Source organism: Chiloscyllium plagiosum, unplaced genomic scaffold (genome assembly GCF_037043375.1).
Source record: "Chiloscyllium plagiosum isolate Xiang-an unplaced genomic scaffold, Cpla_swu_hap1 HiC_scaffold_48, whole genome shotgun sequence".
Classification (NCBI taxonomy): domain Eukaryota; kingdom Metazoa; phylum Chordata; class Chondrichthyes; order Orectolobiformes; family Hemiscylliidae; genus Chiloscyllium; species Chiloscyllium plagiosum.
The window spans coordinates 41,437,355-41,581,533 of NW_028270186.1; the positions used below are offsets into that span (position 1 = coordinate 41,437,355).

A 144,179-nucleotide genomic window follows, 5' to 3' on the forward strand; every position below is an offset into this window, starting at 1 on the left:
TGTCTCTCTGGCTGACCAACTATCTTCAATGTGGTGATGGAGAAACACTCAGTATTTGGGAAGTCTATTGAGTCAGGAACTTCCTAATTTCCTACTGGAGACAGAAAAATAGACAGGATTGGAAATTAGACTGATGTAGTGAGGATTAATCATGGAGAATGGCAGCAATTCCCACAGAGATCTGGAAAATCCCAGTCTCCATTCTTGGCCTGTGCTGTTGTGTCCCTCTGGAGTTGAGAATTCTGTTGGCTCAGGATCAGGAGTAGCTCTAAGAGTGAGAGACACTGGCAGAGGCAGAAATTGGACCCACACAGTGAGGGATACCACATGGAGAGATACTGAGTGATATCACCAGAGTGCAAGAAGGTATCAGGATCAAACAATCATGATGGGAAAACAGGTTTAGCTCCATGATGCACTGGTATCAGCGTTCAGGGGTGAACAGCCTGTGAGCAGGTGGTGTTAGTGGTGTTATTGCCAGAGCATGTATCCAAATCCTCAGCTAATGTTCGGGGGAGGAAGTTTTGAACCCCACCATCTGAACTGGTGGCATTTGAAATAAATTATTTTTAAAATAGTAATTGACAATCCATCAATATCATTGCTGATGTACAATAAATCCAAACACTTCTCCTTTCAAGGACATCTGCCCATCCTCACCTGGTCTGAATGATATACCCATCGCAAAATGTTTGCCTCTCAATTACCCTCTGAAATGACCGAGCAATTTACTCAGCTGAACGGCAGCTAGTGCTGGGCAAGAAAGTTTGGTCAGCCAGACACCCATATCCCATACTTGATTATTAAAAAAAATCCAATCCGATGATCCCACTGGAACTGTGCTGGGGCCAATGACCTGGCCAATAATGTCGGTAGGTTTATGGACAGGGCTTTAAACTGACAGAGAGGATGCAGGGACAGGGTTCAGGTGAAAGGAGCTTTCCAAATCGAAAGAGAAAAGGTGACGCATCAGAACAGCATGGGAATGTGGCCGGTGACAAGCAGAAAGGAACAGGGTGGGGCATAGTTTAACTAAAACTGTACATCAGCGAATCGATTTGTGACAGGAAATTGTGGGAAAGAGTAAGTTATGTTTTTTCTGGAATGGACAAAGTCTCTTCGATTTGTGACACAGAGGTGAAAGAGATTTAAACACCAGAGATACGTGGTTACAGGGCGAACAAAAGGTGGAAAATAAATATTCAACGGTTCACAAACTTGTAGAAACTCAGGCAAACTGGACAACGCTAACAATAATGGATAACAAAGGCATTACAGAGAAAACATTTGGTCTCAGATCATGAAGGAGCGTCAGTCTGAATGTAAATACTGGCTACTACTTGCCAAGGACACAAGGAGCAGAAGAGATTTAGCCACCTAACAGCATTTCACTGCTCATCACTGCATTAAACAGGAACTCATTCGAACTTTCAATAAAGGTATTGTGATAATTTAGTGAAACTTCAACATTCATATAATCTTGATAATCATACTGACAAGAGTGATATTCGAAGAGGAGATTGTAGAATTATTTTTCAGTGTTTCTTTGAATAACGCATTGTGCAACTGGCTAGGGACATAACTATCTCAGATCAACTGTTGTGTGATGAAACTTAGTGACTGAGTAACGTCACCGGGAGAGATCCTTCTGGAAATTTTGATAAAGTGCAGTTTAAAGAAATGTAAAGTTTTAAAGTGAATCACAGAAAGGACAAATTACAACTCGAAACAAAAGTTGCCAGTTACGTGATGTTGAGAGGAGAACTGACTAAGGTAAACAGGCTAAACAAACTGAAATATGTGTCTGAAAATGAACGGTGGAAAACATTTGAAGGGACAGTGAAAAATACTCTACAAAAGGACATTCAACTGAAACAGATCAAACCTCAGCAAAAAATTCCCATCTGTCCCTCACTCAGGACAAAAAGAATCATATTATATTATCAGGCTGAGAAGATCACCAAAAAGTACTTAAAATCCTGAATGAGAGAATGTTTTAGGAGTAGGTTTTAAAGGGATTGCAAAGGGTCTGCTAGCAGGAGGAGGGCAGTGGGAAGGGGAATCATTGTCAGGGTTTAATGACACAATAGGAACAGGGAGAGGTGAAGATGCTGGAGGTGGTGAGAGTGTTACAGAGAGCGGTCAGGGCCTGAACGGTATTACAAAGCCAGTACGGATTGCTGCAGCTGGAGGTATTTGTAGAGGTAGGGAGGGACTTAAGTGGGTGTCACTGATTGGACCAGCATTCTTTGCCCCATTGCGAATTGCCCAGAGGGTAGCTCAGAGTCAGCCATATTGCTGTGGGTCTGGAGTCACATGTTAGCCAGACCAGGTTAGAATGTCAGATATCGTTCCCAAAAGGAGGTAAGTGAACAAGATGGGTTATCCATACGATTAGCAATGCTTTTACGGTAACATCACCAGTGTCTTATATAGATTCAACATGGTAAAAACAAAGGCTGCAGGTACTGGAAACCAGAATCTAGATTATAGTGGTGCAAGAAAGGCACGGCAAGTCAGGCAGTATCTTGACATCTCAACTTTTACTCTCAATGTTCTGCCCAATGAAGGTAACCGCCCCAAACGCCTGCTCCACCAGCCTGTCTACCTGGGACACCACTTTGAAAGAACTCTGTACCTGCATCCCTGGGTCACTGACTGACAACACTACCCAGGGCTCGAACATTAACTGTACAAATCCCACCCTGGTTTATTTCAGCAAAATGGAACATTTCACCTTTATCTAGTTAAACTCCATCTGCTATTCTTCAGTCCACTATCCCAGCAGTACTGTTAATCTTATTGTATCATATATAATTATCTCCACGAACCAATTCACCACCAATGTCAGTGTCACCTAAGAAGCTTACTTACCAGGAAACCGATATTCCCATCCAAACCATTTATCCAACAACAGGGGACACACTACACCGGTGGTCACATGCCTCCAGTCAGAAAAATAACATGTTTCCCATCACCCTCTGTCTCCTACCATCAAGCCAATTTCGTATCCAGTTCACTAGCTCCTCCTGAATGCCATATCATTTTTACACTGATCTGAGCTTATTATCCAGTTTACCAGACAGAACATAGAACACAGAACAGTCCATCCCAAGACCCTTAAGCCATGATGCAATGCCAACCTTGTATCCGACTGTAAGATCAAACTAGCCTTCATTTTATTATTATCAATGTGTCTGTCCAAGAGTCTATAAAATGTTCAGAATGTGTCTAATTTTACTACCACCATTGGCAGTCCATCCAACCACCTACCATTCTCTATCCTGTTATCCATCCTCCAATCACGTTAAAATTATGCCGCTTTGTAATAGCCATTTATGCCACAGGAGAAAAAGTCTCTGACTATTCACTCTCTCTGTGCCTCTCATCACCTTGTTCACCTCTACCAAGTCACCCCACCCCTTCTTCACTCCAATGAAAAAAGTCTTAGCTCTCTCAAACTTTCTTCATAAGAAATGCCCTCAATTCCATGCAGCATCCTGGTAAATCTCCTGTGTACGCTCGCTAAAACTTGCATATCCTTCCTGTAAAACTGAACACAATATTCCAAGTGTGGTCTCACCAGGTCGTTATAAAGATGCAGTAAAACCTCACGGCTCTTAAAATCAATCCCCTTGCTAAGGAAAGCCAACACAGCATAGACCTTTTTAACAACCCTATCAATGTGCGTGGCAACTTTGAGGGATCTATGGACATGGACCCCATGATCTCTCTGTTCCTCCACACTGCCAAGTATTCTGCCTTTTAAACCTGAATTGTGTATTCAAGTTCAACCTTACAGAATGAAATACTTCTCACTTTTCCAGACTGAACTCCATCTGTCACTTCCAGCCCAGCTCTGCGTCCTGTCAATATCCCATTGCAACCTACAACATTACCCACTACTCCGCCAACCTTCATGTGATTTGCAAACTTACTAATCCACTCTCCAATATCCATATCCAAGTCATTTACAATAATCACAAAGAGCAAGGTCCCAGAACCGATTGTTACAGAACACCACTGGTCACAGAGCTCCAGGCTCAATACTGTCCATCTACTGCCATACTCTGTCTTCACTGGGCCATCCAATCCTGTATCCAGACAGACAGATTTCCCTGTATCCCAATCATCCTTCTTTTTCTGAATGAGGCATCAATGTATTCTGTCATATCCTCAAAGAATTCAATAAGGTTTGTGAGGAATGACGTGAACCCTCACAAACCGATGCTGTCTCTAATGTAACTATGGTTTTCCAAGTAGTCATAAATCCTGTCTTTAGAATCCTCGCCAATAATCTGCACTTCATAGACATAAGACTAAATCTGTAATTCCCAGAATTCTACCTCCGTAACATGGCCCGGACTCTACAAATCTTCCCTCCTCTGCCATGTTCCCCAGAAGGGCACTGGAGGGTGGTGGAGGTTACAGAGTCATGGAGGGATATCAGGACAGGAGGACTTTGCAGACATTAGGAGGCTTGCAGTGCCATAAGGAGGCTTCATTATTGTGAGGTTTCATGGTGATTAAGGCATTTGAGGAGGGAGGGAGGGAGGATTGTAGGGAAATGAGAGGTTTCGCAGTTTAGGTGCTTTGTTAGGACTGCAAGAGGTTACTGAGTTGGGGAGGTTTAAACACTGGTGGATATTACATAAACATGTGGTTTTGGTTGCAATGCAGGAAGAGGATGCAGCAAGCTGGAGAATATGGGGTCTGAACGAGGTTACACAAATGGAAAGGATTGTCAGGAGTGGAGGTGTTTGCAGAGACAGCAATGGGAGGGATGTGGGGACTGGAGGTGGTTTTACAGGGAAGGAGGACCATAGGCCCACGGCAGGTTACAGAAATGTGGAGAGCTGTAGGGCTGACGGGCTCATGGAGTTGGGAATGTTGGGAGGGATGGAGAAGTTTACAAGGATAAGGATGTTTGTAGGACAGGGCTGGATTACACAGACAGGGACTGTTTTAGGGAGCTGAGCAGATTACAGAGATAAAGAGGTTTGCATCATCTGGCGGAACAAACAGAGATATGGATGGTCATCGTGACTGAAAATGTTTATAGATATAGGAAGGGTAAATTCTGGGGGTTATTTCGACAAGCTCAGCGATATCCTGAGCTTGATAAAGGAAGTACAATGCGATGAAAACAGGCAAAGACCGACCAACGTATAGAGAGTGCAAGGGGATCCTTAAAATGACGGGCAAACAATGGACATGAAATATCCTTGGCAGATACTGTTAAGGAGAGGCCACAAGGTATTTAATGATTATAGTTAGAGGAATAGGATTCCCAGGTAAACAGCGAGGTTTGTTAGAAACCAAAGCGACAATCTGTGCAAGGAGCCAGAAGAAGTCGGTAAGGTCTTCAACGAATACTTCCCATCTGTATTCACGCAGGAGAAAGACATTGTAGCTGGGGATTTCAGTTGGGACTGTGAGGTGCTAGAACATGAAAAGATGAATAACGAGGAGGTACTAAATGTTTTCACAGGCATAAAGGTGGAGAAATCCCCAGCCCAATGAAATGTATCCCAAGCTGCTATGGGAGGGAAGGCAGGAGATTGCTGGGGCCCTAGTGGATATATTTAATACTTTGCTGGCCACAGGTGAAGAGCCGAATTACTGTAGGATCGCTAATGTGGTTCCTTTGTTCAAGGAGGGCAGCAGGGATAGGCCAGATAATTACAGAGCAGATAGTTTGACAACAGTGGGAGGGAAATTATTGGGAACAATTGTGAGGATGAATCAACACTTCCAAAGGCAAGGATCACCTCGGCAGCATCATCACGGATTTGGGAGAGGGAGATATACTGTCTGAGGAATTCAATTCAGGTTTTTTGAAATGGTGTTTTAAAATATTGATGAGAGCAGTGCAGATGATGTGGTTTACATGGACTTTAATAAGGCCTTTGACAAGGTTCCTCATGGAAGGCTGGTCAAAACGTAAAGAGCCATTGGGATCCAAGGCAAGTTGGTAAATTGGATCCACAATTAGTGGATAGACATCTTCGTGTTTGAAATTCTTTCAATAGTAGATGTACCACAGGGATCTGTACAGGAACCATTGCTTGTTTTTATGTACATTAATAACTTGGATGTGAAAGCAGAAAGAATCATTAGTAGGTTTGCGGATGATATGAAAGGTGAGGAGAATGGTGTCAGGCTGCAGTCTGATGTCCATCACATGATAAACTGTGCAGAGTAATGGCAGTTGGAGTTTAATTCTGATCACTGTGAGGTAATGCACTGTGAGAAGTCTCATAAGCGAAGGATATACATCATGAATGGTCCTCCCGGAGTGCTGAGGAACACAGCGACCTTGGTAGGCAAGTCCCTGGATGTCTGAAGGTGTCAGCACAGGTAGACAGGGTGGGGAAGACACCTGAACTGGGAGCAGCAGGGGGACCCATATCCTGGTGGGGCTAATTGTTAGAGCTGCTTGAGAGGATATAAACTAATCTGGCACTGTGTTGGACGTTAAACATTCGTAATGCCAGACAGAAGATTGAGGCTGGTGCACAAGTTGAAGAGAGCAATTTCAGCAGACAAGGCCGGCAAGAACATAGCAGGAAATGGGAAGAAAACTGACGATTAAACTGCACTTATTTCAATGCTAGGGGCCTGACAGCTAAGGAAGATGAACTCAGGGCATGGATTGGAACATCGGATTGGGAGGTTATAATTATTACAGAAACACAGCTGAGTGAAGAGCAGGACTGGCAGCTCATTGTTTCAAGATAGAGGGACTGCAGGAAGGGGAGGCAAGAGAGGACACGTGATGGTGGGTTTTGATTGCATGGATCATCACAGCAAGATTTAGAGAGATATTCCCGTGGGATTGCCCACTGAAGTTATGTTAGTGGATCTGAGAAATAAGAATGAGTCATCAATTTGATACGATTGCCCCACTGACCCCGAATAATCCGTGGCAGACTGAGGAACAAATATATCAGGAGATCTCAAATATCAATCATAATAATAGGCCTGTTATGGTTGGGGTTTTTAAACTTTCCAAATCTCGACTGGGACTGCCAGTGTTCAGTGTTTGCAAGGGAGGAATTTGGTAATTGTGTTCCAGAAAACTCCCAATCAATATGTAAATGGCCTGAAAAGAGAAAGGGTCAAAACCTGACCGCCCCTTGAGAAACAAGGTAGGGAAAGGGACTGAGGTGTGAGTGGGAAAACATTTTGCAAAAATTACCACAATTCTATTAGCTTGAAAATAGCGATGGAAAAGAACAGGTCTGGTCCACAAGTTCAAGTTATGAAATGGGGCCAGACCAATCCTGATAGTATTAGACAGGAACTTTCAAAAGGTGATTGGGGAGTCTATTTGCAGGAAAAGGGAAGTCTGGCAACTGAGAATATTTTAAAAGTGAGATAATTTGAGCGATCACCACCAGCATGTACTTGTTTGTGTGCAGCTCAATGCTGTCAGCATTCGGAAACACTGGCTGTCTATTGAGGGTCTGGTCAAGGAAAAGGGGCACATTTCAGGTATAGCCAGCTGGATCAAGTGAATCCCTGAGGATCACAGGGGCTGGAGGAATACACTTTGGGTGGAAATCAGGAATGCAGAAAGGGTACATGAAATAGCCTCGGCAGAGAAGGATAAGGAGAATCCAAAAGTGATTGTTTAAATATATTGAGTAAAAGAGCAAAAAGCTAAAAATGTGTTGCTGGAAAAGCGCAGCAGGTCAGGCAGCATTCAAGGAACAGGAGAATTGACGTTTCGGGCATAAGCCCTTCTTTCTGAAGAAGGGCTTATGCCCGAAACGTCGATTCTCCTGTTCCTTGAATGCTGCCTGACCTGCTGCGCTTTTCCAGCAACACATTTTCAGCTCTGATCTCCAGCATCTGCAGTCCTCACTTTCTCCCTGAGTAAAAGAGTAAATCGAGACAAAATAGTGTTCCTTAAAGATCAATTGCCCATAGTGTTAGGTGCGTTAGTCAGAGGGGAATTGATGTGTGGAACCGCAGGATATGGCTAAGACATTAAACACATTTTTCACTCCAGAACTTACTGTGGAGAAATACTGGGGAACTCAGAGAACAAGACTAATACGTTAGACCACAAGTGGAGTTCTCTGCAATTCCAGTCTTCCTACCATAGGAAGGATGTTGTAAAACTTGAATGTGCTCAGAAAAGATTCACAAGATGTTGCCAGGGTTGTTGCTAAATAAGCTGGGGCTACTTTCCCTGCAGCATCGGAGACTGAGGGGTGACCTGACAGAGGTTGAGATAAACATGAGGTGTATGGATTGGGTAAACATTTTCAAGATCTTTTTCCAGGGGTTAGGGAGTCCAAAACTAGAGTGCATCGGTTTAAGGTTAGAGGGGAAAGGTTTAAAAGGGATTGAAGGGATAGCTTTTTCATGCACATGGTGATGTGTGTATGGAATTTGCTGTGAGAGAAAGGAACATAGACTGATACAATTACAATATTTAAAAGGTATCTGGTTGGGTATATCAATAACAAGGGTTTTGAGGTACATGGGCCAAATTCTGGTATATGGGATGGATGTATTTAGATCTTCTGGTCAGCATGGATGAGTTGGACCGAAGGCTCTGCTTCCATGCTGTCCATCTCTTTCACTTGAAAAGAGTGCATTTTATAGAAAAGGCGGTGCTGGAGATTTTAAAACTCAAAGGTATGGAAAGCCCTAGGACCGCATTGAGTGTATCACATGACATTGTGGGGTGCTAGGCAATAAATTGTGTAGCTGCGAGCAAAGGTATTTGTAAGTTGACAGCCATGTGTGATGGCTGGAAGACTGGAGGTTGGAATCGTGCACAGTAAAGGAGGTTTGCTAATGTTACAAAGAGATCTTGATAATGTGGGTGAATGGGCTGAAATGCTGTTGATCAAATTCAATCTGCATAAATGCAAGGTAATGCATTTGATAAAACAAACAAGGGTAGAGCTTATACAATTAATGTTCGGACCTCAGTTAGTGTTTTAGAGCAGAGGGACCTCCGGGTTCAGATACATAATTCTTGAAGTTTGCATCATAGGATGGATAAGTCAGTGCTTGGCATGCTTGACTGTTGCTCAATCCATTGAGTGTAGCATTTGGGACGTCATGTTGAGATTGTACAGACATTGGTGAAGCCTCTTCTGCAATACTCTGTCCAGTTCTCGTCGCCCAGTTATAGGGAGGATATTATTCTGCTGCAGGGGGTTCAGAAGAGGTTTACCAGGATGTTGCTGGGTATGAAAGTGTTGAGCCTATCCAGTCATTTTTTTTACTGGAGTCTGGAGGATGAGAGTTGATCTGATGGAAGTTTATGAAAAAGATGAGGGATATAGATAGAGTTAATGGCAGTTGCCTTTTCCTCAGGATGGGGGAGTCTCAAGGAGAGGGGCCACATTTTTAAGGTGAGAGGAGGGATATGTTAAACGAAAACACATGGGGGCTAATTGTTACACCGAGGGTGGTTTGAGAGTGGTATGGATTTCCTGAGGAAGGGGCGAATGTGGGTACAAATACAATGTTTAAAAGACATTTGATTAAGTATGGGAATAGGGAGGGTTTAGAGTGATATGGGCCAGCAACAGGCAGATGGGATGTATTTAGTTTTAGGTTATGTTTGGTACCAACTGAAGGGTCAGTTTCCATGCTGTACGGCTCTATGACAAGAATGTGATTTTATTCCATTATTTAAGAAATGCTGTGATGGAAAGTCAGGGAACTAAACACCAATTAGTCCAACGTCAGTGGTGCGTAAGTTGTGAAATTGATTCTGCCAGACAGGAGTCACATTCATTTGGAAAGGCAGGGATTGATGAAAGATAGTCAGCACAGCTTTGTGCATTCAAAGTCAGATCTCTCTGACGGGATTGCTTTCATTGAAGTTGTGACCATATATTTTCTGCACCAACGTTAGATCAGATTAGATCACATGGGATCAGGGAGAGCTCACCAAAAGGATACAAAATTGGCTTGACAGTAGGAGACATAGGGTGGTGGGAGAGGGTTGTAGCTCAGACTGGAGGCCTTTGACCAGCAATGTGATATAAGGATCGGGGCTGGGTCCACTGATGTACATCATCTACATAAACGATTTGGTTGAGAATATAGGAATCATTGTTCGTAATTTTGTGGATAATCAAATTAATGGTGTAGTGGGCAGTGAATACGGTTATCAAAGGGGATCTCGAACAACTGGGCTAGTGGACCAAAGAATGAAAGATGGAGTTGAATTCAGATGTTGTTATTTATTAAGTCAAACCAGGGATGACGAACACAGTTAATTGCAGGGCTCCGGGCAGTGTTGTCGAACAGAGAGAGACCAAGGGCTGCAGTTACATTGTTCCTTGGAAATGGTATCACAGTTGGACAGGGTCGTGAATGCAGCATTTAATAAACTTGCCTTCATTGGCCAGTACTTTGATATATGATTTGGAGATATTTGTAACATTGTCCAAAATATTTCCCTTGGGCAGAGGAGGCTATGGGTTGAACTTTTCAAGGTTTACAAAATCTTGCGGGCCCTGAGTAAGGTGAAAAGCCAAGGGTAGGTGAGTCCTAAACTAGAGGGTATAAACAGGAGGTGAGAGAGCAAGGGTTTAAAGAGGAAGCTGAGGGGCAACATTATCCACAGAGGACGGTGCATAGACGGAACGAACTGCCAGGGCCACATAGAGAAACAATAACAATTACAACATGGAAAAGGCATTTGGACAGCTACATGGAGAGGAGTACGTTTTAATGGATATGGGCCAACCACAGGCTGAAGCGATTCGTTCAGTTTGGTAAACCTGGTTAGTACGGACTAGTCCGACCAAAGTTTATGTTTCTGTGCTGCATGCCTCTGTCTCCAGTTATTGGAGGAGGCGACTACAGAGATAAGGCATGTTGTAGACACTGAAGCAAGTTACAGAGACAGGGATGGTAGTTGGAATACAGCAAATTTCAAATATGTGGAGGGACGAATGAAGAGAAGGGAGGAGGTTACAGGGACTGGAACTGATGCAGGAATTACACACTTTTGAAGACACTAATCAAGGAGACATGACATAGATACAGATTTGGAGAGGGAGCGCAGAACAGAAAGATCCCAGGCAGCAGTCCCACCCTCTCGTGACAGGCCTGCTTCTCCCCTTTGTTATACTGGTGCTCACTAAGACAGCACAGACATGGATCGATACCTGTGACACTCCCGATGCTAACTCAGTACAAAGTAAGTTAAAGTAGGGGTGGTGATTGAGCCTGGGGTGTGTCTGTACTGTGCTCCCCCTCCAGCACTGTATCTGAGTCATGTCTTGTTAGCCAATATTTGGAGCCCCCTCATTGCTCTCTGCTCTGTGCATGTGAGTGATCTTACCTCACTGCAGGATTTGTTGAAGGCTCCAGATCTCCCTGCACTTTGACAATGGTTGGTCAGCCAGAGAGGAAATGAGGTGATGGACGAAACACCCAGCAGCTGGGAAGGCTACTGAGTCAGGAACTTCCTGAGTACCTACAGGAGACTTTGAGATAGACAGATTGGGAAAGTAAACATATGCAGTGAGGGTTATTCAGGGAGAATGATACTGTATCCCACAGGAATCTGGAAAATACCAGTCTCCATCCTTGGCATGTGCTGCTGTGTCCCTCTGCAGTGGAGAATTCTGTTGACCCAGGATCTAGAGTAACTGCAAGAGTGGGAGGCACTGACAGAGACTGCAATTAGACCCACACAGTGAGGGAGACCACATGGAGAGATATTGAGTGATATAACCAGAGTTCAGAATAATTTCAGGATCAAACAAATATGTAGGAAAAACGGGTTTAGCTTCATGATGCACTTCATGATGTATCACTGTTCAGGGATGAGCAACCGGTGAGCAGGTGAATTGCTGGCCTAGTAGTATTATTGCTAGAGCATGTATGCCAAACCTCAGCGAATGTTCTGTGGAGGCAGGTTTAAATCCCACCATCAGAAATGCAGAAATTTGAAATCAATAACTAAAAGAAAAGGTAATTAACAGTCGATAAATACATATGAAACCATTGCTGATGTAGCAAAAAAAAAGGCCAAACGCTTGTCCTTTCAAGAAGGACAACTGCTCATCCTCACGTGGTCTGCACGACATACCCATAGCAAAAGTGTTTGCCTCTCAATGACCCTCTGAAATGGCCAAGTACGTTACTCAGCTCAAGGGCAACTAGGGCTGGGCAAGAAAGGCTGGTCAGCCAGGGACACCCACATCCCATACCTGATTTAAAAAGATAATCCATTGGCATGGTCCCACTGGAACTGTACTGTGACCAGTGTCCTGACCAGTCATGTCAGTAGGTTTATGGACAGGACATCAAACTGACAGAGAGGATGCAAGGACAGGATTCAGGTGAAAGGAGCTTTCCAAATCCACAGAGGAAAGTTGAAGTATAGGAACAGCATGGGAATGTGACTGAAGACAAGCGGAAAGGAACAGGATGGGACTGAGTTTAATTAAAATTGTACACCAGGAAAACGGCTTGTGACAGGAAATTGTGGGAAAGAGTTAATTATGTTTTTTTTTGGAATGGCTAATATCTCTTCAATAAGGTAGATTGATTTGTGACACAGAGATAAAAGATTTAGACCCCAGTGTGACGTGGTTACAGGGTGAACAAAAGGGGGACATAAATATTCAATGGTTTACAACCTTGCGGAAACTCAGGAAAAATGGGTAGTACTAACAATAATGGATAACAAAGGCATTACAGAGAAAGCAATTGGCATCAGATCATGAAGTAGAATCAGTCTGAATGTAAATTATGGCTACTACTTGCCAATGACACAAGCAGCAGAACAGTTTTAGCTACTGAACAGCATTCCATTGCTCATCACTGTCTTAAACAGGAACTCATTGGAATTTTTTTAACAAACACATTGTGATAATTTTGGGAACCATCAATATTCACAAAATGTGGGACAGTCACACTGGCAAGAGTGATATTGGAAGAGGAGTTCAGAGAATTAGTTTTCAGTGTTTCTTTGAATAACAAATTGTGCAACTGGCTAGGGACTTAACTATCTCAGAGCGTCCATTTTGTGATGAAAGTCCGTGAATGAGTAATGTCACCTGGAGAGATCCTCTGCGAAACTGTGATAAAGTGCAATTTAAAGAAATATAAAGTTTTAAAGTGAATGACAGAAAGGACAAGCTACACCTAGAAACAAAAACAGCCATTTACATGGGTTTGAGATGAGAACTGACCAAGGTAAAGAGGCGAAACAGACTGAAATGTGTCTCTGGAAATGAACAGTGGAAAACATTTGAAGCAACAGTGTAAAATACTCAACAAAAGAACATTCAATTGAAACAGACAAAACCTCAGCAAAAAATTCCCACCGGCCCCTCTCTCAGCACAAAATGTATCATATTAGATTAGGAGGCTTAGAAGATCACCAAAAGTACTTAAAATCCTGAAGTGAGAGAGTGTTTTAGGAGAACGTTTTAAAGGGATTGCAAAGAGTCTGCTATCTGGAGGCGGGCAGTGGGAAGGGGAATCATTGTCAGGGTTTAATGTCACAAAAGGAACAGGGACAAGTGACGGTGCTGGAGGTGGTAAGAGTGTTACAGAGAGTGGTCAGGGCCTGAACAGTGTTACAAAGCCTATACGGATTGCTGCAGCTGGAGGGGTTTGCAGAGGTATGGAGGGATATATGTATTTTTATTTATTCATTCATGGGATGTGGGTGTCACTGCTAATTACCCAAAGGACAGCTCAGAGTCAGCCATACTGCAGTGGGTCTGGAGTCACATGTTAGCCAGACCTGGTTAGAACGTCAGATGTTCTACACAAAAGGAGGTCAGTGAACCAGATGAGTTCTTCGCACTGATCAACAATGCTTTTATGGTGACCTCACCAATCTCTTGTACAGATATAAGATGACATCCCAATTCCCACTTTCAATGTTCTCCCCAATGAAGGTAACCATCCCAAACACCTGCTTCACCAGCCTATCTACCTGTGACACCACTTTCAAAGCACTGTGTGCCTTCATCACTGGGTCACTGACTGATAACACTAACCAGGGCCCGAACATTAACTGTACAAGTCCCGCCCTGGTTTGTTTCACCAAAATGGCACACTTCACATTTATTTAATTAAACTCCATCTGCTAATCTTCAGCCCACTATCCCAGCAGTACTGTTCATCCTGTTGTATAACAGATAACTTCATCACTGTCCAGTCTACGATCAATTTCGGTGTCACCCAAAAAACTTACTTACCAGGAAACCAATATTCCCATCCAAACCATTTATCCAAATGACAAACAACAGGGGACCCACTACACCGCTGGTCACATACCTCCAGTCAGAAAAACAGCATGTCCCCCATCACCCTCTGTCTCCTACCATCAAGCCCAATTTTCTGTCCAGTTGACTAGTTCCTCCTGAATGCCATACCCTTTTACACATATCTGAGCTTATTACCCAGTTTACCATACGACATGTAGAACACAGAACAGTAAGGAACAAGACCCTTCGGCCGTGATGATATGCCAATCTTTTATCCGACTGTAAGATCAAAAGAAAAAGTGGCAGATAGAGTTTAATTCAGATAAATGCGAGGTGCTGCATTTTGGGAAAGCAAAACTTAGCAGGACTTATACACTTAATGGTAAGGTCCGAGGGAGTGTTGCTGAACAAAGAGACGTTGGAGTGCAGGTTTATAGCTCCTTGAAAGTGGAGTCGCAGGTAGATAGGATAGTGAAGAAGGCGTTAGGTATGCTTTCCTTTATTGGTCAAAGTATTGAGTGCAGGAGTTGGGAGGTCATGTTGCGACTGTACAGCACATCGATTAGGCCACTGTTGGAATATTGCGTGAAATTTTGGTCTCTTTACGATCGGAAAGATGTTGGGAAACTTGAAAAGGTTCAGAAAAGATTTACAAGGATGTTGCCATGGTTGGAGAATTTGAGCTCTATGGAGAGGCTGAACAAGCTGGGGCTCTTTTCCTTGGAGCGTCGGAGGCTGAGGGGTGACCTTATAGAGGTTTCAAAATTATGAAGGGCATGGATAGGGTAAATAGACAAAACATTTTCCCTGAGGTTGGGGAGTCCAGAACTAGAGGGCATAGGTTTAGGGTGAGAGGGGAAAGATATAAAAGACACCTAAGGGGCAACGTTTTCACACAGAGGGTGTTACGTGTATGGAATGAGCTGCCAGAGGAAGTATTGGAGGCTAGTACAATTACAATATTTAAGAGGCATTTGAATGGGTATATGAATAGGAAGGGTTTGGATATGGATGGGTGCTGGCAGGTGGGACTAGATTGTGTTGGGATATCGGGTCCGCATGGACGGGTTGGACCGAAGGGTCTGTTCCGTGCTGTGCATCTCTATGACTCTCACTTCCATATCCTTCATTTTATTATCATCCATGTGCCTATCCAGAAGTATATTAAATGTCCCTAATTCATCTAATTTTACTGCCACCGCTGGCAGTGCATTCCACTCAGCCACCACTCTGTATGTAACGAACCTACTTCTGAAATCTCCCCTTAAGCATCCACTAATCTCCGGAAAATTATACCCCCTTGTAATAGCTATTTATGTCAGCGTAGAAAATCTCTCTCTGTTCACTCTATGACTTTCGTCACCTTGTTCACTTCTGCCAAGTCACCCCTCACCCTACTTCACTCCAATGAGAAAAGCCTTAGTTCCCTCAACCTTTCTTCATAAGACATGCTCTCCAGTACAGGCAGCATCCTGGTAAATCTCCTCTTTACCATCTCTAAAGCTTCCACATCCTTCCTGTAATGAAGGGACCAGAACTGAACACAGTATTCCAAGTAGGGTCTAACCAGGGCTCTGTACAGCTACAGCATAACCTCACAGCTTTAAAACTCAATCCCCAAACTAATGAAATCCCACACAATATATTCCTTCTTAACAAGCCTATCAGCTTGGGTGGCTACTTTGAGGGATCTAGGGACTTGGAACCCAGGATCCATCTGTTCCTCAACACTGCCAAAGATCCTGTCTTTAACCCTGTATTCTGCATTCAAATTCAATCTTCAACATGAATAATTTCACACTTTTCAACATTGAACTCCATCTGCCACTTCTCAGCCCACGTCTGCATCCTGTCAATGTCCCGTTGCGACCTACAACAGACCTCCACACTTTCCACCAATCCACCAACCTTCGTGTCATTGGTAAGCTTACTAACCAACTCTTCCACTCACACATCCACGTTATTCATAAAATCACATAAAGCAGATGTCCTGTAACCACTTCCTGCAGAAAACCACTGGTCACTAAGCTCCAGGATGAATTCTTTCTATCTATCATCACCCTCTGTCTTCTGTAGGCCACTAATTCCGTATCCAGACAGACAGGTTTCCCTGTATCCCAGGCCTCCGTACTTTCTGAATGAGTCATAAAGGTGTTTTGTCACATTCTCAAAAGATTCAATAAGATTTGTGAGGTATGACCTGCCCCTTACAAAAGCATGGTGACTATCTCTAATCAAACTTTGGTATCCCAAAGAATAATAAATCCTGTCTCCCAGAGTCCTCTCCAATAATCTGCAAACCACAGACAGAAGACTAACAGGTGTGCAATTCCCAGGATTATCCCTATTCCCTTTCTTGAACAAGGGAATAATATTTTCCTGCCTCCAATCATCTGGTCTGACTCCAGTGGACAGTGAGGGTGCAAAGGTCATCACCAGGTGCGCAGCAATCCACACCCTCGCTTCGTATAGTAACGTTGGACGCATCCAGTCTGGTTCAGCGACTGATCTATCCTTATCTTTTACAAAATTCTCTGTACATTCTCCTTCTTAACATCCACCTGTTGACGTACATCAGCCTGTTTCACGTTGTCCTCACAAACGACAAGACCATTGTCAGCAGGGAATACTGAGGCATTGCATTCATTAAGGACTTCGCCCACCTCCTGTGACTCCAGGCACAAGTTCCTTTCACTACCCCATATTGGCCTTATCCTCACTCTGACCATCCTCTTGTTCGTTGCATAAGTGGAGAATGCCTCACGGTTTTCCTTAATTCTTCCCAACAATGCTTTTTCATGCCCCCTTCTCGTTGCCCTAAGTCCATTCCTCGGTTCCTTCCTGGTATCTTCAGAGAATCCCTACAGTGTGGAAACGGGCAATTTGACCCAACACCTCCATATCAACCCTCCAAACAGTATCCAACCCAGCACCATTCCCCCACCCTATTACTCTCCATTTGCCCTGACTAATGCGCCAAACCTACACATCCCTGAACACTATGGATAACGTAACATGGCTGAGTCACCGACCATACACATCCTTGGGCTGTGGGGCGAAACCGGAGCACCTGGAGGAAACCCACGCAGACACGGGGAGAATGTGCAAACTCCACACAGACTGTCGCCTGCGGCTGGAACAAAAATGGAGTCTGTGGTGCAATTAGGTAGCAGTGCTAACCATTGAGACACCGTGCTGCTCCATGTTCCCCTCTAGAAACCTGTCTGACTCTTGCTTCCTCAACCTTACGTAAGCTTCCTTCTTCCTCTTGACTAGATGCCAAAGTCCAAGTGGACAATGTTGACTGCTCTGCCTTCATCTATCTTTGGCCACCTCCTCAAAGAGTCAATCCTGTTTGTGAAACATGGTTTTCCACTCACAAAGCCCTGCTGCCCATCTCGAATCAGCCCTTGCCTTTGTAAATGTAAGAAGCTCCTTTATCTCAAAATCTCCTCCAACAACTTCCCCATCACTGGGCTCACGGGGCTGTAATTTCCTGGCTTTTCCCTGCAGTCCTTTAGCGATGGAACAGCATTAGCCGGCCTCAAGTCTTCCAACACCTCACTGTGCCTGTTGATAATATAAATATCTCTGTTAGGGACACTGCTTTCTCTTTCCTAGCTTCCCACAATATTCCAGGATCGACCCAATGAGCTACTGAAGACTGATCTAGTTTATTTGTTTTATGATTCCAGCATTTTCTCTTCTCTGGTGAGGATTCTTTCCAAGACATCACTATTTATTTCCTCAAGTGCCCAAGCTTCCATGTCTTTCGCCACAGTAAATACTGACAAGATTATTTTGTCTAATATCTCACCCATCTCCTCTGATGCCACACATGGGTGACCTTAGTGATCTTTAAGAGGCCCTATTCTCTAAAAAGTTACTCTATAGCCCTTATTGAAACTTGTGTAAAGGCTTCTGATAATTCAAATGCACCATATCCCCTATACCACTACATCCCTCCTGCAAACTTACAATTCTGCCATTTATATTCACACCAACAAGTTAAATCCATCAGGCTCAAAAACAAATTCTCTTTTATCAAATGTATTTCTAAGTGGCCAGTTATTGTATATTGACATACCCTTTCTAATAATTTCAGTCTGTTCCCGACTTACTGTCAGGCTAACACTATGTGGTTTCAGACTGGTAGCAGAAAGGGCTGAGGGAGTTCTTGTTTATCAATCTGAAAAAGCTAGCTCACAGGGTCAGCAGGTAATAGAGAAGGCAAATCAATTGCTGGCATTTATTACAGAGGGAATGGAGTCTAAAATAGGCAGGTCTAGCTACAACTATGCAAGGTACAAATCAGACCACACCTCGAACATTATGAACAGTGTGAATGCCCGAAGGAAATATATCGTCACATTGGAGGCAGTCTAGATAGGGTTCACTCGGCTGATCCTGGGAATGGAAGGATTTTCTAATGAGAAGAGATGGAGGAGGTTGAGGTTGAACACATTGAAGTTTAGATAATGAGAGAGAAATGGAATGAAACATCCAAGATTCTGAAGGGCTCTGATCGGGCAGGTGCTGGAAAGTAGGCAAATAGAACAGTAGAGCACAGCAGGCCTATGCTGTCTATGCTGTCCAAGATACTATTCTAACTGATACCATCTGCTTGCACATGGGTCCATATCCCTCTGATCTCTGCCTGTTAATGTTTCTGTCTAAATTCCTGTACTGCGCTGTATTTTTCTATGTCCTATGTTCTATGTTCAAACTCATTATATCCTGCATAATATTATGGGTCTCTGCTCTCAAAACTACTTTATATTGGGATTATTGGATATTTATTAGTACACAGCATTTAATCGACAAATATGATATGATGTTATAGAAAACCATCTCACATACAATCCTGTACACCTTTGGATTGTGGGATGAAACTGGAGCACCCAGAGGAAACCCGCACAGACACGGGGAGAACGTGTAAACTCCACACAGTCGCCTAAGGCTGGAACCAAATCCAGGTCCCTGGCGCTGTGAGTCAGCAATGCTAACCATTGAGCCACCTCTGCTTAAAATCTTCTCCACCTATTAACCTCCCCACGCCCCACTTGTTTGAATCTATATTTCTTACAACAGAAAATCACGTTGTGGAAGCAGATGTGTCAGTAAAACCCAGTGACAGCCCATATGTTCTGTGTATCTGAATGGGGATCCTATACACAACACCCCCCAGTCCACAATTTTCTTTCACTTTCCTGAGACAGGGCTCCAGTGGCTTCATTGGGACTACAAATCCCACAATCCCTGAGGCAGGGACCACACGTGTGTGGGGAAACCCGGCACTGTACATGTACAGAATGTGGGTGGGTTTTGGAGATCTGCTTTGGGTAAGTATACTTTGCAGAAAGTATTTCACACTGTGATTGGCTGGAGGAGGAATGTATCTGCTTATAGTATTGATTGTTGGGGGTTGAAAGTGTCACTACACGCATGTAGCCCACTCTCCATCCCCAATTCATTGTAATGCTGGGAATCAACTAATGGGGAACAAAGAAGGATCTGACCCATTCTCCCAGACTGAAGGTTCCTCTTCTGTACAGGATCTGCCACCTCCCTTTCTGTTTCATTTTGTTTCATTCTGCTATTACATTATTGATTTGCAACAACTGAAGGGAAAGGAAGTGAACCCAGAAAGGGTGCAGAGTCTAACCAGGGACGGGAAGTGGTGGCATGGATCTGTTTATCAGTAACTCCATGAGAATGTGGAGGGTGTCCATTAGGGTGTAGCAGAGTCAGAATGGTGGGAGAGAGTAAGTGGGCTAGAGGGTTACAGCATTGAAGGAAGAAAGGGGAAAAAGGTATTCCAGAGAAACGAGAATTGTCTGTTCTGAATTTCTAACCTGTACATATTCCTTTATACAGGGTGATTGATGGTGAAGATTTGCAGACCGAAATCTCAAAATTACGTGCAGATCGTGATAAGGTTAACCAGCATTTGAAGAAGCAAAGATGGAGAGTCACGGGGCCAAAATCCTGCAACACTCTCTCTCCCAGCATTGTCGGTCTATCTGCACCAATTGAACTGCGGATGGTTCAAGACATCAGCTCACGACCATCTTCTCAAGGGTAACTAGAGATGGGGAATAAATGCTGGCTGAGCCAGTGATGCCCATGTCCTAGAAATGGTTTCTATCTCTAGTTGCTGAAACCCGGTTGATGTTACTAGGATGATGAGAGATGCTGAGTACATCCTCCAGTAGGCAGCACCATCACATTACCCCTGCCTACACCCACACAGTAACACAGCAACGTCACTGGAACAAAAGGCAGTGAAGGTAAAGGAGGACTTAGATATAGTTCTTCGAGGTAAAGTCATGAAAGGGGATTGGAACACAGCAGGGACAGGAGACTGAGCTGGATGGTCAGCTGTTTCCCATTGAATGGTGGAGCAGGATTGAAAGGCTGAATTGCCTCCTCCTGCTGCTGCTATCTCCCAGGTATGCATATAGACATGGAGCCTGGGCAGGAAGGAGTAGGCAGGGATTCTCCAGGAGATTGCACTTCCACAACAGTTTTCAGTGAGGGATGGTTTGATGGATTTTATTCAACATTTATCTTTAACACAAGGTCTGTAAATTTTAGTTTTAAAATGTTGTAAAGATTTTTTTGCACGGCAAATAAAATTAAAGAAAATAAATTAAACTGACTGAATATAACAGTTTTAAAACCTTCAACCTCCTGTAAAATAAAATCCTGTCTATTCCCGGACCCCATCACTTTCCAGCTACTCAAACTCCGGGAAAATATCCCCGCCCTGTCTGAACCTTTGTTTTGATTTAACTGCTTTTCAGTTCTCGTTCTGTGAGCTGTGAAGCGATCTTTTTCCCTATTTCTCCAACCTAGAAGTGTTAGCACAGCAACCTTCCCACTATCATTATGTCATTTTGCTTTTGGTTAACATATAATCACCAGTGGTGCAAAAGTGAGGACCGCAGATGCTGGAAACCAGAGCCTCTATTAGAGTGGTGCTGGAAAAGGGATTTTGCCAAAACGTTTATTTTCCGGCTCCTCGGATCCTGCCTGACCTGCTGTGCTTTTCCAGTATCACTCTAATCTAGACATATAATCACCAGCAGTAAACCATTTGTGTTACCAATTGAATATTTATAAACAAAGCCCATTATGGGCCAAGCAAACCATTACAAGTGACAACATGGGAAGGGACTAAATCAAAGTAGAATTGGGGGCAGGAGGGGGCAGTGGTGGAGATAAAGCACTATATCTCCTGTGGTGCCCACCTCTATCTGAAGGCAGAGAAAGCATTGATACACACCACATGTTCCTTCTCCAAGGACACCCTGCTGTGTAGCCTTTATCCTCAATCATAGAATAGAATCCCTACAGTGTGGGAGGAGAGCACTGGCCCATCAAACCCCACCGACCATCCGAAGCACATCATGCCCAGAGCACTCAATCCCTGTAACACTGCATTTCCCCTGGCTGATTCTTGGACACTGTGGACAGGTTAGCACGACTGATCCACCGAACCATCGCATCTTTTGGGCTGTGGGAGAAAACCAGAGCACCTGGAGGGGACCCACACTATCATGGGGAGAATGTGGGAACTCCACACAGACCGTTGACCAAGGCTGGACTCCAGCCTTGTAACTGATGCTGTGAAGCAGCCATGCTACAATCACAATTTAAATCAAAGCAGATGATCCCTGCTCATTGTCACATTGCTGTTTGTGGAGACTTACTGCCCAGAGAGACATCCTGAGGTTCAGAAAGTGGCAATCTAAGTTCAGTCAACTCCAGCCCAGTTAATGTGGCTAACAACAACAACATCAATACTCCAACAGTGTCATCATGTACAAGGTCCACTCCTGACTCTGATGAACAGTAACATTAGAATCAGAATCCTGCAGTCCGCACGGAGCAGGGGGATGACCACTTCCCTGTGAGCACTCACTGGTCTCTCAATCGTGTTGAAGACGCAGCAAATCCCTTGTCACACAGAGGGGTGAACAGCTCCTACCCAGTGTGAACCCGCTGGAGGCTCAGAGGGCGGGATGAATAACTGAATCCCTTCTCCTACATTGAGTTTCTGAATGGCCTCTCCCCCTGTGTGGGCTCACTGGGACTTCGCAGCTGGTGCATTTGTGTGAATCTCCCCCCACACTGGGTGTGAATCTTCCCCTACACTTTCCCCATAGTTAGCTCGCTGGTGTTTCAGCAGGTCACTGAGCAAATCCTTTCCCACAAACTGAGCAGGTGAATGACCTCTCTCCGATGGGAATGCACTGATGTCTCCACAGGTGAGAGATTTGAATGAATCCTTTCTCACACATGGAGAAGGTGAAGGGTCTAAATCCGCTGTGCCATCTCTGGTGTCTCAGCAGGTTGTAAGATCGAGTAGTTCCCTTCCCATACATGCGGCAGGTGAACGACCTCTCCCCAGTTTTCTGTGTCAGGCAGTGTCGCGCTGGGAGGTGTCAGTGAATCCCTTCCCACAGTCCTTTCAGTTACACAGCCTCACCCTGATCCAAACACATTGGTGTCTTCCCATATCACATGACCGGTTAAATATTCGACCACATGGATAACATAGGAATGATTTTTCTGGGCTGGGAATGCTGCTTTCCCCTTCCATATTACCGATAAGGATCAGGACCTGCAGAATTGGACAACTCTGCACTTGATGTGATGTTAAAGCTGAGTTTCCCTACTGGGAACTCTCTCTGTCTGTAAAACAAGGTTTCCCCTATCATTGCTACAACTCCCAACACCAGCTCTCCCTTCAGTTCCCCTGAATTTCCAAATTTGGACTAATGCAATGACCTACTTAATGTGCCTTTCTCTCACTTATATCTGAAAGTAAGTTGGGACCATTTTGAATAACTTTGTACACTTTACCAGCGGAACTCGTACCTACTCTGCCATTTATGATATGTAACCCATGGGAAATTTGTTACCATCTCCGATGACCGTTATAATGCTCTGACCACTTCTCCGGAGCCAGTGCAAGTCAATTCTAACAATTACTAAGAGATTGTATCTGAACGGGATGCCCCAACAACAATAGGAGCTCTGACACTCGATGCCCATCATTTAAGTTATTTTTCTTAAAGCCCCTCATGTGTCTGGCAATCTGGCAATACAATCGAAGATATTTTATACAGTAACCTTTCAGTCTCAATTGCCAGTTCCAGTCCTTGAAGCAGCCAGTAACATGCCAGTGAATTGAATTCTAACAACAGCATTGCCCTGGCAGAAGAGATTGAGGAGAATGAAACTGTCTTCTCTGGACTATCTAAACATGAAACACTTCAAATGAACAAAAATCTTAAAGAGATCAATATAGTAGACACATCAAGGATGTGTGCCCTGGCTGGTGTGTTTGGAATGAAATCAGCACTAATTGTGGTATCTTTCCCCAGCATCCCCTTTAGCTGCATAAATGTTTAAGATTTATTTGCTGCTCTAATTCCACTCTCTTGATCACTTCCACTTGTAACTGCTGTAATGTTGGTGACCATGCAAATTTATAACATTTGATTTATTCCATCCCAAAACCTCTCTGTATAGGTGTCTCACTTTTGTTCACCTAGACTCTCATTCAATCTGACCTCTTCACAATCCCTGCTCTGGTAATTCCTTAAAGGGCTCAGAATGAAATGTTCACAGAAGGACAAAAGGAGACTGATTGACTCACCAGCTGTCCAAAGGATCACCTCACTGAATGCCATTCTTTACCTTTACCCCATAAACATTCCCATTCATCCCCTTCCAATAACTCTTCAATTCTATTCTCTTCATTGTACCTGGCTTCACCTCGCTCTATGACAGTGCATTCCATAAACTTTCTCTGCATGAAAACGTTTTGTCTCATGTCACATGTGCTTCCTTTGTCAATCCCTTTACATCAGTTCCTCCTTATTATTGATTCTTCCATGCATGTGAACAGTTGCTCCCGATCTACTTTCACTAGATCTCTCTTGGAGGTATCTTTACCCAGTATCCCCTGGGATGGTGAATATCATCTCTCCCGGTCCCAGAAGACCAGTGAGAGACCATTCAGGTGCTCTCACTGTGGTACTGGGTTCAGTACACCATCCAGCCTCACTGTACTCCAGCATATACACACTGGTGAGAGGCCATTCACCTGCTCTTCGTGTGGGAAGCCACGCAATCAGATATCCAGCTTGATGAAACATCGGCGAACTTACAAGTAACCACAACGATTGGATTTGTTTTGTTTGTTCATGCGATCACAGCATCACTTGCTGGGAGAGCATTTGCCATCCATTCTAACTGCCCAGGAGATGGTTCAGAGTCAACCACATTATTCAGGATTTGGATTCACATGTAGTCTGGACGAGGTCAGAATTAGCACAATTTCCCAGACCCAGTGACATGAAGATTTCTGGTCTATTATCCTATTTCAGAAATATGAATGAATAATGTTTGCAGTTGAATTAAAAGTGAAAGACTAAAATGTGTTTTATTCTGATTGAGCACATCCTCCTGTTTTCTCAGTTGTTATTGACAATCTCATTCCCCCCGGAACCAGAACCTGTTCCAGTGTTACAGAAAAGGCAGAATGGTCAGCTGCAGCTGGTCACCTGACCCATCACTAGTCCTAAAGGTGCACTCTCCACAGATGCTGCCAGATCTGCTGAATTTTTCCAGCAATGTCTGCTTTTGTTCCTGATATCCCAGAATTAGCAGATGATCAGTTTTTCAATATTCATCATATCTGTTGCAGAGGAGTTTATTGATGAGTTTGGAGGGTTTTGAAAATTGCAAGTTCGGCCACAAATCAGCCATGATCATCCTGAATGGCAAAGCAGGATTGAGGGACTGAATGGCCTCCCCCTGTACCAATGAAAGTTGTCCATCTGCAGCTTGTGGCAACATTTCCCCTCACTGTTCACTTCACATCCATGTCGACTACAGGGTTACTGACTGAACAAACCTCCTGTGTTTGAACTAAACCTGTTCATGTTCAGTGGCTCCCTCTCCGGCCACACGCCTTTAACTCTCATCATGGAATGCAGTCTCGTATTACTGCGGGAATGCCCACAAGGACTAATCCTGGAGTCTGTATTCCCTGGGATCCACAATCACCGTTTATTTCCTCCTTCCTCTTTCACTCTGGCTATTGAACTGTCAGTTTCAATCCATTCTTCTGTCATGCTCTTCAATATGCCCATGTGGGTGGACTATAGGCAGCTGGGATTTAATGAAGGGAATTGGGGATTAGGCAGAAACACTAAGAGAGGTGACAGCAAAGAATGTTGTCATGATAACAGCAAAGTTTCTCCGTGATCCAGTGAGTGGTGAGGCACCTGAGATTGTGGGGGAGGCAGATTCAATCAGAGATTCGGGAAAACACTCAGACAATGACCTATCCATCTGATTGTTAACTCAGACAGATAGGCAAAAAGAAAGATGCACATTTCGATAGCACTTTGATAACCTGGGGCAATGAAACATGCTTCCAACCCAATGGTTTCAACCTCAAATCTCTGAAAACACAGACACAAAGCTTCCTACTTGTACCAGGTTGTCTCTCAGCCTCCTCTTTTCTTAAGAAAAAAGTTTTAAGCTGTTTAGCCATTCCTGGTGATTATAACCTCTGTGTTACTGTCGGATTTGAGACTGAACCTTTATTTTCCTGTTGTGAGTGATGCTAGTAGCAGAAACAGTTCCTGACTTGTGAGGGATTTCGGTTGGAGTATTTAATATTTACAAATTCATTCTCACCCTCACATACAGTGTGAAATTGATGTAAAGCTGAAGGAAAGGAATGAGTGAGCACCCACAGAAACACAAAACTCAGCATGTGTACCTGAGCTGAATGAACCTGGCATGAGGAAAATGTGACAACAATCACAATAAGAATCACAGCATCCCTTCGGCACACAAACAGACTATTCGGTCCATCGAGTCTGCAATGACCTGCTGTCCCATCCTACCCCCATAACACCACATTTACCCAACCCACCTAACCTACACACTACAGGCCATGTTAGCACGGCCAATCCATCAAACCTGCACATCTGTGGGAGGGCCTCAAATTATGTCTAAGTGCTCAGAATTGTGGATGAAGGATCAAAATACTTGACTCAGACGCAAATCCTCTTTTTTTCAAAATAAAATCTAGGGGAAACTGCAACCAGAAAGATTTCCGATTATCTCATGAGGAAGAGAATTCAAAACTCGTGCCACTGACCCAGCGGGCGCAGTGAAGTCACAGAGGTCTGGGAATCAGAAATGTAACAGGTTGTGTGCAAGATGGGGGTGAGACAAGGACAAAAAGACAGTCTGTCACACGGGGAAGGCAGGAGAGGTTAAACAGCAGAAATGGTAATCCCTCAAGGCCACAGGGAATGGAGTTAGGGCTGGGAAAGAAACCAGGAAACCAGGTATGTAGCTGTGAAAGATATACATTATAAAAACAGATTACAACAACATAGAGGGCAGAGTTCATAGTCTGAAATTGTTGCTCTCGTTGGTGAGTACAGAAAGCTGTAAAGCCTGTGTAGTTCGATCGCAGCCAACACATGCAGGATGGATCACGTGGCCTCAATCTGTGCTGTAACTTTCTGATAAAGTTATTCTGACATTTGAAATTCAGGTCGGATGATGTTCATAAATTCTCAAATTGGACTTGGCTTTAATATTCTGAAGAAATGTCAAATAAATCACAATGATCCCATTCTTCAGACTTTAGTCCGCAGCCCTGTGTACTCCAGCGTTTCAGTTACATCCATGTCCTTTTATTCTAATGTGATACTGGTTACTGCCTCTGCCCCACCCCACCAATGAGTTCCTGCTTCCCACCATCTCCGAGTGAAATGAATTCTTCCCTCCCCTTCTTTCTGAGAATTAGTTTCTATCTAAATCCTCCAGTTTCTGACCTCTGGCTTAATGAATAGCTCCTTCCTATCCACTCGATCTGGATTCCTCAGCATTTTGTCACTTCAATTAAATCTCAAATCATCCTCCTCGGAAATCATTCCCAATCTATCCAACCTTTCCTCAGAGCAGAAATTTTCCAATTGTAGAAACATTCTGATCAATCTCCTGTGTACCCTCTCTGGTGTGATCACATCAACCCTGGAATAAGGGGATCAGAAGTGTGTGCAGTACTTTAACTGTGGCCAAATGAGTGTTCCTGACATTTCCCGTGTCACCTCCGTGTTCTTGTGGTTGTCGCTCAGACAGGAAGTGTCCTGGTTTTCTCACATGGAACTGGATGTGCACTCCATGGGGCTGGGATTCCCTACCATGTGTTTATTTGTTAACTAATCCTAAATTAACTTCAGATTAAAACATGATTATCAGCTACCCACCAATCACCTTCTTCCATGATATTCAAGTCACCTTACCTTTTAAAATATCTTTAAACTTATTACTATCTGAACACAACAGGCTTTAATTTGCTGAACAAGTATTTAGATGTCTTCACTGTTACAATCACTTGAAGATTATCTTTACTTCAGCTACATTTGGTGAATTGAACACTGATTGTAAATATATGAATATCAAACGGACTTGAGTTCTATGGTAATCAATCCAGTCTGACATTCTTGTTGGTTAATATCTTGAAGAGAACTGTCCTCAGAACTCAAGCTGTGCTCTGACTTCATTCACAACTGGATGTGGCTGGATTGCAGATCTTAGATCTGGTCTGTTGTTTCCCGGATTGCTTCGCCTGTCTATCACTTGCTGCTTATGCTGTTGGGAACACAAGTAGTCCTCTTTGCTAACTTCATCAGGTTAACACCTCATTTTTAGGTATTCATGCCACTGTTACTGGCATGCTGTCCTGAATTCTTTCAGTTGAATGAGGATTGATCCTCTGGTTTGATGGTAAGAGGCAAGTTGGGGAATATGCGGGGCCATGATTCTGTAAGTTTTGTTGGAGTACAATTCTACTTCTGTTGGTGGAAAGAAAGATCTAAACTCTTACACTGTCAGCCCTATACACAAGAAACTACATGCATTATTATGAACGCTGATAGGCCAAGGCATGAAATACGAGCAACACTGTACAATGATGCAGGATCACAACTGAAGAAAGGGGAGTTTAAGATCCAACTTGGCATAGGATTTGGGAAAGAAGCAGCTGATCAGATTGTCTCATTCATAATCATAAAGAGACTCTGAGATTATTGTACTGTTGGAAGTGAGGATGAAGAGCCCTTCAAAAGAAACTAATCTGTCTGAGAGTTATGGGATCAGCTTGATTGCGATGCATTTAACAGAAAGCTAATTGAAACTGTTTTTATCCCCAAAAGATAACAAGACTGATGGTGCTTCCAATCATCATCAGAAACAAACCCCAGAATACATTGTTCATAGATGGACGTCAATAGCCAATCAACATCCAACTCCTGCAATTATTCAACAAACTTATGTGTGATGAACCAGAAAATCGCTGTTCACTCTGTGCAGTTGGACAGCGATGTGGGGAAGGATTGGCCTCGTGGTATTGTCGCGAGATAGTTAATCCAAAGCCCCAGATAAAGTTATGGAGACCTGGGTTCAAAGCCTACTGCAGCAGATGGGGGAATTTGAATTCAATTAAAAAAAACTCGAGAATTTAAGAATCTAATGATGACCATTAATCGATTGCGAGAAAAATCCATCTGGTTCACTAATGCCCTTTCAGGAAGCAAGCTGCCATCCTTACCTGGTCTGGCCTATATTGTGACCTCAGACCCACTGCAATGTGGTTGAATCTTATCTGCCCCCTGCACAATTAGGGATGGGCAGTAAATGCTGCCGGGCCAGCGACACCCTCATCCTGTGAATGAATTAAGGAAAAATAAAGTCTCTACCCAGTGTGAGTCTGTACACGTTCAACGATGTTGTGAACATTTCCAAAGTTAAGATCTCTATGTGCACAACTTTATGCGCTGCCAAAACCATTGTTCATTCCTTGGTGTGAAAAAGAGAGAAAAAAAATATACTTCAGCTGTGGTTATGAGTAAATTCGTTGGTGTCTCAGCAGGATGGATACCTGACTGAATCCCTCGCCTCTCCCCCCGCCGCCCCCCCCTCACACACACACACACACACACACAGAGCAGGTGAACAGCTCCCCAGGCTGAGTGGTTTGGCCAGTCTCCAGGTGGGATGAGAAAAGAATTCTCAACATTTTCAGAGTCTGTCCCTTGTGTGGCTGCACTGGTGTTTTGCCATTTCAGATAAATGTTAGCATACTGTTACACACATCATTAGCCCCCCCCCCCCCGTCCCCCCCCCCCCCCCTCCCGTCCCCCCCGTCCACCCACAAGAACCCAGCATAAAGCAGTAAACATTATTTCCTGCTGTGGAGGGACAGCCTTTATTTGTCTGAGTAGGAACACTGAGCAGATTTACCTCAATGACAACTTCATCGGTGACCAGAGCAAGTTAAGCAAGTCCAAATAAAATGCATTATAGCACAGAAAGAGGCCCATCAAATCCCAGCTGGCTCTCTGTAGCAGAATCCCATATTTCACCCCCCATACATCCCCCAAACTTTGCAAGTTTATTTCCCTCTGATCTGAAATAATTGTTTTTATCAATCATTCATCTTCTCATCTGCCTTTACCACCATAATAGGCAGCATGTTCTGCATATTTCCAGCCAATACAGTCAGCAAAAACACTTGCTCATCTCCCGCTGTCTCAAAACCTTACATCTGATTTTAATTCTTGTGCCATCACCTATCGAATACAGATACTTTTGTCTGCTATATCTAGGTCTGTTATAATCTTATACAGCTCTATCAAAAATATATTCTACTCCTTCACTTCAAAGAAACTAGCAATTTCTTCAAATGAATCCAGTGACTGCATTTTCGTCATCAGTGAACCACTCCAGTAAGTCTGTACTCTACGCTCTGAAATCACTCATATCCTTCATTGTTGATTCCTATTTTGTTCCACAAATCCAGATGATGCACGTTTTCTGCACAACAGCAGTCAGTAGCTTTATTATTGGACAGCCGGCGAGAGTTTCAAAGCATCTCTAAAGTAGCTGAGTGTCTACTTGGAGAGATTCTTCTTCATGAATCTCTGCCTTACCCACAGAGACAGTATATTTAATAGGAATTAGACAAAGGCATATCAGTCACATGGGCGATTGTCATTATATAGTTTAAAGCAAGTTATTATGACCTTACAAAGCTTGATGAATAGCGATGTCCTGTGATAACGTGTGATGGATTACAGAAACTGATTATCGTATTGTTCATGTTTATGTGTTGATGGGAAGAGATTAAGGCAGAAGAGTTCTTCCTTCAGTAAATGGGGGATTCACTTACCTATGCCAATATGGAGGGGAGGTAAGATAATGGGAGCGGGAGGCAGTTTAACAGGGTTGTTCCCAGGGCTCTCAGTCTTGTCTGGAAAGGGCAAATTCCTCTGTCTGTGGTTACGGGGTAATCTACATATGTGGCTGCAATACGTTCTATTTTGAGATACTGTCAGCCTCCCCCCTTCTGAGGTATTCTGTCTGTATTGTAAGAATACAGGCCGTCAGTTGATGAAATAAGGCCTTTGACAGGGGAATGTTTAATCCTTGAGACCCCACGGTGTCCTGAAAGAGAAGCAAAAGGTATGAAACTGGTCCGTGTATGGTACTTTAACTTATCAGGAATCTGCTGACCAGAATTGAATGCAATGATTGACTGTGATCTAACTAGAGCTTTGTCAATGGTCAGCAACTTTTCCGTTGTTTGTTATCATTCGCCCATTAATGAAGCTCAGCATCCCATTTGTTTTACTCAAAACACTTCCTGTTTTCTCTCCTTTAATGATTGGTACACATTGTCCCCCATTCCTGCTGTCCTGCTCTCTGTGTCTGTGCCACTCAAATATATATTCCCTTTCTACATTGCTTCTCTCAAAATGCATCAACTTACTGTGTGTTCGAAACAAGAGACATATTCCACTAAAAATATTATCTCTCCCTCCACACATTCTACCTCCTGGAAAACAGAACAGTACAGCACTGGAATAATTGGGCCCCCATGTGTGTGCGGATCATGATGCTATTCCAAACTAATCTGCCTGTACACGATCCATATCCCTGCCAACCCATGCCTGCATATGTGTCTGCCCAAATGCCGCTTAAACGTTGCAATTGTTTCTGATTTTCCCATCTCTCAGTAAAGTACATTCTTTTCACTTACCACTTTGTGCATAAGAAACTTGTCTGACACAACTCCCTTTAAACTTGCACATGTTGTTGGAAATGCTCAGCAGATCATGCAGCAACTGTGAAGAAAAATCAGTTAATATTTTGGGTCTGGTCACCGTTCCTCAGAAACATTAACTTGAATTTATCTTCATAGAAGCTGCTAGACCTGCTGAACTTTTCCCGAAAATGTTTTTGTTTCTGGTTTACAGCATCTGCAGCTGTTTTGGTTTTCATTTCCTTTAAACCTGCCCCCTCTCCCCTTAAATTTATGGCCTCTAGAATTTGCCATTTTCACCTTGGAAAAAGATTCAGATTATTCACTCTGTCTGAGCCTTTCGGATCACCCGCAGCCACTGACTTTCCCAAGTTAAAAATCCAAGTCTTTCCACCTCTCCCAATCCAGGCAACATCCTGGTAAACCTGTTTTCATGCTGTCCAAAGCCTCCACATCCTCCTTTTTATGTGGTGATCAAAACAGCACACAATACTCCAAAGGTGGCCTAATGACAGTTTTATATTCAGTCCCTGACAAAAGAAGGCAAGTATGCCATACAGATCCTTCGCCACTTTCAGGGAGCTGTGAACTTTCCCTTGAAGATCCCTGTGCACATCAATGCTGCTGAGAGCCCTTCGGTTTAGTGAATACATTCCTCTTGCAATGAGCCTCCCAAAATACATCACCTCACACTTGTCTGGATTAAAATCTATCTCCGTATGGGTTTTCCAACTGATCTACTTCTTGCTGTGTCCTTTGACAACATTCTTCATGATTCACAACTTCCTCAATTTGTACGATCTAGAAACTTGCTAATTAAATCGTTTACATTTCCATGCTAATCATTGATATATGTCACAGACAATAGATGTTCCAATTCTGATCCTTGTGGAACAACACTGACCAAAGAACTCCAGCCAGCAACATGCTGTGGAAGGAACATATTGCATTTATTCAGTCAGTCGGAAAGCATTTCAGGTATTGGTCTGTCACTAGATATTCCAAGATATTCACAATCCTGGTTAAAACATCCTGGAGCAGATTTTCAGTTCTGCGTACCCTACCTGGGGACTCCCCCAGAACCAAGTATAAAGCAGTAAAGATTATCTCCTGCTGTGGAAGGACAATCTGTGTTGGTCTGAGCATGAACACAGAGCAGATTTACCTTAATGATAATTTAACCCCTGAAGAAAAATAACCAGAACAAGTTAAGCAAGTACAAAAAAAATGTGTTATGGCACAGAAAGGGGCCCAAGAAATCCAAGCTGGCTCTCTGTAGCAGAATCCCTTATTGTCATTCTCCAACTGTCCCCAAAACCCTGAAAGTTTATTTCCCTCACATCTGATATAATCGTAATTGTTAATCATTGATCATCCCTACTTGCACCACCATACTAGGCAGCATGTTGTGCATATTTCCAGCCAATACAGCCAGTGGGAACACTTGTTCATCTCCCACTTTCTCAAAACGTTATATCTAATCTTAAATTTTGAGCCATCACCTATCAAGTGCAATTTATTTTATTGTCTGCTCTATCTAGATGTGTTATAATGTTATCCATTTTAATCTATCAAGATATATTCAACTTGATTTCTTCAAAGAAAATAGCATATTTTTTCCAAATCAATCCAGTGACTGGATTTTCTTCTTCAGTGCACCACACCAATAAGTCTGTACTCCACACCCTAAAGATCACTCAGATCCTTCCTGAGCAGGAATCTGTTGACCTGAATTGGATACAACGATTGACTGTGACCTACCCAGTCAATGAAATTGTTTAATGAAACCCAGGATCCCATATGTTTTGATCAAAACACTTTGATTATGTCCTCTCTCCTTTAAAGAATTGTACACATTGCCCCCCCCCCTTCCCTCAGTCTCTACTCTTTGTATCCGTGCTATCCAAGTATATATTTCCTTTCTACATTGCTTCTCTCAAAATGTATCAACTCACTGTGTGTTCTAAAAAAATATTAACTCTCGCTCCACACATTGTACCCCCTGGAAAACAGAACAGTACAGCACTGGAATAATGGGCCCATCATGTGTGTGCAGACCATGATGCCATTCCAAACTAATTCCACCTTCCTGGACATGATCCATATCCCTGCCAACCCCTGCGAGCTTATGTGCCTGCCCAAATGCCTCTTATGCATTGTGATTGTTTCTGCTTTTACGACCTCCCAGGAGAGTACATTCCAGTCATCTATCACCTTTTGCATAAGAAACTTGAGTGATATTACTCCCTTTAAACATTCACATGTTGTTGGAAATGCTCAGCAGGTCTTGCAGCATCTGTGAAAATATAAATCCGTTAATGTTTCGGGTACTTCATCAGAAACTTGAACTCTGATTTCTCTTCACAGATGCTTCCAGACTTGTTGAGCATTTCCAGAAACTTCTGTTTTTGTTTCTGATTTACTGCATCTTCTGTTCTTTCGGTTTTTATTTTCTTTAAATTTTCCCCGTCCCCTGAAATCTATGGCCTCTAAAATTTGTCATTTCTACCTTGGAAAAGGATTCAGATTATAGAACATAGAACATAGAATAATAAAGCGCAGAACAGACCCTTCAGCCCTCAATGTTGCGCCGACCTGTGGAAGTTTCTCAACTCGTCCCCCTCAACTATCCCAAAATCATCCATGAGCTTAACTAAGGATTGTTTAAAACTCCCTAATGTGGCTGAGTTGACTACCTTAGCTGGTAGGGCATTCCACACACTTACCACTCTCTCTGTGTAAAGAATTTGCCTCTGACATCTGTCTTAAATCTATCACCGCTCAATTTGTAGTTGTGCTCTCTCATACAAGCTGACGTCATCATCCTAGGAAAAAGACTTTCACTGTCTACCCTATCTAATCCTCTGATTATCTTTTTGTCTCTATCAAATTCCCCCTTAGCCGCCTTCTTTCCAATGAGAACAGATCCAAGTCTCTCAGCCTTTCCTCATAAGACCTTCCCTCCAGACCAGGCACCATCCTGATAAATCTCCTCTGCACCTTTTCCAATGCTTCACATCCTTTTTGTAATGGGGCGACCAGACTGTACACAACAATCCAACTGTGGCCACACCAGCATTTTGTATAGTTGCAGCATGATATTGCGGTTCCAGAACTCAATCCCTCTACCAATGAAACCTGACACACCGGATGCTGCCTTAACAGCACTATCCACCTGGGTGACAACTTTCAGGGATCTATGTACATGGACTCCAAGATCCCTCTGCACATCCATACTACCAAGAATCTTTCCATTGACCCAGTACTCTACCTTCCTGGTATTCTTCCCAAAGTGCATCACCTCACATTTAGCTGCATTGAACTCCACTTGCACCTCTCAGCCCAATTCTGCAGTTTATCTAAATCCCTCTGCAACCTGTAACATTCTTCCAAACTGTCTACTACTCCACAGACTTTAGTGTCATCTGCAAATTTACTAATCCATCCACCTAAGTCATTTATAAAAATGACAAACAGCTGTGGTCCCAAAACAGATCCTTGTGGAACACCACTAGTAACTGGGCTCCAGACTGAATATTTTCCATCACCCACCACTCGCTGCCTTCTTTCAGAAAGCCAGTTTCTAATCCAAACTGCGAAATCACCCTCAACTCCATGCCTCTGCATTTTTTCCATCAACTTACCATGTGGAACCTTATCAAAGGCTGTACTGAAGTCCATGTATACCACATCAGCTGCCCTAGTCTCATCTAAATGCTTGGTCACCTTCTCAAAAAACTCAATGAGGTTTGTGAGACAGGACATGCCCTTGACGAAACCATGTTGACTATCTGAAATCAAATTGTTGCTTGTTAGATGATTATAACTGTTATCTCTTATAATCCTTTCCAAAACCTTTCCTGCAATGGAAGTAAGGCTCCCTGGTCTATAATTACCTGGGTCATCTCTGCTGCCCTTCTTGAACAAGGGCACAACATTTGCCATCGTTCAGTACTCGGGTACTAAACTCATAGACAATGATGACTCAAATATCAAAGCCGAAGGCTCTGCTATCTCCTCGCTAGCTTCCCAGAGAATCCAAAGATAAACCCCATCCGGACTGGGTACTTGTCTACTTTCACTCCTTCTAGAATTGATAACACCTGTGCGTAACTAACCTCAATCCTTTCTAGTCTAATATCTCGTACCACATTTTTGTCCTCGAAAATATTCTCCTTTTCCTGTGTAAACACCGATGAGAAATGTACATTTAGCACTCCTCCGATCTCTGCAGGGTCAAAACTCAACTTCCCACTTCTGTCTTCGATTAGCCCTTGTCCTACCCTAATCATCCTTTTATTCTTCACATACCTATAGAAAATTTCAGGGTTATCCTTTATTCTGTTTGCTAAAGACTGCTCGTGTCCTCACTTTGCTTTTCTTAACTCTCTCTTTAAATCCTTCCTAGCTGATCTGTAACTCTCTATTGCTTCAACTGTACCATTTTGCCTCATCAACACATAAGCCTCTTTCTTCTTCTTAACAAGAGATGCAATTTCTGTGGTAAACCATGGTTTACAAACTTTGTCTGTGCCAGTTGGGTCACCCCACAGCCATTGATTTTCCAAAGACAACAATCCAAGTTTTTCCAACCTCTCCCAATCCAGGCAACATCCTGGCAAACCTGTTTCCACTTTCCCAAAAGCCTTCACATTCTACCTATAATGTGGTGATCAAAGCGGCACACAATACCCCAAAGGTGGCCTGATTATAGTTTTATATTCACTCTCCTGACAGAAGAAGGCAAGCCTGCCATTCACCTCCTTCACCACTTTCAGGGATCTTTTAGCTCGCAACCGAAGATCCCTCTGTATATCAGTGCTGCTCAGGGCCCTTCCGTTTATTGTATACAAACCTCTTGCCCCCCCAACACCATCCAACACCGCCCCCTCCACCAACCCCGTCCAACACCGCCCCCTCCACCAACCCCGTCCAACACCGCCCCCTCCCCAACACTGTCCAACACCGCCCCCTCCACCAACCCCGTCCAACACCGCCCCCTCCCCAACACTGTCCAACACCGCCCCCTCCCCATCCCCGTCCAACACCGCCCCCTCCCCAACCCCATCCAATACTACCCCCCTCACCAACCTCGTCCAACACCACCCCATCCCCAAACCCCGTCCAACACCGCCACCTCCCGAAACCCCGTCCAACACCGCCACCTCCCCAAACCCCGTCCAACACCGCCACCTCCCCAAACCCCGTCCAACACCGCCACCTCCCCAAACCCCGTCCAACACCGCCACCTCCCCAAACCCCGTCCAACACCGCCCCTCCCCCAAACCCGTTCAACACCGTCCCCTCCCCAACCCCATCCAATACTACCCCCTCACCAACCTCGTCCAACACCACCCCATCCCCAAACCCCGTCCAACACCGCCACCTCCCCTAACCCCGTCCAACACCGCCCCTCCCCAAACCAGTCCAACACCGCCCGCTCCCCAACCCGGTCCAACACCCCCCGCTCCCATTCCCGTCCAATACTACCCCCTCCCCAAACCCCGTTAAACACCGCCCCCTCCCCCAACCCCGTACAACTCCGCCCCGTCCCCAATCCCGTCCATCACTGCCCCTTCCCCAACCCCGTCCAACATCGCCCCCTCCCCAACACCGTCCAACACCGCCCCCTCACAACCCTGTCCAACACCGCCCTCCCCAAACCCATCCAATACTGTCCCCTCCCCAACCCCATCCAACACTGCCCCCTCCCAACCCCATCCAGCTCCGCCCCCTTCCCCAACCCCGTCCAACACCGCCCCCTCCCCCAAACCCGTCCAACACCGCCCCCTCCCCCAAACCCGTCCAACACCGCCCCCTCCCCAACCCCGTCCAACACCGCCCCCTCCCCCAACTCCGTCCAAAACCGCCCCTCCCCCAACCCCGTTCAACACCGCCCCCTCCCAACCCCATCCAGCTCCGCCCCCTTCCCCAACCCCGTCCAACACCGCCCCCTCCCCCAAACCCGTCCAACACCGCCCCCTCCCCCAACCCCGTCCAACACCGCCCCATCCCCCAACCCCGTTCAACACCGCCCGCTCCCATTCCCGTCCAACACTGCCCCTCCCCAAACCCCGTTAAACACTGCCCCCTCCCAGCCCCATCCAGCTCCGCCCCTTCCCCAACCCCGTCCAACACTGCCGCCTCCCCAACCCCCTCCAACACCACCCCGTCACCAACCCCGTCCTTCACCGCCCCCTCCCCCAACCCCGTCCAACACCGCCCCCTCCCCAACCCCGTCCAACACCGCCCCCTCCCCAATCTTCCCCTCTCTCTGTCCCCTCTCTTTGCCCCCATCCCCATCTCTCTGTCCCCATCTCTCTACCCCTTTCTCTGTCCCCATCTGTGTCTCCCTCGCTCTGTCCCCCCGTCCCCCCTCTCTGTCTGTACCCGTCTCTCTGTTCACTCTCTCTCTGTCCCGCTCTCTCTGCTCCCCCTTTCTCTGTCCCTCCTTTCTCTGCCCCCTTCTCTCTGTCCCCTGTCTCTCTCTGTCGCCCCGTCTGTTCCCCACTCTCTGTCTCCATCTCTCTCTCTCCCCCTCTCTCTGTTCCCCTCTCTCTCGATTCCCCTCTCTCTGTCGCATTTCTCGCTGTGTCCCCCTCTCTCTGTCGCCCGTCTCTATGTCGCCCCTCTCTCTGACCCCCCTCTCTCTGTCCCCCCACTCCCTGATCTCTTCTATCTCCCCCCTCTCTCTGTTCCCCCCTCTCTCTCCCCTTCTCCCTGTGCCCCATCTCTCTGTTCCCCCCTCTGTCCCCCTTTTCTGTCCGCGTCTATCTACCCCTAAATCTGTCCCACTGTCTCTGCCCCCCTCCCTGTACCCCCTCTCTCTGTTCCCCTCGTCCCCCCTCTCTCTCTCTGTACCCCTCTGTCTGTTCACTCTCTCTGTCCCCTCTCTCCCTCCCCCTCTTTCTGTTCCCCTCTCTGTCCACCCCTTTCTCTGTCCCCCTCTCTCTGTCCCCTGTCTCTCTCTGTCGATCCTCTTTCTCTGTCCCCGCCCCCCATCGCCCGCTCTGTCTCCCCTCTCTGTCCCCATCTCTCTGTTCCCCTCTCTCCATTCCCCTATCTGTCGCCCCTCTCTATGTCGCCCCTCTCTTTGTTTCCTGACGTCTTCTATCTCCCCCTTTCTCTGTTCCCCGTTCTCTGTCCCCCGCTCTCTTTCCTCCTCTGTTCCCCTTTGTCTGTCCCACTCTCTCTGTGCCCTCCTCTCTGTCCACACCTCTCTGTCCGCCTCTCTGCCCCGCCTCTCTCCCCCGCGCTCTATGTCCCCATCTCTCTCTCCCCCTCTATCTGTCCTGCCTCTCTCTGTCCCCCCTTTCTGTCCGTCTGTCTCTGTCCCCCTTTCTCTGTCCCCGTCTCTCTCTGTCGCCCCTCTCTCTCTCTCCCCTCCCTGTGCTCCCTCTCTCTCTGATCCCTCGTCCCCTCTCTCTCTGTACCCCTCTCTCTGTTCACTCTCTCTCTGTCCCCCTCTCTGTCCCCCACTCTCTTTCCCGTTTCTCTCCCCCTCTGTCTGTCCTGCCTCTCTCTGTCCCCCCTTTCTGTCTGCTCTCTCTGTCCCCCTCTGTCTGTCCCCTCTCTCTCCCCCTCTCACTGTCCCCCTCCCTGTACTCCCTCTCTCTCTAATTCCCCCGTCCCCACTCTCTCTCTGAAGCACTCTCTCTGTTCTTTCTCTCTCTGTCCCCTCTCTCTGTACCCGTCTCTCTTTTCCTCCCCCCTGTCCATCCCTTTCTCCGACCCTCCTTTCTCTGTCCCCCTCTTCCTGTCCCCTGTCTCTCTCTGTCGCCCCTCTCTCTGCACTCCGCCCTCCTCTCTGTCGGCCACTCTGTCCCTCTTTCTGTCCCCATCTCTCTGCCCCCCTCTCTTTCTCCCCTCTCTCTGTTCTCCTCTCTCTGTTCCCCTGTCTCTGTCACCCTTCTCGCTGTGTCCCCCTCTCTCTGTCGCCCAACTCTTTGTCGCCTGTCTCTCTGACCACCCTCTCTCTGTCCCCTCACTCCCTGACCTCTTCTATCTCCCCCCTCTCTGTTCCACTCTCTCTTTCCCCCGCGCTCTTCCCCCCGTTCCCCTCTCTCTGCCCCCTCTCTCTGTGCCCCCCTCTCTGTCCACACCTCTCTGTCCCCCTCTCTGCCCTGCCTCTCTCTCTCCCCCTCTCTCTGCCCCCCTTCCTGTCTCCCTCACTCTGTCTCCCTCTGTCTGTCCCCCTCTCTCTCCCCCTCTCTCTGCCCCCCTCCCTGTACTCCCTCTCTCTCTGATCCTCCGTCCCCTCTCTCTCTCTGTACCCCTCTCTCTGTTCACTCTCTCTGTCCCCTTCTCTGTCCCCACTCTCTTTCCCGTCTCTCTCCCCCTCTATCTGTCCTGCCTCTCTCTGTCCCCCCTTTCTATCCGCGCTCTCTGTCCCCCTCTGTCTGTCCCCCCTCTCTCTCCCCCTCTCACTGTCCCCCTCCCTGTACTCCCTCTGTCTCTAATCCCCCGTCCCCACTCTCTCTCTGTACCCCTCTCTCTGTTCTTTCTCTCTCTGTCCCCTCTCTCTGTCCCCCCCTCTCTGTTTCCCCGTCCACCCCTTTCTCTGTCCTTCCTTTCTCTGTCCACCTCTCTCTGTCCCCTATCTCTCTCTGTCGCCCCTCTTCCTCTTCCCCCCGCCCTCCTCTCTTTCGCCCCCTCTGTCCCTCTTTCTGTCCCCATCTCTCTGTCCCACCCTCTCTCCCCCTCTCTATGTTCACCTCTCTCTCTGTTCTCCTGTCTCTGTCGCCCTTCTCGCTGTGTCCCCCTCTCTCTGTCGCCCGTCTCTCTGAACCCCCCTCTCTCTGTCCCCCCACTCCATGACCTCTTCTATCTCCCCCCTCTCTGTTCCACTCTCTTTCCCCCGCTCTCTCCCCCCCTCTGTTCCCCTCTCTCTGCCCCCTCTCTCTGTGCCCCCTTTCTGTGCACACCTCTCTGTCCCCCTCTCTGCCCTGCCTCTCTCTCCCCCTCTTTCTGCTCCCCTCTCCCTATCCCCCTCACTCTGTCTCCCTCTGTCTGTCTCCCTCTCTCTGTCTTCTCTTACTATCCCCCGCTCCCTATCCCCCTATCTCTGTCCTCCACTCTCTGTCCCCAATCTTTCCCCCTCTATCTCTGTCACCCCCTCTCTGTCCCTTGCTTCTCCGTTCCCCCGTTCCCCTCTCTCTCTGCCACCCTCTCTATCCTGCCTCTCTCTGACGCCTCGCTCTCTGATCCCCTCTCTGTCACCCCCCTCTGTCGCCCTCTCTTTATCCCGCCCCTCTGTCCCCCTCTCTGTCCCCTCTCTGTCTGCCCCTCTCTCGGTCCCCTACTCTCTTTCCCCCTCTCTCTGTTCCTCTCTCTCTTCCCCCTCTATCTCCGTTGCCCCTCTCTCTGTTGCCCCTCTCTCTGTTCCCCTCTCTTTGTCCTCCTCTCTCTGTCCCCTACTCTCTGTCCCCTCTCTCTGTCCCCCGCTCTCTGTTCCTCTCTCTCTGTCCCCCACTCTGTCCCCCTCTCTCTGACCCCTCTCTCATTATGTCCTCCCCTATTTCCCTCTCTCTCCCTCCCTCACGTTATCTCTGCGTTGCCTCTCTCTCTCCGTCTCTCTCTCTCACTCTCGCCCTGCTCCTTCACTCTCTCTCCACCTTCTCTCACTCTCGATCCCCCACCTCAGTCTCTCTTTCTCCCCACCTCGCTCTGTTTCTCTCAGACCAAATCTCTGTCCCTCCTGCCCGTCCCTCTCTCTCTGACACATTTTGTCTCTCTGACGTCTCCCTCTTCCTCTAATCCAGATGGGGGTGGGGGATGGTGGGGAAGATTGGTGCTTTGGCTGCATGTGGTTCGAGGGGTGCTTGTGAGATGATAGAGAGATATGGGAGGTGGGAGGAGGGGGGAAATGGAGTAGAGACAGAATTGTGGGAGGGAGGCAGATGGCTGGAGAGAGTGAGTGCTGGGTTGTGGGAGAGGAAAGAGTGGAGGCAGGTGGAGAAATCAGGGTTAGGGATGTGTGTGTGAGACAGAGGGTGGACGAGGGAGAGTGAAAGGGAGAGGTGGTGAGAAAGAGAGAGTGTGCAGTGAGAGAGAGGGAGAGAAATGAGGAGAAAGAGTAGGGGAGAGGAAATGGGGAGGTCAGGTTGGAGTGGGGGGGACAGAGGGAGTTAAACACAGCTCTTGAGCTCAGGGCGCAGTGCCGTCCCCTTCCCTGAGGACCAGGACTTGGGGCTGAGTCTGTCTCTCTCCAGCTCAGCTTCTCCAACACAAAGACACACAACAACTTCGGCCACTCTGCTGCTTGGCACGCTTTAATCAACATTTTTATTGTTTACAAATGGAAGTGATGGATACAATCAGTGGGATGGTGCCTTTTCTCACTGGCCCCTGAGTTGTGAGAAACATTGAAATGTTTCCCTGTAACCCCCTTGTGGGATAAGGATGGACAACCCAGCGCTAGCCTCAGTCTGTTACCATAGCGACAGGCTGCTCCATCGCTGAAACACTGAACTGAAATGAGAAAATCCCGGATGGATTGATTAACGAGGGAATTTGATGGATGGATGGATTTGGGTGAAGGGATATTTCAGCACATTCTTCAGCTGCTGCCTGAACTTAGTCTGGGTCACGGCATAAATCGCGTTGTTTGTGCAGCAACTGAGGAGCTGCAGCTTGAAGCCCAATTCCAGCACAAAGCCATCGAGATACACAGAGTCATACCCAATCCAATACATCCGGCTCCATATAGAATACAGCATTAACATTGACCATAACAGGATGAAATTGGCCGAGATCACAAACAGTAAAATGATGGATTTTTTTCGGTTTCGCATTTCAGTGTCAGACTGAGCGTCCCCATTGGTGTGAGCGCGGAGTCTCCTGCGGGCTCTGCTGGTCACTTAAATGTGTCTGATGGTGATAAAATTGAGCAGCAGAATCAGGAGAAATGGGACACACGGGGTTAGAATGTTGTGGAGGAACTCGATTGTGACCCAGATACTGGAGGATAAAGCAGCGTCTGTTACCTCACAAAACCAGGGGAGGTTCCACAGCCGATACCGAGCCTTGAGCATAAAATACCAGGAAATGTTCTTTAAACAGCTCAGCACAGTCACTGCTCCCAGAACCACAGCCGCCGTTTTCTCACTGCAATATTTACTTTTCAGCTTCTGGCAACAAATGGCCACAAACCGATCAAAGGTGAAAGTGACGGTGAACCAGACAGAGCAGTCAGTGGCTGCATAAAGCAGGACGGCGTGGATATTACACACGGGGACGGAGTCCATCACGAAATAAAACTGTTCCAGATAAACAATGGGAATGTGTCTCAGGATCAGGTCGAGGATAATGACCAGGAGATCTGCCGCTGCCATGGCCCCCAGGTAACATCTCACACATGGAGACAATCCACAATCTTTATAAAGCAGGACGTAGATGGTCACTACGTTAACTGTGAGGAAGGAAAACAAACCCATTATCCATCAGTCTGGAGGCAAAGGGACCCGTTTGATCGGGGACCCAGTGAGATTTTCAAATGTGTCCCTGTATTCAGGGATTTATTAAAATAATTGGAGCTAGAATAACAACTGGGAAGTTCGGAATTACTGACAAAAATGTCAGTTTTGGAATGTTGGGGGCAGAACGTTCCGGGATCTCCTTCAACTGTCCATCACCTTTCCCCTCTACCCACCCCACCAGCATGATGTACTGTGCACAGGGTACATATCTGTCCAACACGGGGAGCTGCACTGACCACATCATTGCATTATCGATAAACCTCAACCAGATAGTCTATTCAGCACAGCGACCTGTGCAGTGATCATCCGTGAATTAATCTGTAAACCAGGAGCAGTTACCCTCCCACCATGTAGGAAAGTGTACACCACCCCAGTGCATTGATCTCTAAACCAGGAGCAGTTACCCTCCCGGCATGTAGAGCTCTGTACACCACCCCAGTGCATTGATCTGTAAACCAGGAGCAGTTCCCCTCCCGGCATGTAGAACTCTGTTCACCAACCCACTGCATTCCTCAGTAACACTGTGTTAGATCCCTGCGCAGTATGGGGCAACTTGCAGCCCATGCTGGAAGTGACAGGATGTACAACTCCCACGCATTTACAGCTCCATCTCTCCATTGTACCATGACAAGTGGGTGCTGTGGGTGTGAACATCACTGCCAGAAAGAGATGGCGGGGGAATCTGTTAATTATCACCACATGGGAGGGGTTTGGGAAATAGACAGAGAGGGGGAGACTGAGATATAGTGACATGGAAGGATGTGTTCCCAGGTTTCAGAATGCTGAAATGTAGACACTTCGATAGCATCCTGTAACATGAACCTGTCTTCCCAGGAAAGATGGGATAAAAGGATATTTGTGTGATGCCAGATGAGCATTTGTTCGGCATCTTTGTTACTGGAATTGCTTTCAACCAAATCTATGACTCATTGGGCAGATTCTAACAATAATTTATCTTTGTTTGATTTTCCTTGAGTGTGACAGACGGATCGTCCGCAGGAGGCTGAGCTATTTCCTGGTGCTATCGTATCGGACTCATCTCATTAACTACCCAGCCCACCCCATGATGTCTCTCTCATTCAATACCAGCCTGATCCTCCCACCCATCATGGCGGGTGGTACTCACCATCGCCCGGATGCCCCTGGATATTTCGTGATCCCTGTCATTTGTGCCATCTTCAAAAGGCCAATGGACACACGGTTGTGCTTTCTAAGTTCGGAGCGGCCCTGCACAGTTTACCTCGAGCATGGCAGATCATGGGCAATTACACCCCGGTTTGTCGACAGGAGCACGGAGGTGCTGGTGGATGAGCTAGTATAGAATGAGACCATTCTCTTTCCAGAGGAGGCCACACCACCAGACCCACCGAGCATGGTCTGAGCTCTCCACCTACCTCAGTGCAGTATCTGCGGTCTGAAGAAATGCCCAGCAATACAGGACAAGCTTCAATAACCTTCCCCGCTCTTTTAGGATAAGGGTCACCGTATTCTCTCTGCTCTCTCACACTCACTGTATGTCTGTTATAGCGCCGACATCCGAACAAGGCTCAAGCTCCACCACTCTCACTGCTGCATGCACCACCTTCGCCACGCCCCCCCCTTCCTTCCACTTTACCCCGCTCCCCTACACTAATAATGCTGCATGCATACAACACTGTGGACTGACTCCCTCCAGACACCTCAGCATGACACCGTCTCCCCACCTACACCGACACTAACAGCAGGGCCACCCGCTCCCACACTCCCTCCCTCCCTTTCTCCCATTCCAGGAGAAACAGCCTGGAATAGGACAGAAAGGGCCAAGCCGGGTGGTGGAGTTCCCGATATCCATTCCCTCACCCCCTCCCCCGCCATGTGGGGAGGACCCTGGTAGGAGCCAGAGAGAACCGGGATGCCTTGTGTGGAGATTCTGAAACACCCACCTCCTACCGACCGAGTAAGGAGCAATGTTCAGTGAAGGGCAATTCTCACTTTAAACCCACTGGCAGCTCCGTTTCCCCCCGGCACAACGTAGAAGCTGTGGCCCTGACACCATCTCCCTTTTGGGTCGAGCTGGTACAAATGGAATCCCCACGGTCTCGGTGGGCAGGAGGGTGGGCTCACAACACATCGTCACCACCACCTCCCAGGAAGGGAGCACGGAGGCTCCCTCCTACACCTTCCCCTCTAAACAGCTCAGATACTGAAACTAATTTGTGATAGTTACTGCTATCCCCACTTGTCCTGATATCTTCAAAAACCTGTGCTCATATACACCCAGGACTCTCTGCTCCTGCACCCCCTAATTAAACGGTACGGCCTGTTTTATATTGTCTTTCATTGTCTTTCCTACCAAAGTGCCTCACCTCACACTGCTCTGCATTGATCCCCAGCTGCCATACACCTGAACACTACACCAACGTGTGATTGCACTGTTAGAGTTCCACACTGTCCTCCATGGACTTCAGAGTTTTTCCAGGTTTGGTGCCATCTACAAACATTGAGATTGTTATAGCGTCACAGTTCCCATGCAACAACTGAAATTCTGCTACACTCACTAGTGTGAGCAAATGAAATACCGCTTTATTCCCACGGACAGAGTCGAATAATGACATGCTGTCAATGGAGCAACAAAAGTCCTGATACAAACCAGATGGAGTGAATGAAATATTGATAAACCATAGAGAAGAGAATTCCAGATTGGCTCCAAGTTTCTGTATTGACATCAGGGTATTAATGTCATGATGTCGAAAGTGTGTATGTACCTTTAAGAGAGAGGGAAAGCTGTTCTGAACTGAGAGCTTCCAAGCACCTGTGATATGAGAGTATGGCAGACCCAGAGTGTGAAGGACAACTGAAAATATGTCACATTTGGGTGTGAAGTAGATCCCTAAGATGGTTGCTCCTTGGACAACAATTCGAATTTTACCAATCAGTTTAAATTATGCCACAGGATAAAACCAAATCAAGTGTGAATGTATTGGTTTTCGGAAGTGCATATTAAAAATGCAGGCATTTAGAAAATTGCAGACAGAGTAAATGCCATTAACACAGATCCAAGAGATTAGGAAACACTCTCTATCAAAGGTACCGTTTCATATGGAACATATTCGCAGTAAAAAGACAGAAGATGACCCAGGGAGATCGATGGCCACAAGAAGACACACAAACAACAGCTGCTGTGTGATTTTGAAATTAAATGAGTGCAATTTTAATAAGCGTCTTATTGAAACAGTATATCATTATAGAGTTGGAGTGGGGTAATAAACAGTTAAGAGAAAGAGGGTCTCAGAATTCAGAATGCTTGATGTAAAATGTTCACTTTCAGAGTTAAAAAATAAATTGATGTTATTATATAAACAGTGGAATTTGGGAGTTCTCTGTCACTCATATTTATCAGTTTACAAGGCAAATTGAGCATTTCTTTATGTTTAGTTTAAGTGACCAGATGAGATTCACGCCACGCCCTGACAATTCCTGTGTGTGTGTGTATTTGTGTGTCTCTGTGTGGGGCAGGTCTGGCAGTCTCTGTGGTGCTTAAAGTAATGAAATGCCACCCCCTGCTGGCCTCTCCACGCCATTGCAACGGCATTGGCAGAGGGTGAAAACCAACAGAGATTCATTCAGAGAGGGTGAGGGAGAGGGCAGCTGCTCACAGCACCATCCAAACTGATGTCTTATCCATGTACTGATCTAAATGTCTTTCAAACATTGTAACTGTCCCTGCTCTCACCACTTGCTCTGGGAGTTCATTCCACACATAAGCCAGATTCTGACTAAAATAATTACCTCTCATGACTTCTGTAAATCTTTTTCCTCACACCTTAAAATATCCCTCAGTTTTGAATCACCAACTCTAGGGAAAAGGCATCAGCCCTTCAGCTTATACGCACCTCTCTGTAAAGTTACCCCTTAATCTCATACTCTCCATTGAAAATAGTCTCAGTATACCCAGCCTCTCCCTCCATTCCCAACAACATCCAGGTTAATGTCTGCTCAATCCTCTCCAGCTTAATAATATCAAGGTCAGTAATATTAAAGTGAATAATCAAGGTATTTACTATGGGTGGGGAGACCAAAACTAGACGGTACAGGTTTAAGGTGAGAGGGGAACATTTAAAAGTGACCTAAGGGGCAGCTTTTTCACCCAGAGGGTGGTGTGCCTATGGAATGAGCGGGCATGATGACCAGACTGGACACAGTATTCCAGAAGAGGCCTCACCAATGTCCTGTACAACCACAACATGACATCCCAATTCCAATACTCAAAGGTCTGACCAATGAAGACACCTCCTTAACCATACTATCTACCTGAGATACACGTTTTAAAGAATTATAACTGACGGCCTAGGTCTCTGTTCTCTAACACTGCCAAAGGCCCTGCTTTTAATTGTATAGGTCCTGCTCTTGTTTAATTTACCAAACCCAATACCTCGCATTAATCCAAACTAAACTCCATCTGCTACGCCTCAGCCCAGTGATTGATATTACCACCTCTTCACTCTCCTCCTTTAAATTATCCTCCCCGTCTCCAGGAGGCCTGCACACTCCGGCCTTGATTTTCACAAAGACCCTGAGCTTGGTTTGCCTTGTGTGGTTTGGGGGAGGAGGGACAGATTGCAGACACAGTCAGTGGGGAGGAGAGGCTGGACAGTAATCAGCGGCCGAGTGTCATTTCATTGTTTTAGGAAGCGGGCAGTCGCGAGTTAGAGGTGGGTAATAGTGATCGGTGTTTTGGGACCAGAAATTATGCTTTTTCGTTGTCTGTGGTGTTCAGTGATAAAAATCTATTCGAGACCCTTCATTGGGCAGACTGTGACTGGAGGCTTTCTTTCGTTAATATTGTAGATTACAGATAATAGCGATTGAAGACGTTCATAGTTAATTTCGATGGCACAGCACGTGCACTCAATATCCGACAGTTGAGACAAATATCTTGCATTTGTTTAACAATACAACGTGTTTTGTGTAGCACAGTGATGGTAACCTGATTATAATAAATCCACACCGAGCTGAAAGCTGGCACTTAAAATATGACCCAAGTCTGGGTATGGTAGTGTAGTAGGTAGTGTCCCTGGCTCTGAACCAGAACTCTGGATTTGATTTTAATTCCTGAACTTGTGTGGTAGTGTTCCTATCTCTGGACTAATAGGACTGGATTCAAGTCCTGCCTGTTGCAGAGGTATGTCACAGCATGTCAGAACAGGCTGATGAACAAACACACAGGAGAATAATGTTACAGCTTTATGGGTATTGCTCAGTGATGCTCGTGTCCCTACCTCCGGGCACAAAGGTATCGGTGTCAATCCCAACGGAGTGTCTCATGATACATCTGATCAAACTGATTAAACTGGTTGTAGAATTGTGACCTGATGGAGAAAGAAGTGTCAGAATTGAATTTCAGAATTTCGGCCCAGAATGATTGAAAGCAAAGCTATTCGTGTTGATTGGAGTCACATCTTGCAGCAGTAGAGGTTTATAAAATCAGAATGGTCATGGATAGGGTGAGTAGTTAGGGTTTCCCCCAGGTTAGGGGCGTTCAAAACTAGAGGGCATTGATTGAAAGTGAGAGGGGAAAGGTTTTGAAGAGGCCTAAGAGGAACCTTTTCACGCAGAGGATGATTTGCATATGGAATGAGCTGCCAGAGGAAGTGGTGGAGGCTGGTACAACTGCAGCATGTAAAAGACATCTGGGTACTGACAGGCCTGCCGAGCATTACCAGCAATTTATGTGTTTCTTGAAAAAATGCATTCATTTTAACACAGGTATTCTAAATACATTAAACATTTTATTTTTTTTAATGACGCAGGGGCATATAAACATATTTTCAAATTGACCAAGACCATTTTCTGCTTAGGGTATAGCTCTGTGCGAGATGGCAACAATGATGCATCGACATGGAACAGGGAATGTGATGGAGACATTGTTTGGACATTATACAAGGTGACCTCACATGATCCATTTTGGGAGAGGATGACGTTACTGTGTGATTCAACTCAGAGAGGGAGACAATGTAATCTTCCTGAGAAGGAGTGGCCTATTACACACTCTCTCTCTCCCTCATTATTCCTCATCAAAGCAATGTGTGTGAGCTAAAAAAAACAACACCTATACGGTCATCATTACCATTCTCATTGTTAAAGAATTCATGAAGTGTGGAAACACGCCCTTCGGCCCAACAAGTCCATATCAAACTTCCAAACATTAACCTTGCCAGGCCCGTTCCCTGAGATTTACTTCTGACTAATGCACCTAACCTAGAAATCCCTGAATACGACAGGCAACTTAGCATGGCCAATCCACCTAATGTACACAGTTCGAGCTGTGGGAGGGAACTGGAGCACCTATTAGAAGCTCACGCAGTCAAACGGAAAATGTACAAACCCCACACAGATAGTCGCCCGAGGCTGTATTAGAACCCCTGTTCCTAGTGCTGTGAGATAGCAGTGCTAACCACTGAGCCACTGTGCTACCCTTTGGGTGATTACTGACCAGAATTCATTGGAATCTTCTCACTGCCTAATGGAAAGGGAATTCAGCCAAATCCAACTGTCCCAGGATGAAATCCCATTGCTAGCAGCTTGTGTGAGTAAAACATCTTCAGAAGCAGAAGCACATTTTGGACAATCTCTCAATTTTTTCTTTTGTCATAAGTTACACTAATATTTGGACAATGTTCTTTCAACTTCAAATTGCAGAGATTGTGTGTGTGTGTGTGTCTCAGCATTTTAAACAGGGAAATATCGATTATATATTTGCAATACCCAAACAGTTTGCCATTCATCTTTCCATCATAGTTTGAGTAACGTTGCTCTGGATCATAAACGTGCTATTTGAGCATATTAAAGAAACTAGCCTGACTTGTTCCTAAAACTGACCCTGACCCAATCTGAGACCAATATCATCGGCCATATCAGCAACCTGGTTACATTTAACATTTGTTGTGAGCAATGGAGGAGTGGGACTAGGAAAGGAAAGAGTGACCCAAAAAGTCGGGGAACTATTGACGGGTGAGCCTTATGTCCGTGGTGGGTAAGTTGTTGGAGGGGATTCTAAGGGAAAGTATTTTCATACATTTGGAAAGACAAGGACTGATTGGGGTAGACAACGTGTCTTTCTGCATGGGAAATCATGTCTCATTAATTTGGTTGAGTTTTATGAAGAGGTAAAAAAGAAGATTAATGAAGGCAATTTGATAGACATTGTATATATGGACTTCAGCAAAGTGTTCATAACATTCCAATTGGTAGACAGATTAAAGGATCGGTCACATGGGACACAGAAGAAGCTAGTCACGATTGCCTTGAAGGAAGGGGGATATTTTTCAGACTGGAGGCTTGTGACCAGCGGTGTGCTGCAAGAATCAGTGCTCAGTTCGCTGCATTTCATCATTTATGTAATGAACTTAGGTGTGGATATCGGGACCATACTTAATAAGTTTACAGATGACATCAGAAATGTGGTGTAGTAGATTATCTCAGTGTACAACGAGACCACAATTACATGGGACAAAGGGGCAAGGTGTGACAGATGATGTTTATTTAGATAAATATAAGGTTTTGCATTTTAGGAAGAAGTTATACACTTAATGGCAAGTCGTGGGGAGTGTAATGGAACAAAGGGACCTCGGGCTTCAGGTACATTGTTACTTGAAAGTGGAGTCGCAGGTAGACAGAGTGGTGCTGAACATATTTGGCACATTTGCCTTCATCAGTGAGAGCATTGAGTATAGGGTTTGTGGTGGCATGTTGCATCTGTACACCGTGTTGGGAAGGCCACTGTAGGAAAACTGCAGACAAGGTGGTTGTCTGCAGAAAAGATTTACACAGATGTCCCAGGGAGAGTTTGATGAGGTTGAGGTGTTTCTCCCTGGAGTGTCAGAGGCTGAAGGGTGACATTATTGATGTTTATAAAATCATCAGGGGAATGGATATTCTGAACAGCCACGTTCTGCTCTTCAGGGTAGGGGAGACCAGATTCAGAGGCATAGGTTGAAGGGGAGAGGGCGAATGATTTAGAAGGGACCTGAAGGTAAATGTTTCACACAGAGAGTGGTGTGTGTACAGAAAGTGCTGTCAGAGGAAGTGCTGAAGGTGGTTACAATCGCACATTTAAAAAGTATCTGAAAGAGGAGGGATATTGGACAAATGCTGGAACATGGGACTGGATCAGATTTGATATCCGATCGGAGTGAACATGTTGGACTAACGGGTCTGTTTCTGTTCTGCATGACTCTCTGATTGTATAAGAAGGATGACGAAAAATTCTAAAATGACCTTTCAAATGGGAATTCTCTTCACTGGAAGTTTATCGTGCCTCTATGTTCACATTGATTGAAATCTGCATTACTAAATTTTTGACAGGGAATTAAGTCACGGATATTAGGATACAGACAGGAAAGTGGGGCTGAGTCCACACCTGATCATCCACAATCGTAGTTCCTGGTGGAGAAGGCTTAAAGTGTCTAATGACCCACTCCTGCTCCTCAGTCCCATGTTTCTGTGTTCCATTCAGCCCCTCATACCTGCTAGACAGGGACAGTTGGAGGCCACTTACTCCTATAATGTGGTGCACAGAAACAGAGGAGACCATTCAGCCTCTCAAGACTGTCACACACGCTTTGAAATGATTTGGGAAATGTAATTGGAAAATCCAGGCACAGGTAGGAAAGAGGCCCCTCATCTCTCTTCATAGAGCTTCCCCTCTCTGCAACTTGTGCTTCATTTGTTGGTCATGCTGTAGACGCAGATTGACTCTGAATACAGCCCATATACTCACCAGAGATGGCTCACAAAATCATCTGTTCTCCCTGACTGCAATATTCAGTAATTGCACATTTATGACAATAACACCCATTAAACTCTCCAATAACAGAATGTGAGAACATCAGAAGCTGGGACAGGTCGTTCACTCCCCAAGCCTGCCTTGACCTTCACTAAGATCAAGACTGATCTGCTCTTAGTCTCAAATCCTCTTTCGTACCCAATTCTTCATCGTCCTCAACTCTCTGTCAGGTCAATATCCACCGACCTCTTCTTCAAATACTTTCAGTCGTCATGCTCCCTAACATTATTGAGAAGAGAAACCCTGACATTCAATACCATTTGTTTGAAGAAAACACATGTTCCTATACCATGGCCTATTGATATGAACAAAAGAGGTTGACAAAGGATTCAGGTACAAATGACTGGCCCTGATATCAAGGCAGTGGTTGGCTTTTGTTGACATCAAGGAGCTGAACAAAACTGGACTTAATGGGAATCAGACTAAACTGTCCAGTGTTTGGAGTCACACCAGGCACAAAGGAAGATGTTCACCATCTCAGTCCTGGGTCACCTCTGTGGGAGATCCTCAGGGTAGCTTCCTCTTCACAAACAGCTTCAGCTGCTTCATCAAAGTCTTCCCGCCCCCACCCTCCCCACCATAACATCAGAAGAGGGGATGGTCACTGAATATTCCACAATGTTCAGAACATTTGTCGCCCATCAGTTCCTGAACCAGTCTGTGTCCATGTGCAGCAAGACCCAGACACCAGTCAGGTTTGTGCTGTTAAATGGTCTGTAACATTCATGTAACAGCACTGCCTGGCAATGCACATTGCCACAGTAAAATAGAGTTCATTCAGCAGCTCACGCTGCTTTCACAGGAATATGAGGAAGTCATTCAGCCCATTGACACTATTAGAGTAGAACAGGGACAGCCTATTCGGTGCCTCCAGCCTATTACTCAGGAAGAGAAGGAGTCTAGTGTGATGGACCACACCAGAGCCCCTCGAAAATATTTGAAGGCGGTAGCCTTGACACTAACGTTTTCGTAATTTAAAGGAAATGCAAAGTGTCTGTTCCAGATGCAATTTGACTGGTCAAACTACTCGGTGTGAAGCAAACACCATTTATTTAAACACGGAAGATAAAATGAAACCAAACAAACAGGAATTTCGAATAACATAATTCTATTAGACAAGTTAACAGAATAATAGATCATGGAACGATTACTAATAAACTGTTCCAATCCAGGGAAATCCCATAAACACAGCCCTTGACAAAAAGGAACATTCAGACACAGATAGTCACAAATATTTCTCCAACCCAGGAATTAAAAACAGCATCAAGAGAAAATTCAGACAGAGTAGCAGCCAAGAGACATTCACTGAATCTTCCAACTCTGTGTAGACCCCAATAGTTTCTGATGTTACTAAGAAACCAAACCCAGAGATCCTAATCTGTGAGAGCTGGCCACACCCATTCAAGCTGCATTAAAATAAACCCAAGGCCTCCCTCGCTGTTTACCCAGTGGTCTTAACTAGCCAGCTGGTTCAATCTCTCTCTTAAAAGAAACCAGGACAAAATAACCTCTTAAAGTTGCAGCATCATCACACTTGTCAGCACATCGAGCTGTCAAACAGGAACCAGGGGTAACCCAATCCGGCCCTTGGCCCTGTCCAATTGGACAAGGAAGAAGTCATTCAGTCCTTTGAGTCAATTACACAGAAACAGAATGAGGCCATTCAGCCCGTTGAGCCACTTATATAGGAACAGTAGGAGGCCATTCCCACCTCAATGCACTTACACAGGGGCAGAATAGGGTAATTGGTGCTGATCCTGATGAATGGCTTATGCCCAAAACATCGGCTCTCCTGCTGTGTTTTTCCAGCAAACCACTGTTTACTCTGATCTCCAGCATGGGCAGTCCTCACTGTCATCCTAATTGATGCTCTAACATGATGACCAATTGGAGCAGAGGCTGCACAGACAGATTACTCCACGTTGTACCTCGTGGCGCCACCGCTCATGATGCACACGTGGGACTTTAACGTGGTTTACTCGCGCTGAGGAGGGAAGCCTTGTGTGAAGTCTCAAGAAGGCATGTTCCATCTCCGAGGTGACAGCCTGGTGTTCTCTATGTAGGGCGGAAGTTGGTAGGAATGGCTACCTGTTTCAGATGGAAGGTATTGTGGCTGTTGTTGGGAATTGTGAACAACACAACGGGTTCACACGCCGATTAGATTAGATTATTTACAGTGTGGAAACAGGCCCTTCAGCGCAACAACTTCATAGCGACTCGCCGAAGCTCAACCCACACAGACCCATTCACCTATACCTATCATTCACCTAACCTGCACATTTTTGGAGTGTGGGAGGAAAGAGGAGCACCCGGAGGAAACCCACGCAGACACGGGGCGAATGTGCATACTCCACACAGAGAGTCGCCTGAGGCGGGAATTGAACCCGGTTCTCTGGCGCTGTGAGGCAGCAGTGCTAACCACTGTGCCACCGTGCCGACTTCGCATTCATGTGGGGAGAGTTAATTAAGGCATATAAACTATTAGGAAAGTCACGTTAGACTGATGAATGGACTCTCTAAGTTCAAATAATGCTGATCTTATTCATGTTGATCTTGTCTAGTGCACGTCCTGTTCAGTGTATCCTGTATGCTTTACTCTGTCCAAGCCTATTTCCACTCTATGATCTGTCTGGCCATGCTTACTATGATCTTCCTCCACTGCTCATAAATACAGTGTTTCCCTGTACTAAGGTACAGCTGACAATAAATCAAACCAATCAATCCTGAGTAAAGTATGGAATTTGTCACCCTAACAATGTCTCTTTTGGAAATAAGTGATTGCTGCCACTCCTCATGTTTCAGCATCGCCATTTCTTCGTCTCTCACATCTCTACCGATTAAGCGCTCTGCCAATGTGCCAAAAGCCTTTTGCACTGCCCTGTCTACCTGTGACTCCACTCTTAGAGAACCGTGCACTGAACACCAAGGTCCCTCTGCCCACTACACCCCTTAAGACCCTCCTATTCACCATGAAACTCCTACCTTGATTTGAGTTTCCAAAATGCAAGACCTCACACGTCTATATTAAACTCCATTTGCCATTTCTCAACCTACATCCCCACCTGATAAAGGTCAAGCGGCAATTTCTGATAAACGACCTTCAGCTGGTACTGTGGTTGTACTTTCTATTCAGCAAAACCCGTTCTGTCGGAAAGTGACCAGACATGATTTCGGCTTCATAACACCTGCCCCCTTCAGGAAAAAAAAACATGAAACAGCAGAATGAAAAGATGGCTTCATTTCTTTTCTTCTAATTCTTAATCCTATTATTATGAATTACAAAAGTATTAATCTCAGCTATACCATACATATTAATTCTGCACACATAACTAACATTGCAATAAGTCAAATCTTATCTAAACGTTTTCCTTTAAATCTGCGATAACACATCTGCTACCACATTTTAGGACCCACAGCATGTATATTTTGTAAGTTTAAAGTCGGTAAAATAGGACTCCAATGAAATACTCTCATATTCTGTTCTTTGAATATTCAAAAAACTGCGAGAGTTTTGTCGTTGACCACGATCATCTGTGACAATATGTTTGTCATATAAATATTAAAATATTGTCAGTCCAGTGCGAAACTTAATCATTCTTTTTCAATAATGGAGATGTTGCTTTTTTTTTTCTGGTGGATATTGAGTTTTTTCGGCAAGTAGCTAATTAGCAATTCAATTCCATCATCATCTTACTGTATCAATACATCTCCGAGCCCCATATCCCGAGCATCAAATGCAATTTTCAAAGGTTTTCAAAATATTTGGTTCAGCTAAAATTGGTGCTGTGATTAATCCTGCTTTAAAATTCTCAAATGCCTCCTGACATTGTTCTGTCCATCACAATTCTGTGTTCTTCTTTCATAAATCCATCAGTGGTGCCAATACGCTGCTGAAGTCTGGAACAAACGTCCGATAGAATCCACTTCGTTCCAAAAATCGAAGCACCTTTTTCTTCGAGGATGGTTGTGGAAATTCCTCAAAGACCTTCGTCTTTGTGTTCCATGGGGTCAACCTTCCATATCCAATGTAATTTCCCAAGAACGTCACCTCTGCCTTCGAGAATTCTGTTTTCTTTAAGTTTATTACCAAGTTTGCTTCTTGTAATCGTTCAGCATGGTCTGCCAGCTGTAACATGTGAGCTTTCAATCACTTGCTAAAGAACACGACATCATACAGATGTACTACACAATTTGTACATCTGGCCACAACTCTGTTCCTGAGTCTTAAATGTGTCTGGAGCATTATTCATTCACATGACGTACTCTAACATTTTTTGTCATCTCCGGTATCTTTACCAGATAGTTGAACTGACTCAACACTTTTTTTTTAATTTGAAAGGGGCCGACGACTGTTGGCAATACTAATATGTCATCCCCACGGGAAATCGTCAAAGTTTCAGAGTTTTTATCTGCCACCTGCTTCATTCCATGCTGTATCCTCTCCAGGTGCTGTTTAGCTAACTTGCCTACTCCATCTAATCTTTCCCTCACCTCAGATACTTAATCCAAATGTGAGATCTTCGATTTCGGTCCTGTCAGTTTATAGTTAATTAATTTCAAAGGACCTCTCACTTCATATACGAATATTTACTCAAAGGAAGTAAAGTGAGTAGATTTATTTGGGGCATCTCTAATGGCAAACAATATAATGAAACACCTTTATTCCAATCATTCTGTATCTTTCAGCCCACTTGTCCCCCCGCCACATATTTTCCCAAAGTTTCTTCCTTCAACCCCCAGCACTGTGTGTCCCAACTTACTGCAGTGAAAACAACTTTTCCCAGTGCCCTTCTTAAACCATCGGCACTGTTATTTTATGTGTTCCACTCCATTATAGTGAGAGCACCTGAGGCCTTTCACCACCTTTCAACTCCCTTTGGCTTCTTTTTCACCGGTGGTAAACTATTGCCAGTGTGCTTTTCTCTATGTTTTGTAGTGTAGGATCTCCCCTTCTCCCAATTTCTATCCATCAACAGGATGAAAATCCTCCCAGAAGCTAAATTTCATCTCATGCACCAATGCATACTTAACTGCCATTTCTGCTGCACTTCTCACTTCATGAAATTCCTGTTCATTCACATGAATTCTTACCGTCTCTGGAAGTGAGTCTTTAAACTCGTCCAGCAGAATAATCTCCCATCGGGCCTCACAGGTCTTATCTTTTTGTGAGGCTTGCACACATTTATCAAAATGACTGTGGTTATTTCTTTCAATCTCAATATAAGTCTGACCTGGTTCCGTCTCTAGATTTCTGAAGCGCTGTCTATATTCTTTTAGTACCAATTCATAATCACTCAAAATAGCCTATTTGACATCTGCATAATGTCTTGTTCCCTCATGTGACAGCAGTGCACATACCTCTCAAGCTGTGCCAACCATCTTAGTCTGAACTAGCATTACCCACATGTTCACTGTACACGCCATCTGCCGAGCCAACTTTGCAAATGAAATATAAAAGGTTTTGGAATTTTTCTCACCGAAATATTGCAATGTATTAACACAGTTGTATACATCCCAACGTTCTCCCTTCATCTTCATTCTGCTAATTTACCTTGCTTATCTAATTCGAAACTTCTGAATTTCAAATTCTCCCCATCTTCCTTTTTCCTCACTTTCTCTTTCGTTATCTTCTCTCTCTTTCTGTCTCTCTCTTTATCTTCTAACTCCAATTGCTCCACTGGAATTTAAGTTTTTTCTAACTCGACTGCAGTTGCCTGCTTCTCTGATACACCACAGTGCTTGACCAACTCCATTATGGTGACAGCTTTCCTTTTGTCCCTGGTGAAACCCAATTCTAATCTATATGTCAATTCTAAAAGGATGCCCTTCCTTTGTCTTTATAAACTTTGTCGGCAAATTTGTGAATCGTCTTCAAACCTCAGAACCTCTTTAGTAATGTTAAAAGCCATTTCTTTTAATTTAACCAACCACAAGGAAATAAAATTAAATGAATTTTGTCACCTGTTTTAGTTGAATATCTAGGTCACTAACTGCCAAGTGATGGAATCTACTGGGACCTTTTGCACCCCAAATCTCTTCAAATCTGTCCAAACCCTGTACGACAAGCCCTGAAACCGTTATGATGGCGATATCGAACTCCCCTGTTAATTAAACCACACACCCAGAAAAACGTACCTCGCCTCGCACTCTGTTAAAACATGAGTGACAGAGAAGTCCCAAATTCGACTATTAAGAGAAAAATAACCATTTATAAGTATGCAAGTTAGCTCGCTGAGCTTGAAGGTTTGTTTTCAGATGTTTCGTCACCATGACTAGGTATCATCAGTGAGAGTCTCTGGTTACGCACTGGTGGTATGTCTCGTCTTTCTATTTATAGGTTTTGGTTTCTTAAGGTGCGCGATGTCATTTCCAGTTTTTGTTCAAGGGAAGGTATATAGGATCTAAATTGATGTGATTATTGATGTACTTCTGGCTAGAATGTCATTCTTCTAAGAATTTTCGTGCGTGGCTTTGTCCTAGGAAGTGTGTCATAGTCAATGTTGTCATAGTCAATGTTGTGTCCTTTTTTTGTCTGTATGTATGGAAACGAGTGATAGTGGGTCATGTCTTTTGGTGGCTACTTAGTGTTCATGTATCCTGGTAGCACAACAACAAAACAGTTCAGCAGAATGAGAGTATGAAAATGGAAGTATTTCCACATCAGAAACCAGGTTAGGTTACTGAGTGCAGGGCTGATGGGCGAATGCGTCTCAGTGAGAATTGGAGAACAGACAGCAGAATTGCATTGCAGATATTGCAGCTCGAAACTGCGTATTCATGGAGTGCTGCAGACCACAACATCAGGAGAGGCAGACATGCATTAAACCACAACCTGCAACACTGTGCCACCGTTAGTGGGCGGCACGGTGGCACAGTGGTTAGCACTGCTGCCTCACAGCGCCTGAGACCCGGGTTCAATTCCCGCCTCAGGCGACTGACTGTGTGGAGTTTGCACGTTCTCCCCGTGTCTGCGTGGGTTTCCTCCGGGTGCTCATGTTTCCTCCCACAGTCCAAAAGATGTGCAGGGTCAGGTGAATTGGCCATGCTAAATTGCCCGTAGTTTTAGGTAAGGGGTAAATGTAGGGGTATGGGTGGGTTTCGCTTCGGCGGGTCGGTCCGGACTTGTTGGGCCGAAGGGCCTGTTTCCACACTGTAATGTAATCTAAAAAAAAAAAAATTTTTGCCAGGATTACACCTCAGTATGCCATTACCATCAACACCATCTATGGCTCAGTGACGAGTGTGGGTGAACATTTCAGAGTCAGAATTACATGAACCTTAACCTGATGCTAACTCATTAAATCTACCGGACTTGACCAACAGATCTGAACGAAGCCCTGTAGTTCTGCTACAGTCAGTCATAAATGGTGATGGACGATTAAACAAATGACGGAGGAAAGGGGTCCACAAAAACCCCTATCCTAAATAATGGAGCAGACCTGCACATCAGTGTAAAAGAGAAGGATCTTTTATCTGCACCATCCTCTGCCAGAAGTGTTGAGTCGATGATACACCTCACCCTCAACATGATGCCCACAAAATCACAGATGCCAATCTTCAACCAATTCGATTTGCTGTACATATCATGAAGAAACAGCTGAACACAAAGGCAATGGGCCCTGACCCCATTCCTGCAATAGGACTGACGACTTGTGCTACACAACAAGCCATGTCCCTGGGGAAGATGTTTCATTCCAGATACAACTCTAACATGTCCCTGGCAATGTGGAAAATTACTCAGCTATGTCCCATTCCCTAAGAGTGGATTAATTACAATCTGACCAGTTACTACCCCCTCAGTCCCATCACGACAGTAAAATTGGTGGGAGTTCTTTTTGATGGAGCCGTCAAGCAGCACAGAAATAACCTGTTCAGTGTGGTTTCCGACAGGTTCCCATGTGGAGATGGTGCTGCTGTGGAAATGTCACTGGATTACTAATCCAGACCAGGCTAATGCTCTGGCAGCTGGTGGAAGTTAAAAAACAATTAATAAAATATCGAGATCTAAAATCTGGTGTCAGTAATAATGACCGTGAAGCCAATATTGATTGTAAACAGAATTTCCTTCTCCAATATACTTTTAGGAAGTGACTCTCCCGTGATTTCCTGGGCTGGCCGAAAACTGACTCCAAAGACCCTGACATGTGATAAACATTTTAATGGTCTCTGAAACGGCCAAACAAGAGCACTCATTTGTATCAAACTACTACGAGTTCTGAAAAGATGAAACCAGACTGAACATCCAGCCTCAGCACCAGTGTCGGAAAAGGGAATGGAAACACAGTCCTGTCGACCCTGCAGAGACCCCGTTCCTAACATCTGAGAGCTTGTGACAACATTTCCCATAGACTGCACAGAAACAGCGGGAAAGGAGTAGGTCATACAACACTTTGAGCCTCCCCATTCTAGTTCATGGAAAAAATCCCCTCAATGCACTTACCCCAAATGATATATATATCCGTTAATGTGAGTAAAATAGAAAGTGCAGTAGAATGTTTGGTCCATCGTGTTTGCTACCCAACTCAACATAATGATGGTTGGCCCTTCATTTCCACACCGTACTCCTGCTCTCCAACCATCCCTTTACTGTCTCTAAATCCTTATTTATAATCAGTGTCTTGGTTTCCAGGTGCGAGAGAATTCCCCATATTCACCAGTCAGTGAGTGAAGAATGGCCTGTCTGTACCTAATACTCTGGCTCCTTGTGATAGACGTCCCAGCCAGGTGAATTATCATTCCTCCTTTCAATCTGTCTCACCCTGTCAGAGTTTGGTATGTTTCACTGAGATCTCCACTCATTTTCCTAAATCCCATGGAATACTGGCCCAGTCACCCCAAAATCTGCTCCCACAACAAGCCTGTCATACCAGAGATCAGTATGGTCATCCTTCACTGCTCTCTATCAATGTCAGGTTTGTCCTTTATTAGGTACAGAGATCAAAACTGCCCACAATACTGCACAATGTTTGAGATGATGTCTCACCAAGTCCCGGTACAGCTACAGTAAGACACCCTTTCTCCTGGACTCAAATCCACCTGAACTGAAGGTTAGCACACCATGTATCTTCTTAACAGCTTTCTTTCCTGCAATAATGCTTTCAGTGACTGGTGTACAAGGAGATCCAGATCCTTATCAATGTTATAGCTCCCCACTTGCTGGTTCGATGTACACTGGTCAGCGTGGCAATGTCATTCCTAGTGTTGACTTCTGGTTACAGAACTCACTGCACTGCAGGAAGCTTAGATGTTTATGCAGAAGGAAACAACAAAAAGGAACATACGTCCCTTTGTAGATCAACATATTTCAAACAATCCCTTTCAAATGTTAGACTGCCAATTTATCATTTCCATCAAAGGGCACACCGTCACCTCTATCCACATTGTTCTCCCTCTGTCACCTATTTACCCATTCACTCCACTTGTCTTAGTCTTCTCGGTGCTTTTTTACATCCTCCTCACCCACTCACAATCCCACATCCGCTAGTGCTATCAGCAGGTTAGGATATATTGTATCTGATTCCAGCAACTAAATGTTTAAAGGGCATTGTGAATAGCTGGGCCCCAAGCACTGATCCCTGTGACACCTCAGCAAACCTCCTCTGTTAATTTCTATTTATTTATTTCGTGAATCTGGGTGTCACTGGCTGGGCCAGCATTTATTGCCTGTCTCTAATTGCCCTTGAGAAGGTGGTGGTGAGCTGCCTTGTTGAACGCTGCAGTCCACCTTCTGTTGTTGACCTCCAATGCTATAAGGGAGGGAATCCCAGGATTCTGACCCAGTGACTGTGAAGCAGCGGTGATATATTTCCAAGTCAGGATGGTGAATGGCTTGGAGGGAACCTAAAGATGATGGTATTTCCATACATCTGCAGCCCTTGTCCTTCTAGATAGACGTGGTCGTGAGTTGGGAAGGTGGTCTCTGAGGATCTTTGGTGAATCATTTCATTGCAGCATGTGGATAGTAAAACACTGCTGCTGCTGAGCGTTGATGGTGGAGCATTGTGGATGAAGCGACAGTCAGACTGGTTGCTTTGTCTGGATGGTATAAAGCTTCTTGAGTGTTGTTCGAACTGCACTCATCCAGACAAATTGGGAGTCTCCTATTACACTTCTGACGTACGCATTGTAGATGATGGACAGACGTTTGGAAGTCAGGATGTGAGTTACTCGTCGCAGTATTCCTAGCTTCGTACCTGTTCTTATAGTTACTGTGTTCATGTGGCGAGACCAGTGAGTGTCTGAGCAATGATTACCCACCAGGAATCTGATACTGGGGGGTTCACTGATAGTAACACCATTGAATGCCAATGGGTAGGTTAGATTGTATTTTATTGGTGATGGTCATGGTCTAGCATTCGTGTGGGCTGAATATTACTTGCCTCTTGTCAGCCTAGATACTGTCCAGATCTTGTCGCGTTTGTACATGGACTGCTTCAGTATCTGAGGAGCCACAAATGTTGTACAATCATTGGCGAACATTCCCACTTCTGACCTTAAAATGGAGGGAAGGTCATTGATGAAGCAGCCCTGAAGAAGTTTTCGGCCACTGCTCGAGGGACTCCTACAGACTTGAAGCTGAGTTGACTGACCTTCATCAACCATGACCACCTTCCTACGTGTCAGGTATGAATCTTACCAGAGGGAAGGTTGCCTCTGATAACCATTGATTCCAGTGTTGCGAAAGACCCTGATACCACACTTGGTCGAAAGCAGTCTTGATTGAAATGGCTATCGCTCTCACCCCACCTCTGGAATTCATCTCTTTTGTCCATGTTTGAACCACGGTAATGAGGTCAGGTGCTGAGTGGCCCTGGTGGAGCCCAAACTAGGCGCCATTGACCAGGGTATTCCTGAGCAAGTGCTGCTTAAAAGCACTGAGATCTTCCACCACTTTACTGATGATCGAGAGTAGACTGATGCGGTGGTGATTGGCCGGATTGCATTTGATCTGCTTTTTATATATGGGAGATACTTGGGGTAATTTTCCACATAATCAGGGAAAGCCATTGTCGTTACTGTGTTGAAACAGTTTGGCTAGGTGAGTGGCAAGTTATAGAGCACATGTTTTCAGTACTATTGCCAGAATGTTGTAAGATTATGGACCCTTTGGAGTATCCAGTATCTCCAACCATTTCTGGGTATCGCTTGGACTCAGTCGAATTGGTTGATGACTGGTAACTGAATTGCTGAAGACCACTGGGGGAGGCTGAAATGGATCATGCACCTAGCACTTCTGACTGAAGGTTGTTGCGAATGGACCAGTCTTATCTTTTACACTGAAGTGCTGGGCTCTTGCGTCATGGAGGAAGGGGTTATTTGTGGAATCTCTTCCTCCAGTGAGTTGTTTAATTGTCTCCAACGTTTCTCGACTGGATGTGGAAGGACTGCAGAGCTTAGATCTGATGCTTTGCTTGTGGGATGACTTAGCTCTGTCTATCACTTATTGCTTATGCTGTTTGGTGCACAGGTTGTCCTGTTTGGTGGCATCACCAGGCTGACACCTCATTGTCAGGTATGCCTGGTGCTGCTCCTGCCATCCTGCTCACTCCACTGAACCAATGTTGATCCTCGTGATTGATGGTAATTTTTGTGAGGGGGATATACCAGGCCATGAGTTTGTGTGGTGTACAATTCTGCTCCTTAACCACAGCACCTTATGGACACCCAGACCTGAGCTGCCAGATCTGTTCGAAGTCTGTCCTATTAAGCACCGTGATAGTACACCCACAATGGTGGAGGCTATTCTCAATATGCAGGTGTGAGTTTGTCTCCACAATGACTATGAGGTGGCCACTCTTACCGATACTATCACGGACCGCTACTTCTGCAACTCAAAGATTAGTTAGTCTGTGGTCAGTATGTATTATCCTCTTGTTGGTTCCTTCACCACTTGCCAGTCTAGCAGTTATATCCTTTTGGACCCGGCCAGCTCGATCAGTAATGCTGTAGCTGAGATGTCTTGCAGGTGGACATTGAAATCCGCTACCCAGAGTATATCTTGCGTCAGTGCTACCCTCAGTGTTTCCTCCAAGTGTTGATCAACATAGAGGAGTACTGATTCATCAGTTGAAAGAGGCTGGTACATGGTAATCAGCAGGACGTTCCCTTTCCCATGTGTAAACTAATGCCATGAGACTTCATGGGATACGGAGTCACTGTTGAGGACTCCAAGAACAATTCCCTTTCAACTGTATCCCAATATGCCGCCGCTTCTGCTGTATCCGTCCTGCTGATGAGACAGGAGATATCCGGGGAGTCTGGGACATAGTCTGAAATAGATCATTCACTCAGTACTTCTGACTGAAGATTGTTGCGAATAAATCAGCCTTATCTTATACACTAAGATGCTGGGCTTTTCCATCATGGAGGAAGTGGTTATTTGTGGAATCTCTTCCTCCAGTGAATTGTTTAATTGTCTCCAACGTTTCTTGACTAGATGTGGAAGGACTTATACCTTACAGAATCATACCTTACAGACAATGTCAGGCTGTTGCTTGATGAGGCTGCTTATTTCTATTCACTGTTTCCTGCCAGCTGTCCCATTCTAGAAACATGCCCATACATTAGGCCCAATCCACTAAGATTTGATTTTGCAAACTGGGCTTGGAGCTTTACCAAACTTCCGTTGCTTCTCTTTCATTTGTCTCCCAGTCTGTTTCTCAAACATAATTCCCATTTCAAAAATTATGTTAGTGTTGTCTATGACCATTACTTTCAGCCCCAATACTTTCTCCTCCACCATTTACTTACTATATTCTATGTTGCACGTACTCTACCATTTTCCCACACCAGACTTGTTTTTCCATGTATTGTTTGAGATTTCTGTGAAGACAGAACGGAAGTAGTGGCTTCATAGTTCTGCCATTTCCCTGTTCCCCATTCTCCATTCTCTTGTATCAAACTGTAAGGAAACTGCACTTGTTTTCTCATATTTCTCACATTGACATGATTTAACAAGTTGTTACAGTTCACTCTTATAACCCTTGTGAATATACTCTTCAGAAACTCATCAATTCTTGCCTTGATAATTGGCCTTCCACACCATACACTCACATGAGCATCGACTCTGTGCCTACAGAAGTACAGCACGATCTATCTTAGTCCCACTTTCCTACAGCAGGCCCATAGCCTGGAATGTTATGACATTTCCAAGTTCTAGTCCAAGTATTTTTTAATGATTGTGAGGTTACCTGTTATCATTTCCCTCTCAGGAAGTAATCCCAGAACACAACACGCTCTAGGTGAAAAAATGTTTAAATCCTCTCTGAACCTCAAACGTGTCGCTTTAGAAGTGTGCTCGCTTGTTCTTGACCCTCTGACTAAAAGGAACATCTGCTGTCTATCCACCCTGTCCGTGTCGCTCATAATCTTATCCTTCAGAATCACATCCACCCCCCCCCCCCCCCCCCCCGCCCAGCCTTCTCTGCTCCATAGGAAACAACCCGAGTTTAGCCAGCCTCTCTCCATAGCTGATATGCACCATCCTAGGGGACATCCTGGTGAATCTCCTCTGCAACATCTCCGGTACAATCACATCCTTCCTGCAATGTGGCTCCAAGAAATACATACAGTGCCCCATCATGGACTGAACAAGATCCTGTATAGCACTTACAATCTACGCCCGATTAGGAAACACAACATCCAAGTTCCAATTCCTAACTAGCCCATTACCCTGTCCAGACACATTCAGGGATGTGTGGAGAAGCACACTCTGAGCTTCCCAGTGTGCTGCCATTCATTGAGTCCCCTCCTGCCTGGTTCCTTCTCCCAAAGTGCATCACCTCATATTTATCAGGTTTACATTCTATCTGCCATTGATCTGCCCATCTGACCTTTCCATCTGCATCTTCCTGTAACTTAAGGCGTTCCTTCTTACTGCTAACCCCCAGCCAATCATTATATCAAAAATACACTTACTTATCATACCTCTCCCACTCGCCACCTAGTCCCCTCTACATTCGCATTTATATTTTCTATGAATAACATAAACAATAAGGGACACAGCACTGATCCCTGTGGTACATCATGGGACACTGATCTCCAGTCACACAAACAGCCTTCTCCCACCACCCTCTGTCACCTGCTACTAAGACAATTTTCATTGTAACTTGTCACGTTATCTTTCATGTTGTGAGATTTTACTTTATTTTTCAGTTTCCCAGCTGGAAATTTGTCAAAGGCCTTCCTACAAAACTAAACAATCGACCTCCTCAAACTAATTCAATCAAATCCATTGGATGTGACTTCCTTCTGATAAAGTCATGAAGATTATCCCTGATCAAACCTGTGACTCTGATTGGAGTTCGATATTCTCATCCCTATTTTATCCAGTAGTTTCCTTAACAGTGATCTAATACTCGCTCGTCTATAGTTCCCTGGACTATCTCCCACCCTTACTGTGAAGTGGAATCGTATTAGCAGTTCTCCAGTTTTCTAGTACCTTCCCTATGGTCAGATTCTCATTAAAATATTCAGTCAGGGTCTTTCCTCCCTTGACTCCAACAGCCACCAGTGTTACAACTCATTCAGACATGGAGATTGGTCCACATTTACACAGAACAAAGCTTCAAATTCTTTCTCGTATTTTACACCAATCTGTTCAAGAGTTTTCCAGTCCACCTTTTTGAATTCTGTACCTGCATCCTCCTTCTCCCAAGTAAAATAGATGTGAAGGTCTCATGTAACAATCCATCAATGTTCTCCAGCTTGACACACTGATTGCCCCTTTGGTTTCTAATGGACACTAACTGTTTGCTGATTATTCTGTTCTACTTCTCCGTGTTGAATATCGTGGGATTCTCCTTGATCTCGTCTACTTGTACTTCTCCATGTCCCTCTGTTATTCAGTCCCCGCTATGTTTCACTGCAATCACCTCTCATGTTTTGAAACTCGAGACCACAGGCTGAGTTTCCACATCAGGCAATTTTGCCATCTTAGGGATTAATCAGCATAATATCTTTTGCAGTTCCTCTGTAGTCAGTACATTCTTTTTTAGATTGGGACTCCGAATGATACACAATACTTTAAGTTTAGTCTCACCAGCACTCGATGCAACTGGTGCACGACATCCTCTATATTCGAAATTAATTCACATGAATGTAAATCTAATTTTTACTTTCCCATTTGCATACGTTGTTCCCAATACCTCTCACTTTAACTTTCTTGTGAGCTTACCGTGTGAGTTCATAAAAAAACTCATGAATATCTAACTATACGTTATACATTGGTTCTTCATTGCCGATGACCACAAGAATCATCTTCATACCGTTGCAAACAAAAAAATTTGCCACTTCTAGTTTTCCGTTTTTCGATACATTATCATACTCCCCAGTTATGTTATTACCTTCTAAATATCTAGTAGCATGTTCTTTGTAATCGAGTCCAACCCGGCTGCGGATGACAAGATAACTGGTCTGTAGTTCACCACTCTCCAAATTCATCCTTTCTTAAACTATTGGATAATATTTATAACCTTTGCCTTATCCAGATTGGCTAAATGCCTTTCGGGAATGTGTTGGAAAATAAAGTGAAAATCCACAATGCAATCAACAAGTCTATTGCTGTTTCCTCTGAAATTCTTGTATGAAGTACATCTAGTCTGTTAGATTTATAAATACTCAATCCAGCTTTCTTTTCAAAGATAACCCCAACACTGATAAGAATGATGTTAGACTTTACTTACACCAGTCCCATGGTCACTTGGTATTTCTGGAAGAATTTCTGGACATTCTTCCATGAAGATAGACACAACGAAACTGTTTCTTTTCCCATGCGATTTCTCTGTTCTCTGCAATACATTATCCTGAACGCACACCAACTGTTCCACATTTGACCTTGTTTTTATTTTTTTTCATACATTGGTAGACGCTTTTTAGCAGTCTTTATGTTTTTCTTTCATTTGCACGCTTTTTCTCTTTCTGAATTTCTTCTCAGTTTCTTGGTCATCCTTTGCTGGGTCCTACATTACTCAGAATCCACTGGCTTACTGCAACACTTGGCATTTTTCTAAGCTGCCTCCTTTCATCTAATAGATAGAAGAAGGTGGGGTTGAAAGTGATAGTCGAGGGGAGGGTGGACCAGATTGATAGGAAGGACTGTGGACATATAGGAACATTCAAAAAGGCGGTGCTGACTTGGAAGGTTGGAGTGGGATAAGGTGGAATTAGTGGAAATGGGGAAATAGGGAAATCCACTATGATCCCCTGTGGTTGGAGGGTCCCAAGGCAGAAGAGGAGGCTTTCTTCCTCCAGGCTTCTGGTGGCTCCGGTTTGGCGATGGAGCAAACCCAGGACCCTCATGTCCTTGGCAGAGTGCGAAGGGGAGTTAAAGTGCTCAGTCACAAGGCGATGGAATTGTTCAATGTGGCTGTCCCAGAGATGTTCTCTGAAATGATCCACAAGTTGACCTCCTGCCTCACCAATGTAGAGAAGACCACATTGGGTTCAATGGATGTAGTAGATGAGGCGTTTTGTCTCCCTTTATCACCTATCACTTTCAACCCCACCTTCATCTACCTATCGCATTCCCAGCTACCTCCCCCCTGCCGCACCCCCTTCCCATTTATCTCCCAGACCCCGTGGCCCATAAGCTTCATTCCTGATGAAGGGTTTATGCCCGAAACATCGATTTATCTGCTCTCAGTATGCTGCCTGACTGTGCTTTTCCAGCACCACAGTCGTTGACTCTGATCTCCGGCATCTGTAGTCCCCACTTCCTCCTCACACCTTCATGGCTTGTATGACTCAGATTTATATCGGTTACTTCAAATAAAACAAAAACTATCGTGTGCTCAAACAGCGTGAAAGAAAACCAATACATTGTGGTCACTGTTCCCAAAAGGTCATTTTCAGCAAACGTTTGAATTAGCTCTTCTGATCACTCAACACCAATTCCTAAATAACCTGGTCTCGAGCTCAGTGCTCGTCATAATGTTCATGTAAACCATCTCACACACGGTCATGAAATCCATTTTCCCCAGCATTAGCATTCAATTGGTTTAACACAGTTTAGATATAATTTAAACAGTACATTATTACTGCAGTACCCACAAATGTGAATATCTCATTTCCTGTTTTATAACATGTCCAGCATTTGTACTGCAGCTTTCACTTTGATATATAACTCCCATCAACGTTTGCTGTTTTTGCGCTCCACCTTACTAGATTTTATGGAATCTGAGCGACGTAGGCTCTGGGGAGATTAATGGTAGATTCTGGATTAGCGGTGCTGGAAGAGCACAGCAGTTCAGGCAGCATCTGGTCTCCAGCGTCTGCAGTCATTGTTCTTACCAGATTAATGGTCGAGATAATTTCGCCACATCATTTATGATCTTCTGAAACTTTAATTTTTCCAGATCTCCCGTTATGCTGGTGGAGGAGAGAAGGACAATGATCGTTCAGCGATGCTCTGTATTCCCCCAGAGAGCTGAGACAGCTCTAACCTGGGTGGGAACCTTACTGCAGGCTGGTAAAGTGTTGCTGCTGCTGTACAGGGTCTTAGTGAGATCACATCTGGAGTAGTGTGTAAAGATTTAATCTCTTCAATGAAGAAAGGATGTTGTTATATTGGAAGCAGCTCAGAGATGGTTCCCTCAGCTGATTCCTACAATGAAGGTGCGAGCTTATAACGAAAGGTTTATCAGGTGCACCCAGTAGCCATTGGAGTTTACATAAATTAAGGATGATCTTATTTCAACATAGATGACAGAAGGAGTCAACAAGTGAAGCGAATTACACAGATAGTGGAGGAATTCATTCCGTTCTCCAGCCTGTTACACAGGAACAACCGGAGGATATTCAGGCCTTCGAACCTGTCACATCAAAGCAGGACGAGGCTATTCAGACCCTGGAGCCTGATATACATTTACAGAAGGAGGCCAATCAGCCACTCGAGCCGATAACTGTAGGCCATGCTGCACCAGTATCCTGTTAAACAGGAACAGGATCAGTCCATTCAGGCTCCTCATGTCTGTAACATACGAACTAAAAGCGGTCACACAGTGACTGGAGATTGTTACACTGAGATAACAGGAGGCCATTCAGACCCACCGAGCCTATTGCAAGGGAATTGGATAAGGATAAAGACTATCTGAGACTTCTTTCATGAGAAAGGAAGAGGTAATTTAGACACGTGTCTGTTATATGGGAACAAGAGAAGACCAATCAATCCCTCGGTCCCATCTCTGGGATACATGAGGAGACCGTTCAGTGTTTCCACCTGGAATGGCGAAGTATGAGAAGACCCATTAACCCCTCAAAATGTTACACAGCAACGGGAAGATTCCGTAATCTCCCAACCCTCTAAAGCATCAACAGGAGGAGGTCATTCGGGCCTTGGAGATGGCAACATGGGAACACCAGAAAGACGTCAGCCCATCGAGTTTGTACACCAGCAGGATGATGAGTCCATTCAGTGACACATGGCTATTACACAGCAATTGGAGCAGATCTCTTAAAGTCTTGTGCCCATTAAACAGGAATTCAAAGAAAATATAAAGGTTTTCGAAAGGAAAGAACTTATACTAATGTTATACATTAGGGACTAAAGTGTAAGAATAAACTATTGTAATTTAAGGCAAATTGTTTGAGTCCATGTGCAGGATAGGGGACTCTGCGACCCCCCATCAGGCACTCTGCTTCCCTTCCCAAGAACAAAGACACGGAGGAGTTCGTCCAAAACTATTTATTCAATTCTGCAGAACCGGGTGTTACCTCAATGGCTTCCCACGAGGCACACACACAGATTGTAATCCCCGCACGTTATATACATGTAGGAGTGGGCTGGGCCTTCTACTGTCTCAGCCAATGAGTGTTAACGTTCCCCACTGTCCTCCTGATGGATGAGATTATTTGGTTATTCACCCAGCCAATCAGTGTTCGAGTTCCCCGCTTCTCCCTTATATGGATGATGACGTACAGCCGTGGTTGTGGGCGGTCCCTCAGCCACGAGGAAAGCTGTTTCCATTGTTCCATTCATGAAAATCTGGAGAGTGTCTGCTCGTGCTTACTACAAGGTAGAGAAGACTAAAATGGTGGCTTTGTACTTACTATGTGCTTACTACAACAGTTAATGAATTAAAAATTACACCACCCCCTACAAATCCCCCGTGTCTTTTCTTACGGTTTGTAATTTTTAAACTGGGAGTTTCTTCTCCAGGGCGTCCAGTAGCTCCCGAGCTTGTTTATCAAGCTGCCCGTCTCTAATGCTACCCCCCCCCCCCCCAAGAGGGATTCAGACTGTTCTATCTCGAGGTTCATCCTTTCGACCTGCCCATAAGGAACATCACTCTTAGTAAGGGCGGTTTCGATCAGTCGCTGAGTTAACCCCCTGGCACAGGGAATGATGCAATACCCGAGGGCAGTGAGTACCCCTGCCACCATTATACATGAGACGAGAAAGGAAACGACCACCCCCTTCCATTTACCGAACCAAGCTTCCAACCAACCCGTGAGGCCAGAATCGATGCCCGAGTTTTCGGCGAGTTCATCCGCCAATGTGGTGAGCCCATCCAGGGCGCGGGTGATGGACCCATCAGGGGCTGTGTTGTTGGGGATGAAAGTGCAGCACTGAGTGCCTATCATGACACAAACACTCCCCTTCTCTGCTAACATCATGTCCAGGGCCAACCTATTTTCCCACGCCATTCTGCTAGTGGCGTCTAGTTGTTCTGCTATTCCCTTCACTGCATCCCGAGTATAATTAATGAACCTCTGCTGATTGTAGTAAATATAATTAATCCAATCCACGTTCTTATTGATGGTAACCCACCAGAACAGTGACGACTCAAAACCCGCCGCTATCTGGTTCCTAGCCTTGTATTCATCAGGAACACCCCTGGGGACCCCTATGACATCTAAATATATGTTATCATCAAAAGAGGTCTCCAAAGCCCTCTTAGTTCTTCTACTGGAACGGGGTTGCTCTTGTTTTTCGAATGCCAGGGTGAATGGGATGGCCAATTGAACGATTGCACAAGTGCCCGCCCATTTTTGGGGCAGGGTCGGTCGCAGAATCCTCCCACCACAGTACCATCAGTGGTCTGCCCTAGGCACATGAATGTGGGAGTAATTCCTGCCCCCGGTAGTTTCGTTGACCCGCCGAATTGATCCGCTGCACTTGTCAAATGTCCCCACATCATTGTCCCATTGCGGTCCCGTCCGAGAGACGCAGGCTTGGTGCGTACCCGTTACCCCTGTGAATGACGGAGGGCGGGGCGCCCCTTTAGACCTGACGGGAGGAAACTTCAAACTTAAGGGTCGACAAGTGGGGTCGTTCCAGGCCTTTCGGTCCTGGTACAGCCTTACCATGCAGTCCAAGGCTTGTGGATGTTTCTCCCATCCCAGCGGGAATGGGACCACCTGAGGGTTAGGACGGGCACCCGTGCACGCGTAGCAATCACTCTTTTTCATGCTCCTTACCGTATATTTGACCCATTCCATCCAGGCATTCGCCTCCCCGTATCCCGTTTCTATTTCAAAGGTCCTTTCCAAGTCCATCACTTCAATTATCCTAACCTTTTCCTGCTCATCGGGGGTGGATGAGGCCCCAGACCCACCTTCAATGACCGTGATGGTTGTGCAGCACAGCTGCAACCCCTTCTGTCCTGCCTGGCCCCCAACCCTAATACCCAGGATCGTTCCATTAAGGCTCGTCCCGTTGTTCCCCAAGGTCTTTATGGTCAGATAGAGTGGATTGCACTGATTCTGCTCACAATTCCGCCCAGGGGTGATGGGATCACGGACAATTGACACCATAGCCTGGACCCCGGGGGCCAGAGGCCTATTGATGCCTTCTTTGCCATGCAACTGTAATACTAACGTCTGACCCTGGAATCCCCTTTCTCTCTCCAGGTTACGCTTAGTCTGATTCAGTTCACTTTTAGTCGCACAGGGCACCAACCCACATAGGTCTAAACTAAGTGTCTGTGTTGGCTTGTTGGCGGGAACGGAGATGGAGAGCCACTGACGGTCCTCTGCCTGTTTTTTTCCCAGAGGCCGAATTGGGTAACATGCACACTATGACCCAGCAGAAGGATAATGGCAAAGCAAGTTAACAATACGATTGACTGCATTTTGTTGCAACACTCGTGTCCGGCCGGAGGACACAGTCCTTTAAACTCGCCAAAGTCCAATTCGTCTGTTCTCAGGGTCTCTGTTCCTTAGATGCCTCTGTCAGAGAGGTTTGTTCGTCCTCCGTCGGTTGTGGCACCGGTCCCTTGAACCGAGTATAATGTGTCCAGCCCTTTTCGGCCGTGCGGACAGCCGTTTCGGTCGTCAAAAGTACTAGGAAGGGACCGTCCCAAGTTGGTTCGAGGGTGCGTTGCTTCCAGTTTTTAATTAGGACCCACTGACCCGGCTTGATGGTGTGCACCGCGAACTCGAGGGGCGGCGTCTGTGCCAAAAGTCCCTGTTGGCGTAAACGAGATAGAGCAGACCCAGAGCCACCACATATTTTTGCACAAACATGTCCCGAGACTCGAATAAGGGAGGTTCTCCCTTCGGCCCATGGAACGGGAGGCCAAACAGCATTTCGGAAGGGGAGACGCCCAAATCCCGTCTTGGCTGGGTGCGAATTTGCAACAGGGCGAAGGGTAGGCATTTGGTAACTGTCTTCAGGCCCTGCCTCCCTTCCCAAGAGATGGGGTATTGGCGCACTCTGACGTCGGGGCTCTGAGGCTTTCATTTTACCTCCACAGGTCGAATTGCGAGCCCCCCCCGGTTCCCTTTGGCGACCCAAACCCTAGGGTCTATCTCTGTCAATCGGGACTCACTAAGGTATGACATGGTAACGGCTAATTCATCCTCTTCTCCCACTTCTATTCGTAGTCCGAAACGGACTATTAAATCCCGTCCCAACAACCCATAGGGAAGGTGCGGGAGGTGAAGGAGTTCCACTGGAGCTCCTCCTCCTCCAGCCGCAAGGGTTGTGGTTCAAATATTCTTGCACTGAAAACCCCACCCTTTACTCCTGAAATGTTTAATGTTTTAGCCTGGAAGCCAACCCCCCTCGGATGGAGGGGGATTGAGGACCTGCTGGCGCCTGTGTCAACTAAGAAAGTAACATCTTGTCTAAATGGGCCCACCCGTAAATTTACCAAGGGTTCTTGGTAGGCCCGTGTTCCGATCCTCCCCTGACTTCCCTAATCCATTTGTTCGCGCTCCATTTCATACATCCCTTCTCGCTCCCTTTTAAAATCGGGACAATCCCTCTTGAAGTGTCCCAGTTTCCCGCAATGGTAACATCCGGCCGCCTGAGGCCGTTCGATTCCATAAGATCCTCCTCTCCCACTTCTGCCCCGTCTCGCACCTCTCCCTCTCCAACGTTCCCTCGACCTTCCTCTTTCCATCCCATAACCTTCTTCCCCCATTCCGGTGGATTTACAAGCTTCCCGTACGGCTGCCACCATCATTTTTGTCTTCTGTTTCTCCCTTATTACATCCCTCTGAACGTACACCTTCTGTGCTTCCAGTAATAATTCTGCAACATCTTTTTCAGCCCAATCCTCCACTTTCTGTAATTTCTTCTGAATGTCAGGCCATGACTTAGTCACAAAGTGCACCTTAAGCATGCCCTTGCCTATTTCCCCATCGGGGTCTAAACCTGAATACTTTCGTATGGACTCCCGCAAACGGTCTAAAAACTCACTCGGGGATTCATCCTTTTTCTGTCCAACTTCGAATGCTTTCGCTAAATTCCGCTGTTTGGACATGCAGGTTTTGATTCCCCTGATTATAAGGTTTCTGAGGTCTGTCATATTAGCCCGTCCCCCCTCGTCATTATGATCCCACCGAGGGTCCTCTAAGGAGTACTTCTGCTCTCCACGCTGAGGGCCGTCCTGATGCTCCCTATCCCAAATGGCCATTGCACTATTCTGGATCATGACAATTTCATCGTAATTAAATAGTATTCTCATCATGGCCTGCAATTCGGCCCATGTGTATATACTGGGCCCCAGAAATTGATCTAATTGTGTTCCCACACTGACAGGGTCGTCCAGTAGACGGGGTAGTTCATTACGGAGTTGTCGGATATCCCCAGAATTTAAAGGTTGTACTACGAATCCGGTCCGTTCGTTCCCAAACGGCACCTCTCGTAAAGGGTTCATCTGTTCAACATTGTTAACCCTCTCAGCACCCAATCTCTCTTCTTGATCTCTCCGCATCTCAATTCGGGCTGATCTCCTAATGCCTGGGGTGGGCTCTTCTTCCCTTCCTATGTCCCCCCCAGCAGGCACTCCCTCACTGAGCATGACCTGCCGGGAACCGGGATTATCCGATGCAGGAGGGAGGTCCGCGCTGGACGCCTGGCCGTGCGCGGGTTGTACATACGGGGGCGGGGCAGAAGGGGGCAAACCGTTGGTGAGGACGTCCCAAGACTTCTGGGGCTTTCTCGGGTCTGTTTGGGGAATCAGAGGATAGAGACTCGTGGGGTCCCCGCAGTCACTCGCCAACCAGGCGGCGGCGTATTTGCTCTCTTCTGGGTCAAACGGTTGTTTTCTGTTAACATATATATTTAGGAGTTGACACACCCAGTCTTCATCAGACCCATACTCGGGCCAAACTACCGAGGGGGCGCGGATAGGTTCTTTGGTCCATATAAAACAACAATATTTTATCATAGTCTCTTTCTTTAAGTCCTTTGTCCTACTGCTTTCCGTCCATAAACTCAATTTCCGACATAGTGGACTATCGGGGGGTATTTCTTTTCCATTTACAGTCCTCCCTGACTTGTCCTTAGTGGACATAAAGGTCTGATTTCCCATGGTCTATCTTCGGTCCTGGTCTTAAACGCCTAAAGCATTTTCACAGATAACCGTCAAAACCACAATTTCCCATGGTCTATCTTCGGTCCTGGTCTTAAACGCCGAAAGCATTTTCACAGATAACCGTCAAAACCACAATTTCCCATGGTCTATCTTCGGTCCTGGTCTTAAATGCTTAAAGCGTTTTCACAGATGACCGTCAAAACCACAATTTCCCATGGTCTATCTTCGGTCCTGGTCTTAAACGCTTAAAGCGTTTTCACAGATGACCATCAAAACCACGCGGCCAACAAGGAAGAACAAAAAGAAACTCTCACCTTGATTCGTGCACGAAGTTGTCTGGCCTTTTTAACTGTGTGTACCCCCGCGTATAGTCACTAACCGGTCGTCCCAGCACTCGTCCGTGTGTTCCTTTTCTCGGGATCCAAAATTATTTTAATGAGCCGGGTCACTCTCTTGGCCGACGGCTGACGGACCAAGCCGATCCAGTGAGCAGTATAAATATATACCAGACGCGTCTTTTTGTATCAGACTTGATCCACGAGCCGAAGAGAGCCCCGGCAATAATTATTGCATCCTGGACGAGCCCCCAATTGTGCAGGATAGGGGACTCTGCGACCCCCCATCAGGCACTCTGCTTCCCTTCCCAAGAACAAAGACACGGAGGAGTTCGTCCAAAACTATTTATTCAATTCTGCAGAACCGGGTGTTACCTCAATGGCTTCCCACGAGGCACACACACAGATTGTAATCCCCGCACGTTATATACATGTAGAAGTGGGCTGGGCCTTCTACTGTCTCAGCCAATGAGTGTTAAAGTTCCCCACTGTCCTCCTGATGGATGAGATTATTTGGTTATTCACCCAGCCAATCAGTGTTCGAGTTCCCCGCTTCTCCCTTATATGGATGATGACGTACAGCCGTGGTTGTGGGCGGTCCCTCAGCCACGAGGAAAGCTGTTTCCATTGTTCCATTCATGAAAATCTGGGGGAGTGTCTGCTCGTGCTTACTACAAGGTAGAGAAGACTAAAATGGTGGTTTGTACTTACTATGTGCTTACTACAGCAGTTAATGATTTAAAAATTACACCACCCCCTACATCCATTGTTCAGGCCTTTTTCAAACTTAAAATACAATCCGTCAGAGTCAACATGGTTTTACAAAGGCTAAATCGTGTTTGAATTGTTTGCTTGAGTTATTTGAAGATGTCACAAACGATTCATGGGAATCTTGGAGCTGGAACATATTTGGTCTTCCTGAAGGCATCGAATTTGTCACTTCTCCAAAAAGTAAGTGGTAAGATCAGACAACATGGGTTTAGAAGTAATTTATTAGCTTGGATGGAGGATTGGTTAACCAACAAAATGGAGTCAGATGGAATACATGTGCCATTTTCTTTTGGCAAATGCAATTTGTGGGGTGCCATTGATTTCAGTACTCATGTCTCAACTATTTGCGATCGATGGTATTACTGTACTCGGTTGACGGGATTGAAAATACATTTTCAGATCACACTAATATCGGTGGGAAATTACTTCGGAATGATGATGCAAAAGATCTTAAAACTATATGGATAGGTTGGGTGAATGGACTAACATTTGGCAAGGAAAATTAAAATGAATAAATATGGGGATATTCAAGTTGGCCAGTATAATAGAAAGACAAATTGTTATCTAAATGGAGGGAAAGTTGAAAGTGCTTACGTGCAGAGGGATCTGGGTTTCTGCTTGCATATCACAGAAAACCTGCATGCGGGTACTGCAAGCAATGAGAAATGCAAGCATAATTTCAGTGTTTATTTAGAAAAGGATAGAGTAGAAAGGTAGGGAGTGTTGGTGCAGCTATGCAAGGCAGTAGTGAGGCTGCAACTGGAGTACAGTTTGGGTGTCCTGCAGAATGAGGTATTTACATTGTCGGCAATTCAAAAGAGCTTCATTAGATTGATTCCATATTTGAAATGCTTGTCTTATGAAGAGAAATTGAGCAGTTTAGGCCTATACTCTCGAGTTTTTAAGAATGAAAGGAGATCTCATTGAGGTCTGTAAAATGCTAAAAGTAATTTAAAGTGTAGACGTGGAGTGGAATTTTTTTCATATGGCGCAATCTACAACAAGAGACTGGAGTTTGAGGATGGAGCGATGGCAGGAAAGTGGAACAGAGGCCGCGTTGACATCAGCCTCATCGAGGGGTTGGATTCCTCACAGAAGTTCCTTGTTCTTTTTCAACCCTTCGACTGTGTTGCAAAGGAATGGGGGAGGACTGGGTATCATACAGGAAGCAGGCACTCAGGATAAATCAGTTAGAGAGAACGTAACAGTAGGGTCACACAGTGACCAGCGCTGGGTTCTCAACTATTTACAATCTATATTAATGATCAGGAGGATGGAACAGACATACAGATGCTGCGTTTGGTGATGTCGCTGTCATAAGCAAGAGACTAAATTATCAAGAGAGGGTGGAGAGTCTGCAAATATATTCAGAGAGGTAAAGGCAATAGATAATAGTTTGGCAGGTGAAATTTAACATGATAAAACCTCTCATTTCATTTACAGGAATAATGGAAAGCAATATGTTACTGAATGGAGAGGGATTACAAGGCTTAATGATATTGTGTACTGGAGGGTTCACTCAGATCCGTTCAGACATGATCGTCAGCTCCCAGATACTCCAAGTGACCCTATTGCTCTCCGAACACATGGAATACTTTGATGTGGTTGATTGGTGGTGGGGATGGTGTTTTGAAACGTGCATCAAGGGGACGGTCTTTATCCAAGATATATTCATTTCTTTCTACGTGAAGACCCGATGACGATGGGATTGGTTACCTGCTTCTGAACAAAGAGGCCGTGACTGCTGCCAGGACAGTGGGTATTCACCAACATGATGTACTTTGCATGGGTACAGTGTAACATTAATAGAGAGAGAGCTCCTCCAGTTCCTCTACCTCTCCCCATTGACATGGGTACTCTGCAGATGCCATGTATACCATCGGAAATCCCACTATTCTGGATACACCCGGCAGCTCCCTGCTGTGGGAGGAAGAATGTATTGACCTCATCCACCATACACATCCTCCATCACCAATGGTGACATTGATGTTGAGATACTGGGAAATGATGGCTATGTCACCTAGTCCTGCCTGGAAAGTTCTGGATCATAGAAGCTGAATGAAACTGTGACCCAAACAGCCACTGACAGCACCATCCTCCCCCTGGTGTGAAGCTGTGGGTCGTGTTAAAGGAGGTGACACTGCTCTGTGACCAGCTCCTTGTTCAGTCAGGGTCCCCTCATACTCTGCTCCTGGGTTAAGTGGAGCTTAGGAAGCTGTTCCTGGAAGACCCGATGTGGATACAGCAGATCCCTTTCCCCACACACACACACTGCGTAGTTTCAGAACTTCCCCTCTCTGCAGCCTCTGCTCCATTTGGTGTTCATGTTACAGACCCAGATACTGTAACTACAGTCTCCATGCTCCATCCCGAGTTGGGTCACCACATCCTCAGGTCTCCCTGAATGTCTGAGGCAGCTCACAGCACATCCTCCAGAAAACCATCCCCAGCCCCTCAACTAAATTTTCAATTACAGGAGTCAGTCAGAAACCCCTCGGCTACAAATGTTGTGGACCAGACCAGATCCCCGAAAAATGTTTTAAGAATGCCGTTTATACTCAAACCTTTCCTTATTTTGAATATAGATGGGAATTGTGCATTCCAGATATTTTGTGACTGGTCTAACCACTCGACATTAAGCAAAATATAATCTATTAAAACTCGTTCGTTAAAATACAATAAAAAAACAACATTTTGGTGTATCTTATATGTTGGAACACTTACAAAAACATTAGATACCGTACCTTCTTGATTTACACCGCTTGGCACAAAGATATATTCAAATACATAGGAGTCTACAACTGTAGTGTCTCCCACCCGCCCTCCTCCTCTAACCTACTTAATAAGGTAAGGTTCATTCTAAACTTCCTCTATTGAATATAAGTTTGTTAATAATTTTATAGCAACTTGAATGAAGCTTTCTACTTTAGTACTGAGTGGGTGTTCAGATAAGTCGTGTGTGAGTGCTAGGGCAGTTGCTTGCTCCTCCTGCAGAATGTGGCACATAGGAGACATGGCACACGTCTCCGCTGGCTACAACTGCCGGAAGTGCACCCAAGTCAGCTCCTTGAAAACGGTATTTGGGAATTGGAATTGGAGCTGAATGAACTACGGATCATTCGGGAGGCTGAGGGGGTAATTGAGAGGAATTACCGGGAGTTGGTCACTCCTAAGACTCAGGACAAGGATAGATGGGTTACAGTTAGGGGGAGGAAAGGGGATAGACAGACAGTGCAGAGATCCCCGATGGACATTCCCCTCATCAATAAGTATATCGTTTTGGATACTGCTGGGGGGGGGGGAATGAACTACCAGAGGAAAGCCATAGCAGTCAGTTCTCTGGCACTGAGCCTGACACTGTGGTAAAGAAGGGAAGGGGGCAGAATAGAAAATTACTCGTCGTAGGGGACTCGATAGTTAGGGGAACCGACAGGAGATTTTGTGGTCACGGTAGGGATTCCCGGAAGATATGTTGGCTCCCTGGTGCCAAGGTCCAGGACGTCTCCGATTGCGTGTATGAACTTCTAAAAGGGGAGGGCGAACAGCCAGAAATCTTGTTACATATGGGCACTAATGATATAGCCAGGAAAATGATCAAGGATATAAAAAGTGATTTCAGGGAGTTAGGATGGAAGCTGCAAATCAGGACGAACAGAGTAGTGTTCTCTAGTTTACTACCGGTGCCACGAGATAACGAGGCGAGGAACAGGGAGCGGGCACAGCTTAACACGTGGCTGCGCAGCTGGTGTAGGTGGGAGCGCTTCAGATATGTAGATAATTGGGATGCCTTCTGGGGAAGGTGGGACGTGTACAAGAAGGACTGGTTGCATGTGAACTGGAAAAGGACCAATGTCCTGGGTGGAAAGTTTGCTCGAGTCGTTCGAGAGGGTTTAAACTAGTATGGCAGGCGGGTGGGAACCTGAGCTGCATACCGGAGGTGAGAGTTGATCCAGATGAGGCAATATCAAGAGGTAGACCAGCTAGTGGGAAGGACATTCCTGGGAAGGAACCAAGGGATCAGTTAAAGTGCGTTTGCTTTAATGCGAGGACTATCAGGAATAAAAGTGATGAACTTAGAGCATGGGTTGGTACCTGGAGCTATGATGTTGTGGCCATAACAGAGACATGGGTTTCTCAGGGGCAGGAATGGTTGCTGGATGTTCCAGGGTTTAAGGTATTTAAAAAGAAAATGGAGGGGGTGTAGCACTACTAATCAGAGAAGCTATCACAGCTACAGAAGCTTCCATTGTCAAGGAAGATCTGCCTACCGAGACAGTATGGGTGGAAATTAGGAACAGCAAGGGAGAAGTCACCTCATTAGGGGTTTACTACAGGCCCCCTAATAGCAGCAGAGAGATGGAAGAAAGCATATGTCAGTGGATTTTGGAAAAGTGTGGACGTAGTAGGGTTGTTGAAATGGGTGACTTTAACTTTCCCAATATTGATTGGAACCTCCTTCGAGCAGATGGTTTGGAAGGAGATGTTTTTGTAAGGTGTGTTGAGGAGTACGTTGACAGGCCGACGAGGGGAGAGACGATTCTTGATTTGGTGCTTGGAAACGAGCCGGGGCAGGTATCAGATCTTGTGATGGGAGAGCATTTTGGTGATAGTGACCACAACTGCCTCACATTTTACATAGCTATGTAGAAGGGGAGGATAAGGCTAAATGGGAGGATATTTAATTGCGGAAGAGAAACTATGATGCGATGAGACATGAGTAAGGAAGCATGGAATGGGAGCAATTGTTCCATGGTAAAGGCACAATAGACATGTGAAGACTGTTTAAGGAACAGTTGTTGTAAGTGATGAATAAATATGTCCCTCTGAGACAGACAAGAAATGTAAGATAAAGGAAACTTGGATGATGAGAGCGGTGGAGCTTCTCGTCAAAAGGAAGAAGGTAGCTTACATAAGGTGGAGGCAGCTAGGGTCAAGCTCAGCTCTAGAGGATTACAGGCAGACGAGGAAGGAACTCAAAAATAGTCTGAGGAGAGCCAGGTGGGGCATGAGAAAGGCTTGGCAGAAGGGATTAGTGAGAACACAAAGGCATTTTATACTTATGTGAGGAATAAGAGAATGGTCAAAGAAAGAGTCGGGCCGATCAGGAATAGCAGAGGTAATTTGTGTGTGGAGTCCGAGGAGGTAGGGGAAGCGGTAAATGAGTTTTTTGCTTCTGTCTTTACGAAAGAAAGGAACTTTGTTGTGAATGAAACCTTTGAAGAGCAGGTGTGCATGCTGGAATGGATAGATTGACAAGTTGCCAGGCCCGGACCAGATTTGTCCTCGGCTGCTTTGGGAAACGAGAAATGTAATTGCTTCGCCAATTGCGAAGATCTTTGCATCCTCGCTCTCCACTGGAGTCGTACCTGAGGACTGGAGAGAGGCCAATGTAATTCCTCTCTTCAAGAAAGGAAATGGGGAAATCCCCGGCAATTACAGACCAGTAAGTCTCACGTCTGTCATCTGCAAGGTGTTAGAAAGGATTCTGAGGGATAGGAATTTTGAACATCTGGAAGAGCATGGCTTGATTAAATGCAGTCAACACGGTTTTGTGAGGGGCAGGTCATGCCTCACAAACCTTATCGAGTTCTTTGAGGATATGACTAGAAAAGTTGATGAGGGTCGAGCTGTGGATGTGGCGTATATGGACTACATCAAGGCGTTTGATAAGTTTCCCCATGGTAGGCTCATTCAGAAAATCAACTAGCCACGAAACCCCACGACCAGCTATCCCTAGTAGCCACACACGCAGACGACAAGCAACATGAATTCGACTGGGACAACACTACCATTATAGGGCAAGCCAAACAAAGAACAGCCAGGGAATTCCTAGAAGGATGGCACTCATCCACAAACTCCATCAACAAACACATCGACCTGGACCCAATATATCGGCCACTACAGCGGACAGCTGAAACTGACAACAGGAAGCGGCAGGGACAGGCCACTATAAATGCCGGAGGAAACACCACAGAAGCGCTTCACAGGAGGCTCACAAGCACGAGACAGGGGACGAAACGTTTGCAACAAAACTTTCCAGCTCAGCGAACAGAACCACAACAAAGCATATGGTGTTTTGGCTTTCATTAACAGGGGGATTGAGTTTAAGAGTCGTGAGATCTTGTTGCAGCTCTATAAAACTTTGTTTAGACCGCACTTGGAATACTGCGTCCAGTTCTGGTCGCCCTATTATAGGATAGACGTGGATGCTTTGGAGAGGGTTCAGAGGAGGTTTTTCAGGATGCTGCCTGGACTGGATGGCTTATCCTATGAAGAGAGGTTGACTGAGCTCGGACGTTTTTCATTGGAGAAAAGGAGGAGGAGAGGGGACCTAATTGAGGTGTACAAGATAATGAGAGGCATAGATAGAGTCGATTGTCAGAGACTATTTCCGAGGGCTGAAATGACTAACACGAGGGGTCATAGTTTTAAGCTGGTTGGAGTAATGTATCGAGGGGCTGTCAGGGGTGGGTTCTTTACACAGAGAGTTATGAGAGCATGGAATGCGTTGCCAGCAGCAGTTGTGGAAGCAGGGTCATTGGGCACATTTAAGAGACTACTGAACATGCATATGATCACAGAAATTTGAGGGTACATACATGAGGATCAGTGGTCGGCACAACATTGTGGGCTGAAGGGCTTGTTCTGTGCTGTACTGTTCTATGAAATGTGTTCTATATCCTTACAGCAGTTTTCCAATCCAGGAGGAAACAACATCAACAGCGATCTCAGAGAAAAGCAGCTGGGGATCATGTATTGAAACTTCCACCCCTTCTGAGATCCCCAGCAGCTTCTGAATGCTGCAGCTAAAAACAAAACGAGGAAACCTGGTCTGGGAGAGCTGGCCACTGCCCTTCCATTGTTATCACCGCTTTAATGAAACCTAAAGGCTTTCTCAGTTATTTACTTAAACAGTTTTTAGTCAGCAGTTCTGCACCTCTGCCTTTAAAACTACATTTTAAAAAAACCCAAGAGAAAATAACCTTTTTACAGTGATAGTATCCTCAAGACTCCATCTTTAATAGAATAATCCATCAATATACAAAGACGGATTCATTTTAGACCTCCTAATCTTCCTCTATTAGCAGACTGAAATGCATATATATTACATTGACTGTGAGCATACAAATGTTCACAATTAGTTTCGATTTCAGACATTTTACTACTGCCACAGAATGCCTTTGTCTTTCTTCATCCACGTCTCCAAAACGTGACAAAACTTAAGTTTTCTCGCCCTGTCACCTGTATAATTTCAAATTGAATGGCGAAAATAATAAGCTCAATCGAAACAGACTGGTATTTTTCTCCTTAAACTTCTGCAAAAACTTTACGCGGTCACGATCAGTGATAAAGATTTGTCTCATGTATGTTATTCACAATTTAAATGCTGAAATGTTGTAATGTCAACACTAAACTCAAGACCTCCTTCCCCATTGTGGAATAAATCTGTTGATGTTTTCTCTGGACACTCCAACCACACATTACATAACGGAGCACTCCTGATCTCTCCAATAGTCCTTATGAAAGACATTGCTCCTCATGTCTCAGCATAAATGAATTACAAGCTTCTGTACCTCTTAATGCTCTAATCTCTTTACCTGATACTCCTGGCCTTTGCCAATAAACCTTACTCTCACAGATAAATGTTTTAAGAAATGTCGCACATTCTTCTCAATCTCTCACAGAAACCAAACCTTGATTTCTGAACTCAATTATCATCATCAGCCATTTTAGCTTCTAATCTTGCCGTTTTAACTCTCTGCTCTTCCAAACGAGTTCTCACGACTGCAGGAAGTGAATTGTTGAACTTCTCCAAAATAAGAATCTCTCTAAGAGTGATATAGGTGTGCTCTGTTTTTAATACCCTTACCCACATTTCAAGCTTACTTTGTTTGATCCTTTCAAACTGAATGTGCGTTTAACCAGGGACCGTTTTTTTAGATTCCTGAAACGCTGTCTGTCAGCTTCTGGCACAAGCTCATATGCACTTCAGACGGCTTTATTCACCACCCCATACTGGCTAGATACCTCCTCCAATAGGGATGCAAATACCTATCAGCTTTGTTTGAATCAACTAAATCCACATTGTCACTGATTTAGCCACTTTCTCAAATGAAAATTATAAGGCTTCCCTATCCTTCACATCAAATTTAGAGAATGCCTGGATGCATTTAAAAAGAAACCCATTAGACCATTGGTTACAATAGAGTTGCTCAACCTCACTAACCTCCTCATCCCGCCGACCACCTACCTTCATCTCCGCCTTCTATGTCAACTTTCCTCTCCAATTGCTAACTGTTTAAGTTGAAACTCTGTTTTTCTTCTATCCTTTTCTCTTTTTCTTCTTCATTTCAGGGATATGTGGGATAGGTGCCTTAGTCGGGGTAAATGTAGGGGAGAGGAATGGGTCTGGGTAGGTTACTCCTCGGAGGGTCGGTGCGGACCTGTTGGGTCAAATGGTCTGTTTGCAAATTCTAAACTGAATTTGGTATTATCGATTTAGAACCGGACACTAGTCCCCAGTTTGCTATAGACGAACCAGATGACCTCAAATTGTTTTAAGAAGGTAGCTTGGATGCCAACCTTTTCTTATTTTAAAGGTAGATGTGAGTTGGGTGTTTCAGATGTGATGTTACAAGTCAAACCACTCACCATTAAGCAAGACACAATGTATTTAAACACTGTAATGAAAATCCATACAAATTGAAGAGGAATCTAGAATACTTTAACGATTGGAAACCTTAACAGAATAATGGAAACAGTACCTTCTACAAATGAACTGTTCGAATATACTAACATCACCGAAACAAACCCCTTGGCAAAATCGAAATTTCAGACATACATTCTTGCATACAGTTCTCCAATCCAGGAGGAAGCAGCATCAAGACAGGTTTCAGAGACAGTAGCAGCTGCAGATAACTATTTATTAAAAACCCTGAAAGCGTCGTAAGTTATTTACTTGAGCCGTTTTCAACAGGCAGTTTCGCCTTTAAGATCTCTCCTTTAAAAAAAGGAGAAAATAATATTTTTTTTAAAATGACAGCATTGTCACACAATTTAGATGTCTGGTCCTTTACTTAAGGGGCTTCCTCGTGTTCTTGATCGCAAGGTCACCTGAGAGGGACAAATACAGGTACAGACCAAGTTACAAGAATGTGTCTCATAACTTCTGAAACACCCCTGTCCATGGACCATCACATGGGACATACAGAGAAGTGAACAATAGCCTGATACACACCCTTTCATTACTTCTGAGCTGCACAATGCCAGCCTCCATAGACCAAAGAGCCAAAACCCAAGACCAGGGAACGATACAGAGGGACAGAGAGATTCACTAAAAGACAGAAACAGACAGTAAATTAACTGAAAAGATGCTGTGGAATTATGGGGAAAAAGACAGGGCAGTGTGACTAACTGGAGAAGTGAGATCTTCGAGAGTAAAATGACAAGAATGAGAACATTGAAGAAAGGCATTGTCAGATCAGCTGAAATTGTTCGTTATATCATATTCTGAATCTGCTTCACAGAACACCACATAACATGAACTGGGACAAGATGACAGCCCATCATGGAGAGCTGTGCAGACCATGCTAGTGTTTTGCTCAGTGAACTGCACTATCTGCCCAGCATGGAGAATATTGCAAACATTACTATCATATGCTAACTATACTCGCATCAGATTACTGTCTCAATGGGAAGGTTTTCTCTCTCTGCGTGTGTGTGTGCTCATCAGAAACTGAGAGAGAGTGCGTGTGTGTCCGCGCGATTGGAGTGCTGGAATACGAAACTCATTGTTTGAGAAGGAACACACATGGAGGAAACTGTTTTATCTCCGAACAACTGGCAGGCTTTTGGATAATCAACAGAGGGAACGTGAGAAGTTTCATGGACTGATGAGAAAAAGTGTTTGAGAATGCTAAAGTAAAGGCATTGCAATACACAGTAGCAAAATATATCCGCGTGCGCATGAATGACATTTGGATGGGAGTTTGGTGTGAGTGCGAATCAGATTTGCTTCAGCAGGTTTGAAGCCGGGATTTTCAGCAGCAGATTATTGTCTTCGTTACGAATGTACTTCATAGCTCAAGGTTCAAACAGCAGATGGAATAAACCAGTGAGATACATTCTTGAGTGGTGAATATTTCAAGTTAGAAATGGTCAGGGCATGGTGTCAGGAATCAGCTCATTGTCAAAGGGATCACCCACAGTTGGGACTTGTCTGCTTCAGTCGCAGATACTGGCCAGGGATGCGATGGAAACAGTGGAAGGAAGTGGCGTTTGTAACCAGAACAATCGACAGTGACCTCCATGTTCTGAATAGCAAAGGCAATGATGCAATGCATTGTGGGTCTCCGTTGAAATGGAGTCGGTCAACATAGAGACCCATGAGTAACAATGCCAGAGCAGAGAGGGAAACAGTAATTGAACACGTTCATTGATGTAGTTAGTAGTGGTCTGTAGAGTGTAAATATGGATTGAGAGTTTCAACAGGAAAATAATAGTGGCAAGAAGTGTAGACTATATGTAATAAGAGTAATACAGTCATAACTGTTTTATAGAAAAAAAACATCTAGACAGTGACACTTACCAGGGACACCAATGAGAGCCAGGAAGGGATAATAAAAATATTTAATAATGAGAAGAACAAAATAGATCCGAAATGATAATGACGACTCATCATAATATGTCGAAAGAAACCAAATATAATAGGGTAAACCCCTCTCCATTGTAGGAATTTTCCAGTCTATTGTTCTCAGATTCTGATCCATTGTTGGAACATTCCAGTCTAATGTTCTCAGATTCTGATCTCTCCTCCCCTTTTCTCTGGATCTGCTGATCCCTGTCAGTGCTTTCTGTGATGCTTCCGCTCATGTTATGGCATAACACATTGAACGGCGCCCATTTATCATTGAAAAATGGAAACCCTCCACTGGGATAATTATAATCCATGGAGACTGGCATTAATCACAGTCCCTGAACAAACAGGCTCAGTTAACCAGTTCGAAACATCGCTTTACATATCACTATAAAAGGGGAACATTTAGTGGGTTTGGATTGAATGGATGAGGGTTGCTGAGTGATGGACCATAAATCTTTCAATCTTTTCAAATCTTATTTTCCTTGTAAATTAATAGAACACTGCAGGGGTCTGTATATATTCCATTTTGTTTATTAAAGAGGCAGTTTTAAAATAACAGATCGGTTGCATAAAAAAGTCAGGTGGGCAAGTTTCTGGATACCTTATCAAAACGTAAGGTACATATTGACCAATGTGAGGCTACTCCTGGTTTTAAGTGCCCTGTTATCAAATCCTTTCAGAACCTTGAGACATAGCATTGAGACTGCTGCTCAGGAACAGGGTGAAGAAATTCTGTCCCTATGGGCCTCTTACAGAGGGATAGCAGAACGCTATTAACACCACATTAGACTGTTGCTACTTGAAAAGATGGAATGTTGTCACATTTTGCCAACAGAATCATTCAAAACAAATATATGTGTCGCTGCAGCTGTACGAGGCGTTACTGAGAGGGCACCTGGAGTACATTGTGTTGTTTGTGTTTCTGTAACTGAGAAGGGATGGACCTCCATCAGTTTACAGGCTGATCATAAACCACAGGTTGCTGTGTTAATTAATGTCTCCAGTCTGTTACAGTGGCACAGGAGGATGTCATTCAGCCCGTCGAGCTCATTACAGAGAAACAGAAAAGGTCATTCAGCCTCTTGAGTCTATTACAGAGTGACAGGAGGAGGCTATTCAGCCTCTTGAGCCTGTTACGGAGTGGTAGGAAGTGTTTATTTAACATTCTAAGTCTGTTACGCATAAATATTAGTTTTAAATCACTTATGGGATAGGAAAGATCTGATGTAAACATTAAAGTTCTAACCTTGAATAAGGCCAGTTTTTTGAAAGTGTCAGGCGAGTCCTGTGAAATGCTGATTGGGATGCCCTGTTCACAGGTAACGGGATGGTTGGAAAATGCAAGGCAATCAAAACTTGGATTCAGAGAATCCAGAGACACCGAGTTCCTATTAGTGAGATGGGCAAGGCCGGTGAGTTCAGGGATTGCTGGATGGCTCGATATGTTGATGGACTGATCAAGGAAAGGAAGGAGGCATATGTCAGGTAAACAGAGCTGATATCAAGTGAATCTTCAGAGGAGTATAAAGGCAGTAAGGGTATAGTCAATGGGGAAATCGGGCCAGAAAAATGGGGAAATGAGATGGCTTTAGAAATAGGGATAACGAGGCTTTGAAGAAATTCTACAAATCCTTTAATGGCAAAAGAAAATAACTCGGGAGAGAATAGGGCACCTTAAAGATCAGTCAGGCTACCTTTGTGTGGAAACACAGGAGATGGGAGGGACACTAAACAAGTATTTCTCCTCAGTATTTAATGTGGAGGAGGTTACAAGAACGAGAGAATGAGAAATACATAGTGATATCTTGAAAAGTGTCTATATTACAAGGAAGTGCTTGCCATTTTAAAACGCATAAAGGTGAACAAATCCCTGGGACCTGATCAGTTGTATCCCAGAATTTTGTGGGAAGCTAGGAAAGAGATTGCTCAGCCTTTTGCTAATATATTTGTATCATTAACTTCCACAGGTGATGTGACAAAAGACTGGAGGGCTGCTAACATTGTGTCATTATTTAAGAAATTAAGGAAAACCCAGGTAACTATACATCAGTGAGCCTGACGACAATGGCGACTGAATTGTTGGAGGGGATTTTGAGGGAAAAGATGTGTATGCATTTGGAAAGACAAGGACTGAAGAGGTCTTTGTACCTTGGAGATCACGTCTCACTGAATCGGTGGACGTTTTTGAGGAAGTGATGAAAGTGGTTGAATAATGCATGGCACTGGATGTTGCCTTTATGGAATGCAGCAAGAAACCCAAAATGTTCCACATGGTAGATTGGTTAGCAAGGTTAGACTGCTTGGAATCCTGGGAGAGCTCGCCGGTTAGATCCAAAATTTTCTTGAATATTGGAGACAGGCTGTGACAGTGGATATTTGTTCATTGAACTTGGAGGCCTGTGACCAGCCGCGTGCTGCAAAGATCAAGAGTGGGTCCACTGCCTTTTGTCACTTATGCAATCATTTGCATTTCAATATATGAAGTATTGTCAGGAAGTTTGTAGATAATTCCAAATTTGGTGGTGCAGTCGATAGTGAAGAATGATAATTCAGAATATAATGGGACCTTGAGTAGGTGAGCCGAGGAGTGGCAGATGGAGTTTATTTTAGATAAATGTGAAGTGTTTCATTTTTGTAAGACAAATCAAGGCAAGACATGTCGGTAGGGTCCTGTTGAAAGTTGCCAAGCAAGGCGAACTCCATAAAAATTATACAATCCCTACAGTGAGGAAACAGGCTATTCAGCCCATCGAATCAACACCGACCCTCTAAACAGTATCCCACTGGACAAACCCCTACCATATCCTTCTGAGCCTGCATTTCCCATGGCTAATCCACCTCCCTTTCTCATTCTTGGGTGTTATGGGCAATTCAGCATTGCCAATCTGCCCTTATCTGTATATTCTAGTACTGTGTGAGGAAAACATAGCACTCAGAGGAAACTCACACTGACACGGGAAGAATGTGCAAACACCACACAGGCAGTCATTCAAGGATAGAATTAAACCCAGATCGCTGTGCTCTGAAGCAGCAATGCTTGTCACTGAGGTACTGTGTCACCTTGTGGTGCAGGTTCGCAGTGCCGTCACAGGCAGACAGCGCAGTGAAGAAGGCATTTGATGATCTTCCCTTTATTGTTCTGTGCTTTGGGCCGAAGTGTTTGCATGTTATGTTACATCTGCACAGGACATTGGTTTGGCTACTTTTGTAATACTGCCTTTAATTCTGATCTCACTGCTGTTGGAAAGGGAGACTTGAAAGGGTACAGAAGAGATTTAAAAGAATGTTGCAGGTGTTGGAGGGTTAGAGTTACAGGGAGAGTTTGAATAGGCTGGGGCAATTTTCAAATGTTGAGGCTGAGGGGTGACCTTAAAGAGATTTATAAAATCATGAGTGGCAAAGATAAGGTAAACAGTGAACGTCTTTTCCCAGGATAGGCGAGTCCAAAATTAGAAGACAAAGGTTTAAGGTGAGTGGGGAAAGATTTAAAAAGGGACATGAGGGACAACATTTTCACATAGAGACTGCTGTGTGTATGGATCGAGCAGCCAAAAGAGGTGTTGGAGGCAGGTACAGTTACACCATTTAAAAGGCATTTGGATGGATACATGCATGGGAACTGTTTAGAGGGAGATGGGCCAAGTGCTGGCAAGGGGAACGAGATTAATTTAGGATATTGGTGGGGATGGACGACCGGACTGAAGGGTCTTTTTCTGTGTTGTCCATGTCTGAGACTCTATAGCCTCTTGACTCTATAATACAGGAACAGGAGGAGGCTATTCAGCTTCTGAATTCTGCCAGTCAGTTTGTTTGCTCAATTACTGATAGTCAAATACAAAAATACATCATACAGATTTTGCTGGTGTTTTACAGAACAGGAGAAAGGCTTTTAGTTTAGAGAAGCTGTAAGGAATGTGAAGAGGCCATTCAATCCCTCAATTCCATTTCACAGGAGCAGCAGGTGAGCACAGAGCAATTGGAGCCTATTACTCTGGAGGAGGAGGAGGGCATCTATTTTCACAAACCGGGGATCAGGAGGCAGTCACTCAAGGGAGCTGCTGAAGACTGGGACACAGGAACAGGAGGCAGTCAATCAACTGGCCGAGACTGGGACACAGGAACAGGAGGCAGTCATACAACTGCTCAAGTCTGGAGCACAAGGAAATGTTGAGGTTAGTGTGGCCCTAGGATCCTGTTACGCAGGAACAGGAGGTGGTGACTCACTCCCCACCAGTATGGTACACTGGGAGAGAAGGGGAATCTGCTTGTTACAAACAGAAATATATGAATAAGTTGCATTAGTGTCCATTCAATCCTGCCCCACCATTCACTAAGACCACAGCTGATCTGATTGTGATTCCCTCATTCCATATTACGGAGACGCCCCTCTCTGCAGCCTCTGCTCCATTTGTTGGTCATGTTGCACACCCATATGCTGTAATAACAGTCACCATGACTCATCCAGAGAGATGGGTCTAACCGAATGAGTCAGGATTTGAAGGGCCCAATCGCAAGAATGAAAACACAAAATAAAGTTATTGCCACATGTTTAGTTCTCTCACATTCGCAATCCAACTCACATAACCAGCCCATCCATTTTACTTTCAGGATGGAGCACTGTGTAGATCCAACTAGCATACAGCTGCATGCAATCCGGTAATGTCTAGAGTGGAACTCTGTGCAGCCCACACCAATACTTGATGCAAAATCCTGGGCTAAATGTCCAGCGTGGAGAGCTCTGCAGACCGCACTGGTTCATTCATTCAAAGGCTGTTGCATTGCTCGGTAACACTGTGTTAGATCACTGCCCAGTGTGGGGAAACTTGCAGCCAAATTCTGGAAGTGAGACGATGTGCAGCTCCCATCCAGTTACAGTTCCATGTCTCCACTGTGCCTTAACATGGGTTGCTGCCGATGTGAAAATCACTGCGAGCATGAGATGTAAATGGAAACAATTTAAATACCAATTGTTCTGTTTCAGGCGATTATCACTCCAGTATTTAAAGAGGAAATAACTGAGTTAATATCCGATGAGGTTTTGTGGATGGTGCAAACAAGTAAGAGGAGGATGGTGATATTATAATGGTTGCACTATAAGCCTTAAAATCATCAATGCGAATTGGAGGAACAAACATGCAGGGAGACGGGGGGCGGTGGTGGGGGCCTTGCAGGAGTAATCGGGTTGTCTTAATAGGTGCTTTTAATTTTCCTAACATAGACTGGGCTCTCCAGAGGATCAAGGACTTAGATGGGATGAAATTTGCCAAGTGTGTTCAGGAAAGTTTCCACAAGCAGCATGTCGAGGGTCCTACTCAGGAAGAGACAAACTTGACCTATGGTTTGCAAATGGGGCAGGATAGATGAAGGAGGTAAAGTGGAGAAACATTTTGGGAAAAGTGACTAAAGTTGTATTAATTTTAAAATTGGAACAAAATTGGTCGACAGATTCAAGTTCTAAATTGGGGCAAGGCGACTTTTATTGGCATTAGACAGGGACTTGCAGGTAAAAGGATCTCGGGCAAGTGGGAGGCATTTAAAAGTGAGATAACGCGTTTTCAAGGTTTATATGTTCATGTGAAGGTGAAGGCAAAGTGAGGCTGGGAGAGAGAAACCTGAATGACAAGAGATAGTGAGGCTTTGACCAGAAAAAAAGGAGGTAGCTCAGGTTCAGGAAGCTGGAATAAAGGGAATCACTGGACGTACACAAGGGATACAGGAGTTTACTGAAGAAGGAAATCAGGAAGGCGAAAAGGGGGTATGAGATAGCCTTGGCTGAGAAGGTTATGTTGAATCCAAAGATGTTGTTTCAGTATAGTAAAAAAAAAAAGAACAAGTAGAGAGAGAATAGGATGCCTTAAAATCCAAAATGGGCATGCGTATGTAAAACTGCAAGACATGGGCGAGGTCTCAATTTACCTTTTGTTCTATGAAGAAAGCCATGAAGACCTGTGACCTTTGGGGGTGGTGGGGGGGGGGAGTTGGTGGGGAGGTGTTGGTTGTCATATCTTGTACAGTCCATATCACGGTAGAATGCATAAAGTCAGACAAATCTCTTGGTTTTGACCAGATATATCCAGGAATGAAGTGAAGAAATCTCAGGGGCCAAAGTACCGGAAGACTGGGCAGTAGAAAATGTTGTGCCCTTATTCAAGAAGGTCTGCAAAGAAAAGCCTGGGAAACATAACCTGAGAAGTTTCTGAGAGATAGTTGTGATATCTTGGTACAGTCCATATCACAGTAGAGGTGCTGATGGACATATTAGAATGCATAAAGTCAGGTAAATCCCTTGGTCCTGAGAGATATATCCAAGAGGATTGCAAGAGGCGAGAGAAGACAGTTCAGGGGCCAAGGACCCGGAAGACTGGGCGGGAACATATGTGCCCTAATTCAAGAAGGACTGCAAAGAAATGCCTGGGAAATATAGACCAGTAAGCTTCACATCTATTTCGGAACCACTTGAGAAGGTTCGGAGATATAATATATGCATGCATTTGGAAAAGAGAGTTTGACTTGGAGCAGTCAGCATAGCTTTGTGCGTGGCAGATCATGCCATACAAATTTTGGTAAAGTTTTTGGAGGACGTGACCAAGAACGTTGACGCGGGCAGGGTGGTGGACATAGTCTAAATGGATTTTAGTAAGGCCTTTAATAAGGTTACACATGGTAGGCTGCTCTAAAAGGTTAGATCGCATGTAATACCAGGTGAACTGGCAAATTGGCGACAATTAGCTTTATGTTAGCAAGCAAATGACTATGCTGGAGGCATGCTTGTCGGACTGGAGGCTTACATTCTTTGAGGAGAAAGTGAGGTCTGCAGATGCTGGAGATCAGAGCTGAAAATGAAGAAGGGCTTATGCCTGAAACGTCGATTCTCCTGTTCCCTGGATGCTGCCTGACCTGCTGCGCTTTTCCAGCAACACATTTTCAGGACTGGAGGCTTGAGACTAGTGGAATGCTTCAGGGGACGGTGCTGGGACCATTCCTGTTTGTTATCCCTATCGATGATTGGACGAGAGTACACAACGCAAGCTTAGAAACTTTTCAGATGACATGAAAATAGGTGACATCGTTTACAGTGAGGAACATTATCAAAAGTTGCAGCAGTACCTTAACCAGCTGGGGAAGTGGGCTGAGAAATAGCAAATGGATTTTAATATCGATGAGTGTGACGTCTCGCATTTTGGAAAGTCAAATTTAGGTGGGAGTTTAATGATGAATGAGAGGGCCTTAAGGAGTGTAATGGAAAAAAAAAAGGACGTTGGAGATCAGGCGCACGGTTTTCTGAAATTTGAGTCAGAGATACACAGGACAGTGAAGAAGGCTGTTGACACACTGACCTTCATCAGGGCATTGAGTATAGAAGTTGGGCCGTTATATTGCAGGTGTACAGGATGTTGGTAAGACTGCAGTTGGAGTATTGTGCTCAGTTTTGTTCACCTTGCTCTAGAAAGGATATTAGTGAACTGGAAAGATTGGAGAAGAAATTTACAAAGATGTTTCCTGGGCTAAAAGATCGAAGTAATAGGGAGTGGTTGGATAGGTTAGAACCTATTTCTTTACAGCGTTGGAAAGGGGGAGGGGGGTGTCTTAAAGAAGTGTAGATCTTATCAAATCATGAGAGGCGTGCATGGGGTGAATATTTCAAATTCTTTCCTAGGGTTGGTGAATCGAGGACTACAGAGCATCCGTTAATGTTTGGAAAGCAGAAAAATAAAGAAAAGAACCTGGGAGTCAACGTTTTTTACACAGACTGTGGAACGCATATGGACTGATCTGCCAGTGGACAATAACAACATTGAAAAAGCATTTGGATCAATACATTGAAAGGAAAGAATTAGAGGGATACAGAACAAGGACAGAGAAATGGGGTGAGTGTGGATGGACATTTTGGTTGGCATGGACCAGCTGCGCCGAATGGCCTGTTACCGTGCAGTATGGTTGTGAATGAGTGTGTTTTGGAGTTGAGACAGAGAGGATGAAGCCATTTCGATAGTACCATGCAACACGGGTCAGTATTATGGAGAACTATGAGTGAATGGGATATTGTTGTGAGTTCAGACGATGGACAGTTTTGGATGAGCATTTGTTCTGCAGCTTTGTAACTCGGAGTGAGGACAGCCTCATTGGGCTGAATCTAACAAATATTAATCTCAGTGTTATTTTCATTGAGTGTGACGGGAAATGTCTGCACGAGGCTGAGTTAGTTTCCTGGTACTATCTTATCAAATTCACTTCATTGACTCTCCATCCCACCCTATGGTGTCCTTCTCATGCAATGCTGGCCCGATTCTCCCACCCATCATGGCTGGAGGTACTCACAGTCGTCCAGATGCACCTTGATGGTGCCATCTTTAAAAAGCCAATGGGCACACGGTTGAACTTTCTCAGTTTGGAGCTGCCCTGCACAGATTAACCCGAGGATTGCAGATAAGGGTCAGTCACACCACGGTGTATTAGCAGGGGCACGGATGTCCTGGTTGATGGGCAAGTAGAGGAGGGGACCATTCTCTTCCCAGAGGGATCACACCACCAGACCCACCGAGCCTGGACTGAGCTCACTATCCACCTCAGTGCGGTCTGAAGAAATGTCCATCAACAGAGAACAATCATGACTCACCTTCCTCGCTCTGTCAGGAAAGGATCACCGTATTCTCTCTGCTCCCTCACACTCACTGTATATTTGTTATAGCACCGACCACCGAACAAGGCTCCTGCTCCACCACTCTGCTGCATGCAGCACCTTTCCTCTCTCTCTCTCTCTCTCTCTCTCCAAGTGAACTCCAAGCTTTCAATATTTACATAGCAAGGGCAGTGATACATACCTGATTCATAGCTGAAACTGAGTAGGTCAATCCACAAGGCACAACGTCAGAACGAAAGAGGGAGAGGAAGAATGAACAAGTTCTCTGTTGTTCGTAGTGGTTTGGAGAGTGAATGTTTCCAGATTAGAGTAAATGAAAAGAACAGTATACCGTCGCACATGGTTAATGCAAATAGTAAATGGAATGTGAAACCTACCAGGGACACCAACAGTAGCCAGGATAGGATAATAAAAATATTGAATGAGGCGAAGTACATATTGGATCCGCGTTGGTAATGACAACCCATCATAATATGTAGACAGAATCCAAACATAATCGGATAAACCCCTGTTCATTGTTGGAACATTCCAATCTATTGTTCTCAGATTCTGATCCATTGTTGGAACATTCCAGTCTAATGTTCTCAGATTCTGATCCATTGTTGGAACATTCCAGTCTAATGTTCTCAGATTCTGATCTCTCCGTCCCCTCTCTCCGCTGCTGCTGATCCCTGTTAGTGCTGTCGGTGATGTTCCCGCCAATGCTATGGGATAACACATTGAACAGAGCCCATTTATCATTAGAATATGGACCTTCTCCACTGGGATAATTAGAATCCACCCAGACTGACATTAATCACAGTCAGCAAACAAACAGATTCTGTTAACCAGTTCTGTAAATGATTTTACATATCTCAACAAAGGGGGACATTTACTTAGTTTGAATGGAATGATGGGGGTTGGTGAAGGATAAATTATAAATCTTACATTTTTTTTATCTTTCTTCCCTGTATGTGGAAGTATAGCTGGAACACTGCTGGGTTGTATAGGTTTCACCGTATTTCTATAGGGTCAGGGATAAAATAACAGACCGCCTGCATAAAATGTCGGATGGGAAAGTGTTTAGATACCTTTCTTCAATGCTGCTCCTAGTTTGAAATGCCCTGCTATCGAGTCCTTTCATAATTTTGAGACAGTATTTAGAGCATTGAAACTGCTGCTCAGGAACAGGGAGAAACAGGAGGCAGTCACAGAGACTGGCACACAGGAACAGGAGACAGTCATTCAATTGCTCGAAATTGGGACAACAGGACAGGAGGGAGTCATTCAAATGTTCGACACTGGGCGACAAAAAAGGAGGGACTTATTCTACTACTCGAGACTGGGACACAGGGATAGGAGACCGTCACTCAAAGGCTCGAGACTGGTACACAGGAACAGGAGGCAGTCACTCACTGCTCGAGACTGGGACACAGGAACAGGAGGCAGCCATTCAACTGCTCTAGACTGGGAGACGGGAAAACGAGACATTCATTCAACTGCTTGAAACTGGGACACAGGAACAGCAGGCAGTCCATTCAACTATTCAAGACTGGAACACCGGGACAGGAGGGAGTCACTCAACTGCTCGAGACAGGAACACAGGAACAGGAGGCAGTCACTCAACTGCTCCAGACTGGGACACGGGGATATCTGGGGGCAAGTGAGCCCGCAGATTTCTATTCCCCAGGAACAGGAGAATGTGGATCACTCCCCATCACTGTGAGACGGTGGGAGAGAAGAGGAATTGGTTTGGTATTAACAGAAATATCTGAATAAGTTGCATGAGCGAGTCATTCACTTCGGTCCATCATTTTCCATAACCTTGGCTGATCTGATTTTGATTCCCTCATTCTATTTTACGGAGATTCCCCTCTCTGCAGTCTTTGCTCTATTTGTTGGTCATGTTGTAGACCCAGATGCTGTAACCACAGTCACCGTGACTCATCCAGAGTGGGTCACCAAATCATCTGGTCTTTCTGAATTTCCACAGCAGCTTTAAACACAGCCTCCAGGAAACCATCCCCAGCATTTCCACTAACGTACTAAAACAAGAATTAAGTCAAATGTCAGTCAAATTCAAGTGATAAGTCTGGTCTTAATCAGTAACAATGGAGGGGATTCCTCATGTTACTGAGCACATGATCAGCAGTGAGTGATTAACACAGGCGATCAATGAATCGGCACAGAGCAAGTTACAAAGCAGTGTCTCAAAACTGAAACCCCACTTTCCAACATGGAGCACAGAGCAGGACACTGGAAAGTCAAAGAAAACGCAAGCTATGCTTTCAAAATATTATTTCCAGGCTTTTAAATTTGGAAGCTGATGCTCTCGGGTAAGCAACATTCAAGGTCAGAGAAAGATATAGGTTAGTTATTCAAATTAAAATTGGACAATTAAAGCTGGATGTCAGGATTTAAATACCAACAGTTTAAATACCAACAAATGGGAAGGATTTCGGAAATAGACAGTAAACAGAGACCCAAAGTCAGTATTATGGAAGAATGTTTTTGCAAGTTTCAGAATGCTGAAGTGAAGACATATCGATGGTATCTAGTAACATAGGCTGGTATTTCCGGGAATGATTAATTAAGGTGATATTGGTGTTAGGTCAGACAGAATTATCGATTCTCAGAGATGTACAGCACGAAACAGATCCTTCAGTTCAACTCGTCCAAGCTGATGAGATATCCCAAAATAAGCTAGTCCCATTTGCCAGCATTTGGCCCACATCGATGTAAACCCTTCCTCTTCATGTACCCATCCAAATGCCTTTTAAATGTTATAATCATGGCAGCCTCCACCACCACTTCTGACAGCTCATTCCACACAGGCACCATTCTCTGTGGAAATAGTTGTTCCTTAGGTCATTTTTAAATCGTTCGCCTCTCACCTGAAATCCATGCCATCTAGTTTTGGGGAACATATCTTGACTATTAACCCTCGACATGCCCCTCTCGCTCCAGGGAAGAAAAAAAAACCCAACCTACTCACACTTTTCCTATAGCTACAATCCTGGCAACATCCTTGTAAATATGTTCTGACTCCCTTCAAGTTTCACAATATCTTTCCAATAGGAGAGAAACGACAATTAAATGCAGTCCTCCAAAAGTGGCTAAAATAATGTGCTGGGCAGCAGCAACTTGACCTCCCAATTCATACAGTCAAACCACTGACAAATAAAAGCAAACAAACCAAATACCTTTTTCAATACCTTATATACCTGCGACTCTCCTTTCAAGGAATAATGAACCTGCATTCCAAGGTGTCTTCGCTCATCAACACCCCCAGGACCATGCAATTAAGTGTACTCGTCCTGCCCTGATTTGCAGCATCTCACATTTATCTCGATTAAAAACCATCTGCTAATTTTTAACCCCGTCAGCCCATTTGGTCGAGATCCCATTGTACTCTGAGGTAAACCTTCTTTGCTGACCATTCCACCATCAATTTTGCTGTCATCTGCAAACGTACCAACAATCTCTGCTATGTTCACATCCAAATGATTTCTATAAATAATGAAAAGCAGTGGACCCAGCAGCGATCCATGTAGCACACCACTGAATACAGCCCTTCTGTTGTGAAAAGTAATCCACCACCACCACACTATGTCTCGTACCTTGGAACTAATTCTGTATCCACATGGCTAGTTCTCCCTGCATTAATGTGAACGAACCTTGTTAATTGGTCTACCATGTGGAAAGTTGTCAACATGAAGTCCATGTCAACAATGTTCACCTGTCTGCCTCAATGAATCCTCTTAGTCACTTCTTCAAAAAAACTTAGTCAATTTAGTGAGAAACAATTTTCCACGCCTCGAGCCATATTGCCTATCCCTTATCAATCCTTGCCTTTCAAAATACCTGCAAACTTGTGCCTAAGAATCCTCTCTAACTACATGCCCATGACTGACGTCAGGCTCCCCAACATTTCCTTACCATCCTTCTTAAATGTTGTGAGTAATTGAACAAAGTTAGCAAGCCTCCTATCTTCCAGCACCTGTCCTGTGACAATTGACGATACAAATATCTCAGCAAGGGGCCATGTAATCATTTCCATCATCATGCCGATGATAAATCCATTTCGGATGTTGGAAAAACCCATCTGGTTCACTGATATCCTTGAAGGAAGCAAACAACCATCCTTACCTGGTCTGTGTTACATGTGACTCCAGACCGACAACAATGTGATTGATTCTTAACTACCCGCTAGGCAATTAGTGATCGGGGATAAATGCAGACCCAACCAGTGGTATCCTAATCCTGTGAATGAATACAGAAAAATCCCTTCATTCCTGCTGTCTCTACCTGACATATGCTTTCCTCTTATCCGTGACCAAACTCTCAATTTCTTCAATCCTCCAGCATCCTTTACACCTGCCAGCCTTACCCTTCACCCGAACAGTGACATACTACCTCTGTGCTCTTGACATCTCATTTTTGAAGGCTTTCCTCTTCTCAAATAGTCCCTTATCTGCGAATATCTGTCAAAATCCACTTTGGAAGTCCTTGACTAATATCACCCAAAATTAGCCCTTCCAATTTAGAATATTAACTTTTAGATCGTAATTCCTTTTCCATTTCTATTTCAAAACTAAGAGAATTCTGATTACTTGTCCCAAAGTGCTTTCCCCACCGATAACTCGGTCTCCTGCCCTACCTTATTTCCCAAGAGTATGTCACATTTAGCTCCTTCTCTGTGATGGGGAGCTTTGGACAAGCAGCTGAAGCTTTGTATCTGTTAGTGTGGTCAGCCGAGTCTTCGATTCGTTGGGCTGAATCTAACAGTATTTTTTCTCAGTGCCATTTTCATTGAGTGTGACATTGGGATTGTCTGCACCAAGCAGAATTAGTTTCCTGGTGATGTCTTATCGAATTCACCTCATTAACTACAAACCTACCCCGTGACGACCCTCTCATTCAATGCCAATCCGATTCTCCTACTCATCATTGCTGGAGGTACTCACTATCGCCCAGATGTCCCTGGACATTCCGTGATCCCTGGCATCGGTGCCATCTTATAAAGGCCAATGGGCACACGGCTGAGCTTTCTCAGGTTGGAGCTGCCCTGCACAGTTTGCCTGGCGCATGGCAGATAAGGGGCAATTGCACCACGTTGTGTCGACACGGAAGTCCTGGTGGAGGGGCTCGTACAGAGGGTAACCCTTCTCTTTCCAGAGTGGGCCTCACCACCAGACACATCGAGCATGGTCTGAGCTCACCACCCAGCTCAGTGCTGTATCTGTGGTCTGAAGAAATGTCCATCAATCCAGGACAAGCATCAATAACCTTCCCCACTCTGTAGGGATAGGGGTCACCGTATTTTCTCTGCTCCCTCACACTCACATCTGTTATAACACCGACCCCAGAACAAGGCTCATGCACCACCACTCTTACTACTGCATACAGCACCTTCACACTCTTTACAATTCTTCCAGGTCGGTATCTGCGAACATTGAAATTGTCCTGCAGTCACAATCCACACAAAAATGCTGACTCACCCACTGGTGTGAGCAAGTGCAATACTAACACAATCCCTAAAGACAGAATGAAATGCTGATGCACACCAGACAGAGCGAGGGAAATATTGACAATGTTGTCATGGAGCAAGGGAAATACTGACAGACACTCCATGTCTGTATTAGTTCCCTGTATGAGTGAATGTCTCTGTATCTCTGGATTAGTGTGCGTCTGTGTGTATCAGCGTGGGGTAAGTCTGACAGTCTCTGTGGTGTTGAAAGTGTTATAATATCCCCCTGACACGAGCACTGAGGAAGGGTCCTTTCATTTCTGTCCATTCTGTTGCAGTCAGTCTCTGCTTATCTCTTCACACCATTGTACAGGTGGAAATGGAGGGTGAACATCATCAGGGATTCAGTTTACGAGGGACAGAGGGAGGGAAGTAAGTCAAAGCACCATCTAAACTGAGAACACAATCAACATACATAGACACACACACACACACACACACACACACACACACACACACACACACACACACACACACACACACACACACACACACACACACACACACACACACACACACACACACACACACATCTGCAGGAGATCTTCAGGGTAGCTTTCTCAGCCTAGGAAGCTCCAGTTTATCATCATCGAATCCATACAGTGTGGAAGAAGGCTATCCAGCCCATTGAGTCCAAATGAACAGAAGTGAGGATATTAAATGAAGTTTACATAATGTTCAGAACAACTAGTCAATGTCCATGTGCAACAAGAACTAGACACCATTCAAGATCGTACTGTATAAGTCTGGGTAGCATTCACGCAACAGCACTGCAAGACACTGCGCATTTCGACAATAAAAGGTGCTGCTCAATCAGCACCTCAATCTGGGTTCACAAGAAGATGAGGAAGTCATTCAATCCCTCAAACTTTTGGACAAGACGTATGATAGCGCATTTAGTACATCCTGCCAATTACACGAGAAGAGAAGGAATCTGCCCACTCCACACATTACTTACATGGAATCCGAAAGAGACTATTTCACACATGGAGTCACTTACAGAGGAAGACGAAGAGGTCATTCAGCTTCTCAAGCCACTAACACAGGGACAGGAAAGTCTGAGAGATGCTGTAACATCACAAACAAATGGAGCAGGAACTGAACAGATCAACTGCTCCAAATTGATCTACGTGGCTTAATTATTCATAGTACATAAATAAGTGTCCGTCTATAACCATCAAATTTCAACTTCGTTACTCTTTCACAACACTACAGATGAAACACACAGTTACTGCTCTCTCTCCTCGTGGTACCATCATTCCAGGGTTTAGTCTGGTGAAACTCCTTTGCACTGTCTCGATGACAAAGAGATCATTAATTATAAAGCAGTCCAAATCTGTACACAATGCACCAAATACTCCCTCCAACAAAACACCACCATTGGGAAAGATATAGTAACTCTGATACTTCAATCAATTTGTTTGAAAAGCCGCATATCATTTAATTCCGGCCACGTAAGAATTCTGTTAGTGACTTATGACCAAGGTCATCCAGGTCCTTTTCAACAAAAGCACTCGCCAACGTCTCACCATTTTATATATATATATATATATATATGTTGTTCCCATCTGATTCAGTTTGTATGCCTCGTGAATAGTTATTGCCAAACACTGATCCTTCTGATACTCCACAAGCCTTCAGTCCAGAGATAAACATTACTAATCTCATATCTCCATTACCCAATTTTTAATCCATATGGTATATATTCCAAACCACCTACCCATGGTCTCTAACATTCCCCATTCACCTGGATTCAACCATGTCGAACATCTGCTGAAAATCCAAATACTTAACTCCCATTGGTTCTCAATTGTCGAAGTCACAGCGGACAATCTTCACAAACTCCAGCAGGTTTATCAAAGATCATTTCCCTTTCCTGATCCGCGGCCGAATCTACCATATCAGATCATTGCTCTCCAAGTGTTTAGTTGACACATTCTAATAAAAGGTTACAATGATTTACTCAGAGCTGACATCAAGCTATTTAGTTGACTTTTTTTTCCCTCTCCGTCCTGTTTTGAATGTTTAGATTTACAATAGCTGCTTTCAAGTCTGCTGGATACTTTCCAGAATCTAAGCAGCTTTGAAGAATAGTCAGTAATTGTTTCACCTCCTCTGTTACCACCTCTAAAACATTTGGGATGTAGCTCATCCGATGCAGCAACTTATGAAACTTTAATTAAATTAGATTTTCAAAAGCATACACTTTATTAATTTTAATTTCCTGCAGTTGCTCATTTTTACCAGTCCCCCTGTATCCTAGTATTTCTGGAAGTTAGTTTCTGTACGTTCCCCTGTGGAGATGGAACCAATGTATTCCTCTCAGCAGGCAGATGGCTTCTGTCAGTTCGTAAATAGATCGGAGGACTGCACTTTAGAGATGGTCGATATATAAACCAGTCCTGCCTGGAAAATTCCAGAATTGAAACAGTTCACTTCATGGTGAGTGTCAGCACAGTCCTGTCCCTGGTGTGAAGGTACAGGTTATACTGAAGGAGGGGACACAGCTCAGTGACCACCTCAACTTTGAAACAAGCTGGTTTCACACTATACAAATAATGGGTCCAGCTTAGAAAAATGTTCCTGGAAATCCTTGAAAGTGCAATGTGCTGCTGCACTCAGCTTACAAGAGCTTGCCTTCTGTCTAGCCTCAGCTCCATTTGTTTACGATGGACCAAGACTCTCTGTAAATGCAGTGTCCAGAGTGGGGTCACCAGACCCTCGTGTCTCCCTGAATGAACCCAGCAGCTGACAACACAACCCTGAGAACACCATCCATATTAACTCCACTGACTTTCTAATGACAGCAGCAAATCAGTTCCCCACATTCAGTGTTGAAAATGGCTCCCTCTCCTGAGTTTCTCTTCCCGGCTGAGAAATCCGTTGCATCACTGCACAGTCCCGCAGTAACAGTTCCTGTGTCTAAAGAAGCAGTTGACAATGTAATATTACGTTTCTCTGTATCTCGGCAACTAAAAGGCCAGCACCAGTATTGCCGATGGAGTTGATCACCACATTCAGAGAAAAGAGTCAGAGGGAACATAACTCACTTCAAGCAGGGACATCCCGAAATGAGTGTGTTATTCAGGAATATTGGAAAAAGGGAAATGTTAGAATAACTTCCCATTCTATTTTCCTTCTAGTCTTTCATCAGCAGTCATTTTGCTTGCTTTTCCTTTCTCTCTCTCTCTCTCTTGCTGGACATTTCTCCATCGATTCAACACAAACCTCCCACTCACCGTTCCAACCAATCCTGATATAAATAATATTATTTCTCAGTTGCATTCAGTTTTGATAGGGTCACTGAACTCGAAACGTTATCTGTGTTACTCCCGACAGACTGCCATACCTGCTGAAATTCTCCAAAATTCTTTCAGACGGTGGCGAATTGTATTTCAGATCTCCTGCATCCGCAGTTCCTTGGTTTATTTCACCTTGAATATTGTTATTTCCCGGGATTTCAAAATCAATGACAAGGGCAGCATTTGTTGTCCATCGCTAATGGCCCTTGACCACGCGGCCATTTGTCAAGACAATATGGAGCCAACTATATTGTTGTGGTTCTGAAGTTAGTCTTAGTCCAGACTGGGCAAAAATGCTAAGTTTCTCTATCAAAGTCTACAAGCGAAATAACAAAAGAAATCCTGTTGGTTCATCATTGCTTTGAGTGAAATTAGGTTCCAATCCAATTTTTGTCATTCGAATTATATTTAGTCATCAGCTATGGTAGAATTTCAAACAATGCTTTGAGAGTCGTAACCTGTGCCTCTGAATTATACGGGTCAGTGACAATATTATTCTGATACCGAGTCCCTGTTGTGAAGTAACTGTAGATACAAGAACAAGCTTGTGGTCAAAATATTTCTAACTGGAAAAGAGGCCAGAAGAGAACTGGAGCCATATAATCTGTCGTTAACGAAGAGGTAGATGATGGCAATTCAGCAACAGCACTGCAGCAGAGCTGCAGACTGGATGTGGACAGAATTGATTACAGAGAGAATGCAGAAAATAAAACAGTCCAGGATAGAAAGGAGACTCAAAGTTCCAAACAGCCTTCTTCCTTGTTACATGTTTGTGGATACGTAGTTTGGAAATGCATGAAAGGAAATGGAGTTTGAGACTGCAAGTTTATGTATTTGCTAAATAGATTTAACCGGATTAGAAATAACCTTCAGCATCGTTTATAGAATTGATAGAGATAGGGTTACCAGGAACACCGATAATAGAGAGGATGGGATAGTATCCAGCTTGAATAATAATCATTACAACTTGTATTCGCAACTCTAACCATGTCCAATCCTGAGAAAGATAGTAAAGACCCGAGGATAAACTCCTGTTCATTGTTGTAACATTCCAGTCTAATGTTCTCAGATTCTAATGCATTGTTGGAACATTCTCGTCTAATGTTCTCAAAATTCTGATCCCTCCCTCTCTCTGTAGCTGCTGATCCAAATCTTGTTGAGGATGACTCTGCCCCGAATACTATGGCATAACAAGTTGAAAGAAGCCCATAATTATGGAAAAGGGAAACCCTCCAGTGACCCAGTTAGGTCCAGGAAGCTTGATATTAAACGCAGTCATTGAACAAACAGCTCTAGTTAACCCCTTTCATGACAACGCTCATATGTCACAGTAGTACTTGGTGCAGGTGGGATGTTGATATCGCTGACTATTGGGTTAGTGACACATCTCCAATTGTAAAGATAGGGGTGAGGGAGAGAGATGAAGCTTTCTTTTCACAAGCTCGATTGACTATCACTTCACAGGACCAGGCCGCAGCTGCAAGGACATCAAGGAATGGACTGTATCTACACAGTCTATGGTGCTGTAGGAGCCTGGCAAAAATGCCTAGACCCACCTAAATCGTTAAATGACTGTCAGATAAATGTCAAAGTGAAACATAAATAAATAAAACAAAAGGATGCAGCAGGTCCAGTCATCAGGCACAGAGGGTCTCGGGAGCCCAGCAATTCCTACCCTGGCAAAACACAATAGAATCATCGAGCTTGTGAAAAGAAAGCTTCATCTCTCTCCCTCACCCCTATCTTTACAATTGGAGATGTGTCACTAACCCAATAGTCAGCAATATCAACATCCCACCTGCACCAAGTACTACTGTGACATATGAGCGTTGTCATGAAAGGGGTTAACTAGAGATGTTTGTTCAATGACTGCGTTTAATATCAAGCTTCCTGGACCCAGCAGGATTCTTAGCTTTACCTTTCTCCAGTTATTGCTGGGGTCACAGCAGAGCTGGAAGGCGATAAATCTCTCCCGGATTCTACACTGTCTCTCTGAGATTTCTATCAGAAGTGTATTTTGCTGTGTTTGTTTTTTCCTCCTGGATTGGAGAACGGCATGTCAGAAAATCTGTTTCCTGAACTTGTTTTTTGACAAGTGTGTGCTTTTTGGATGTTACCGTATTGGAGCAGTTTACTGTTTGTAGTTAAATAACCTATTATTCTGTTAAGTTTTTCACCAGAATTAATATATTCCAAGACCCATTTCCTTTTGTTGTATTTTGTCAGCAGTGTTTGAATAAATTGTGTTTTGCTTAATGCTGAATATTTTCGCCAAGCGAATCGTATCTGAAACACAGCACCTCATATATACCGTCAAAATATAACAAAAAACACGTTCGGTCAGAGGGAATGTATGCATTTTGACGGGTTGCTTTGGTCCATAACAAGAGTGACAGAGATTCAGGTTTTATTGGGTAATTACTTAATGGACAACATGTTGCAGAAATATAGGGTTAAACAGCGGAATGGGCCGAGCTGTCGGAATGATAGTTATGTAAGGAGTTATGTCGGATACTCACCCCGCCTCACAGATCAAGCCCGGACACATATAAGGCAAGATGAGATACCTGTTCATCAGGAAGCACTGCGAAGACCAGGCTAGTGTACCGCTCAGCAACCCGTCCTGGATCGAACACTCTTCAGGGCTCACCAGTCCATTCCATTTCTGTCCAACAGTGCACTGATCTGTAAACCTAGGTAAATAATCTGTTCAGCACAGGGCGCTGTGCAGAACACACAAGTGCATTGATGTGAAAACACGGACTCGGTATCTGTTCAGCATGGGGAGCTGTGCAGTGAATAGCAGTGAAGTTATCAGTTAATCTGGAGCAGTTGCCTTCCCAGCATGTACAGCTGTGTACAACAACCACCGCATTGCTGAGTAACACTGTGTTAGATCACTGCCAAGCGTGGGGAGACCTGCGGGCAGCTCATGCTGGAAGTGACAGGCTGTGCAGCTCCCGTCCATTTACACTGTGCCTTGACAAGGAGGTGCTGTGGGTGTGAAAATCACTGCCAGTGAGAGGCCATGAATCAGTTGAAATACCGCCAAATGGGAGGAGCTTGGTTAAAAAAGACGGGGAGATTGAAAGACATTTTCAGAGAAGGATGTGATCGTAGGTTTAAAAATTGTGAAATAAAAACATCTTGCAAAAAAGACCACTGTTTCCAGAAATGATTGGTTAACAGGATATTGATAAGATGTTGGAGAGTTAAGATGATGGACAGTTTTGGATGAGCATTTGTTCTGCAGCTTTTTAACTGGGAGCAGGATCAGGAGAGTCTTGGACTCATTGGGCTGAATTGAACAATAATTTGGGTCAGTGCTATTTTCATTGAGTATGACAGAGGGATTGTCTGCACGAGACCGAGCTAGTTTCCTGGTGTTATCTTATCACCTCATTAACTACCCACCCCACATTCAATACCAGCCCGATTATCCCACTCATCATGGCTGCAGGTACTCGCCATTGCCCGGATGCCCCTGGATATTCCGTGATTCCATGGTGCAATCTTTAAAGGGCCAAAGGACACACAGTTAACCTTTCTCTGCTTGGTGCTGCCCAGCACAGTTTACCCTGAGCATGGCAGATAAGTGGAAATTACACCACGGTTTGTAGACAGGGTCACGAAGGCCCTGATGGATGGGGTAATACAGAGGAGGGCCATTCTCTTCCCAGAGGGGGCCACACCACCAGACCCGCCGAGGATGGTCTGAGCTCACGACCCAGCTCAGTGCAGTATCTGCAGTCTGAAAAATGTTCAGCAATACAGGACAAGCATCAATAACTTTCCCTGTCAGGATAATGGTCACTGTATTCTTTCTGCTCCCTCACACTCACTGTATATCTGTGACAGTGCCTTCTCCAGGATGAGGCTCCATCACTCCCTGTACTACATGCAGCAAATTCTCCCTCTCACACCTATGCAATACTCCCACATTGTTATAAAATGGCCCGCTGAGTGCTGTTCCTAGAATTATCTGAATGAATTCGTTTGTACAATGTTCCAAATATTTCCCAAGTTCAGGAAAATTTTCGACCTCCAGTGTGTAACACATCAGGGGAACGAGCAAAGTTTTATTTTTTATACAATCAGAATGAAAGTGCGTCATGAGGCCATGAAGCCTCTCAAATATACTCCAAAATTCAGACAAAGGGAGTACCTAAACTCTTGAAGACTCAGGCTCTTCTTGAAGATAGGCACCACATTGGAGGGTCTCCAGTTTCGCTGGAACACTCCTGTAATCCGGAGAGTTATGGAAAAATTCACACAGTGTCAACAGTCACTCTGTAACCACTTTTATTAGAACCAGTTTATTAGAACTTGTTTATCGATGGTCATATCTGTTTGAGAAAAACCTTTTTCGTTTTGTTAGAGACATTGCAAGAAATTTCACCTGACTACAATTTTGGTTATATTATTGAAACTCTTTGTGATTCCCCTGTGAGGAACGATGTAAAATACTGTTTTAAATTCCCTGCCTGCTCCCTGAAACAAATTCCCCAGTCACATCCTCCAGGTGCTCCACATATACTTTCCTGCCTTTCTTTCAAGGGTGTCACACACACATCATGAACGTTCTTTAAATCGAAATGGAAAAGCTCTTGTGGTTAGATTTTTTTTTTATATTTCTTTCCAGTTTTGGAATATTATTCTTTGTATCTTGCTTTATTCAATCTGCTTCTGGTTCCAAACATACGCATTCCAAAGCTGGTCGACGCTAGTTTTCCAGAATCTGAGTTTATTAGTTTGTGATTGATTAGTATCCTTCACAGCGTTTGTACATCATGGTTGGTTTATCGTCACATCTTCAAATCATCTTCTTTCTGAACAGAGTCAATCATTGCTGAGCATTATGAAATATGTGCTTACATTGCTACACCACATATCTACTGACCTTCACCTGAGTCAATTTTCACATTACGTTTTATACCAGATATAAGGCATAAATCAGCAATTGAAATACCTGTCTCTTTTCAATCATTCAGGGGGAACCTGCGTATGTGACTGAACACATCATCAGCTGAGGGTGACTCCATCCTCCCAGTTTCTCTGGCTCTGTGATCTCTGTTTGATGATGCCAAATTCCAGTAGAAAGATTCCTGCGTGATCACCTTTTCTCTCAACTGAGGAATCCGCTAACTCGGGTGGACTGAGCTTCAGCTGTGACTGTCCTATCTCCCTCACTTCTGCCCTCACTCCATCCGTTCCTTCCCAGAACAATTATAGATCTCCCATTGTCCTCACTCCTACTGCACTAGAATCCACATTCACCGAATCATCCTGCGCCAATACCAACACCTCCAGCATGACACCACCATTAAACACATCTTCCCATCCCGTCCACTGTCAGCATTTCATAGGGACAATCCTCTCTGTGACACCCTCCATCACCCCTAACACTTCCCCACTCTCCCATAACACCTTTACATGTGATTGCAGAAGCTGCAGCACTTGCTCATTCACCTCTTCCCTCCTCACTGACCAAGGCCCTTCTAGGTGGAGCAGCATCTCTCTTGTACGTTTTCAATCCAGTCTCCTGTCTTTGCTGCTGAAAATGCAGTCTCCTTTACATTAGCGGACAAAACAAAAACTGCTTTGAGGAACATCTCCACTCTGTCTGTAAGAATGACCCTGACCTTCTGATTCCTCCCCATTTCGATAATCTACTTTGCTTACAAGATAATGAGAATTCTTTGAGGAGGTAACAAGTAGGTTAGATCAGGAAAGCCAATGGGAGTTATCGATGTGGACTTCCAGAAGGCCTGTGATAAGGTTTTGCACAGGAGACTGCAGAGTAAATTAAGGGCCCATGGTGTTAGCGGTCAGGTATTAACATTAAAGGCTGGCTATTTCGGAGTCGGCAGAGTGAGGATAAAATGGTCCTTCTCAGGTTGGCAGCCGGTGACTAGTATTGTTCCGCAAGGGTCAGTGCTGGGACCACAACATTTCACTTTATTGGTTAATGATCTGGATGGCAGAACTGAGGGCATTCTGGCTACGTTTGCAGATGATGCAAAAATAGGTGGAGGGGCAGGTAGTACTGAGGAAGCAGGGAGACTGCAGAAAGATTTCGACAGTTTAGAAGAGTGGGAAAATGATTGTCAGATGAAATATAATGTGGGAGAGTGTGAGGTTATACACTTTAGTATGAAGAATACAGACATGGACTATTTGCTAAATGGGATGGAAATTCAGAAATCTGAAGTGCTTGTGATTCCAAGTCCAGGATTCGCCGAAGGGAAACTTGCCGGTTGAGTCAGTAGTTAAAAGGCTAATACGAAGTTGCCATTCTTCTTGAGAGGACTAGAGTATAAAGGTGGGGATTCTAAGGCTTTCTACAGCTTTGGTCAGACCACAGTTTCAGTATTTTGTGCCTCATACCTCAGGAAGGATGTATTGGCATTGGTGGGTGTCGAGAGGTGGTTCACGAGAATGATCCCAGAAATGAAAAGCTTAACACAAGAGGAATGTTGGAGGAATCTGTGTTGGAGGTTAGAAGAATGAGGGGGTATCTGAAATCACATAATACTGAATAGCGTGGACACAGAGGACAATGGGAGGACGTTTGCACTGGCAGGAAAGACAAGGATCTGAGGGCACAGGCTTAGAGCAAAGGAAAGACCCTTTCGATTGGAGATAAGATGGAACTTCTTTAGCCAGAGAATGGTGAAACAGTGGAATTCCTTCCCAACGAAAGCTGTGGAAAACAGATCATTGAGTATGTTTAAAACAGACACAAATAAGTTCTTGATTGCCAGGGGATCAAAGGTTACAGAGAGATAGCAGGGAAATGAGGGAAATCTATCAGTCTTGATCGAATGGTAGTGCAGGGTCAATGGACCGAATGGCTTCATTTCTGCACGTATAGTCTTGTGGCCTTGTAATATATCGGTCCTGGGCGGCATGTTTGCTCAGTGGTTTGCACTGCTGCCTCACAACAGGGACCTTGTTTAGATTACAGCTTCTGGTGTTGCCTGCGTGGAGTTTGCATATTATCCTCTTGTCTGCGTGGATTTCCTTTGGGTGCTCCGATTTCCTCCCACAACTCAAAGTTGTGCAGAGTAGGTGAATTGGCCATGCTAAGTTGACCTTAGTGTTCCGGGATTGGAGGTTAGGTGCAATAGTCAAGGGTCAATGCACCATAGGGTAGAGAATGAGTTTGTTTTGCATACATTTTCGAGGGTCAGTATGGGCCTGTTTCCACACTTTAGTAATTCTAAGAAAATGCAGGCTGCTGCAATGTTCCAATGAAGTACAACTCAAGCACAAGTAACGCAGCACTTTACACTTTGGTATGTTGCAGTCTGGAAGAGTTAATATTCATTTCCATAACTTCACAGTCTGACCCCATTATGGCTGTTCTCCATTTTCATACAGTCTCCTTCCTGGGCTCCCTAGAAATGTGTTTCGTTTGTCGTGCAGTCAACAGAGAAAATCAATTTCTAATATTTACACATTAATTTACACCCATTATATATCTGTGTCTCTTTCACCACGATTAAAAGCTCATTTGGCTTTTGCACTGGGCCTCCAAACACTCTTTCACACCTCTGCCAAGACACTAAAAGGCTCACTTTCCAATCCTTTACACTTCTGAAGAAACTTTACACTGGACTTGAAACATTAACATTGTTTCTCTGTCTCTGCAGATGTGGCCAGATCCACTGAGTTTCTTCAAAAATGAAAAGTCACAGAACACATTTTCAATATAGCAAAGATCATTAGATACAGGAACTCTGAAACAAAAACACAATTTGTCACAGATACTGTGAGCTCTGAAGAACAATCACAGGCCCTGAAAATTAAATCAGCTTTCACTCCACAGATGCTGCCAGACCTGTTCAGTATTTCAAATATGTTTCTCAAAGCTGCTCACACGCCCTTTCCAACATGGAGCGCCACAGATCGGGAAGTGAACAATAACGCAAGGTGCACAAATTCATTTGTTCTGAAACTACATAGGGCTGGTATCTCTGACACTACAGAACTCTTAATCATGGTCAGGGAGAGAAACAGAGGGAAACGCAATCATAGAACATAGAAGAATACAGCGCAGTACAGGCCTTTGGCCCTCGATGTTGCGCCGATCCAACCCACCTAACCTACACTAGCCCACTATCCTCCATATGCCTATCCAATGTCCGCTTAAATGCCCATAAAGAGGGAAAGTCCACCACTGCTACTGGCAGGGCATTCCATGCACTCACGACTCGCTGAGTAAAGAACCTACCCCTAACATCTGTCCTATACCTACCACCCCTTAATTTAAATGTATGCCCCCTTGTAATAGCTGACTCCATACGTGGAAAAAGGTTCTCACGGTCAACCCTATCTAAACCCCTAATCATCTTGTACACCTCAATCAAGTCACCCCGAAACCTTTTTTTTCTCCAATGAAAACAGCCTCAAGTGCCTCAGCCTTTCCTCAAACGATCTTCCTACCATACCAGGCAATATCCTGGTAAACCTCCTCTGCACCCGCTCCAGTGCCTCCACATCCTTCCTATGGTATGGCGACCAAAACTGCACACAATACTCCAGATGCGGCCGCACCAGAGTCTTATACAACTGCAACATGACCTCAGGACTCCGGAACTCAATTCCTCTACCAATAAAATCCAGTACGCCATATGCCTTCTTCACCGCACTATTTACCTGGATGGCAACATTCAAAGATCTGTGTACATGGATACCAAGATCCCTCTGCTCATCCACACTACCAAGTATCCGACCATTAGCCCAGTACCCCATCTTTTTGTTACTCTTACAAAAGTGAGTCACCTCACACTTAGCTGCACTGAACTCCATTTGCCACGTTTCTTCCCAGCTCTGCAGCTTATCTATATCCCGCTGTAACCTGCCACATCCTTCCTCACTGTCAACAACTCCTCCGACTTTCGTATCATCCGCAAACTTGCTCACCAAACCTTCTAACTTCTCCTCGAGGTCATTTATAAAAATGACAAACAGCAATGAACCCAAAACAGATCCTTGCGGAATACCGATAGTAACTACACTCCAAGATGAACCTTTACCATCAACTACTACCCTCTGTCTTCTTCCAGCCAGCCAATTCCTAATCCAAACCTCCAACTCACCCTCAATGCCATCCCTCCGTATTTATTGCAGTAGCCGACCATGGGGAACCTTATCAAACGCCTTACTAAAATCCATATACACCACATCTACCACTTTCCCCTCGTCCACCTCCTTAGTCACCTTCTCAAAGAATTCATTAAGGTTCGTGAGGCACGACCTGCCCTTCACAAAATCATGCTGACTATCCTTGATCACATTTTCCTATCCAGATGTTCATAAACCCAATCCCTTACAATTCTCTCGAAGAATTTGCCCACAACAGAAGTGAGACTCACTGGCCTATAGTTACTAGAGTTATCCCTACTCCCCTTCTTGAACAAGGAAACCACATTTGCTAGACTCCAGTCTTCTGGCACTACTCCTGTAGACAACGAGGACATAAAAATCAAGGTCAATGGCTCTGCAATCTCCTCCCTTGCTTCCCAGAGAATCCTAGGATAAATGTCATCAGGCCCAGGGGACTTATCTATTTTCACCCTTTCCAGAATTTCCAACACCTCTTCTCTACATACCTCAAAGCCATCCATTGTCCTTAATTGTGACTCAGTACTCACATTGACAACAATGTCCTGTTCCTGATTGAATACTGACGAAAAGTATTCATTCAGTGTCTCTTCAGCCAATCTCTTCAGCCTCTACACGAAACTTCCCACTACTATCCTTGACTGGACCTATTCCGACCCTAGTATTCTTTTATTCCTGACATACCTATAGAAAGCCTTAGGGTTTTCCCTAATCCTACCAACTAAGGACCTTTCATGTCCCCTCCTTGCTGCTCTTAGCTCTCTCTTCAGGTCCTTTCTGGCTACCTTATAACTCTCTATCGCCCCAATTGAACCTTCACGCCTCATGTGTACATAGGCCGCCCTCTTCCATTAAACAAGGGATTCCAATTCCTTATTAAACCACGGCTCCCTCACACGACCCTTTCCTCCCTGCCTGACAGGTACACACTTATCAAGGACACGCAATAGTTGTTCCTTGAACAAGCTCCACATATCAATTACGCCCTTGCCTTGACGCCTACTTTTCCAAGTCACGCATCCTAAGTCATGCCTCACCGCATCATAATTTCCCTGCCCCCAGCTATAATTCTTGCCCTGCAGTGCACACTTATCCCTCTCCATTACTGGAGTAAAAGTCACCGAATTGTGGTCACTGTCCCCAAAGTGCTCACCTATCTCTAATTCTAACACCTGGCCTGGTACGTTACCCAGAACCAAATCCAGTATGGCCTCAACTCTTGTTTGCCGATCTACATATTGTGTCAGGAAACCCTCCTGCACACATTGGACAAACACCGACCCATCTAACGAACTTGAGCTATAGCTTTAGAACATAGAACATAGAAGAATACAGCGCAGTACAGGCCCTTCGGCCCTCGATGTTGCGCCGATCCAAGCCCACCTAACCTACACTAGCCCACTATCCTCCATATGCCTATCCAATGTCCGCTTAAATGCCCATAATGAGGGAGAGTCCACCACTGCTACTGGCAGGGCATTCCATGAACTCACGACTCGCTGAGTAAAGAACCTACCCCTAACATCTGTCCTATACCTACCCCCCCTTAATTTAAAGCTGTGCCCCCTTGTAATAGCTGACTCCATACGTGGAAAAAGATTCTCACTGTCGACCCTATCTAAACCCCTAATCATCTTATACACCTCTATCAAGTCACCCCTAAACCTTCTTTTCTCCAATGAAAACAACCCCAAGTGCCTCAGCCTTTCCTCAGACGATCTTTCTACCATACCAGGCAACATCCTGGTAAACCTCCTCTCCACCCGTTCCAGTGCCTCCACATCCTTCCTATAGTATGGCGACCAAAACTGCACACAATACTCCAGATGTGGCCGCACCAGAGTCTTATACAACTGCAACATGACCTCAGTACTCCGGAACTCAATTCCTCGATCAATAAATGCCAGTACGCCATATGCCTTCTTCACCGCACTATTTACCTGGGTGGCGACTTTCAAAGATTTGTGTACATGGACACCAAGATCCCTCTGCTCATCCACACTACCAAGTATCCGACCGTTAGCCCAGTACCCCATCTTTTTATTACTCTTACCAAAGTGAATCACCTCACACTTAGCTACATTGAACTCCATTTGCCACCTTTCTGCCCAGTTCTGCAGCTTATCTATATCCCGCTGTAACCTGCCACATCCTTCCTCACGGTCTACAACTGCTCCGACTTTCGTATCATCCGCAAACTTGCTCACCCAACCGTCTAACCCCTCCTCCAGGTCATTTATAAAAATGACAAACAGCAATGGTCCCAAAACAGATCCTTGCGGAACACCGCTAGCGACGGCACTCCAAGATGAACCTTTGCCATCAACTACTACCCTCTGTCTTCTTCCAGCCAGCCAACTCCTAATCCAAACCTCCAACTCACCCTCAATGCCATACCTCCGTATTGTTTGCAGTAGTCTACCATGGGGAACCTTATCAAACGCCTTACTAAAATCCATATACACCACATCTACCGCTTTCCCCTCGTCCACCTCCTTAGTCACCTTCTCAAAGAATTCAATAAGGTTCGTGAGGCACGACCTGCCCTTCACAAAACCATGCTGACTATCCTTGATCACATTATTCCTATCCAGATGTGCATAAATCCTATCCCTTACAATTCTCTCTAAGATTTTGCCCACAACAGAAGTGAGACTCACCGGCCTATAGTTACTAGGGTTATCCCTACTCCCCTTCTTGAACAAGGGAACCACATTTGCTAGCCTCCAATCTTCTGGCACTACTCCTGTAGACAACGAGGACATAAAAATCAAGGCCAATGGCTCTGCAATCTCCTCCCTTGCTTCCCAGAGAATCCTAGGATAAATGCCATCAGGCCCAGGGGACTTATCTATTTTCACCCTTTCCAGAATTTCCAACACCTCTTCTCTACATACCTCAAAGCCATCCATTCTACTTAATTGTGACTCAGTACTCACATTGACAACAATGTCCTGTTCTTGATTGAATACTGACGAAAAGTATTCATTCAGTGTCTCTTCAGCCAATCTCTTCAGCCTCCACACGCAACTTCCCACTACTATCCTTGACTGGACCTATTCCTACCCTAGTCATTCTTTTATTCCTGACATACCTATAGAAAGCCTTCGGGTTTTCCCTAATCCTACCAACTAAGGACCTTTCATGTCCCCTCCTTGCTGCTCTTAGCTCTCTCTTCAGGTCCTTTCTGGCTACCTTATAACTCTCTATCGCCCCAATTGAACCTTCACGCCTCATCTTTACATAGGCCGCCCTCTTCCATTTAACAAGGGATTCCAATTCCTTATTAAACCACGGCTCCCTCACACGACCCTTTCCTCCCTGCCTGACGGGCACATACTTATCAAGGACACTCAATAGTTGCTCCTTGAACAAGCTCCACATATCAATTCCACCCTTGCCTTGAAGCTTACTTTTCCAGGCCACACATCCTAAGTCATGCCTCACAGCATTATAATTTCCCTGCCCCCATCTATAACTCTTGCCCTGTAGTTCACACTTATCCCTCTCCATCACTGGAGTAAAAGTCACCGAATTGTGGTCACTGTCCCCAAAGTGCTCACCTACCTCTAATTCTAACCCCTGGCCTGGTTCATTACCCTGATCCAAATCCAGTATGGCCTCACCTCTTGTTGGCCTATCTACATATTGTGTCAGGAAACCCTCCTGCACATATTGGACAAACACTGACCCATCTAACGAACTTGAGCTATAGCTTTCCCAATTAATATCAGGAAAGTTAAAGTCCCCCATAACAAACACCCTATTACTTTCACTCTTCTCTTGAATCATCCTCGTAATCCTTTCTTCTACGTTTCTAGGACTATTAGGAGGCCTGTAAAAGACTCCTAACAGGGTAACCTCACCTTTCCTATTCCTAACCTCAGCCCAAACTACCTCAGATGGCGAGTCTTCATCCATCGTCCTTTCCACAGCTGTAATACTATCTTTGACAAGCAATGCCACACCTCCCCCTCTTTTACCCACACCTCTGACCTTACTAAAACATTTAAGCCCTGGAACCTGACAGCCAATCCTGTCCCTGTTCTACCCATGTCTCCGTAATAGCCACAACATCGAAGTCCCAGGTACCAACCCGCGCTGCAAGTTCACCTACCTTATTTCGTATACTTCTTGCATTGAAGTATACACACTTCAAACCACTTTCCTGTTTACAGGCACCCTCCTTTGAAATTGATGCCATGTTCCTAACCTCCCTACACTCCAGGTCCTGCACCCTAAAGCTACAGTCTGGGTTCCCATACCCCTGCAGAGTTAGTTTAAACCCCCCCCCCCCCCCAAGAGCACTAGCAAACCTCCCACCAAGGATACTGGTGCCCCTCAGGTTCAGGTGTAGACCATCCTGTTTATAGACGTCCCACCTTCCCCAGAAAGAACCCCAGTTATCCAAATACCGAATCCCTCCCTCCTGCACCATCCCTGTAGCCACGCATTTAACTGTTCTCTCTCCCTATTCCTCGATTCTCTATCACGTGGCACGGGTAACAAACCAGAGACAACAACTCTGTTCGTTCTAACTCTGAGCTTCCAACCTAGCTCCCTGAAAGCCTGCCTAACATCCTCAGCGCTCCTCCTACCTATGTCATTGGTGCCAATGTGGACCACGACTTCGGGCTGCTCCCCCTCCCCCTTAAGGACCCGGAAAACACGATCAGAGACATCACGTACCCTTGCACCTGGGAGGCAACATACCAAACGTGAGTCTTTCTCGTTCCCACAAAACCTCCTATCTGTGCCCCAAACTATCGAGTCCCCAATTACTATTGCTCTGCTCTTCTCCACCCTTCCCTTCTGAGTAACGGGGACAGGCTCCGTGCCAGAGGCCTGAGCCCCGTTACTTGCCCCTGGTAAGTCGTCCCCCCTACAAGTATCCAAAACGGTATACTTGTTCTTGAGGGGAACGGCCGCAGGGGTTCCCTGCACTGGCTGCTTCCTCCCAGTCCCCCTCACTGTCACCCATCTATCTGCCATCTTTGGAGTTACTACTTCCCTAAAGCTCCGATCTATGACCCCCTCTGCCTCCCGAATGATCCTAAGTTCATCCAACTCCAGCTCCAGTTCCCTAACACGGTCTTGGAGGAGCTGGAGATGGGTGCACTTCCTGCAAGTGTTATCAGCAGGGACGTCCATAGCATCCCTCACCTCAAACATGTTGCCAGAGGAACATTGCACTGCCTTCACTGCCATCTCTCTGAAAGTAACCTTTTATAAATAAAAAAAAACGGGTCTAAAGAATACAACAAGCAAAATGCAGCACTTACCTACTTACCACAGCAGGTCTTATTATTTAGGTTAGAGGAGGAGGGCGGGTGGGAGACACTGCCTCTGTATTGCCTCGGGTTCTTCTCCTGCGCGCTTTTAAAGGGAAAATAAACCTACCCGGCTGCCCCTCCGGTCTTCGTCACTTCCCCCTGCTGCTCCCGCTCTTTCTGTAAAGAGAGAAAACAAAACACCACTGCCCGCTACCGGTAAGTAATTTTAAAACAAACTGTCTTACCTTAGCTGCTGCTCGCACTCAAACTTTCCCAATCAATATCAGGAAAGTTAAAGTCCCCCATAACAACCACCCTGTTACTTTCACTCTTCTCCTGAATTATCCTCGCAATCCTTTCTTCTACATTTCTAGGACTATTAGGAGGCCTGTAGAAAACTCCTAACAAGGTGACCTCACATTTCCTATTCCTAACCTCAGCCCAAACTACCTCGGATGGCGAGTCTTCATCCATCGTCCTTTCCACCGCTGTACTACTATCTTTGACAAGCAATGCCACACCTCCCCTTCTTTTACCCCCACCTCTGACCTTACTAAAACATTTAAACCCTGGAACATGCAACAGCCAATCCTCTCCCTGTTCTACCCATGTCTCCGTAATAGCCACAACATCGAAGTCCCAGGTACCAACCCAAGCTGCAAGTTCACCTCCCTTATTTCGTATACTTCTTGCATTGAAGTATACACACTTCAAGTCACTTTCCTGTTTACAGGTACCCTCGTTTGAGATTGATGCCATGTTCCTAACCTCCCTCCACTCCAGATCCTGCGCACTAAAGCTGCAGTCTATGTTCCCATGCCCCTGCCGAGTTAGTTTAATCACTTTAAACAGAAGATGGCATTACTGGAGGGGAAAAGATTCAGATGACAACGTTACATGGTATTGAGGAATGCCATAATTGCATCATGACATCATTAAGAGACTCTAATAGGATGAAAATTAAAAAAAGAAGTGTTCCCACATCAGAAACCAGGGTGGGTCACTGTGTATAGTGGTGATGGGTGACCGGGTCGCGGTATGAAATGAGGACAGGTAGCAGAATTGTATTGCAGATATTGCAGCTCAAACTGGGCATTCATGTGATGCTGAAATCATAACAGAAGCAGCAGCAGTAGAATTATATTCAACCACAATCTGTAACTTTTTCCCCAGGATAATTCCGCAATCTACCATTACCATGAAGCTGATCTATGGTTTAGTGACGAGCGTGGGTGAATATGTCAGGGTCAGAACCATGTGTAACAAAACCTGATGACAACCCATTAAAGCTACCGCACTTACTTCTTACTGAAACAAACAGCAGAACTTACATTTGATAGAGGGGGAGCAATGATCCCAAGACTGTGACCACTTCTTTTTAAACCAACTCATAATTGTTGCTGACCTGTCTATTCTTACTCTTATCTGCTTTTTAGAAACCTTGTTCCTTTCATTAGGTATGGTTCAAGAACTTCCTTCCTATTACCATTTTGTCTATTTCATTGATATACTTACAGTGCTTTCCCCTGGGAGAAATGATGTAAAATACTGGTGTAAATTATCTGCCTGTTCCCTTGAGCCACTTTCCCAGTCATATCCTCAAAATGTCTTCAATATACTTTCCTGACTTCATTTCTACCAAAGGTCACACACCCAACTAGAACTGTTTTTATTTACACAGGAAAGTTTATAATGCTTGTTTTTATGTTTCCTGCCAATTTGCTTACATCAAATCTTTTCTTCCCTTTTCACCACTTTCTAGATTCATACAGTCATATCACGTACTGACCAGGTTTCTCAAGCTACAATAGTCCCATCTGATTGCAATTGGCCCACATGCATCTAAACGTTTCCCATTCATATGTTTGTCCAAATGTTCTTGAAATGTTGGAGCTGTACTTGCTTCTACCACTCTTCCTCTGGCAGCTCATTTCATACACACATCACCCTCTGTGTGAAAACGTTGCCCCTTCGTCGGTTTTAAATCTTCCCCATTTCACCTTAAACCTAAGTCCTTTATGTGTGAAGTCTCCTATCCTATCGAAAAGACCTTGGCTCTTCACCCTATCCATGCCTCTCATGATTTTATGAACTTCCATAATGTCACCCATCAACCTCCATCTGCCACAGCTTTCAAGAACAAGCATTTAAAGATAAGCACTGCAAATTTGAAACAATATTCAAAACGATAGATAAACAACACTCAGCCCAAACTTCATATTGTGATTTGTTTCTCTCCATGTTACACACACTGACTCAGCGTGGAACTCTTACTCGTGCCAATACGAAGGCAAACATCTGAATTCCTTTGTCTAAAGGGGGCGATGATCTCTACAGTGAAAACGCATCTCTGCCCAGATCTATGTCAGAAAGGGCATTCTTATACCACATAGGCAGCGTACAGTTGCCTTTGGCACACTGAGATGAAGGCTGAGTATACTTTTTGAAATCTGGATCACAGTGTTAAATCAGTGCATAAGGGGAGAGGTGTTTCCACGAGCCGGTGAAACTTGGACAAGAGAGCGTAGCCTCAAGATTAGAGGGAGAAGAATCAGCACTGAATTGAGAAGGAACCTCTTCAACCAGAGGATTGTTAATCTGTGGAATTCTTTGCCCAGTGAAGTAGTTAACACTACTTCAGTAAACGTTTATAAAGCTAAGATTTTTTTTAAAAATAGACCAGGGAAGGGACACAGCGAGAGGACAGGTAAGTGGATCTGAGTCCATGGAAAAGTCAGCCATGATCTTATTGAATGGTGGAGAAGGCTCGAAGGGTTGGATGGCCTACCCCTGCTCCTCGTTCTGATCTACTGTGTATGTGTGCATGGTTTACATCGTCAGTGATTGCAGGGCAAGATTCAATGGGGCTGTGGGGGTGGGGAGGTTTTGGGAGTGAAGACAGAATGCACGAGTGTGTCTCAGAGGGAATGTCCTCTACGAAAGGACAAAGGATTCAAGTGGAACATCTGTATGGTAATGGCATTTCACTGGAGCTGGTGGAATTAAAAAATATGTTTCAATGATCACTTGAAGCACCATCACGCATAAGGCTACGGACCAAGTTCTGGAAATTGGGATGAGAGTAGATAGATGCTTGATGCCTGTCATTGGCGAGATGTGCCAAAAGGCCTCTTTCAGTGCTGTAAAAGTCCCAGTTTCTATGAGAAACTAACTGCACTAGCCCATATGAACACTGTGGCTACAAGAGCAGGTCGGAGTCTGGGATTTCTACAGCGGGTAACACACTTCTTTATTCCCTGAAGCCTATCTGTAAGATAACCTGCTATTACACTCCACCTATGTTTAGTGACCAGCAGTCTCCATTAACAACTATTCACTCTCTGAACCTGATCGTTATCCACTTCTTTGCCCAACTGTGCTTCTCTTTGTTTGGGTTCTTTACCCAACTATCGTTTATTACTTTACAAGACAGAAGTAAGAAACATGATGGGATACTCCCTGCTTGCCTGGTTGAGTGCAGTGTTGAGAAAGCATGGCGCAGGAGATGCACAGCAGATAAGGCATCATCGGAGTAGCAAGAGACATTTCAGTCATGCCCTTCTTGAGGACTCCTGAGTGCAATTCCAACAATACGGCAAAGCTCAACAACTTTCAGAAGAGAGCAGCCGAATTGATCAGCACCACATTACTGACACAGAATCGACAAAGATTCACTTTCTTTACCTCAAAACACTCAGGCAGGCCGTCTGTATTATCCATAAGATGCACTGCAGAAATTCACCAAAGCTTCTTAAACAATACCTTTCAAACTCACAACTTCTTGCATCTAAAATGAAAGGTTAGTAGATAGATAGGAAAACCCTACAAACCACTTACCATCCTGACCTGGAAATATTTTGCCATTCCTCCAGTGCAACTGGTTATAATTTTGACTTTCCCTTCTTTGTGTTTTTGGTCGACCAACAGTAAATGGACAGCAGTTGTTCAAGAAGGTAGCCCATCGTCACCTTGTCCAGTAAAATTAGCAACAGGCAATAAATCCTGAATTGTCTGGAATATCCACATCACATTTGAGTGAATCCATTCACTTGGTCTTTCTGTGAGCGGGGCTTCAGCCAATCATCTAGCTTTTCAAAATATAAACGGAGGGACACTGGAGATAAACTGGAATTGTGGTGATTGAGGAAAGGATTCAATTTCTCGTCTGCTCTGAACACTGGGAAAAAAAAAAACTTTTCAACTGTTCGGAGTGTGGGAAAGGATTTGCTCAGTTATCTAACCTGCTGTTACACCAGAGGGTTCACACTGAGGAGAGACCATTTAATTGTCCTGAGTGCGCCAAATACTTTAAAAGTTCTCAGGAACTGATGCACCATCAAAAAGTTCAGACTGATGAGAAACAATTCAAGTGTTCTCAAAGTGGGAGTGGGATCAGGTCAACATCTGATCTCACTTCACATCTGCGAGCTCACTGGAGAGAGGCTGTTCACCTGCTCTAACTGTGGGAGAGGATACAGTCAGTCATTTAATCTGCGGGGACAGCAGCAGAGAGATCACACAGAGGAGAGACCACTTATCTGCTGTGTGTGGGAGGAAATTAATTGATTCCAGAAACCTGCTGAAATCCAAATGTTTTCACACTGGAGAGAAACCATTCACCTGCTTTGAATGTGGGGAAGGACCTCTCAATAATCAAAGTCACTGAGAACCAAATAATTCACATTGGTGTTCTGAATTTTGGAAAAGATGCACTTAATTCATCTATCCTGCAGATACACCAACGGGTTCACAGTGACAAGAAACTGTTTCAATGCCAGAGTGTGGGAAGTGCTTTATAAATTCGCAGGAACAGTAGTCCCATCAATGTGTTCACACTGATGACAAAACATTCACGTGCTCTCACTGTGGGACTGGGTTCCCACTGCACATCGGCACAATTTATCTGCTGTATCCCCCACAACAGTGACTACACTTCACTATGACTTCATTTGCTACGAACCATATTCACAAATCCTGAATGTGTGAAAATACATTTAGAAATACAAACCAAGACTTAGCCATGAATAAAAGGCTCAGGAACAGGGCAGTAAATGGATATCTACCAATCTCATTTCATGGGAGAGAAATCATGGTTGAAAAAAAAACTGTGATTGATACCAGAACAATTAAACATTAGTTCAATTAAAGAGATAATGAAGTAAATCACTGCTGACAGAATGAATACAGTTCAGTTCTGGATGCAATAACAGCAGATTACCATCACACCCGACCTCACTGGAATGGGTGTGTCACCATAGTCTTAGCAGTCCATAGGGACTGCTCTCTTTAAAAGAGAGAAAAGCGACTCATGGTGATTTGACCAGAGGGCCTCCAGACCTCATGAGAGGGAAGATTATGCGAAGGAGAGTCCTTCAGGGTAACCTCAAACTGTTAATGGGAATTGAGCCCATGCTGTTGGCATTACGCTGCTCTGCAAACCAATAACAGCGCAAAATCAGCTAAACCGATGCCCCCTCACTGGGGTACCATGTGTGGGGATGAATAATTGAATCCCTTGCTACGCACAGTGCAGGTGAATGGTCTTTCCCCACAATGTGCTTATTGGTGTTTCATCAAATCATTGCTACTCATAAAACTCTTCTCACAGTCAGAGCAGTGACATGTTCTCTCATTTGTGTGAACAAAGCCATAGCTGCTGAGGTAGGAGAACCGAGTGAACCCTTTCCCTCACAAGGAGCAAGTAAAAGGTGTGAATGAACTGGTGCTCCCTGAGTACAGGTAATGAAGTGAATTCTTTCCCACACTCAGTGCAAGCGTACAGTCTCTCTCTAGAATGGCCATATCTATGTATTTGAAGTTTTGTTGATTTAATGAATCCCTCTCACCCACAGAGCAGATCACTGGTCCCTCCCAAGTGTCAACTAACAGTTGACATTAGGCAGAACTGTAAAGTTTATTCCTTCGAAACGGAGCAGACAAAGCTTCTTTCCCAATGATAAAGACGCTTGTGTGACATGAATCTGGATCCCCAAGTGAATACCTTTCCACACATGGATCAGCTAAGTGACTCCTCTCCCATGGGAACAGGGTGATGGTTAAATAAAGACCATTGAATTTAAGACCTTAAAAGATCTTAAAGGTTTTTTTTCCTCACAATCAGGGGCAAGCTCTCTTGTCAGTGTAAACCCACTGGTGTTAAATGAAGTTGGATGACAGAGTAAATCCCTTCCCACATATGGAACAGGTGAACGGTGTCTCCCCAGAATGTCTGTGTCGATTAGTCTCCAACTGGCCTGTGAATTTGCAATCTTTCTCACAAACCAGACATTTCTATGTTGCTGATCTCCTCACATATCTGTTGAATCCTTTCCCATAAACACAACCTATTTATGTCTTCTCGGTCTGTGATTTTAAAAAAAAATGTTAACTGGATAATGTTAAATAATTTCTGCGGTCAGTTCAGAGGAACACTCACACGTGTGTGTGTGTGTGTGTATGGGGGTGGTGGGGGGGGGGTGTTGGTGTTTTGCCACTCACAATGTTGTTTGAAATCGTTGCTCACAGACATATCAGATAAACATGTTCCCTTTACATCCATATTAATTTAGTGACTCTGTTGGATCTTTATATCATGTTTGATTTGACTCAATTCTCTTCAATACTTTCAATTTATTTCTTTGTGAAATGATTTTCAAATATTATCGCAGTCCATACAGGGTAAAATCTCAGAACCAACAAATCCAATTTCAGAAATACCTCCTTCCTCTATTCTACATCTCATCCCAAATGATCCAAAAGATGCAAAAACCATCATCAAAAGCAAAACGGACCCTTCCTGAATAAATCAGGTCGTTGTTCCCAACATCTATGAGACATTGTGCGTCCTGAGGTGCAAACCTGTTGAGCGATGTACGTAGCCAACTGGTGGATAGCACAGGCCACTGTCCAGAAGGATGTTATACAAGAGATGATACCCTTTGCTGCTACTGTACATCAGTGGTGAAGAAAGGGAATGGTGAAGGTTATTGGTAATGAAGAGTACTGTCTGTCCCACATGTTGATGAGCTTCTTATGTTGTTGAAGCAGCATTCAACCAGGCGAATGGAGAGGATTCCGTATCACACCTGACTTTCATCTTGTAGGAAGGCAGTCAAGAGGTGAGTTGAATTTTCGCCTCTGCCCTGATCTTCTTTCAAGCTGTATGGTCACTCCTGTTCAGTTTCTCGTCAATATTACACCCCAGAATGCTGCTCATGGAGTGTTCAACAATAATATTCCTGTTTAATGTCAACTGGGGATACTCAGATTTTCTCTTGTTAAAGATGGTCTTTGCCAGGCATGGATGTGATACGACTGTTACTTGCCACTTGTGCAAATTTTAGTTGCTTGCCCGGTCTTGCTGCACATGCGATATGCGATTTTTGAGAACAGTTTTAGCTCAGGTTGAACTTCAGGTTGTAAGATTGTTCTCAATGAGAACAATCTTCGAGGAGAAAGTGAGGTCTGCAGATGCTGGAGATCAGAGCTGAAAATGTGTTTCTGGAACAGCGCAGCAGGTCAGGCAGCATCCAGGGAACAGGAGAATCAACGTTTAGGGCATAAGCCCTTCGTCAAGAATGAGGAAAGTGTGTCCAGCAGGCTAAGATAACAGATAGGGAGGAGGGACTGGGGGGAGGGGCGTTGGAAATGCGATAGGTGGACAGAGGTCAAGGTGAGGGTGATAGCTCAGAGTGGGGTGGGGGCGGAGAGGTCAGGAAGAAGATTGCAGCACCGCCTTCCTAACCTGCAATCTTCTTCCTGACCTCTCCGCCCCCACCCCACTCTGACCTATCACCCTCACCTTGACCTTTGTCCACCTATCGCATTTCCAACGCCCCTCCCCCAAGTCCCTCCTCCCTACCTTTTATCTTAGCCTGCTGGACACACTTTCCTCATTCCTGAAGAAGGGCTTATGCCCGAAACGTCGATTCTCCTGTTCCCTGGATGCTGCCTGACCTGCTGCACTGTTCCAGCAACACATTTTCAGCTCAATGAGAACAAGCCTACCAGCTCAGCGAGCAAACGTACAAACCAAATACATGGATATGCGCTCCATCAGTATCTGAGCAATTGAAAATGATGCTGAATATTGTCCAATTGTCAACCAAGATCCCTACTTATGAAGGGAAAGTGATTGGCCAAGCAGCTGAAGTTGGTTCGGCCAAAGAATCGACCCTGAGGAACTCCCCTCTAACTAAGAAGGCCTGGATTCTCAAGCACCATTTGCTTTAAATGTCACCTGCAAAAAAATCCAGAGATTCAGGTAGACTGCTGTTTGTTTCAAAGATCACCTGAGGGTGAAGCTGTTATAAAGCTAAAGGACACTGCAGCACCGGGTAATGGGTTTAGATTAGATTACATTACAGTATGGTAACAGGTCCTTCGGCCCAACAAGTCTAACCGACCCGCCGAAGCGCAACCCACCCATACCCCTACATTTACCCCTATACCTAACACTACGGGCAATTTACCATGGCCAATTCACCTGATCTACACATCTTTGGACTGTGGGAGGAAACCGGAGCAGCCCCATGCAGACACGGGGAGAACGTGCAAACTCCACACAGTCAGTCGCCTGAGGCGGGAATTGAACCCGGGTCTCTGGCGCTGTGAGGCAACAGTGCTAACCACTGTGCCACGGTGCTGCCCACTGGACTGGAATAGTTCACTCTTTTTCTCCGTCCATATCTCCTGCCAGACCCTGCTGACATCCTTCAACACTGTCTGATTGACTCTCAGATTTTCGGCATCTGCATTAGTCACCCTCAGGCCCCGCCCCACATTGTGACGTCACCGACCCGTCTGCGAATGAGTCCAGATCCCCGGCCAAGTTGGCGGCTGTTCATCTCAGAACTGTGATACATTTAATCTCAAGTTATTTTTCGACGTGCTCGCTTATCGCTGAAAGAGTTTTTAAAAGCTCTCCAGCTCCTGCAGCCTTAACATGTGCAGAAACGCATCTCTTCCCATTTCCAACGGAGATAAAGGCGATATTGCCAATGTGCTGCCCTCGCCTTTCGTGAGTATAGAGTGCTTTCATCACTGCTGGGCATTCCGGGTAGCTAGGCCCGCCATTCAATTCAGTTATAATAGAAGATTGATTCTGTTCATGAATAACTTTTTTTCCTTTTTTTCCAACTTTTTGTTTTCCAAATAATAGTTGGAAAAACAGAATTGACGGTTAGAAAAATATGTGATGCATATATCAAATCTCTCAAATCGCCTCTATAACATAACCTTGTCATTAAATTACGAGATCTCTCAAGTCATTTTGTAAATTCACGTCCTGAATTTATGATGTTGGATTTGGGAAACTCCTTTAACAGGTGGATGTTTAGTACTCAAACCAAGAAATATATTTGTTTATTCTGAATGTGTCTCAACATGTGTCTTTTGTCATCTCATTTTGCAGAGAAATAGAAGGAATGAAAACTGAAGTGTTTCTCTGATTCCAGTTCTGTGCTATCTTCTCAGCTAAAAGGTCCAGCCGGAGAGTTTACATTGAAGGACAATGAAATTGGTTCAGAGGTGAATATTATTGAGCATTCATCTATAATCCAATACTGAACTTGCTTTGCTGCGGTTCATTGGTCAGGCCCTGGTGTGATCACTTTTCTGTGGATATGAATCCATGTCCATCCATTGCTCTGTTTAATCCCTGTCCTCCGTGACAATCTCTTTTCCATTGTCCAATCTGAACCACCTTTACTAATGTGGATTTGAATCCGATGTGATAGGTTATTGTTATTCCCTCCAGTCATGTTCAAATGAGGGTTTCATCGCTGCATGTCCCTGAGCTATGTGCTGTTAATTTATTCCACTCGTTTATGTGGCCTCCCTCACAAACATCACTCAGACTTTCCTATGCTCCTGCTTGCTTTTAGTCTTCATGGCTCCCTCTTACACATTGTATTCCATTCCCTGTTCTTACCACCTCACCTCCCCTTCCCTGTCCTTACCAATCCACCTCCCCAACAACCTCTTTCATTTCTCTTTCATCCCTGAGAGGCCCGAGTCTTTTCTTGGTCAAGAGACATAATAGAACGTAAAAAAGTGCAGCACAGGAACGGGCCCAAGATGCTGTGTTGAACTTGCCGATCAAAACTCTTTGTGAAGTCAGCCTGAAACCAAACGGTGTTAGCCTGACATTAAGTCGGGAACATGCTGGACTGTATTATAAAGGCTATGACAATAAATGATATCTGGACACTTAGAAATAATGGGAGAAATATGTTTTTTTTGGAAGCAGAATATTTTTAAATCTGTTGTATTCTATATTTTGGTATGAGCATAAATGATAGAATAGATAAGGGTGTGGGAGGCTATTGGTGATGGGGAATATTTAAAATTTAAGAGGCATTTTGACAAGGTTCAACAGGGGCTAAAGTATAGCGAGGGAGAGAAAAAAGCCCCTGAAAGGTCAATGAGGCCGTTTCTGTGGAATCACAGTTGATGGGGGAGATCTGAAAAAAAGTGTTTGGATTTACTGTGGAGAATCCAGGAGAAAACAGCACAAGGAGCGTGCTGTCAGCCCAAAGCCGCACCCACCCAATTCACATAGCCACTTTCTGCCCCAAGTGTTACAGAGTCTGTGGAAGGCCACATCGGTCTGTACAGCCACCTACAGACTCCCCCTGAGCGTGGGAGCTAGTCAGCCTCATCTGTGACCCATCACCAATGCGATGATGAGAGAGGAAAGTTGAATCCCCTCACTGTTATCCCAATGCCTTTGTTACACATTCAAATAATTCCCTGTTAATCCAGTGTCTCACAATGTAATGCTGTAAAGGAGCCTTAACGCTGCTTTTGCACTTCTGTGTTCTGACCCTTATTACTCAGAATTTGGTCTACGACTGATTGATCATCTAAGGCCACATATTTTCTTGATCATCCCATTGTTATCCCGAACGATGAGAGATCCCCATCCTTCTTCCCATACCGCCTGACTTTGCACAACGTTGTGTAGCTGTGAATATTAATGCCCCACTTTCTTGTTCACCCTGTGACCATGTCTCTGATGGTGATTAGATAGAAATCACAAGTCACACGTGCATATCCCTTATTGCAAATATTTCTTTCATCCAAATTTAGAAGCAGTAATTTACTTTTTATCACAATTTCCTGTCACAAACATATTTGCTGATGTACAATATTAGTTGACTCACTTCCTTCCTGTTTCTTTCTGTTCGTCCTCAGCCACGTCCCCATCTTTCAATATTTTAACCTTTCCCCGTGGAATTCGGATTTCTTTTCAGGTGAGCTCTATACCTTCTCATGGGTGCCAGTTTAAAGTACTCTGCACAATCCTGGTCATATGATTGACCAGGACACTGGTTCCACCACTGTACCAACACAATAAAATAGGTGACTTCTCCCTTAGAACTGGTAGCAGTTCCCACTGCATCAGACCCAGTTCTTCTGATATCATTGTTTGATTCTGTAAACCTGCTAAACCTGCTGCACTCTGGTGATATCACTCAGTATTTCTCCATGTGGTATCCCTCACTGTGTGGGTCTAATTGCTGCCTCTGTCAACGCCTCTCACTCCTGCAGCTGTTCTGAGATTCTGAGCCAACAGAATTCTCCACTCCAGAGAGACGCAGCAGCACAAGCCAGGGATGGAGACTGGGATTTTCCAGGTGTCTATTGGACTCAGTGCAACTCGACATGAGTCAACCTCACTGCCTCAGTCTAATTTCCCATTCTGTCTGTTTCTCTGTCTCCTGTAGGTAATAAGGATGTTCCTGACTTAGCCGAATTCCTAATTCTCGTCCAGTACCACATTGAAGACAATTGGGCAGCCAGAGAGAGATGGAGAGTGAGATCTGGAGCCTTCAGTAAAGCCCGCAGCGAGTAAGATCACTCACAGTAAACAGTACAGGGAGGAGTTACTGGTCTTCTGTATTCAGACGTGGAAGACAGGACATAGACACAGTTCTGGGCAAGGAACAGCAACATTCTAGGCTTCATTCCCACCATCTTGTGAGAGTCCTGCTCCCACCTCTGCTGTACTGGTACTCACTGAGACAACACAGAGGTCCCAGGCATCAATCCTGCCCCATGTTATATTTGTGATCTCTGTAATATCCTCCAGTCCCAATAATCCTCTCTCTGTTTGGAATCTCCTCTAATCCACACAACGCTCTTTGTCTCTGTCAGGTTCTCCAATCCCTAACTCCCTAATCCCTACATTTTTCCAGTAAATACTAAATTCCTTCATCCCTGTAAACCTTGACAGTGCTGTTTCTCCCTGTAAGCTCCTCCTACTAACACCACCCTCCATGTCAATGTATTTGTCTTTAACCTCTTATTCTTTCCCTATCTGTGCAAACTTCTCCAGCTCCTAAAATCCTTCCTTAGCTATGAAAACAAAAGGAATCTCCTTATCCTTCTCCAATTCTTCAAACTTAATCTATGTAAACTTCACCCTCAACTCCTCCCCAACCCCACCAACCCTCCCGACAATAGAATCTCATTCAGTTTGTGCAATCGTCGCCTCCAGAGCCTAGAAGTGCGCTTACATATTTAAACGTCCTCATTCACTACAGTCTTCCATATGTCTGTTAGTATATACAATACTCTTCTCCCCCAAACACCCTGAAACTCCCAGGCAACTATAGACCGGTGAGCCTGACCTCGGTGGTGGGCAAGTTGTTGGAGGGAATTCTGAGGGATAGGTTGTACATGTATTTGGAAAGGCAATGACTGATTCGGGATAGTCAACATGGCGTTGTGCGTGGGAAATCATGTCTCACAAACTCGATTGAGTTTTTTGAGGAAGTAAAAAAGAGGATTGATGAGGGCAGAGCAGTACATGTGATCCATATGGACTTCAGTAAGGTGTTCGACAAGGTTCCCCATGGGAGACTGATTAGCAAGGTTAGATCTCATGGAATACAGGGAGAACTAGCCACTGAATACAGAACTTGCTCAAAGGTATAAGACAGAGGATGGTGGTGGAGGGTTGTTTTTCAGACTGGTTGCCTATGACCAGTGGAGCACCACAAGGATAGGTGCTGGGTCCTCTACTTTTTGTCATTTACATAAATGATTTGGATGCAAGCATCAGAAGTACAGTTAGTAAGTTTGTAGATAACACCAAAATTGGAGATGTAGTGGACGGTGAAGAAGGTTACCTCAGATTAAAACAGGATCTTGACCAGATGGGCCAATGGGCTGAGAAGTGACAGATGGAGTTTAATTCAGATAAATGCGAGGTGCTGCATTTTGGAAAGCAAATGTTTGCAGGACTTACACACTTAACGGTAAGGTCCTAGAGAGAGTTGCTGAACAAAGAGACCTTGGGGTGCAGGTTCATTGCACCTTGAAAGTGGAGTCGCAGGTAGATAGGATAGTGAAGAAGGCGTTTGGTAGCTTTCCTTTATTGGTCAGAGTATTGAGTACAAAAGTTGGGAGGTCATGTTGTGTACAGGAAATTGGTTAGGCCACTGTTGGAATATTGCGTGCAATTCTGGTCTCCTTCCTATCGGAAAAAATGTTGTGAAACTTGAAAGGTTCAGAAAAGATTTACAAGGATGTTTTCAGGGTTGGAGTATTTGAGCAATAGGGAGAGGCTGAACAGGATGGGGCTGTTTTCCTTGGAGCGTCGGAGGCTGAGGGGTGATCTTATAGATGTTTACAAAATTATGAGGGGCATGGACAGGGTACATAGACAAAGTCTTTTCCCTGGGGTATGGGAGTCCAGACCTAGAGAGCAGAGTTTTAGGGTGAAAGGGGAAAGATATAAAAGAGACCTAAGGGCAACTTCTTCACAAAGAGGGTGGTACGTGTATGGAATGAGTTGCCAAAGGAAGTGGTGGAGGCTGGTACAGTTGCAACATTTAAGAGGCATTTGAATGGGATTATGAATTGGAGGCGTTTGGAAGGATATGGGCCAGGTGCTGGCAGGTCGGGCGAGATTGGGTTGGGGTCTCTGTTCATCATGGACGGTTTGGACCGAAGGGTCTGGTTCCATTCTGTACATCTCTATGACTCTATAACTATGCCTCTAAGACCCTTTGTCTGTGCCTATCAGTCTGCCTGCCTCTATCCTATCTCCATCCCTATCCCTATCTCCAGAATCTAACCCAGCTCCCTCTCTCTCTGTAAATTCCTCCAATCCACAAACCCCTTTGTCCCACTGACGTTCTTGACCAGATGTAATTCTGTTTAACTCGAACATCCTCGAGCCTCTGTAACCTCTATCCATCTGTTCAACACCCCACTACTGGGGAATGACTCCCTGCATTCGCTATAAAGGAGGTGGAATGACAGTGAACAGATATGATCGAACTGTCATTCAGGAGATGTAGCTGCAGATGGCCATTGCAGGGAAGTGAATACTGAAGGGTTTTGTGGGATCGAGGCAGGCTCGGCAAAAAGCCAACAAGTTGTGAAGAAAGAATGAGGTGAACGCAGTAATGAGACATTCATGTGGAAGTGAAGATCAAAATTTGGAGTCTTATCTGAATGGAGCTGAGAATAAGCAAGTAGCAGCAGCCTTAGCAGGAATTCTTTTATAGGAACCAACCAGTGATGGTAATGCCAATATGGTTACAGTCAGGATACTGAATGTAATTGTAGCAAGGGCAGTAGAGTAAATGTGTGTGACAGTAGTCTCCATCCCGACTGGATAACTAATGAGCATCAGGGCTGAAATGGAGGGAATCCTGGATTGTATACGAGACGTTTTTCTATAACATCACATCAAGGATCCATCAACAAAATTGTCTTTTTTAGATCAAATGCTATGTAATGATAAATATCTAGTAATCCCATTATAAAGGTGTTTTGTGAGTCGAGCATCATAATGTTATGCAGGACAATTTGAGTTTGAGTTCCGACCATGAGATGGAGGAGCGGAATTAGGCCATTTGGCCCTTTTGAATATGCTCTGCCCTTCAGTCAGATTATGGTTTATCTGATGATTCTCTACTCTATTTATCTGCCTTTTCCACAAAACCCTTGTTTCCCGGATTAATTAAAACCTGACCATCTCTGCTGTAAATATTCTTAATGACCCAGCCTCGACATGCCCCTGCATTCAGGAATTCCCACAGACTTACTACCCTCTGAATGAAGACATTCGTCCTCATCTCCATCTTAAATGGATGAGCACTTGCTGGGATTTTATGCTCTCTGGTTGCAGATTCTCACACCACTGAAACGAAAGGAAGTGGCAGAGAGAATTATTGCAGATGACATGAAAATTGATGGAGTTGGGGTTAATGAGCAAGGAGATCCAAGGTTGCAGGATGTTACAGATCAGTTGGAAAGATTTGCAGAGAAATGGCAAATAGAGTTTAAGTTGGACAAGTCTGAGGTCATGTCAAATTCAAGAAGAAAGTTAACATCCTGCGGGACATTGATATACAGACGGATCTTGGTGTTAGTAACTCCCTGAAAATGGCAACAGAAGTGTTTCAGATGGGAAGGAAAGCAAATGGAACACTGGCCTTCATCGGTCACAAGGTTGGGTATAGTGGTTTGCATCTGATGTTGTAATCGTATAAAACGTTTGTTTGGCCACACTTGGAGTACTGTGTGCAGTTCTCATCTCCACACAACAGGAAGGATGTGGAGGCTTTGGAGAGGGTACAAAAGGGGTTTATCAGCAAGTTTCCCGTGTTAGGTTTTTGAAGGGAGTGTTAGGTATAAGAGGAAATTTAACAAAGTTGGATTGTTTTGTAAGAATATCAGAAACTGACAGGCGACCAGGAGGGAAAAATAAAATTAGGACGTGGCAGACCATGTGGATAGTCGGAATCTCTTTTCCAATGTGTAAGTTTCAAACATTAGAGCACATTTAAGCTGAGAAAGAGGAAGTTTAAACGAGATGTGTGAGGCACGTTTTTCTAACGTAGAGAGTGGAAGTTACTGAAGGAGGTCGGAGAAGCAGAAATATGAGCAAAGCATTGAAGTGCCATTTAGACAGAAACATAAACAGGCAGAGAATAGAGGGATCTGGACCATGTGCAGGTAGATGGGACGAGTTTAGAATAGCATCATGGACAGCACAGCCATGGTGGGCCGAAGGGCCTATTACTGTGCTCTACTGCTCTGTTTTCTAGCTTCCCAGCATCTAACCTGTCAAAGCCCACCAGAATCTTGAATGTTTCATTCAACTTCTCTCTCATGTTTTCTGAATGGCAATGGGTTCAACCTCAGTCTAATCCACCTCTTCCCATTAGAAAATCCCTCCATTCACAGGATCAGCCGAGTGACCCTTCTCTGGCCTGGATCCAATGTGACAATGTTGTTCCTTAGCGCACTCAGACTGCTCTTAATATTCTAGGTGTGGTCTGATTGTATCTTACCCTCGATCTCCCTCTTTTCAGACGTCATTCCCTTTGAAATAAGTGCCAGTATTTGATTTGCCTTCTCTAGAACCTGATGACCCTGTAAGCTACCTTTTTCATCTTGATAAGCAAGAACTCCCACAACCCTTTCTGCTGTCAGTCTGAAACCAAATAGTGTGAGCCTGACAGTAAGTCGGGAGCTGAAATGTTTTAGAAAGGTTATGTCAATAAACAATAACTGGACCCTTAGAAACACATTATATACAAGAGAATTTGTTATTGAGCCTGTTGGATTTTATTTGTTGGTGTGAATATAGATGGCAGAGTAGATAAGGGTGTCGGAGATGTGTGGTGGTCCGGAGGTTATGGATTATATGAGTTTTCAGAAGCCTTTGCACAGGTTTCAAGAAGGGCTAAAGAGTAACCTGGTAGAGAAGAGGGCACGTTAAAGATCAATGAAGTCACCAATGTGTGGAACCAGAGGAGATGGGTGAGATATTAAACAAAATAGTGTTGTCAGAATTTACTGTGGAGAAAGACACGGAAGCTCAGGAAATTGGATAAAACAAATAGTGATGTCTTGGAAAGAATGCGAAACGGAAAAGATAAAGTGCTGGAGTCGTAAAATAAGTAAAGGTTGATCCTAGAACATTGTGGGAAGCTAGAGAAGAGATTGCAGTGTCCCTAACAGAGGTATTTATATTATCAACAGACACAGTGATGTGTCGGAAGACTGGAGGGCGGCTAATGTTGTTCCATCACTTCAGGCTGCAGAGAAAAGCCAGGGGATTACAGCCCAGTGATGGGGGAGTTGTTGGAGTTGCTTCTAAGAGAAAGAAGCTAAGTATATTCGGAAGGGCACGGGCTGATTAGAGATAGTCAGCATGTCTTTGTGGGCGGATAACAATGTTTCACAAACCGGATTGACTCTTCAAGGAAGTGGAGCCAGTGATGTCTGTAGATGCTGGAGATCAGACTTGAGAGGTTGTTGCTGGAAAATCACAGCAGGTCAGGCAGCATCTGAGGAGCAGGAAAATCGATATTTCTGGCCGGACCACTTCATCAGGAATGAGGAGGTTGCCAAGAGCTGGATGAAGGCAGAGAAGTCAATGTTGTCCAAATGGACTTCAGCAAAGCATTTGACAAGTTTCTAAGGGGTGTAGAACGTCTCGTGAAGAGGAAGAAGGAAGCTGACTTATGGTTGAGGAAGCAAGAATCAAATAGACCTCTAGAGGGTTACATGGGCAGCATGGTGTCTCAGTGGTTAACACTGCTGCCTCATAGCACCAGGGACCTGATTTTAATTCCAGTCCCCGGTGTAATTTGCATGTTCTCCGATCGTCTGTGTGTGTTTCCTCCCGGTGCTCCGCTTTCCACCGACAGCACAAAGATGTGCAGGTTAGGTGACTCAGCCATGCTACATTACCTGGAGTATTCAACGATGAAAAGGACTGATACATGTTTCCAGGTTGATGTTATGAAGGAGCATGTGCTGAGAATTTTGTAAAACGTAAGAATAGATAAACCTGCTGCATCCGAAGGGATATGCCCAAAGTTACTACAAGAAGCGAGGGAAGCGATTGTTGCACCGTTGGCGATGACCTTTGCACCCTCACTGTCTACTGGAGTCATACCAGATGGTTGGAGGCAGGAAAATGTTATTCCCTTGTTCAGGAAAGGGAATAGGGACAATCTTTTGAATTACAGAACTGTCAGTCTAATGTCTGTGGTATACAGATTATTAGGGACGACTGTGAGAGAAAGGATTTATGATTCATAGTTTGATTAGGGATAGTCAGCATGGCTTTGTAAGGGGCAGGTCATGCCTCACAAATCTTATTGAATCCTTCGAGAGTGTGACACAACACGTTTATGGATCAGTCAGAAATTACGGAGGCATGGGATACAGGGAAACGTGTCTGTCTGGATACAGAATTTGTGGCTCACAGAAGACAGAGGGTTTTGAAAGATGGAAAGTATTCAGCCTGGAGCTCGGTGACCAGTGGTGTTCTGCAGAGATCAGTTCCAGGAATTCTGAGGCTTTGTCTGTTCAACGGAATGTCCGTTTGCTGCGTGTTTTACACTGTATTCAAATATTTTCCACTGTTCATTTACAGACACATGTTTCAGTCTGTTTAGCCTGTTTACCTTGGTCAGTTGTCCTCTCAAACTCATTTCATTGGCTGTTTTTGTGTCTCACTGTAGCTTGTCCTTTCTGTGATTCACTTTATATTTCTTTAAACTGCACTTTATCACAATTTCTCAGAGGATCTCTCCAGGTGACATTACTCTTTCACTTAGTTTCATCACATAACGGTCGGTCTGAGGTAGTGACATCCCTAGCCAGTTGTACAATGTGTTACTCAAAGAAATACTGAAAAAAAAATTCTCGGAACTCCTCTTCCAATATCACTGTTGTCAGTGTGATTGTCCCGTTTATACGAATATTGAAGTTTCACTAAATTATCGCAATGCCTTTATTAAACATTCCAATGAGATCCTGCTTAATGCCGTGATGAGCAACGAAATGCTGTTCGGTGGCCGAAATCTGTTCTGCTGCTTATGTCCTTGGCAAGTAGTAGCCAGAATTTACATTCAGACTGACTCTACTTCATGATCTGATGCCAAGTGCTTTCTCTGTAATGCCTTTGTTATCCATTATTGTTAGCGTTACCAATTTTGCCTGAGTTTCCGCAAGGTTTTGAGCCATTGAATATTGATGTTCCATCTTTTGTTCACCCTGCAACCACATCTCCATGGTGTCTAAACATCTTTTATCTTTGTGTCGCAAACCCATCTATCTCATTGACGATACTTTGTCCACTCCAAAAAAAATAATTTACTCTTTCCACAATTTCCTGTCCCATACCTATTGGCTGATGTACAGTTTTCGTTAAACTCTGTCCCCTCCTTTTCCCTTCTGCTTGTCTTCAGCTACATCCCTGTGCTGTTCTGCTGCTTCACCTTTTCTCTTTGGATTTGGAAAGCTCCTTTCAACTGAACTCTGTCCCTTCATCCTCTCTGTCATTTTAGAGCTCTGTCCATAAACCTACCAACATGATTGGCCTGGACGCTGGTCCCAGCACGGTTCCAGTGGGTCCATCCTAATGGATTATATTTTAAATCAGCTATGGGATATAGGTGTCTCTGGCTGACCAGCCTTTCTTGCTCAGCCCTAGCGGCCCTTGAGCTGAGTAACTTGCTCGGCCATTTCAGATGGTAATTGAGAGGCAAACACTTTGCTGTGAGGATGTCGTGCAGACCACGTAAGGTTGGGCAGATGTCCTTCTCGAAAACACAAGTGTTTGGATTATTTTGTACATCAGCAATGGTCCCATACTTATTTGTGGATTGTTGATTGCTATTTTTAAAATTATTGATTTCAAATTCCACCATTTCTGATGGTGGGATTAAAACCTGCCTCCCCTGACATCAGTTGAGGTTTTGGATACACGCTCTATCAATGATACCACTGGGGCATCCCTTCAACTGCTCACTGGTTGCTCATTCCTGTGGACTGAAACCAGTGCATCATGAAGCTAAACCCATTCTTCCAACATGATTTTTCGATCCTGACACCTTTCTGCACTCTAATGATATCACTCAGTATCTCTCCATGTGATATCCCTCCCTGTGTGGTTCTAATTGCTGCCTCTGTCAGCGCCTCTCGCTCTTGCAGCTACTCTGGATCCTGAACCAACAGAATTCTCCACCCCAGAGAGACGCAGCAGCACAGGCCAGGGATGGAGTTTGGAATTTTCCAGGTATCTTTGGAATTCATTGCAATTTTCCCTGTGTAACCTTCACTGCACCTGTCTAATTTCCCATTCTGCCTATTCCTCAGTCTTCTATTGATACTCAGGAAATTCCTGACGCAATAGACTTCCCAACTGTTGGCAGTCCATTTCATCTATGAACCATCATCTGTGGATAAACTTAATGTGGTCCTGGGGCTTTCCATACCTTTGTGTATTAAAACCTCCAGCACCATCTCTTCTGTAACATGTGCTCTTTTCAAGTCACAGACATGTACAGCATGAAAACAGAGCCTTCAATCCAACTCATCTATGCTGACTAGAAGATCTAAATAAATCCGTTCCACTTACCATCATTTGGCCCATTGACCTCTAAACCATTAAAATTCTTATACCCATCCAGATACCTTTTAAAAGTTGTCATAACATCCGTCTCCAATAGTTTCTCTCTCTGCACATTCCATACACATCTCGCCGTGTGCGTGAGAAAGCTGTCCCTTAGGGCGCCCTTAAACCTACGCCCTCCAGATTTGGAGTCCCGAACCCCTGGGAAAAGACCTTGATTGTTTACCCCATCCATGCCCCTCATGTTTATATTAACCTCTGTAGGGTCACCTCTCAGTCTCCGATGCTTCAGGGAAAATAACCCTAGCTTATTCAGCAACCACCATGGCAACGTTTTGTAAACCTTTTCTAAGCTCTTTCAAGTTTCACAACATCCTTCCGAGAGCGGGGAGACTGGAATTGCAGAGACCTCCAATTGTACCCTGAGTTCCCCAGTCTTTGTCCATAGTAAGTTCTGGAGTGAAAAACTTGTTTAGGGACTTAGTCATATCCTGCAGTTCCAAACATCGATGGCATCATTGATCTTTAATGGCCCCTATTTTATCTCGACTTACTTGTATATTCTTAATGTATTTGCACAATCACTTTTGGATTCTTCTTATCTTTCTCTGCTGAGGCTATTTCAAGTGCATTTTCTGCATTCCTGATTTCCACGCAAAGTGTATTCCTACAGCCCCTCTGCTCCTCAGGGATTCCCTTGATCCAGCTGGCTATTCCTGACATGTGCCCCCTTTTCCTTGACCAGACCGTCAATAGACAACCAATGTTTCCTAAAGCTGTCAGCGGTGAGCTGCACACTAACAGGAACATGCTGGAGCTGAACGCTCAATTTATCTCGCTTTTAAAATATTCTCACTTGCCGACTTCCCTTTCCCTGCAAATAGACTCCCCAATCACTTTTTGAAAGTTCCTGGTTAAGACTATCAAGGTTGGTCTGGCCCCATTTTATAACTTGAACTTGTGGATCCGGCCCGTCCTTTTCCATCGCTATTTTCAAACTAATAGAACTGTGGTCACTTTGGCGAAATGCTTTCCCACTTTTTTCGCAACAGAGAGCGGCGGGAGCTGGGCGGAAGTTCAGACGGAGCGCAAAGCCGGTCGGGAAGGTAAGTGATTACTATATAAAGAACTTACGTGGACGCCAACGGTCTTTTCGCAACAGAGAGCGGCGGCAGCTGGGCGGAAGTTCAGACGGAGCGCAAAGCCGGTCGGAAGTTCGGACGGAGCGCAGAGCCGGTCGGGAAGGTAAGTGATTACGATATAAAGAACTTACCTCGACGCCAACGGTCTTTTCGCAACAGAGAGCGCCGGGAGCTGGGCGGAAGTTCAGACGGAGCGCAAAGCCGGTCGGGAAGGTAAGTGATTACGATATAAAGAACTTACCTCAACGCCAACGGTCTTTTCGCAACAGAGAGCGCCGGGAGCTGGGCGGAAGTTCAGACGGAGCGCAAAGCCGGTCGGGAAGGTAAGTGATTACTATAAGAGTGGGTGTGTTCTATCTCATGGTTCCGAAACTTGATGATTGTACCAATAAAAACGCACACGCCGAATGCCTTCCTAACAACCCTATCAACCTGGCTGGTAACTTTCAAGGATCTATGTACATGGACAGAGAGATGTCTCTGTTCATCTGCACTACCAAGAATCTTACCATTAGCCCAGTACTCTATGTTTCTGCTACTTCCAAAGTGAATCACCTCACACTTTTCCATTTTAAACTCCATTTGCAAAATCACAGCCCAGTTCTGCAGCTTATCTATGCTTCTCTATAACCTACAACATCCTTCGTCACTATCCACAACTCTACCGACCTCACCCAAGTCATTTATATAAATGACAAACAATAATGGTTCCAAAACAGATCCTGGCAGTTCCAAATAGTAAGTGAACTCTAGCATGAGTATTTCATTTCAACAACAACCCTCTGTTTTCTTTCAGCGAGCCAATTATCCAATCCTAACAACGAAATTCCCCTCAATCCCATGCTTTTGTATTGTCGGCAATAGCCTACCGTGGGAAACCTGAACAAAAGCCTTACTGTAATCTATATACACACCAATTGCTTTACACTCATCCACCTCTTTGGTCACCATCTCAAAAAGTCAATATGGTTTGTGAGGTATGACCGACCCTTCAGAAAACCATGCTGACTACCCCTAATCAACTTATTCATCTCCAGCTGATTATAAATGCTACCTTTTACAAGCGTTTCCAACACTTTACCCAGAGTCGAAGTAAGGCTCCAGGTCTATAATTACCCAGGGTTGTCTCTATTCCCCTTCTTGGGCAAGGGGCAACATTTGCTGTCCTCCATCCTTCTGGCACTATTCCTGTACACAGTGATGTCTTAACGATCAAAGCCAAAGGTTTGGCAGTCTCCTTCCTGGCTTTCCAGAGTCCAATGATAAATCCATTCTGGCCCAGGGGACTGTTTTTCTACACTTCCCAGAATTGGTAACACTTTCTCCTTCTGCAGGTCAATCCCATCTAAGTATGGACTCCACTACCCTGGGGTAAAGACGTTGGCTAATCAACTTACCTGTACCCCTCATGGTTTTCTAAACCTTTATTAGGTCACCCCTCAGCCACCTACACCTAGTGGAAATGCGAAAGACAATGACACAAATATCCCTGCTCAATCCCCTGCCACTACTTTGTCACAATATTCTGGGATACACTTGTTTAGGACCTAGGGCTTTCTCTACCTTTGAGTTCTAAGACCTCTTCTGTAATAGGGACTCTTTACAAGCCATCACTGTTTGTTTCCCTTTGTTTGCTCGTCATTGTCCTCAGTACGTTCTGACGTGAAATGGTCGTTTGCGATCTCGCCCAGCTCCTGTAATTCTACACTTGAATGGCCATATTTATCCATATTTTGCCCCTAGTTCTGTTGTTAATGGATTTTCCTCAGCCTGATCTGCCAGAGGTTTCTGTGGTCCCCTTTGTGCCCTCCTGATTTCCCTTTTAAGTGAATTACTCCACCCGCAATGTTCCTCAATGGGTTCCCTTAATCCAGCTGGCTATATGTGACACGTGTCCCCTTTTCTTGACCAGAGCCTTAATAACCCCAAGTCATCCAGTGTTTCCTACTTGTGATCGGCATTGTCCTTCAGACTAACAGGAATATGCTGACCCTGAACTCTCATTTTATCTCCCTTTTGAAAGCTTCCCACCTGCCTGACGTCCCTTTACCTGAGAATACCCTCAACAATCAATTGTTAAAACCTCTGGACTGCCAGGGAGATTTGCCAGTGTTATGCAGGGAGGATTTAAACTATTTTGACAGGTCGTTTGGACTCTGACTAAGAGAGGTACCATCGACCAGTCAAGGGAAAAATGCATCAGCCATCAAGAGCAAGTTTCCTATCCAGAATATCCCGGGGCACAGTCAAGGAAGGGAAAAGACTTCTGGTTTAAAGGGCATTCATTTCAATGCACGAGGCCTGACAGGTAAGGCAGACGAGCTCAGATCATGGATTGATTCTGATGACTGGGATATTATAGCCATAACAGAAACATGGATGAGAGAAGGGCTGGACTGGCAGCTCAGTGTTCCGGTATACAGAAGCTACAGGCGGGACAAAGGGCCAAGTAAGTGAGGAGGGGGAGCTGCACTTTTGATAAGGGAGGATAAAACAACTGTGCTTAGAGAGGATAGTCTTTCGGCGTGATCAACTGAGGTCATATGGTGAAAAGTTAGAAACAGAAAGGGGATGGTCAGTCTGCTGGGATGGTGTTCTAGACCCCAAATAACCAGCGGGTACTAAAGGGTTAGATGTGTAGAGAGATTGCAGGTACCTATAGAAATAGAGTAGTACTCGTTGGAAATTTTAACTTCCCCCTTTATTGACTGGAGGAGGTTAATAATGCTCTCTTATCTGTGAAACTGTCTCCAACCAAAATTACTGCCCTTCTGGAAAATCTGTCAGACTCCACACCCTCCATATCTAAATAATTTGCAGAAGTAAAACTTCCAATATCTATAAACATCTTCAGTTACGACTACCATCCATATCTCTGTTTGGTCCTCCAGTCTATACAATCCACTTTGTCTGTCATCTGTTCCATTCACTGCACTCTGGGGGAAAAAAAAGCTTCATGCTATCCACCTTGTGTGTACATCCCATGATTTTGTAGACCTCAATCAGGTCTCCAGTCAACCTTTGTCTTTCTAGCCAAAATAATCCGAATCTATTCAAACTTTCTTCAAAGCTAGCCCCTTCCATTCCAGACAACATCCTGGTGAACATCCTCTGCACCCTCTCCAAAGCATCCACACCCTTTTGGTAATGTGCTGATCAGAACTGCATGTAATATTCCAATTATTGTCGAAACAAAGTCCAATACAACTGTAACATGACCTGCCAACTCTTTTACTCAATATCCCATCCAGTGAAGGAAAGCATGCCGTATGCCGCCTTGATCACTTTATTGAACTGCATTGTTAACTTCAAGGAATCTGAATACCCAGATCTCTCTGTTCGTCAGATTTCCCCATGACTTTTCCATTTGGTTTGCTCTTGAATTGGATCTTCTGAAATGCATCACCTCGCATTTGCCTGGATTGAACTCCCCAGCTGCCATTTCTCTGCCCATCTCTCCAAATCGATCTCTACACTGCTGTATTCTCTGCCAGTCCTCTTCACTATCTGCTACTCCACCAATCTTAGTGTCATCTCCAAACTTGGTAATCAGGTAACCGATACCTTCCTCCAAATCATTTATGTATATCACAAACAACAGTG

At 44.7% G+C, this 144,179-nt stretch overlaps 1 pseudogene; it reads right to left on the reverse strand.

Annotated features, from left to right (window-relative positions):
• Window positions 1–41,870: 41,870 nt before the first annotated feature.
• Window positions 41,871–96,423, reverse strand: LOC148135890 (putative G protein-coupled receptor 139; annotated as a pseudogene).
• Between the last annotated feature and the right edge of the window lie 47,756 nt (window positions 96,424–144,179).